This window comes from Mustela erminea, chromosome 6, assembly GCF_009829155.1.
Source record: "Mustela erminea isolate mMusErm1 chromosome 6, mMusErm1.Pri, whole genome shotgun sequence".
Lineage (NCBI taxonomy): Eukaryota > Metazoa > Chordata > Mammalia > Carnivora > Mustelidae > Mustela > Mustela erminea.
The window spans coordinates 92204400-92342676 of record NC_045619.1 but is presented as its reverse complement, the minus strand read 5'-3'; the positions used below and the strand labels follow the sequence as shown (position 1 = coordinate 92342676).

The window sequence follows — 138277 nt, the reverse complement described above, 5'->3', positions numbered from 1 at the left end:
GTGGGGGGTTAGCAACTCAAAACTGGTGGGGGCTGAGATTTCAGTGACCAAAGGCAATGGCAGGGCCAGTGGCCTGCAGTGATGGATGCTATCCACGCTACACTACCAGTTGTACCAATCTGTCAGCTCCCAAGTCTAAATCAGTAACCTATGCAGAAACCATCACTGTCAGTTTCTTTGTCAGGGAGTTTTTGTAAATCTTGGCTTTATGTAGGCACAATTGGGGAAGGAAAGAGAAGGGAAGAACAACTCCGTTAGAAGGTTGAGCTTTGAATTGCCTGAATATTTACGAGCAAGAGTTAACTTAAACCCAGAGTGGTGATGGGGAGGAATGGAGGCTTCTGAGAAAGATTAGGGGTAACGAGATAAAGAAGTTGTATTCTTTGTAAACAACAGCACCCTCTAAGCACATCACACAAATGATATACTTAAACTGTTAGATGATGTCCATTTGCTGGGGTTATGTAAGACTTCTCTTTTCTTCTGTACTTTTCAGAATTTTCAAACTATTCTATAGTAAACATAATACTTTTATAAAAAAGAAAACTTTTTAAAAAAGATTATGTTTGGGGCACCTGGGTGGCTCAGTCGTTTAAGCGACTGCCTTCGGCTGGAGTCATGATCCCAGGGTCCTGGGATCAAGACCCGCATTGTGCTCCCTGCTCAGCAGGGTGTCTGCTTCTCCCTCTCCCACTACCCCTGCTTGTGTTCCCTCTTTCACTGTATCTGACAAATAAACAAAAAAGCTTAAAAAAAAAAAAGAGATTGTATTTGAGTTAGTGAGAGCGACCGTTCCGGAGTGCACATGCGCATGCTCGTGCATGCAGAGGGAGGAGCGGAAAGAGAGGGGGAGGGAGAAAATCTTAACACAGACACCACGCGTAGTGATGACCCTTACATGGGGCCTGATTCCACGATCCGAGACCATGACCTGAGCCCAAACCAAGAGTGGAGTGCTCAATTGACTGAGCCACTCAGGTACCCCAAACGAATGAAACTTTTTAAAGTGTAACTAAGATCAGAAGCCTGGTTCTCCAGGAAGCAGAAAGAAAATGAAGAAACATGGTACCAATGTGGAAAAGATCCAGGTTCTTAAGAAATGGACCTTAGAGATCATTTAGAGTCTCCATTCTAGATTAATAATATTCAGGATATTGGTCTGAAGGCCAGTGCAGGGTCATGAGCTGTTAGTGGTTAGCAATAAGTTAAAAAAAATGAGTAAGCTTTTAGAAACTTTTATAGCAGTTTGGCATCACTGCTACATCCAAGTGTGTGATTCTTTTCCAATAACTGGTTTTTATTGTTTTTTACAAACGTATCAGTCCACCTGGCTGGAATATTTTAAAAAGTTGGCAGCCCCATCAGTCTGCCTAATTAAAAATATATTGATCTGTGAAATTTGGAAACCTGTGAAGCAGCGATTCTGTTTAATCTTGTCTAATCTTTAAGCCAGTGTCTAACATTTATGAAGTGCTTACTAGCTGCCAAGCACTATTGTAAAAGCTTTACAAATATTACTGATTTAATCATCCTAACAGCCCTAGGGACTAGGTACTCTTGCCTTATCCCTGTTTCATAGGCAGCTGAGGCACAGAGAGGTTAAATTAGTCATCCAGGGTTACATAGCTATAGGTGGTAAAGCTGAAATTTGAACCCAGGTGACTTTAGAAGAGGCTGTGCTATGCTTTTAATGGGTGATTTACTACCATGTTTCTCAGTAGAGGGTGCTGTTTGTTGAGTAGGCTAGTTCTCCACACAGTATCCCTGCTTGCCTGACCAACTCACTGAATTCTCCACCTGCCCAGTCATTGTATTGGGGGAAAAAGCACCCCTCTCCATTTTCAGATGCTCCCTTGGTTGAAAGCCTTCCAGAGATGCCTGGCATATTCCGTTAATTGTAAAGTTCTTTCTTTTATAGGGATCTGCTTTCTGACTTCTGGTTGATCTTAGATCTGTACTTCAAAGCCAGTGAAGTCATCTTTCAGTGCCCATCTATTTGTGCACTGATCTGCATATAGGATTTCTGGAGCCTTCCCTTTTCTGCTTGTTTTCCTTGGGTCAGCGTGTCCTTATGCTTCTTAAAATAAGAATCAAATAAATAATCATTTAATGTAGATTCTGTTTTTCGGTTACAGTAACCTAGAATTACTTTGGTAGCAAATCATACTGTTAACCCTCTTTGTACTTGTAATCATCTAAAATCCTGAGGTCTTTATCCTTTGAGTTACTGTTGAGTCAGATCTTGCTCATCTGATTTTTGAACAGTTTAAATTTTGAATATAAATGTAATACTTCATAGGGATACCTAGTCCTTCCAAATTGAATCTTCTTTTTGGCTCATTGTTCTCTGAGGAGCTCCCCTTCTTGCCCTCCCTGCCCTTTAGTTCTATCAGTAATCTATCAAGTCTTCCTTCCTCCCTCTGTTGTCTGCAAAGTTGATAAGCATAGCTGTTATATGTTTAGTCAAGTTACTGATTTAAAACTTCCACAGAACTTGATAGCATGCCATTAGAAATTTTTCTCATTTTGAAATAGATCCTTTAGTTGATCCATTGTTGACATTAAACTAGCTAATATATATGTCTACCTAATTCTTTAGTGGTAAGGCTCATATGCATGTAAATAGTAAATTGCAGTAAGGGATTTGGGATAATAGATAGTAAGAAGAATCTGCTTTTAGATAATTAGTTCTACTTAAAGATTCATTTTTTTCTATATAGAAAAAATGGGGGGGTGCAGACACCATCCCATCCCTAGAAATACCTAGGGATTTGTGATGATAAATAGTTGCATGAATAGGTAAGAATTCTATTAAAGTAGGACATTTATTCTTCATCATCTTTTAGAAAAGTCTTCTTGCATATTGAATATTAATTAGAGAGATCCAACTTTGTGGATCTGGAGGGTTGGTGGGTTTAAGAGTGGTAGTTTGGGATTGAACTTTTTTAAAAACCCAGGTTCATTCTGTTAACTAAGGAAAAGCTTTATTCTTTTTTCTCAGCTTGCTGAACTTAAGCAGGAATGTCTTGCTCGTGGTTTGGAGACCAAGGGAATAAAACAAGATCTCATCAACAGGCTCCAGGCATATCTTGAAGAGCATGGTGAGTGTTTTGTAGAGGCAGAGTGATATGAGTGAAGGGTTTAATTTTTTTTGGCTCTGCCATATAGAAGATTTCTCCTCCTTTAGGTTGTTGGTAATATAAGCTCTTAACTCTATCAGAAAACTCTTGATCATCTGAAACAGTGATTATAAAGCAAAGAAATACATCCCTCCCTTTTTTTAAGACATTAAATTTTATTTCAGCAAATTGTTTGAAAGGAAGTATGCTAAAACAAGTATCAATAGACTGAGGATTGGAGAATTTGGATTCTGATTCCTCTTATGCCAGAGATTTACTTGGTAACTTTGCATAGTCACTGTTTACTTCACTAGGTGTCTGTTCTGATCTATGAAATGAGACAAATGTTGCCACCCTTAAAATTCATAAACGTAAGGAATCTCTGGTCCTAACTCTGACATTCTACAATTCCACCTTTTTAAAAACCAACAGAACCAGCTTTATTTAAGGCATATTATCATCTCAGATTGTACAAGGCCCCGTTCTAATTTTTGTTTCCTTTTGTACCCATTCCTTTTATCCCACCTCCTTTAGGCAGCTATTCTAATGTGTTTGATATGTATTTTTTGTCTTTGTCCTTGTATAAACCTTGTGGTATTGTTTGGTATACACTATTTTTTTATAATTGGCAGCGAGGCCATATTTGCTTCTCACTTGTTTTCTCTAAGTATTGTGTGTTTTTAGGATATATTTATATTCGTGTGGCCTGTGGCTGTGTAGTCATCTAGTTTATTGATTCAAATTCCTGCATAGTGTTCTGTCATATATGGAATCCACCACATTTTACTTAATTCACCTGGCAACAAACACCTATATTGCCTCCTAGACTACTTCTTTCATCTTCCTTTATATTTCTGTGTGAGTGTCTTTCTGGGGTATATTCCCACATGTGGGATTGCTAATTAATATCTGTTCATACATGTACTCTTGGTATGATAAAGCACTGCCAAATTGTGTTCCAAAATTCCTCTGTAAATCTACAGTACTCTCATCATCAGTGCATAGGGGTTCTTTTATTTCCTCCACATACCTGAACTTGACACTATCCTATCAAGTGAGTTAATTTTTGCTAATCTTTTGGTTCAATTTACATTTCTCTCATTATTATAAAGTTTGAACATTTCTTGTGCTTATGGTTCTTAGGGATTTTTCTTCACCGTGGTTTCAGTGGGGTTCCCCTGAATGTAGACATTTTGTATTCCTAGTAACTGGTCCCTTTTGGTTTTAGAAATAAATACCTTCTTCATCATTTCTTTTTCCATGGTGTCCTTAGTTTTGGAAAATCTGCAGTTTTTCATATGTCACTTTTGCTTCAGGGTTTTGTTTGTTTCTTAAAGAAATCCTTCCCTACCACTAAATCTTAAAGATATTCTCCTACATTACTTTTTATTAATGTTATAGTTTGACCTCATTACAGTTTTTTAGTCTAGCTGGAGTTCAATTTTGTATTAATGTTAGGTAGAGAATATAGTCTTATCATCTCCATGTGGAGCAGATTTTATAAGCATCAGTTCTGGCTTCCATTATTGAATTTTATTTTGGGAAAGCAAAATGATTATAATTTTAGCTTAAGTACAGTGATCAAGATGGTTTTTTAGCAGGGCTTGACCTGAATATTTTAATATTCTTTAGCTGAAGAGGAGGCAAATGAAGAAGATGTACTGGGAGATGAAACAGAGGTGAGTTGGAGAGAGTAAGGTTAGTCGCTGGCCTGGCAACTTGCTGCTACCTTGGCCATATTGCTTAACATCAATCAGTAGAGGCCTTAAATGCTAACTTGTTAGGGGAGCATAGAGGGGGAATGAAGGTTTTGGAAAACTGGTTCATTTTTGAGTTCTCATATTCTTTTATTGATGGGTATTTACTGTTGATTTATATTAACCATTGTTTCATTTGGTTTTAGGAAGAAGAACCAAAGCCCATAGAACTGCCTGTCAAAGAGGAAGAACCTCCCGAGAAAACTGTTGATGTGTAACTATCCCTTTTTTATGATCTGACTACAGGGCAGATAGTTACGGGTTTTGGAGGGGTTCAGTCTTTCATGTTTACCTCTTACACATTCCATTGGCTTTTTTCGTTTTCATTAGATCATAAATTTTCAGAAGAGTCTACTTCATTTCAAATACATGGTCCCAGGGAAGCAATGTAGTTTGTCTCTGGGTAATATAATAGATAATTAGGATGGGGAGACTTCAGTCCCAGACTGAGTTTAGTTCTAGTCTTTGTTGTAGTACCATAATAGATGATTCCTTTTCTTCATAGAGAATCGTCTAGATTCTCTGTGTATGAGAAATTTTGTAAGGGAGGAGGGTTCTGAGCAGAGATGATGTCTCTTAGGTAACTCTGTATTCTTTCTTCCTTTTTGATTTACAGTGGAGGAAGGGAGGACAGAGTACTAGAGTAGAAAGTGGACCTTGATTTATTTAAACTGTCCCACAAGGTTGATCACAAACTAAAGGTTGATCATAAACCTTTCTTGGGGGGGGGCTCTCAAATCCAGCACGTTAGTAACAATTGAATCCTTGTTAAAATTTTTGTTCTCCTAGCTGTATTTATGCACTATAAAAGACAGTATATGTGCTAATGAAAAGTCAAACACTACATAGAGGAGTATATAAATTAAAAATTATGTACCCCTTGTCTCCACCCCCTGTCTGACTTCCAAGAGGTTTTCAGTATACTCTTTTAGAATGTTACATGGGAAGTTTGTGTATATGTATATATACAGATACATCGACACACTAGGTATATTGTGGGTTTCTTGATTTTTCTCAGATCTTTTTGTATCGTTATACAGTAATGTTTTTATTTAAATGTTAGTTATTACACGGCAGGATTCTAAGTGTTTTACATGTATTCTCATTTAGTCCTCACATCAGCCACATGAAGTGGTGTAATTATCTTTGTAAGTGGTAGGTCTCTTTTTTTAGCTTGTTATTGTGGGAAATTGCAAGTATTTCCACAAGTTACGAGAAAAGTATAGTAGACCCACATATACTTATCACCCAGATTTAGTAGTTATCAGCTCAGAACCTTACGCTTTCTAGCAGCTAATAGCCCTCAATTCTATGGATGAATAGTAATTTCACCAGTCTCTTGTTGATGAACATTTAGATAATGCATAATAGCAGAAAATGTAGTGCTGCATGTCCTCATGCAACTATTTTTATACTTCTGCAAGTATGTCCATATGATAAATTCCTTGCAGTGGATTTGCTGCATCATAGGAGATGTACATTTAATGTTTCATTAGATTTTATCTAATAATACTGCCTCTCCCTCACCCCTGTTAAGGAAGGGGAGTGAGGGGCTAAGGGAGAGAGAGAATCTTAAGTGGGCTCCATGCCCAGCACAGAGCCTGATGTGGGGCTCGATCTCATAACCCACATCATGACCTGAACTGAAATCAAATTAAGAGTTGGACACTTAACTGACTGAGCCACCTAGGCACATCTAATAATACTGCTTTTTAAAGCCAGGTAATTATCTTCCATCATAGGAGATTCATGGTTAGATATAATGCCTTAAGGAAATGCTTAGGAATACCTTTAAAGTAGCAATGTTTTGGGGACCTCTGGAGCAAAAAGGAAGATGAGGTGAATACAATAATAATTGGCTTGTGTGGATTAACAGTGAAGTTGGAAAAAATTTTTTTTAATTTTATTTATTTATTTGACAGAGAGAGATCACAAGTAGGCAGAGAGACCGGTGGAGAGAGGGGGGGAAGCAGGCTCCCTGCCGAGCAGAGAGCCCGATGCGGGGCTCGATCCCAGGACCCTGAGATCATGACCTCAGCTGAAGGCAGAGGCTTAACCTGCTGAGCCACCCAGACGCCCTGAAGTTTGAAAATTTTGTAGAAGTTCATTATCCTTAGACTATGTAAAATGTGTGATTCTCTTATTTAGAGTGCTTAAATTTTATTAAAGAATTTCTAAACAAGGAAATTGAAAATGTGTATGCTGCGAGGGTGATTTTCTCTTTAGAGTGATAGTAGTGGTTAGACTACTATGTATGTTAAGGAAAGTTCTGGGTCCCGATAGTTTGGAGAATGTCTCATATGTGACTATGGGTAGGAGAGAAATTTCTCAGCGAAGAGAATAAATTTCCCATGAGTTCCAGAATGTGATTTGTATTTATTGCTTGAGCTTAATTGTACCTGAGGGAGCTGGAACACAGCAGAAAGAAGCATCCTTTCTGGGGTTCCCTTTCTTCCATGAGGTGTACTGCAGTGATTGTGCTTCAAGATGGGAATGTGAAGAAAGTCATTAGCTTGGGGGTTATTGGAGAAGACTGTTGTCTTAATGGCACTGGACTTAAAGTAAAAACATCAAACTTCAGTGTCCCTTTCTATCTGAACAAGACAGACAGAGGCTTGGGGAAGTATGGATGACCCGCAAATGAGAATTCAGGAATTTCTTTAATAATATTCAGGGCTAATTTAGGTACTTTGAACATTCAAAAGGAGATGCCCTTCATCTTTGGCTTGAGGTTCTCCAAAAATATGCTACTGTTTCTAGTTTGATTCCTCTCACTCCGCTACCCCTAACCAGGGTAGTTAAATATTGTAGGATATAGTTATGGTCAGCAGGGGGCACCCATTGCTTATCTGTCAGTCCAGGGATCTCCAACAAAAGGATGGAGAGAGAGTTCCTGTTCCAGAATTGCTTCCTCTGAAAATGCCATTAAACCATTACTACCTTTCAGGGCATCAAATGGGAAAAGTGTCCGGGATATTGGAACAAAGGCTGCCCATGTCTCTAAATGAGGGACCTTAATGAGAGACTGGTTATGACCCACAGTTTTATGGGAGTTGTTTGGTGGATGGTTAATGCCCTTCCATTTATCCTGGGTACTTCTGAACTTTGTCTCCCGCCCCGATGGTCCCCCCTCTTTTGTTTTCTCTTAAACCTTTTGACTAGTAACTTAACCATGTTTTCCTAATTCAAACTCCCCTTAGCCTTTTTTCTTCCCACTCCCTCTGGCATTTTTATTTGTCTCAATTTGACTGTTCCAGCTGGAGCTACACTCCCCGTGGGAGAAATAAGGGATTTGTAAAAGAAGGAAACCAGAGCTTGTAGAGCACTCGTTAATTGTTGTGATGAAAATTGAGAGCTGCCATTTAAATGAGGGTTGGAGAAATAGTCATTAATCCAGAATAAATTTAAGGTTCCTAAAAGTAAAAGAAGTGGTTTCCGGTGTCCTTTGAGTGTTTCCTTTTCAAACCAGTATATTTAACCAGACTTTTTCCTGATTACTTTTTTATAGTTTAGCAAAGTAGGTTAGTCTACTGTCTGAACTCTTACCAATAGATGGCAGCTCAAGAAACTGAAGTTCTAATGGGCTTCGTTTTTTTTTTTTTTTTTTTTTTTTTGGACTAAGGGGTAATAGAGAGATAAGGGACAGAGGACATGATTCAGGTGAATTCTTACATATTCTAAAGTTGTGGGTTAGAACATCAAGTTTTCTGGTTTTAAAAAATTTCTTCTTTTCCAGGGCAGCAGAGAAGAAGGTGGTAAAAATTACATCTGAGATACCACAGACTGAAGTAAGTATTTTGCTCCCTAGAAGACCAGCAGTCTCTCTCTTTATCTTTCTGTTTCTTACCTTTTGTTTTACCTGTATGATCACTAAAAAATTGACTCATAGGCAGAAAATCAGTATTGACAGATTTTGGTATTGATATATTTTTCTACCACCTTACTTGGGAAAATATCTGGGCTGGCATAGTCACCTTTGAAGTCCTAGTTTTTTTGTATATAGTCCTAAGGCCTTAGAGGTAACTCTCTTTAAGATGTTTACAAACTAGATTAGAGTTTGGGAGGATTATTCCTTAGAAGAGATGAAAAGTAATAACGGAAGATGTCACTACTTCATAGCTGGTAAGACTGAAATTTCTCTGGATTCTGTGTCCATATCTCTAAAGGTTTCCAATTGAGATCTATGTGGGGTTTTTTTGTACCTTTTAAGTAGAGATGACATAGGACAATGCTGCCTCATTTCTAACTGAAAGAGTACCACTAATGTTGGAATCAAGCTGTTCCTTTGATCCCTTTTCAAAGGTCAACCAAACACAGCTTTTGTCTTCTTGGCCTCGTGCAGAATGTGGGTTTTATTTTATTCCTTTCCTTTTGTTTTTGAGGACATGAATGTAATAATAGTCTTTTGTGTTTGCATTCTGGAAAGGGCTGTTGAGTTAAGCCCTGGATAGATACAACCTGATAATCCTCTAGAATTGTCAGTGTTCTCAGTTTAGACCTTATGAAATATACTCCTCATTTTCGAAAGCTACACACTTCTAAACAACTTTTCTCCTTAAAGAAGGAAACCACACATTAATTTTTCTCTTCCCCTTTTTTTGTCTCTTTATCACCTAGAGAATGCAGAAGAGAGCTGAACGATTCAATGTACCTGTGAGCTTGGAGAGTAAGAAAGCTGCCCGGGCAGCAAGGTGAGTATCCTAGACTTTTGGATCTGAGACAGTGAAAATATGAAGGCCCTAGGTTTTAAATACAATTGTTGGGGCGCCTGGGTGGCTCAGTGGGTTGAAGCCTCTGCCTTCAGCTCGGGTCATGATCCCAGAGTCCTGGGATCGAGCCCCGCATCGGGCTCTCTGCTTGGCAGGGAGCCTGCTTCCTCCTCTCTCTGCCTGCCTCTCTGCCTACTTGTGATCTCTGTCTGTCAAATAAATAAATAAAATCTTTAAAAAAATAATAATAAAATAAATAAATACAGTTGTTGATTTTAAGTAGAGTAGAGACCTTGCTGAAAAGAAACGCTTTTTTTGGCTCTGTTCAGAATTCTTGCATGTAGAAGCTATAGATTGGGTCTCACCAAGCAGGATTTTTGTAATAGGTGAAAGTCAGGAACTGTTACTCCCGGTTTTGATAAGGTTTCCTTTTAGCTTATTCTCTGGTCTCTTGGTGAGAAAAAGAGTAAACTGAACCTCTTTCATGGGGTTGTTAGAATTAGCTAATGATTGCAAGTCTTGAGATCACAAGCAAGAAGTGCCATATGTACACTTGACACGGAGACAGACAAGCAGGAGTGTGAACAGCTTCCTAAAATTTAGCTTGTTTTTCTTTCTACAGATTTGGGATTTCTTCAGTTCCATCAAAAGGTAAGAATACAGAGACTCTTCTAAAAACTTTTAACTTTTCTGTCACAACAGATTTCATTTCTCCAAAACAGTCACCTTTTTGCTTTACATAAAACCATACTTAAGGCTTCCTTGGCACTTTAGAGAAGGTGCTGAAGTTATGAGAGAGTGGGAGGAAGTGTCGACATTTGTTTTCCTTTTCTTGGACATCTTTAGAGAAGTTTCTGGTACTTTGCCTGTTTATTCTGGTGTCTCAAGTCAGTGTGTAATTACTACGTACCTGTCCCATGTTATACTGCCTTGTGTAAGTGGTGAAAGAGAAAAGAGAGTATCTTTTACCTCAACAATCTTAACTTCTAGGAATTTCCAAGGAAATCATGTTGGATGGCTTAAAGACCTAGTTAGCCGTAAGGATTATCACAGCATTATTTTTCGTGATCAGTAAGTAGAAATAATGTAATACACAGTAGGGAATTTGTTAAATAAATGTCTACCATGGTATAGTAGACTATGCAGTTTTTAAAATGATATTGAAGAGTATTTGTCAGAAAAATACTAAATAAACATAAATTTTAAAATTAGCAGTATATTTCCCTTTTGGTAATAGAAGTGCATGTATTTATAGATAAATAGGTTTGGATGACTAACCACCCAAACGCTTGGGTGGCTCACTTGGTTGAGTGTCTGCCTTCAGCTCTGGTCATGATCTCAGTGTCCTGGGATTGAGCCCCATATTGGGGGGGGGGGGTCCCTGCTCAGCGGGGAGTCTTTTTCCTCCTTCTGCCCAACCCATCTTCCTTAGTCCCCCACTCATGCTGTCTCCCTCCCTCCCTCTCTCTCTCTCTCTCTCTGTCTCTCTCTTGCAGATAAACAAAAACTTAAAAAAAAAAAGGGAATTTTCTTAAAACAAAAACCAACAACAAAAACAGGTTTGGGGGGTGCCTGACTGGCTCAGTTGGTGGAGCATAGCAGTTCTTGATCTCAGGGTTGTGAGTTTGAGCCCCATGTGTGGTGTGAAGTTTACTTAAAAATAAACATTTTTTTTTAAATGGGGGTACCTGGTGGTTCAGTTGGTTAAGTAACTGCCTTCAGCTCAGGTCATGATCCCAGGGTCCTGGGATCAAGTCCTGCATTGGGCTCCCTGCTCAGTGGGGAGCCTGCCTCTCCCTCTCCCTCTGCCGTATCCCCTGCTTATGTGCACCTACTTTCACTCTGTCAAATAAATAAATAAAATCTTAAAAAAAAATGGTTGGAGGGAATATGTGCTAAATCCTTAATACTCATTGTCTCTAGTTGGAATTTTGAGTGCTGCTTTCTACTTGTCTGTTTTTTTAATTTCTGCATTGAGTATCTTGTAATAAATTAAGAAGAAAGTTACATTTATCTATTTATTTATTTATTTGAAAGTTACTATTAAAAAGAACATAGTCCAGTTTTAGAGACTTAAATTTTAAATGTAATTTCTTAATCGAATTTAGTTTTCTTAGTGATCTGTCCATTTGAAGTGTATTAAGATGTCCTCTAAAAATGTAGCATTTGGCTCTGCTTTTTAAAAGACTAGCAAGGGGCGCCTGGGTGGCTCAGTGGGTTAAAGCCTCTGCCTTCGGCTCAGGTCATGATCCCAGGGTCCTGGGATAGAGCCCCACATCGGGCTCTCTGCTCGACGGGGAGCCTGCTTCCTCCTCTCTCTCTGCCTGCCTCTCTGCCTACTTGTGATCTCTGTCTGTCAAATAAATAAATAAAATCTTAAAAAAAAATTTTTTTTTAAATAATAAAATAAATAAAAATAATAAAAGACTAGCAAGGGGTGCCTGGGTGTCTCAGTGGGCTAAAGCCTCTGCGTTCAGCTCAGGTCATGATCCCAGGGTCCTGGGATCCAGCCCCACATTGGGGGGGGGGGGGCTCTGCTCAGCAGGGAGCCTGCTTCCTCCTCTCTGCCTATCTTTCTGCCTACTTGTGATCTCAGTCTTTTAAATAAATAAAATATTTAAAAAATAAATAAAAGACTAGCAAAATTCTGGCCACTATCACTACATGTTTTACTTTATTTTTTTTTTCCCAAAGATTTTATTTATTTGAGAGAGAAGCGCAAGCTGGAGAGAAGGGCAGAGGTAGAGAAAGAAGCAGATTCCTCGCCAAGTGCAGAGCCCAGTGTGCGTCTCGATCCCAAGATGCTGAAATCATGACCTGAACTGAAGGCAGGTGCTTAACTGACTGAGACATCCAAGTGCCCTCACTACATGTTTTAGAAACAAGATATTTTCCGGCTTTTAGTTATATCAGATATCAAGAAAGATGCAGTAGGATTGGTGGTAGTACAGCAAAATTTATTAAAGACCTTAGATGGTGCTGTTTGAGGAAAGACAAAAGTTAAAATTAATAGTCTAGAAAGGAAACCTAGGGGCACCTGGGTGGCTCAGTGGGTTAAAGCCTATGCCTTCAGCTTAGGTCATGATCCCAGGGTCCTGGGATCGAGCTCCGCATTGGGCTCTCTCAGCGGGGAGCCTGTTTCCCCCGCTCTCTGCCTGCCTGTCTGCCTACTTGTGATCTCTACCTGTCAAATAAGTAAATATGATCTTGAAAAAAAAAAAAGGAAACCTGATCAATAAAATAACGTATTGATAACATTTACAGTATCATTCATGTAATTCTAACATCTTTAACCTATAGAGTATCTTAAAAGAATAGAGTTTGGCAACGTTTGAAAGGAAATGCTTTTTGAGTAAGAATGTAAAAACATCTAACAGTTCCTAGTACGTGGGTTGTGGCTAAAGTTGAATCTGTACCTGAATGTTTATTATGGAGAGTTAGGGAACCAATTATACAAGACTGTGATGACTTAAAATTCTGAAAAAAAAATTTTTTTTTTCCTTAAAGATTTTATTTATTTGAGGGATGCCTGCATGGCTCAGTTGTTGGGTGTCTTCCTTTGGCTCAGGTTACGATCCTGCGGTCCTGGGATTGAGTTCCTCATCGGGCTCCTTGCTCAGTGGGGAGCCTGCTTCTCCCTCTGCCTGCTCTGCCTGCCACTCCCCCTGCTTGTATGCACACACTCTCTCTCTCTGACAAATCTTTTAAAAAAATTATATACTTATAATTCAGTGGTTTTTAAAAAATACATTTACAGGGTTCTGCAACTATCATCTCAGTCTAATTTTAAAACATATTCATCACCCCAAAAAGAAACCCTGTACTGATAAGCAGTTGTTTCTCTCTCCACCCCCACCCAAGCAAACACTCATTTTTTCTATGCATATTAATTTGCTTTCATATAAATGGAATTATACAATTCATAGTTTTTTGTACTGGCTTCTTAGCACTAACATATTCAGGGTTTGTTCGTGTTGTGTGATACATTAGTACTTTATTTTTATTTTTTATTTTATTTTTTATTTTTATTTATTTATTTATTTATTTTTTAAAAGATTTTATTTATTTATTTGACAGACAGAGATTACAAGTAGGCAGAGGAGATAGGCAGAGAGAGAGGAGGAAGCAGGCTCCCCGTCGAGCAGAGAGCCCGATGTGGGGCTCTATCCCAGGACCCTGGGACCATGATCTGAGCCGAAGGCAGAGGCTTTAACCCACTGAGCCACCCAGGCGCCCCCTTAATTTCTTTTTAATGTTGGATAATATTTCATTGTTTGGGTATACCACATTTTACCTATCCATTCATTAGCTGATGGACATTTAGGTTGTTTTCACTTTTTGGCTGCTATAGATAATGTTGCTATGAACATTCATATACAAGTTTTGGTATGGATGAATGTTTTCATTTCTCTTGTGTGTATACCTATGAGTGGGATTACTGGGTCATATGGTAAACTTTGTTTAACTTTTTGAGAAACTGCCAAATTGCTTTCCAGAGTGGCTGTACATTTTGTGTTCCCATCAGCAGTGAATGCAGACATGATCTCTAGATGTAATGTTTGCTTTTTTTTCTCCCTTTTAAGATAAAGGGTAATTGTCCTTTATGCTTTTTCTGTACTAATTTGATTTGAAGACTGTTAGCTCCCTTTATGATTTTTAAAAATGTTAAGTAAAACTTGTATTTGCTTCTTTAGGTCTCTCATCTGATGCCAAGCCTATGGTAAGAAATCTTTTTTTATACCTTGAGGGACAAATCTTAACTCTGGTTTTAAAGTTGGAGATAGCTCCCCAGATCAGAGGAATTTCTGAGATCATAAGAGTTTGGTGACTGTTTTCAATACAGTGTTTTATGTCCTGAATAAAATGGATTGTTTGAGTACTAAGAGGTTAGGAAAATTGCTATATCTTTCAAGTCACCGTAGACATCTTCCTTCCTGTCATTCCTCTTGAGAAAATGAGTAGATTTTGTTAGCTAGAGGACAGTTCATATAATTTTTTGTTTTATGGTACTGTAGTTTTAGGCCTTGTCTAATGGCTTTGAAAAATGTCTAATTCTTAGTTACCACACACAGATCTCTGGAAGCTGCTTATGAGTTCTGACTTTATGAAATCCTGCTCTTGAGTTTATAGTGCAGTATGGGAAATGAAGCTGAAATGTAGGAGTAGCAGAAAATTGAGTTGGGTTCTAGTGGTAGATTTGTCTTCTGAAGAAAGGAGAGCTGTGTATAGAGTTAAGAGCTACTGAAGAGGCTATGTATAGGATTTAATGATTTTGAACTGTGAATAATGGACTTGTTTGGAGGTGATTATTCAGATATTTGCTTTTTTAAGCAGTGTTTGACCTGCTTTTATCTTAAACCTCTTTAGGCTCTTGCCACCTTTGATGAACAAAGGAGGCTGAGTTGAATGTTTTATTGCATTCCAGAAGAGGTTTTTTAATAATTAGTGGCATGGATGGGTGCTGCTTAGTGTCCTGATTTGCCATATAGGGTATCTTTGATATTGTAGGCTTATTTGAACTCTTAGCTTTGGACTATAATTTCTGCCTTTTGTATCTTCTGTTTTGATTTTTTAGAATATGGGTTTTTCCCCCTGTGTTTTTATAGGTTAACCTGGATAAACTAAAGGAAAGAGCTCAAAGATTTGGTTTGAATGTCTCTTCCATCTCCAGAAAGGTAAAGTACTGTTTTTGCCACCTTAGAGCAGCTGGGAGACTACATAGCCTGGAAATGACTATCCTGAGAATATAGCTAGCTATTCATATTCAGCACTTCATTTCATGAAATCTTTAGACTCTCACCTCCACTCACTCACTGTTGATTATGTTATAGGAATTATTTCACAAAGCAAATAGGTTTGCAGGTTTTTTTCCATAGCTTCCTCCCAAGCTGTTAGAACATGGTCTATATTTCTCTTGGTTAAGATGTTGTAGTCATTGATGGTAAAAACTTACTACATCTACTTTAACTTCTGATATAGTCTTTTTTTTACCCCCCCAAAGATTTTATTTATTTACTTGAGAGAGAGTGGGTGAGGGAGTGAGCATGAGCAGGGGGAGGAGCAGAGGAAGAGGGAGAAGCAGACTCCCTGCCAATTAGGAAGCCCAATGCAGGGCTCTGTCCCAGGACCCTGGGATCATGACCCAGGCTGAAGGCAGTTGCTCAGCTGACTGAGCCACCCAGGCGCCCCTCTAATATAGTCTTAATGGAAACAGGAGATGAAAATCCTGTCATTGGGTCAAAGGTACCTAGAAACAAGGTTCCCTAGAACAAAAATAAAGTTATTTCATTCTTTCTGCCCCTCTGCTAACTGACATTATTGAGTTTATTAAGCCAGTGACTTTGTTGACACAGTGCTGCATGGAGTGATCAATTTTATAGGGCATTGTTGTGTTTGGAGTTTTGCCAGGCACGTTCTTTTGGAGAAGATGCTGAGGATTCTCCTTTGCTTTGAGCAGGTAGTCTCTTAATCTGTGTTCTGTGAGAATGAAAGCACGTTTCTTGGTTGTGGAAGTGGGGGCAGGGTTGAGGGAAGACTCTTTGAAACCAGAGGAACTATCAAAAGAAAAAAAAGTCATTGGGGCACTTGGCTGGCTCAGTTGGAAGCAAATATTACTCCTGATCTTGGGGTTGTGAGTTTGAGCCCCGTGTTGGTTGTAAAGGTTATGTAAGTAAATAAACAAACAAACTTTTGAAGGGTCATTATTTCCCACTGAGTATGGAAACATTTAGCTCTCTGGAAGTCCATTGGGAAACACTATCCTCTGACAGTGACTGTTAAAATTTTTGCTCAGGAGAAAAACTGAGCACTAAAAAGTACAAACATGTATGCCCCAATGGGACTTTCTAACCTTATACAGAGCTGCTACATTTTCCTTCCGTTTAGGTTACATTTTTTATGTTTACCAGAAGCATAACATTAGGTCTTTGTGCCTGGCTCAATGCTGAGACCATAGGTGTTCAGTCGGAATATTTCCTAGTTTATGTGGAATTTTAAAAAATTCAGTAGTTCGGAGTAGACAGAGGATGTATTTCTTAAGCCACATGCAGCTTCATTGGGAAGACTATACTATAAACCACGTCATTTGTGTTTTGTTTGATTGGATTGCCAAGGGAAAGGGTGCTTAGATCTGTGGCCCCAGTTCTCGTCTGTCTCCTTTGGTATATGAAGACTATGTATTTGAGAATCTCAGCAGTAACTTTCTGTAGAGAACTGTATGTGCTCCATCAAAATTAACACAATTGAGCATCATATCTCCAACTATGTAGCTCATATGGACACTTCACCAAGACAGATTTGCCTCTCACATTATACTGCCCATCTGACTTACTTTTATAGTATTTCATTACAGGGATATTTAGTGCCTTTTCACTGCAGTTCCTTAGAATCTTTCTCCATATTTGACTTCCTTTCATTTTTAGTCCATAGGAAGCTAAGTGAAGCATGAAGAGATATTTATTAGCTTTGTGACTTTGAGCACATTACTGAACTTCTTTGGTCCTCATTTGTAAAACTGGGAGTAATACCTAACACTGTTTGTGAAGAGTAAGTAATTGTGTATATGAAATTATCTAACATTTTAACACTTTTACCTTTAATAAATGTTCACTTTCTTCTTAGTTCAGTTATGTTGGCCACCTAACTTTATGAGGTCAGTTAGCTTCTGTGTTTAATTGAGTCAATTAACTTCATTGTTTTAGCTGATCATTGATAAGATTTCATTTCCCATTTTAAGTCTTGAAGCGTTAGGGTGCCTGGCTGGCTTAGGTGGTGGAGTGTGTGACTCCTGATCTTGGGGTTGTAAATTCCAGCCACATGCTAGGTGTGAAGATTACTAAACAAAATTCATAAACTTAAGGAAAATAAATCCCTGAAGGGTTCTAATCAGATAATGTAATTGGTAAAATTCTGGCTATATGAGTTGTATCTTCAGATGGCATTCATTGCCATACATATGTTCTGGAGTAGTGCTTCTCAAATTCTGTAGCAGAAGACAAGTTTGTTCTTTTAATTTTAAGATTTTATTTATTTGTCAGAGAGAGAGTAAGCACAAGCAGGGGGAGCAGCAGGCAGAGGGAGAAGTAGGCTTCCTGCTGAGCATAATGCCCAGTGGCAGGACCCAATTCCAGGACACTGGGATCATGACCTGAACTTAAGGCAGATGCTTAACCGACTGACATTTAACCCAGTCGTCCCAAGATTAGTTTTTTGAATTTTTAACTTATTAGGGTTCCTGGCTGGCTCAGTTGGAAGAGCATGAGACTCTTGATCTCAGGGTCATGAGTGAGTGCAAGCCACACATTGGGCAGAGAGCTTTTTTTTTTTTTTCTTCCCTAATTCAATGCAGAGTGGTACTTTTGTAAAATACAATAAAAGTGCCACAGTGGTATTAAATTACTCTGGAAGTTTCCAAGCACTTGAAATTTATGGAGTTACTGCAAACTGTAAAACACTTTGAGAATCAGCCTGAGGAGGCAGATCACATTTTGAGTAACACTGTATGGTGTAGTATGATTTCTTCCAGGGACCACTTTGCTTAGAGACTTGAAACTTTGAGATTCTCTGAGTATAGACTCCATGTGTACTCATCATAAATCCTGATTTTCAGAATCATCCTGATTTCAACAGTTTGTTCTACTTTGCCCCATAAACCATTAAAATGTCTCAGAAATGCTGATGTTTTGCTGTCTGCCACTGTCCAGTAGAATTTTATGTGATGTTGGAAATATCCTACAGAATATTGTCCCATTGAATAAGTCTGTGTTATCTAATACAGTAGTCGTTAGCCACATGTTGTTATTGATTACTTGAAATGTAGCTAGTGTGAACTGAATTTTTAAAGATTTTATTTATTTATTTATTTATTTGAGAGAGAGAACATGAGAGGCGAGAAGGTCAGAGGGAGAAGCAGACTCCCCATGGAGCTGGGAACCCGATGCGGGACTCGATCCCGGGACTCCAGGACCGTGACCTGAGCTGGAGGCAGTTGCTCAACCAACTGAGCCACCCAGGCGCCCTGAACTGAATTTTTAAATTAAATTTAAATAGCTGCATGTATATTGGGCAATTCAAGCCTAGCTTGATCTCTCATACAGTTTTCACGCTTGAAGTAGCATAGAAATCCTTGATCAGACCACATATTTGGACAAGTGTTCTGTAGACCAGAATTTTTTTAGTGCCTGTAGAACATAAACAATTTCAGAGTGAATATGGAAGGAGAGAAATTGGAGGAAAGGGAGTAGTAAAAGATAAGAAAAGGAAGTGTTCTTTTTTTTTTTTTTTTTTCATTTTGTTTATTTATTTTTTTAAATGATTTTTATTTATTTGACAGAGATCACAAGTAGGCAGAGAAGCAGGCAGAGAGAGGAGGAAGCAGGCTCCTTGATGAGCAGAGAGCCCAATGTGGGGCTTGATCCCAAGACCCTGGGATCATGACCTGAGCCAAAGGCAGAGGCTTTAACCCACTGAACCACCCAGGTGCCCCAGTGTTCTTTTTTTAAAGTAACTTTTTCCCAAAAGTTAGTTATTCTAGGTCCAAATCCTGAAATTGCAGCTGGCTACATTCTCAGTGAAAGTTCTTTAGTTCAGAATCTAGTGTTTAACTCTTCTCTATCACCAGAGATGATTTGCTACCTAGTATTTGGTTGGTCAAGGTTAGTGGTATGATTAAGTTTTTATTTATGGAACAACTAGGTTAGTATAATGTGCCCACCTCATCCTGGGTTCCAGTATAGACTCTTCCAATATAATTGGGTCACCGTCTTTAAGTTTTACAGTTCTCTAGGCACAGATCTCTTTCAGTTAGATAAGATGCAAATGGTGGAGATTAGCAGGTAGGATAGAGATTTCTCTTCATCCTAGTATCCCGAAAAGGGCAACAAGAAATCGCACCTTCTGTCGTGTCTGTTGCGTGATTTTGCTTGATTTCCTCTGCAGACCAGTGTGCATGATAAAGAGAAAGTGTGTGAGAGGAAGCGAGCCATGGATCAGTAGTGTTCATGACTGATTGATTTGTGTGTGGGGGGTGTGTGTGTGTATATGTGTCATAGTCTGGTCATTTTTTCTTTATATTTTGGATTTGTGTTTTGAGCATTTTGCAAATTTGAGGTTACCAAATCACTGCTCTTCTTCCTAGGCTGACTTTTGCATGACTGCTCATATATTTCAATGTTCAGCTTCAATGTTCAGTATACTATACATGTTAGGCAGTACACAGAAACTTAAAGAATTATCTGCGCACCCCCCCATCTCAGTCATCTTCCTCCTTTTCCCCTGCCCAATAAAGGCCTGTCCGTTCATGTTTCCAACTCAAGTCTCAGTGAATAGAATCCTGTTGGTTTAGGATAATGGGAAGTGACAGGGCAAAGAATGGCACTGGCATTTATAGACATTTTTTACACAAGAGGCTGTAAATTGTCCCCTCCAACTGTTTGGACTATTTGAGGATAGAATGGCATGCCTTTTCTCATATAAGCCTCATGGTGACTATGGGCTGAGAAACCTCCCACCCCCTCAAACAAAACAAAACCCAGATAAATAATCTCTGCCTGGTTGGTTCTGATTGATCACCAGTTAGGTTTTCAGTCTTGGGCTTGACTGGTTGTTTTTATTGTTTTGTTTTGTTTTTGTTTTTCCTTCTCTCTGTCAGTTTTTCCATGCCTCCCAAGAGAAATAGTGTTTGGGTTAGTCCTGTTGGTGAAGGACAGGGCTTGGCTTGGAACATAAACTCATCTTTGAAAGGAGTGAGGGATGGATGGAGGGAATAGATGGGAAGCCAGCTCAGTTAGTAGATGATGGTCATAGGACATTAGTTTTATAAAAACTAAATCTGGGTTTAGAGTTAGGGTGTAAACTGATAATAGCTAATTTGGATTGTTTTGTTTTCATCATCCACCCCACCCCCACCCCCACCCCCTGCTCTCCAAATTGGCATATTTGGGAAAGTGAAACTTGATACTTCAGGAAGTTATAGGACATCCAGCTAAGTAAGTATTACAAACAAAACAAAACCCAAGCCCAGGCACTAAGTAGAAAACGGAAAGGTGGCTTATACTCTTTTACCCCCACCCCGAGAATGTGAGGGGCATGTGTTACTGCTTCTTGGTTCTTGATTAGTAGTAGAAAATATAGGCATCTTTTATCCCTATTGATGTTAGTACATCTTCCCCACTTCTCTGCTGCAGTATTATTGTGTTTCCCTATTTGTAGCTCATGTTAAGGTAACTATCCTAGTGAGTTATCATAAGGCCTATAAACAATAAAAGCTGCTTTTTCTGTGTTGTGATGTTACCAGTTTTCTTCCCTAATGATTGTGGTCTGTGTTATACAGACCTATAAACCTATAAAAAGGTTAAAAAATTAAATATCTCTTCATTGATCATTATTTTGTTGTTGAGGCTGGTAGCTAGAAGATTGTTGGGTGACTGCAATGATTAGTTTCAGGAACCTTTCGTATAATTATAGATTTTTGCTCACCAGTGCTTGGGGATGAACCACTTAAGAATGAGAGAGATATTGGACTTTTCCTTGAATTTGAGGATCTTGTCACTGCAGTCTGTTGAGATATCAAAGAAGCTGTGACAGAGTCACTTCCAAGCATAGGAGAGCACCAGTGTCTCCTAGCATACAGATTTCGCTGTGGCTAACTGATTTTGAGCTGGTCTCCAGTCACTCTTCTGGGATGCATATTTGATTTTATTTAAATTCCCTTCCACCATCTGAAATAAATGAAATGTTTGTTCTTCCTTTTCAGCAGTGGGTTTTGGTATAGAGGGATGTGGAAAGAAGGATGTTCACTCTATGGATTTAGAAGTTGGTCACCAGCTTTCTCAGAGGGTTTATAATTATTAAGAGTTTAGGTATGTGTATATAAACCTTTTCCAAAGGAAGAACTGTGGGGCAGTCATGCATAGGACATGGCCAACATAGTACAGTAAGACCCTGAAGAACCAAAAACCATGGTGAGGAGTTTGGCAGAATTTTTTTTACAGGGGTAGTGGTAGAAGATTTAGATCACAAGGTAAGTTGGAGAAGTAGTCTGCTAAGTGGTTTTGGGTTCTTTTCCATCCAAAATACACTCAAGTAGCAGTACCTAGGCCAAGCACACCACTTAAGTCTCTATTCCCCTTTCTTATGCCCCATGAGACCAAGAGAAATGCACGTAGTAGGATTGTAGATGGGAAAAACTTTCATGTAGATCTTAGACATTTCATTGAGCAAGAGTTTTGGGGGAATATCCCTGCCCCTCATCCTAGATTGTTGTTTTTTCTAAAAATGCTTCTTCCATTTGAAAAATACATTCTCTTATATTAACCAATAAGAAAAGACAGTAAGAATGGGAGAGAGAGAGAGAGAGAGAGAGGTGTGTGTGTGTGTGTGTGTGTGTGTGTGTGTGTTTGTGTGTGTATAGTAGATAGCAGTTGAGACTGTCAAGATGACTTTCAGGAAGAGCTAAGATCCAAACCCATGTAGGTTTCAGCATTTCTTGCAGCATTTTGGGGCTCAACTAAAATTTAACCAGTCCTTTATATCTTCTTCTAGTTAATAATGATTTGAAAATTAATATTAGGTCTTTTTTTCTGCCTTCTCTCCTCCAAGATAAAAACTGCAGTTTCTCTACCCACCTTTTGGAACAAACCTTGAGGGAGTGGTGAAGGAGCTGTTTAAAGAGGAAACAATAGGGAAAACTCTCTGACCTCAGTTTATCCCCTCATCTGGTTCTTCATTTGTCCCTGCTGAGGAACAGAACTTGTCTTTTGTCTGTAACACAAATACATCTTCACCTCCCTCCCTTCCCACTCCCCCCCCACCACCCGCTCTTCTCACTCCCTTCTATTATAGTTCCAATCAATGATGTCATTATGTGTGCCATTCAACTGCTGTTGAGCCACTTGGCTATAGGAATTTGGAAGAGCAAAGAGGCAGAATGGAATTTTTCTCTGTCCTGCCTAGGGCTCTTGAAAATGTATTCTAATTTTAACTTGAGAAATAGGAGTCAGGTTTTTCTTTGCTTAATTTCTTCTTCTACCCTCCCACTCTATGTTCTAACCCTTAAACAGAGTTTTTACTAGCTCTGTATGTGGGAAAAAAAGGATAAAAAATGTTAGAAATATAAATTGAACACCTTAAGAGGAAAAGCTTTAAAGATTTGTGCAAGCAAGATGAAAATTTTGATGCTTTGTCAGGATTTATGCGGTTTTGCCCTGTTTATTATATGTTGGGCCTTTGAGAGGTTTCTGGTAGAGGATTATACTTCCCTAGGGTGTATGGTTGAAAACACTAAAGATCTTGGACCTTTTCATTTTATTTTTTTTACATGATTTTATACACCGAGTTTGAATCCAAAGAACTAGAAGAGGTAGGAAAGCTTGTAGTAAGAGAAAAATGCACTCTTTTCTCTCTCTTCTGTTCAAAATCCCACCCCCACTTAGGTCTTTGCATTCCTTCTTCTAACATGTCAGAACTGATGTCTTTGATAAAAAACAAGTTTTAGGCCTTTTTGTGGTGCTCCTGTAATCTTCTCCCCAAGAGTAAATACAGCCTGGAAAAGGAGGGGAATGAGTCTGTTTCACTTTTAAATACATTTAGTTGCTTTTGCCAGCCAAGTTCTTGAGATGGGATCATTCTGAATGTCAGTTTTTAAAATTAAAAAAAAAAAAGTTCCACTCATGGTACATAAGATAAATAATTTATTAAATTTATTTGTAAATATGTCTGTATATCTAGTTGTATGTCTAATCTGGGGGTTACCAGTACCTGTGTCTAATTTGGGGATGACCCAATAACTGGCCTGGCTTTTCTAATTATAGCAATATCTAGTATCTCTTTCTGATTGCTCTCAGATACTCTCCCTGCCTATGGTGAAATGTGAGCCCACTTTCTGAATCCAAGTCTGTCCATTCTTAAGAATCTGTATGAGAGAAAAGAGAATGGAGTGGTTTTTTTGTTTGTTTGTTTTTGTTTGTTTGTGTGTGTGTTTTTGGTGTGTGTATTGCTAGTTTTTGGGCGGGACAGGTAAGAAGTTTTGGTATTCAAAGGTTCTTTGTGATGTGAGAGCTGTAGCAGTATAAGGATGTTTAGGATGTATTTTAATACTTGAGAGGCTAACATTTAGCTAATAGTGTTCTTGGGGCTGACATTGATAAGAAGAAGTGACATTTTATTTTTGAAAATACATATAGGTTCATGTGGCTTGTGGGTGGCTCAGCCGGTTGAGTGTTCTACCTTTGGCTCAGGTCGTGATCCCAGGACAGGATTGAGCTCCGCATTGGGTTCGCACTCGCGCTCGCTCTCTCTCTCTCTCTCTCTCTTCCTCAGATAAATAAATAAAAATCTTAAAAATATATATATATATAAATATACAGGTTCAATTCAAGTAAAGTTTTTTCCAGTAAAATTTAATAATTACATGGCAGTTCGTTTTCTTATATAGTCATTTTTTTAAAAACACATTCTCATTTTCCTTTAAGATTTTATTTATTTGACAGAGATCACAAGTAGGCAGAGAGGCAGACAGAGAGAAAGGGAAGCAGGCTCCCCGCTGAGCAGACAGACCAATGGTTGGGGTGGGGGGGTTGGATCCCAGGACTCTGGAATCATGACCTGAGCTGAAGGCAGAGACTTTAACCCACTGAGCCACCCAGGCGCCCCATTACATATTCATTATTAATAGCAAAGTTGCTTTTCATGTCTGATAGCCGAAGGAGATCAGATAAAATCCAGTAGTATTTTAGAGATAGGAGTGGGGATGAGGCAGGGCATCAGATTGGGAGATATTTTATAGGGGGACATTTGCTTGTAATGTTTGCAAACTAGCAAAGGCCCTGTTTTGTTTTGTTTTGTTTTGTTAAGTTTTTTTTATTTTTTTTAAGTAATCTCTGCCCCCAACCTGGGGCTTGGACTTACAACCCTGAGGTCGTCATATGCTCTGCTGACTGAGCCAACCAGGCACTGCGAAAGCCCATGTTTTTAATAAAATCTGAGGTGTCTTGTTAAGATCTAGAAAATGTTAACTCCTTTCATCCCTCCCCTTTCCTTTGTTACTCTTTTCTCGCATTTTTTAAATAGTATTTTAACCAAATTTTACCTTCTCATACCGAGAGCAGACTCTTAGGACAGAAATGGAAATGTATTTTCAAGATATTCTACACTTGAAATTCATATCAGACACTGAATCCTTAAATCCCTAGCAGTGAAGATGTGTTACTGAGAAAGATACTGTGTTTGAAATGCTTGCTGTCTGGATTTTAAAAAACATGGGTGAGGATTTCATTGAGGTATAGAGTAGAGGAGGCAGTTACAGAATTTTCACTACCATATTCATGCTTAGGTATGAGGTGGTTGAGGAAGTACAGCTAGAAGTGAAGAGAGCTGTAAGATCAGAGAGGCCTTATGTGATGGACCTCTTTAGTACGTGATGGACCTCTTTAGTGCTGTGTTAAAGTGAATGAGCAAAACACAAACTCTAAGACAAATCCTATCTGTTCTTTTTTCTGCTCTCTACCTTGTTGATATTCCCCCTTGTACTCGTATCAGTTCTGCAGTGGGAAAAACAAACAAACAAACAAACAAACCACCTTTGTGTGCTTGAACCTAGTTGTCTGTGTCTCCCCCTCCCCACCCCACCCCCAACATACCTGAAGTTTTCCCTGATCTTGTTTTGGCATGTTTTTCCTGTGTTGAACTCCCTTGTCAAAGAGTCTCTGTTCCTCTACTTGAATTCTATGAAGGCAAGCAATACAGGTGTGCTTCATAGAGCCAGTTGTGATTTCTTCATAGTTTTCTTTTCCCCTTCTCATCCCTGTGGCTGAGATACCCTATTTGTAGGGAGCATAAACTTTTTGGAAGGTCCCTAGTGCTTTGGGGGGAAAACTGGAGTGGAGTAGCAACTTTGCTTGTACTTGGTGAGATTGATTGATTGATTGATTTTTGGGGGGCTGTGCTTTTTCAAAGCCATTTGCAATTGTTCCCAACTATAGCAGCACATAAGGGTCACCAGGGGACCCTTTTAAAATACATCTCCCTAAGGGGCACCTGGGTGTCTCAGTGGGTTGAGGCCTGTGCTTTCAGCTCGAGTCATGGTCCCAGGGTCCTGGGATCGAGCCCCACGCCTGGCTCTCTGCTCAGCAGGGAGCCTACTTCCACCTCTCTCTCTCTCTCTCTCTGCCTCTCTGCCTATTTGTGATCTCTGCCTGTCAAATAAATAAATAAAATCTTAAAAAAAAAAAAAACATCTACCTAAGCTTTTCCTTTTGAGAGTCAGATTTATTAGTTTGGGTGAAACCAGAAATCTTCATTTTAAAATATTACAGGTGGGTCTGCTGGCTGGCTCAGTTGATAGACCATGAGACTTGGGTCTTGAGTTCGAGCCCCATGTTGGGCATAGAGCTTACATTAAAAAACACGTAGATATAGATATATTTTACAGGTGAAAAGAACTTTCACCTGCTTTCCTAGTGCTCACTGTAATTTCTGAATGCTTAGGTAACTGTCCTCCTTCATTCTCTGTAATTTGGTTAAGATAGCATATACCTCCCTTCAAAGTTTTTAGCTTCCCTCTACTGCCTTCTTGACATTTTTGGTAGCTCTGCATCGCTTATCCTTAAAAGCAGCAGCTTCCTGGCTTTTAAGGGAGGGAGGTGGGGACTTTTAATAGAAACTTGGTTTCCGGGGGTCTCAAGTGTAAAGCCTTCATTTCCTCCACCTGCTTTGCTTTGTCCTACAATCAGCTAGAGCAAGACCGAGACGACCTCCTCTGGGGTTGGAGAGGAATGGGGGTGGGGGAAGGAGCTTGTTTTGGAGAAAGAGAAAAAGTGATGGGAGCTAGCGACTGAGAACAGTGTTTGGTTCTGAGCTGATTGTGTTTTGGGGCTTTAAATCCTGTAAAGATAAAGGAGATACAGTTCCTGGCCGTCTCTAAATCTCATGTAGCTTTAAAGTTCCTGGCACCCTGATGGCCCTAGAAAGTTGATTCTGATCCTACAGTTAAAATTTTTGAGAGGAGGTAAGATGGTTTTATTGGGAGATATATTTTTTGTTATGTGTGTGGGTGTGTTAGAGTGTCTCTTTACTATCTATGTGCTAAAATGGCATACCTTTTACTAGTCCAACCTTTCGCTTTTGTCTTGCTTAGTTAAGGCTCTGTGCATTAGTTTTTAGGACCACTTCATGTTCCTTGGTCTGGCTGACATAAAGGCTCAGGAATAAACTTGTTCAGATGAATTTCAGAAACTGGGGCAGGGAGGTGACAGCTGTGTGTTTAAGCATCGTAGTGTTTCTGAGAGAAAAACCATCAGTTGCTGTCATTCACTCTGAGAGTATAAAATTGGAAGCCCACTTACCCTAGAATGTTTCATAACCTTTACCTCAGGGAGTCAAGGCCATATCATTATTAATTTACCATTGCCTGAAGGCCCCCAGCCTCTGCTTTTCATCCTGCCATCAGTCATGTAGCAGTGAGTCAGAAAAGTGACCGTAAAGCGCCATCCTCCTCATTTTGCCTCACTCTTTTACATTTCCTTGGAAAATCAGACTGGCCTGAGTACTATTAACATCTTCATATCGTTAATTCATTTATAAAAGGAGACAGTTAGAGGCACTTGGGTGACTCATTCATTAGACATCTACACTTTGATTCAAGTCGTAATCCCAGGGTCCTGGAATTGAGCCCCATATTGGGCTTCTTGCTTAACGGGAAGCCTGCTTCTCCCTCTCCCAGTCACCCTGTTTGTGTTCCCTCTCTGTCTGTCAAATAAATAAATAAAATCTTAAAAAAAAATAAAGGGGTGCCTGGGTGACTCAGTCGTTAAGTGTCTGTCTTCGGCTCAGGTCATGATCCCAGGGTCCTGGGATTGAGCCCCACATCAGGCTCCCTGCTCAGCAGGAAGCCTGCTTCTCCCTCTCCCACCTTCCTGCATGTGTTCCCTCTCTCAATTTCTCTCTCTGTGAAATAAATAAATCTTAAGAAAAAATAAAGGGGACAGTTAACTTGTTATTTTTGCAAAATGTGACCATCTTAGCTCACTATCAGTCTCTCTCCCATCATTCCAGGAGAAAGACTTCTGAGAAAATAACTGTTAAAGTGGGGTAAATAAAGTGGCAGAGTTTAAGTCTTGATGGAAATATACAGCAGATTCTTACACTGAAGAGTGTTGAATGTGAAGAGGAGCTGTCATTAAAACAGCCATATGAGGGGGTGCCTGGGTGGCTTAGTTGGTTCAAGCCTTCTGTTGGGATCCACATTGGGCCTAGAGGCTACTTGAAGCAAACAGACCAAAAAAAAAAAAAAAAAAAAAAAAAAAAAACCAGTTATAAGGACACCTGGGTGGCTCATTCGGTTAAGTTTCTGCCTTTGGGTCAGGTCATGATCCTGGAAGTCCCACACTGAAATCCTGCATCAGGCTCCCTGCTCAGCAGGGTGTCTGCTGCTTCTCCCTCTGGTCTTCCCCCAGCTTGTGCCTTCTCACTCTCTTTCTTTCTCTCAAATAAATAAATAAAATATTTTAAAAACCAAAACACCAGTTATAGGAAAACACCCAGCTCCAACTCATAGTAGTACCTGAGTGGAGCTTCCCTGAAGTGCTCTTCTCTGCTTATAAGGATATCTCTGACTGAATTTTTTAGATTGTAATTTCTTTTTCTTACACATGTGTAAGGAGGGATGATGAGTGAGTGAGCTGTTACACTGACCAGGAAGGTCTGGCTTGGTTAATCCTTTTGGTCTCCTCTGAGAATAGTGAGGATATCTCATATTTAAATTCAGTAAGTACTTTATTTTAGCTTTGGGTTTTGGGAATTATAGTTCCTTAAATAAGCCTAAGTTACATTTGGGCCACTCCTTTATTTTTCCTAGTTTCCTTTTTTTTAAATATTTTTATTTTTATTTTTTTTTTGACAGATCACAAGTAGGCAGAGGGTGGGGGGGGGACAGGCTCCCTGCTGAGCAGAGAGCCCGATGTGGGGCTCGATCCCAGGGCCCTGGGATCATGACCTGAGCCGAAGGCAGAGGCTTTAACCCACTGAGCCACCCAGGCACCCCATCCTAGTTTCCTTTTTTTAAAAGATTTTATTTACTTACTTGACAGATCACAAGTAGGCAGAGAGGCAGGCACAGAAGGGTGGAGGGGAAGCAGATTACCCACTGAGCAGAGAGCGCCTTGCAGGCTCTCCTGATCCCAGGACTCTGGGATCATGACCTGAGGTGAAGGCAGGGGCCCAATCCACTGAGCCATCCAGGTGCCCCCCTCCTTTTTTTTTAAGATTTTATTTTTTTAAAGATTTATTTGTGCATTTTAGAGAGAGAGCACAAACAGGAGGGGAGAGGGAGAGAATCTCAAGCAGACTCCACTGTGAGCGCAGAGCAAACATGGGGCTGGATCTTGCGACCCTGAGATTATGACCTGAGCCAGAACCAAGAGTCAGTCAGATACTTAACCAACTCTGCCACCCAGGCACCCCTGATTTTTTTTTTTTTTTTTTTTTTTTAAGATTTGATTGATTTATTGGGGGGTAGGCAGAGGAAGAAGGGGAGAAAGAATCTCAAGCCAAGAGCCTAAGGCAGGGCTGGCTCCCAGGACCCTGAAATCATGACCTGAGCCAAAATCAAGAGTTGAACGCTTAACTGACTGAGCCACCCAAGTGTCTATAAGATTTTATTTTTATAAGTAATGTCTCCAACCCTCGTGGATCTTGAACTAACAACCCTGACAAGAGTTGTACACTCAGCTGACTGAGCCAGCCACGCACCCCCTCCTAGTTTCTTTTTATGATCCAGGGTGGCACTGGTAATAAAATTGAAAAAGGTGTATGTTTTCAGTACATAGCCCATGGAGTGCTAAGTAAATCAAAGTAGGCTCCTCTTGGCAGAGCAAATAACCCTGGCACACTGAGTTTGGAGTGGTGTTCTTTATTGTTTATTTATTTTATTCTTTATTGTTCTTTTACAGGATAAGACCAGTAAGTTTTGAAAAATGTTCTCTTGAATTTTTATCTTGAAGAAGCAAGTTGGGTTTGGAGGATAACAAAGCCACAGTCTACTCCATCTTGGGTAGAGATCTAATCCTTGGAACTCTTTGCCATTGAACAAAACAGTCAGTTTAGAAAGTAACTATGATGGGGCACCTGGGTGGCTCAGTTGGTTAAGCAACTGCCTTCGGCTCAGGTCATGATCCTGGAGTCCCGGGATCAAGTCCCACATCAGGCCTTCTGCTCATCAGGGAACCGGCTTCTCCTTCTGCCCCTCGCCCCTTTCATGCTCGCTCGCTCGCTCTCTCAGATAAATAAAATCTTTAAAAAAAAAAAAAGAAAGTAACTATGATGTTCAGGCTGCCAGTTGTTGTAGCTGATCTTCCATTTGGGACTTAATTCCTGGCTACAGTGTATATGCCTTGGAAACCATTGACAAGAGTCCTTAATTTAAAATTTCTAGGGGCTCCTGGGTGGCTTAATCATTAAATGTCTGCCTTTGGCTCTGGTCATGGTCTCGGGTCCTAGGATCAAGCCCCCCATCAGGCTCCCTGCTCGGCAGGAAGCCTGCTTCTTCCTCTTCTACTCCTCCTGATTGTGTTCCCCCTCTCGCTGTCTTTTTCTCTGTCAAATAAATAAAATCTTCTTAAAAAAAGAATAAAATTTCTAGTCATAACTTGGTACTTCCTTCTCCTCTCTTTTTCTTTCTTGGGGGTACTGAAGTATTTTTTAACTAATCCCATTAGATTTAGAGAGGAGTAAGTTCTTAAGGGACCAGCAGCAACCCTATAACTAACTGTACTTCATCTTCTAAGTTTCTGCCTTGGGATCTAGGTGTTGGATCCTTGTCTTTGGATCTCACCTCAGTACTTCTCTCTCACCTTAATACATCGGGCTAATAGAAAATATTTTCAAAACTGCTTGCCAGAGACAGGCCACACATTTGGCTCCAAATAATTTTATAGCTGTCAGAAGAAAGAGGAGAGCAGTTAAAAGTGTTAATAGTGATTCACAGAGTTAGGAAGATGAAAACTTAAAATTTGCTCGGCAAAACCATAATTACCAGAAAGAAGATTTCCCTGTGGGTCCTCATAATGCAGTAATGTAATGAACAGGGGCTCTTGGGTGGCTCAGTTGGTTGGGCATCTGCCTTCCACTCAGGTTGTGATTCCAGGGTTCTGGGATCAAGCCCCCATCAGGCTCTCCACTCAGCTGCGTGTCTGTTTCTCCTGCTCCCTCTGTGATCTCTCTCACTTTCACTCTCAAATAAATAAAATCTCTTAAAAAAAAAAAAAAACCTTAAAAAAAAGTAATGAACAATGGCATGCATCTTTACTTTTACTCAGTCTTAAATTTGTAAGTCCCATGAGGTTAAGAATCTTTGTCTTACTCATCCCTTATTCCCCATGCCAGAATAGTTGCCTAACCTAAGGAAGACACTCAGTGGATATTTGAAAGACTAGTGGATGAATGGATTAATTTTGAATGGATTAGTGGTGTTATTTAAAATGTTGATGGGAGCAGATGTCTATAACTCATTGAAAGCAATTCTTCAGGGGCCTTTAGAGTACCTTAAATTGGATCTACAGAGTTAGAGTTTGGATCCTTGCTCTGGTTCCCTTGGATATTACCTAGATTTTTTTTTTTTTTTTTTTTGGTCATTATTAGTTTGATGAAATTAGTAAAGCCTAGCAGCATAGATTTTTTTTTACGGTTTCATAAGCAGAAGGTGGTTTAATAGTACCTCTGGTGGAGATGATTATGGTTTTGGCTGGTTTCTTATTCTGCCACACTTTAACCCTAAATCTGCTCATCAGTCCAAATACTTATTTGCCTTGCCGCTAATGGGAATTTCCTTGTATTGGTAAAGGGTCTGATTCTTACCTACTTTTTTTTAACTTTTTATTTATTTATTCATTCAAGTAATTGCTACATGAAACATGGGGCTCAGATTTCACAACCCTGAGATCAAGAGTTGCATGCTTTTCCAACTGAGTCAGCCAGGCATCCCAAGATTCTTTCTTACTTTTCATGACTTTTTTTTTTTTTTTTTTTTAGTTTCAGAGGTAGAATTTAGTGATTCATCAGTTGCATATAACACCAGTGCTTTTATTACAAGTGCACTCTTTCATGCCCATCACCCAGTTACCCCTTTCCACACCCACCTTCCTTCCAGCAACCCTCAGTTTGTTTGCTAGAATTCAGCATTTCTTCCGATTTGTGTGCCTTGTCCCTCTCAATTTTCTTCTTGTTTTATTTTTCCTTCCCTTCCCCTATGTTCATCTCTTTTGTTTCTTAAATTCCACCTGAGTAAAACTATATGGTATTTGTCTTTCTCTGACTTACTACGTGTAGTGTTATATCCTCTAATTCCATCTGTGTTGTTGCAAATGGCAAGGTTTCATTCCTTTTGATAGTTGAGTAATATTCCTTCATAGATAAGCACACCACATCTTTATACATTCTTTTCTTTCTTTCTTTCTTTCCTTCTTTTTTTTTTTTTTTTTTTAAAGATTTTATTTATTTATTTGAGAGAGAGACAGTGAGAGAGAACATGAGCGAGGAGAAGGTCAGAGAGAGAAGCAGACTCCCTGTGGAGCTGGGAGCCCTATGCGGGACTCGATCCCGGGACTCCGGGATCATGACCTGAGCCGAAGGCAGTCGTCCAACCAACTGAGCCACCCAGGCGTCCCTCTTTCTTTCCTTCTTTTTTAAAGATTTTATTCAGTTGAGACAGAGGGAGACAGCACAAACAAGGGGAAAGATGGAGAGGGAAGGGGACCGAGCTGACTCCCCGCTGAGCAGGGAGTCCCATACAGAGCTCAATCCCAGGATCCAGAGATCATGACCTGAGCGGAAGGTGGACACTTAACTGACTGCACACCTAGATGCCCCTTAATGTCTTTGCTTCTAATGTAGAAGCTTAGCTTCAGAATTTTGTTGGTGGTTTCACACTTTGTTCCAAAGACCAGGAGGAAGGTTGTAGTAGAAATCCTCGCTGCCATTTATTGAGGAGCTTTGTGAGAACCTCTTTATTCTGAGCTGCAGTTTCATACATGTGATTTGTGTCTTGGGGCAGCCTTGAACATCTCAGTCTTTTCCTGCATTGGGCACTGTTTTCTTTATGTTGCTTGAGGATTTTCCAAATATGAAAGGGAAGCAAGGAGAAAAGTGAATTTGAAAGTTGAAGAAGTTGAAGACGTCTGAAGAGCTCAGTTTAGAATGATCTTATTCCAGGATGGGAAATACAGTGATAGGATTCATGGGGGTACTTGGCTTTATTAAATATACGTTCTGCTTTCCATCCTGTGCTTTGAATATGGGCACTCTCCTCTTCTGCACAACTCTCTTTCTCATTTTTACCAATGATCTTCTAAAAAGAAAAACAAGGCAGCTATTGGGAGATAGGAGGATTATGTATGCTGAAATTATTGATGTCAGTTGGGTTGCTATTTAAATCTTGAGTGAGAGGACGGGCAAGTGAAGTATATGGATCGATCTGAACATCCAAGGCCTGTGTTTAGTCAGTGAGGACATGTTCCTCCTCTGGTTTTGAATGCAGGTTGTATGTTTTGAAGAGTTTCCACTTGATAGGAAATAAGGGCACTTCAGATTCCAGCACTGTTCTTCCCACACGGGAGCATACATGGGAAGAAAAAAAAGATTTGCTGGTGGTTAAGGGATCGCGGGAGGGAAGTGGAGGAGGAATGAAGAAGGGAAAGGTTTACAAATGCATGACACTGAGCTAGAGGGGTCAGTGCTGCCTGCAGATGCACAACCCCTTTTGTGCACTTGAGCATGGCCTGAGGGAGCATTGGCCTGATAAATGCAGAGAGAGAGATGCGTTTTGATCGAGGTAATTTCCCTCAGATGGGTCTCACCATCTCATGAATCAAAACCTGTCAGCAAGGAGCTAAAGATGGAGTGAAGTTTATTGTACGTTTGTTTCCATGCGACACCGTCACGCTAGAAGGGTCAAGTGAGAGAGATCATTAGAACTGTGTTGATTTACTGGGCCTGTTGTGCACTTTCCCTGCAGGGCAAGGGGGAAGGAGGCTTTAGGAGGGAAGCTGAAGGGCTCTGGGTGGGGAGGGAAGGGCAGGCATGCACAAAATAAATAAAACCCTCACTGGTCTCTGTGGGTGAGGGGTGGGCAGGCTATTTGTAGAGGGGTGGGAGGATCTGTATTGTTTTGTTGTGTTTTTTTTCTTTTCCCTAGAGACCCTGGTAGATTTGCAGCAGATGCTCTGCCTGGATGTCCAGGAGAGACACCAAAGGTCTGATTAAAAAGGGAAGCTCCTGGAGAACTCTCTGATCTTAGCCTTAGTGGCTAGAGCCGTGTACCCTCTCTCCTTCCCTCCCTCTATCTTTCCTTACCTTTGAGCTGAAAAAGAAGCACAGAAAATTTAATTTGGAGGTCAAAATTCCTGTTTCAGGTTGTAGCAAAATAAAGAACCAGAGAAAAGGCTGTCCCACACATTCTAAATAGACATAGGCTTTGTGATGAGATTTGTGTAGGGAGTGGCCCCAGGGTTTGTGCTGAAACACACACGCGTGCGTGCACACACACACACACACACACACACACCCAGCTGGGTTTTGAAAGTACCACCTCCATCTCTCTGATTTGAACTGGCTGAAATAACCCTACCTCTGAATTGAATGAAAATAAGTATGTCGTAGTAGTTCAGCAATATAAAGGTCTAGTTCAGCCTTTCCTCAAGAAGGATAGGGGATGCTCCTTTTATTACTCTAACACTGTGCTTGGCCTGGAGATTTTAGTGAAATGGAGCTATTTCACCTAGAATATGCTGTAGAGATTCTCATTTTGAGTGTTCCATTTTTATCTCTTACTCAGTTTATCTTAATGGTGGTAGACAAATTAAAGAAAACTTTTCCTAGTAACTATATTAGGGCTGTGTTCATTGGAAACCTTCCTAATTCTTTTATTACAGTTCAACAGATGGAGTAGCCAGTTAGGCAAAATTAGAAACAAATTCATTAGAGGAAATCTTTAGTGTAAGATTACAAACTGGAGTCTTTTCCCTAGATCCCAGATAGTTACAAAGTGGAAGTATACAGAAAGGGAGTGGGATCCTAGCATTGACCCAGGTTATTTGAGTGATACGGAAGTTGTTGAACTAGTTTTACAGCTACTTTTAGCTAAGGATCCTTGCGATCCTCTTCCTTTGGGAATTAAGCACTTCTTCCATTCTGCTTTTATTCTTCCAAGGAAAGGGTTGTGTGAGATACCTGAGGAGATGGTAGAGCTAAGAAAGTGGATTCTTGAGTAAAATGTCCTGGGTCCCATTCCTGGCTCTCTGCCACTTACTATTTGTGAGACTTTGAGCAGGTTACTTAATTTCTCCAAGTTTCTGTTTTCTTATCTGTGAAATTAGTTTAGTCATAGTACCTAACTATGTATGTCGTAGTATCTACTATGTTTGAGATTATTAGAAGAAGTAAATGAGGAGTATCTGGTTGGCTCAGTTGGAAAAGCATGTGACTCTTGATCTTGGGGTCCTGAGTTCAAGCCCCACATTGGGTGTAGAGATTAATAAAAAGATAAACAAATGAATAAACTTAAATAAGTAAATGAGATATTTCATGTAAAGAACTTCATACAGTACATGGCACAAAGCAAACACTCAGATGTTAGTGACTATAATATTATCATCATTATTTTAATTTCTAATTATGAAAAACAAGAATACTTCGGGGGGGTGCCTTCGTGGCGCAGTCGATGAAGTGTCCAACTCTTTTTTTTTTTTTTTTTTTTTTAAAGATTTTATTTATTTATTTGACAGAATGAGACAGCAAGAGAGAGAACTCAAGCAGGGGAATTGGGAAAGGGAGAAGTAGACTTCCTGTGGAGCAGGGAGCCCGATGCAGGGCTCAATTCCAGGACCCTGGAGTCATGACCTGATCCAAAGGCAGACGCCCAACCACTGAGCCGCCAGGCACCCCGATTTTTTCCTTAAAGATTTTATTTATTTGAGAGAGTGAGCGAGAGAGAGGGAGAGAGGAACGGGGGGAGAAGCAGACTCTCCTCTGAGCAGGGAGCCTGACTTGGGCTCTGTCCTGGTACTCCCTGATCATGACCTGAGGTGAAGGCAGACACTTAACTGACTGAGCCCCCCACTCTTGATTTTTGACTCAGGTCACGATCTCAGGGTCCTGGAATCGAGTCCTGCATTGGGTTATGTACTCAGTGGGGAATCTGCTTTAGAATTCTCTCTCTTTCTCTCTCTTTCCCCCCAGTTTCAAACTGTTGAGAGTCTTCTGTGACTTTGCTGGGCATTCATAATGTTTGGCTTTCTTTGTACATTCTTCAGAAATACCACTCTGGCCTCTTTGTCTTCCATCTCTGGGCAAGTAAATGGAATTTGTAAGCAGTGTTCAAAAGTAGTTTGGGTGCCTTCTACCAACACTTTTTCTTCACGTGTTACCCATTTAAGCCTCAGTGTTCATATCTCTGAACTATAAGAATTTCTCCTGAAATTTGTTGTATTTTTTGTGGGTAGTTCTTATGTTTTCTTGACTCCGTGTCTCTTACGAATATTGAAGCCCTACTTAAAATTAAGTTTTTAGTCAGTCTTAGGGCCAGCATACTGTATGCTTCCTTAATCAGTTTCCTGTCTATTTTTTTGTGTGGTGATCCTTAGTTTTTGGCACAAGGTTGGCTGGTATATTATAACCATTAAGTTATAATTTCATCTCATGAGTGGAGGCTAGCTTGTTTCAATACTTTTCTTTGTCCTTGAATAGTCTGAAGATGATGAGAAGCTGAAAAAGAGGAAGGAGCGATTTGGGATTGTTACAAGTTCAGCCGGAACAGGAACCACAGAGGATACAGAGGTAAAATATACCTAGAGTGCTTCATAGAGCCCTTTCTTGAAAGGAAGTGAGGGTGAAGAAACATTATTTTCCTGGCTGCTTCTTAAGTGCCCAGATAATAAGATCTTTTTGTTCTTTGCTTTATATCTGTTCTCTGGGTAAAGTAGCCACACTGAATTCCATCAGTATACTTAATTTGGTGTTAGAGCCATTTAGCCTGGAAATGAGCACAAAATTTGGAATCACAAAAGCTTGGGTTTGAAAAGTGACTCTGCCACTTCGAATTACTTACAAGTAATGGCAGTTCTCTGAGCCTGTTTCATCATCTGAGATGTAGAGATAATACCTACCTCAAAGTGGTATTTTAAACATGAAATTATTATATGTAAAAAGGAATGATACTATGTAAAATGCTAGACACAAAGCCTGTCTATTACATTTGGTAAGTAGCAATGTCTCTGATTATCTGCTAGCCATAATTCTTTGATCATTTAATGAAGACTTGGCCAACTCAGACACACATATAGTTGTGCCTAACTCCCCTCTGGAATACTTCAATGGACTCAAATGAGATTTCTTGTTCTTATCACTTTATCTATAACTCGTTTCTTAAATGGAAGAGTGGCTTTTTTTATTTTGTTTTTATTGTTTGTTTTGTGTTTTTTGTTTTGTTGTTGTTGTTTTTAAAGATTTGTGTTTGTCTATATCCCAGCTTCCTCTGGAATAACTCACATTAACTGAGACCCTGAGCATTGGCAAGACTACTCAGAGGTTTGACAGAGAGTATTGATTCCAATATTGATTTGGTGATTTAAGAGTATATCTATAATAGGGGCTGCTGGCTCATTCGGTAGAGAAGGTGACTCTTGACTTGGGGTTGAGAGTTCTAGCCCCATGTTGGGCAAAGAGATTACTTGGAGTGGGGGGCAGTGAGTATTTATGATGTCACCTTAGGTGTACATAAAGAAGAGTTGAAATAGTGAATATGTTTAGAATTCTGAAAGTTTCTTGGGTGGTGAAGAATTTGCTGTATTCTTTCTTCCTTTAAATCTACCTCTGGAAGTGGCTTTTGTTTGTTTTGTTTTAAAGTAGTCTCCATGCCCAGCATGGGGCTTAAACTCAAGATCCTGATTTCAGGAGTTGCATGCTGTACCAACTGAGCCAGCCAGGCAGCCCTGGAGATGAACTTTGAAAATGTATTACCTTACACACTCAGAATCTTATGAAGCATTTTTATGAATAGATAACCAGAGTAAGTCTTATAAATAAACCCTTGTAAATAAAACCTTGATCAGTTTAGATCTCCATTAGGAAGAACTTGAAAGACTCCGTATTCTTTGAGCTACTAATTCAGAATAAAGCATTACCTGTTGTATCAGCTTACTTATTGACTTGCCAGGATGAGCTAGAAGTAAACTTAAAGGCTTGTTTCAATTCTAGTAAAATTACTCCCCCTTTGCCAAAGAAACTGTTGAACCAGCCATATTTACTAAGGTAGTACATTTGGCTTCTCCAGGATAATGCAGATGATTTTGTTGGTTGGCAACAAATAGTAGCTTTTTGGGGGAGAGTCAGTGCATGTAAGGGAGTACTAACTTTAGATGTTGATGGAGTTTACATGAAACAGATGACTAATTTATTTGATTTCAAAGAATTGTGTCAGTAATCCAGGTAGAGTGAGCTGGGCTTATATACACTTTTCTTTTCTTTTTACTCTAAATTAAACCTGTGTGAATGGATTGGGGGGGGGGAGTCCCTGGGCACCTGGGTGGCTCAGTCAGCTAAGCATCCAACTTACGATTTTGGCTCAGGTCATGATCTCAGGATTGTGAGATCAAGCCCTGCTTCAGGCTCTGTGCTGTATGTGGAACCTGATTAAGATTCTTTTTCTCTCTGCCCCTCCCCCCACCTCCCTTTCTTAGAGGGAAAAAAAAGTTCCCTCTTTGCTAGGGGCAGTGGTTTGAATCAGCATGAGGGACTCACTGCTGTTCTCAGTCACTCCCAGAACAAAAAGTTTCTTTCTCTCCTCGTCCAATTCTCAGTTTGTGCTTTTCTCCAGTGCTGACTCCCTTGAAGAGATCCATGTTGGGGACTCCCCTCCTTACCATTTATTTTTTTGGCACTGAAGATTTATATACCTCTCCGTGGATTTGGAGGCCCAAGGAATAGCTTCTGCTTGGGCCTTACTGCCTAGAAGGGCATCCCCTTCACCTCTATGAAAAGATAACATTCGCCAACCCTTTGTCCTCTGAGATCTCCCATCTCCCCGCTGACTGGAAGATTCCCCAGTCTGTTAAGAGTCCATTGTTTCCAGACTAACTTGCTATAAGGCTGAGTTGCCTTCTCTCCTTCAGGAATCTACTACTTTTCTCTTCCTCCTCTTCCCCCCACCCCTACTCCCCACAGTCTTCTCCCCTTCGTTCCCACCAGACCTCCTCCGGTCTACCTGGATAACTAGAGAGATTCAGGAATGAAATGTCTGACTGCCAAGCTTAAGCCTGGGTCTTCCCTCCTTCTTGGACCTTGTGATAGTTCATGTGAGTTTGGATTAAAGCCGCCAGGAATCCATGCCACTATTGTCTTGCAATCTAATTTTTTTCCTCTTGCTTTTTTTTCACAGGCAAAGAAGAGGAAAAGGGCAGAGCGCTTTGGGATTGCCTGATGAAAAGCTCTTAATGCTTTCTGTTCTCCAGTGGTTTCCATCTCTCTGACTTTTCTTGGTCATATATATACCTAAATGCACAGTCATGTGCCTAGGTCCTGCCTTGCAATGAGATAGCATGTACCCCAGGTACATCCAGGAACTTCAGCAGCAGTTTGACTCAATGCTGTTCCAACTTTAAGGTTGTTGTTCTTGTGTTGTTGTTTTTTAATTATTATTTTGCTTGTTAATAAAAAACAAATAGAAAAGAATACAATGTGTTTTATTAGGTGCTTCTTCTGAGTTTTTAGAGCCAGATCAGACCAGATAAGGGGAACTTCAGGGACAAATACTACAGGGAATTAGCCATAATGCCTTTATCCTTTAGAAAAGAGAAGAAGGAAAAGGATTTGAGTCTATTCCTTTAAGCCTATTTATTCCCTTTTCTCATACTCACAGGCATCCTTTTACTCTTTATCCTTCATGAAGAGGCCAAGTTTCACCCTGTACCTTTGCTTCAGCCGGTTGGCATGACCCATTGGGGTACAATAGGGGGAACACTGAGTTTTAGGTATAGAGAATATAAATATAAGGACTGATGATTGGTAGTCTGTTATGGACTGGCGTCTAGAAGGACTCTGTTTTCAAGAGTGACCTAATGAGATACTGTCTAGTTTCATCCAAGGCCAATATGTAGGACCCTGTTGGTTATGCAGTTCGGGAAAGGAAATGGGTTGGGCACTCCTCAGAGCTAGAAGAAAGTGGAAGGATTCAGAGCATGACAGGATGTTAGAGGTGTTAAGCATTGTTGTCTAGATCCCGTTGGGAACATGAGCAGTGGACTGGAGGCCTGTGTGTGTGTGTGTGTGTGTGTGTGTGTGTGTGTGTTTATAATCTCTACACCCAGTGTGGGGCACAAGCTCACAACCCCAAGATCAAGAGATTAAAAGCTGCGTGCTTTTCTGACTGAACCAACCAGGTGCCCCTGGAGGTTTCTACTTTCTAATCAAGTCCTGTGCTAGTTTGTCTTCCTCCATTATAGAAGTATACTGTTGTAGTGGCAGCGTTTCTTAAATATTACTAAAATCCATTTTCCTTGCTGAGCCTTCTACTTAGAAAGGTTTGATTTTCTCCAGGCAGGCTGCTGCTCATTTGCATTTGATGTTTCACCAAGATCTGAGACGTGCTGCATTTCTTTTTTGGGTATTTTGGTGTACGGTTTCTACTCCTAATCTTTGTTTCTGCACATCTCTATAAAGTTAGTTTTTGTTTGCTTTGAGAATAAAACTTAAGAGCCTGGCACCTTACCTGAGAACTTTATAGGGATCAGATCCTGTGTTGCGATTTAATTCCTTATTTCCATTTCTACTACAACCTGGCTGGTTTTTGATTAATAGAAAAGTAATAGTTTGATCCCTTCCTAACAAGAATCTCTTTTCAATAGTCTCTTCAGTTGCTGAGTAGGGCAGGAACCCAAGTTTAGATGCTTTAGGAAAACTGCCTTGGAGAGCAGATGCAAAGCTTGCCCATTTATTGTGAATTTTGCCCCAATTTGACTTTGGAGAGGTGAACAAAAGGGAGCACTGATTAAACAGTTCCTTCCCTCCCTTCCCTCTGGCCTCTCCTATTTGCCTGCCTTTTTTTTTTTCTCCAGGCCCTGGTCTTTAGGCTGACTTTTATGTCTATTCCGTTTGTCTGAAAACAGAGCCACAGAAAATTAGTTGTTTTATAGCTTAAGAGAGATTATAGATTCAGTAAGGGTTTTCTACCCAAGAATGGGAAAATAAGAAATAGGTAAAGGAATAGAGCATTGGGTTCTTCAGAAATTTTCTGTACTTTGTCTCTATCTTCTGAAACCTTCCAGAAAGGTATTCAGCCTTCCCCCAGGATTCTCTTTCTGAGGCTTAATCATTCTTTTCCCCACTCAGCTCACTTGCCCAGATCTTTGATACTGTGTTTTTTCTCAGTTTCTGTGGATTTTTAAATAACTTTTTTCATCCTATTCTAGCAGCTGTTTTTCTGTCAGTCAGAAGTCTCTCCCCTCCAAGCCTAATCACCATATCCTCCTCTTCCTGTCTCATGGTAGTCATTCCATGCATACTTTCTGAGTATGAAAGTTCAGGATGCCTATGTCTTTTTACTAATTCAATCTTAAAATAGGAAGTCCAGGCTTGTAGTTCTTTATCCAGGTTCCAAGTACCCTTCCTTCCTATCCCCCAGTAGCCTGGTATGGCTGATCGAGGATTCATATGCAGTTAGCTGACTCTAGTCTTTTCCTTATTCTGAAGCTGTGACATTCTCTGCATACCTGGGAGCTCTTAATGAGGGAGTCTATAAAAGATGTGGAGGGAACTAGTTTCCTCAGTGGTAAATCTGCACCTTTTTATGGTTCTCTTAAGAAGATCTGGAGATCTGGATCTGGGGCGCCTGGGTGGCTGTGTGTTAAGCCGCTGCCTTCGGCTCAGGTCATGATCTCAGGGTCCTGGGATCGAGCTCCGCATCAGGCTCTCTGCTCAGCAGGGAGCCTGCTTCCCTCTCTCTCTCTCTGCCTGCCTCTCCATCTACTTGTGATTTCTCTCTGTAAAATAAATAAAATCTTAAAAACAAAACAAAAAAGAACCATGGGATCTTTCTCTTTTTCTGAACCATCACTCTAAACTGCCCCTTCCCTCCACCCCAACTCCTGGGAACTTATGAATTACAACTCTAGAAGCTTCTACAGGGGTGAGAGCTATAGGAAGGAAGATGTGAATAAGAGCAGGACTTCTTGGGGTTGAGTTCCATTGCCATGTCTGACATGAGAAACAGATGAGGGGGAAGGAGGGAACTTCTGTAAATAAGGGAGAATAGCTTTTTCTCTATTTTCTTCATGTGGGCCTCTGACAATGTTGTTCCCTCTGATTATTGAAATCCACTAAACTAACCTCTCCTTCGTGTTCCATGTCCACATTCTTGTTTTTCCTTTCAAAGGAATTGAAAAATAATGGCAGATTTTATACCTTTGCAGACCCTTTGTGCCCAAGGTAGATCCCAGCTTTCTCTTTATTTTTCTTGTCCCTTGCTCTCCCTGCCTTTAGTTTTTTGACTTCTCAGATTACTATTAATAGAGTAGATTAGAGTGGAATATTATATAGTATTTAGGTGTAATTTGTTCTCCAGTACTAGCTCTGCTGGCTCTGAGACTGGGCACCTCATTCCATGACGCTCTCCATATTATACCAATAGCAAGTGACCCTATTGTGAAGGCAGCTATTAGGACTGATAATAGGTTATATACTCAGCACAGTTTGCTTACTATAGTTTTCATAGTAATCATTCAGTAAGCTCTTAATTTTTTTAGGTGATTTACAGGGGAAATAATTCTTTTCCCTGAGTAGGTTCCAGCTAAAGGGTAGAGAGGGAGCTGAGTGGACTCATTTGAACATGGTGGGGGGGGGATTGCATGTATAGGTGAATTTAGGGCTTCTGAGAGGATAAAGAGGTGAGAGCCTCAGTTGCTCCTTTATCCCCACCTCACAGGAAAGCTGACCTTGTGGCCTGGGGCATCGACTTCTTGGCTTCTGCCTTACTACAGATGAGAAGTTGTAAATGTTACTGCCTGCTGGTTCTTAGCTTGGGGCTCTGATACTCAGAAAAGAGGCCAAGGAACAGTATAGGATAGCTAGCTACTTGTGCATTGAGTTGGAGGTTGTTTAGGGATAAAAGTCATCTGGCAATCTCTTCTGGGTGTCCTTTCAACATAGGAAACAATGAGCAGTGAGGGAGAAAACCTATTTTTAGCTCAAGCCAAAAGCTAGGAGTACGTGTGGATAAAACAATCCTTGGGAAGATACCGTATGTAGCACTTTGATCATCTCTCAACCTCACTCTTGTAGTTGGCCTGTGGTGGGGTCAGTCTACTGACAGAACTGACAGGGCAGGGAAAATATGGTGGCACACTGATCCCACAGTGGCCCTGGCCCCCCATTGTGGATCAGGTGAATGTGACAGAAGCTTTCCTTGCCCCCGCCCCCAATGTGAGTTAGGCAAGATTCTTTTGCTTTACACAGAAGACATTTTTATGGAGAAATCAAAGACCATTTGCGATGCTTAACCATGTTGGTACATTTACAATTTGAATGGCTATGTTGGTTTGGTTTGTGGATTTTGGTGAAACTTAACTTAAGGGAACTCCGGGAGAATGGGACTGATATTAGCTGGATCATCTTAAGAGAACTTTTAGATTGTGTTATGTGGAGGCTGGAAGAGGGTTTTGGTAATCTTTGAGATTGTTTTGGATCAAGTTTTCCTGAGAAGAGTTATTCTAGGTCCCCTCCCTTTCCCATTGTCTGCCCTTGCTCCCTTGGACTGTATGTTCCCACCCTCATCCCTTTTTTCTTGCTCCAGACCCCCGTGTTCTTATTCTTTGAACAGGGTTTCATCCCCTCTTGGATCCTCATTTATTCCTGGTCTCCAAGGTATAAATGTGGCGCTTGGTTAGGGAGAAGAGTTCATCACTGAATTCTAAACTCTTTGACTGCTTTTATTTATTTATTTTTTTCAGGTTCAAGTGCTGGATTGTGTCATGTGACCATCCCAAAACTCAGAGCACCCTATGGCCATCTTTGCCCTCTGTCACATAACTTGAAAACTGCCTGATGGCCTTTTTGCAATGGTTCCCTCCAGGAAGCCTTGATCTCAGTGAAGAAGTCCTTTCCCGGCTTTCCAATGCCCCTGTCACCCCCATACTCCTCAGTCACCCTTAACAAACAAAGGCAATCACACACATGGTGTAACAAATACACAAAGTAAATAAAAATTACACTACTAATGATCAGAGGGGCACTGGCCAGGTCCACACACGTCATAAAGTGGGAGAGGGGTTGCTAGTTCCCACTAGGTTGCTGGACTGTGCACCCAAGCCTCATTACCCCATGCCTCTTGGGGGTGAGGAGGACAATGGAATGAGACTTTGACTCATAATTTATGTTCAGAAGAAAAAGACCCTCCCCCACCCCGACAAAGGTCTTTATTTGGTGGTGTTAAAGGGGGATATTGTAGGTGTCCCCCAAGTCTAATGCTCCAGCTCTCTAGAATTTGTAGAGAGAAGTCACCTGATGTCTATTGTCCAACCCCCACCCTGTGCCAAGATCAAGAGACATGAGCATTTGATCTTGGAGGAGGCATCTTCTGTTCTCCTCTGTTCCTCTCCTTCAACCAAGGGAATGTGAATGGTGTTGATGGTCAGGTGTATCTTGTTCTCCAAGGTTGGGGTAGAAGAAGGGATGGAAGAACAGGGCCAGAGAGGAGGGGCTGGGGGCTAGCATTAGCTGTTACATGGGAGGCAAGTTGAAATGCTTAACAGCCCCTGCCCATTCCTGTACCCAAATACCTCATCTTAGTTTTTCACAATGGGAATGGGAATAAGATACTAAAGCTCACCAACATCACCTTCCCAAGGGTGGTCACATACCTTTGCCCCTTCCACCATCTGGGCCAGACAGGAGAGTCATACTCTTGGGAAGAACAAGCCTTCCAGGTCAGCTCTCCAGGTCAGGCTTTAGTCCTATTTGCATCAGACCCATAACTGCGGGCTCTACTTAAGAGTGGCAGTTTTGCTGAAGGTTCCGGACCTCCTCTCTTGACATCCTCTAGGCTCTTGCCCAGAGCCAAGAGGTCTGGTGGTGAGGTATGGGTAGGGTGTGGATCAGGAGATATCTCAACTCCTTGGCTTCAGGCACTGTCCATCTGGGAGGCAGAGGGGAACTTGTACTCTGAAGCCTGTGACTCTTCTAAGCCTCACATCTCTTCACCACTGCTCTGGTGCCCTGGTTATCTGTCCCACAGCGAGAGGTATTTTATGTCCATAAAGTGCCCGTGGTAAGTGCTCAGAATTCATCTCTTGGCTGTGGCGGGTGCTGCTATTTCTCATTCCATCGAGGGGAAGAAACTGAGGCACAGTGAGTCCAGAGGATGGTGGGTCAGGATTGTGGGAGGGATGAATAGGCCTAGCTAGTGACTGGGAGTGGCGACCAGTCCCTGCCTGCTTCCTAGCCTTCCAAACCAGGGAGTCTCCATCCTTCCAGTCCTCTGCTCTAACTGGCCTTGTGAGATGCTTTTCCCTTCCCCACTGTATTGTTCCCTCCCTGCTGCCAGGTACTGCTAGATTCCAAAAATAAAAGATAAAAATAATTATAGACACTCTGCTCCCTTGTTCTCCCCCCTTCCACCCTGAGCTTTGGGGTTGGGGGAACTAAAATGTCCCCCCTCTGGAATCCCTTCCATCTTGGTCTGCTGGCTCTGTTCCCTAGCCCAGAGCAGTGATTTGGATTCAAATGCCCTGTCCTTTAATCTCCTTACTACTCCTTTCTTGACCCCTCCTAACCCTTCTCAGACCTGGGATTCGGGGATCTCTATACTCATTATTGACCTGAAGATAGAGGCTGGGAGTAGGGATATTCCACAGGCTCTTTGGTCTCTCCTGGCTGGGGGGAATTTGGGCATATGTGGGCCACACCCTCTGGCTAAATAACTCAGGACTATGAGGGTGGATCTGAGGGTCAGTTTAGTGGCTCTCATAGATCCTGGATGTTGAGGGCTCTCCCCTCCCCTTCCTCCCACCCCCAGCTCCTAAACCCTAACCTCATACTGTTTCTGTGACTGCTGGAATTCAGTTCAACCCATTTGGCTCAGGAAGGTCAAGTTGGGTAATTATGGGTTGGAAAATTTCATGTATTAGCCCTCTTGCCCTCTGCTCCCATTCCCAACCCTGGAGGCTTTATACAAGTGCTTAAGTAGGTGGGTATTGAGGGAGAACGGGGCTTTGGGGAATAAGGGAGAAATGGGGCACAGTGGGCAGGGGCCCTTCTATTTCAGTAAAGCCAAATACCAAAAAATGAAAAGTCACAATAAATAAATAAATAAAATTCCCAAATCCTTACTTTTGCCCCTGCCCTCACCTCCCTTCCCTGGCCACTGTTGGAGGGAGAAAGGGAAGAAGCTAAGAATGGATTTTTTATTTCCTCCTAATAAGAATGGTAGTCAGGGGATCTCCCCAAACTATACCAAGCCCCTCACTTTGCCAGTGGAAGAAAGGAGGCTGGGTGTGGGGCTTTCTCTTATTACTCCATTTCAGCCTCTTTCTCATCGTTTACCTCTGCCTGATCTCTGTCTCTTCTGCCTCTCTCTCCCTTTGCCTTCTCATTGCTGCTTTTTGTTCCTCTGTCTCTATCCCTCTGCTCTACCTCTGTCTCTACGTCTCTCTGTCTTCTTGCCAAACCTTCTCACCTGCAAACCTCAAACACTCCCCACCTGACCATGCCCCCTCTTCCCCCTGTTCCCCAAACCCCTCACCCGTCAGTCCCCACCTGCCTCCCTCTGTTGTATTGCACACTGCTTGGGCAGGGAACAAGGTGTGATGTTCATGGAAAGAGGTGGAGGGAGCTCTAGGGTCTGGGGGTTGGGGGGTCAGGGCCGGGGGTCTAGGGGTAGGGTCTATGGGGGAGGCATCCTCTGTCCCCCACCTTAGGAGCAGCCACAGCGATCCACCACCATGCCAGGGATCTTGCCGTAGATAATCTGCTGCTTGTCATTGAAGTAGAGCATGTTGATTGGGGACATCTTGGTGGGAGTACAGCAGGGCCCAGCAGAGCCTCTTGGATTAGCCTGTTGCACCAAGTGGGTGTGCGGATACTTTTGCATGAACATGTACTCGCACTGGCCGGAGCAGTAGTTGGCCTTGTATCGTTTAGGCGCGATGATCCAGTCCCAGCCAAAAGCCTCAAAGTCCACTGTGAGGGGATATCGGCAGCAGCGGGACTCACTCGAGTGCTCATCGCAGTCCAGGCCCAGGTTCCGCCGGGACCGTTTTGTGTTCTCTAGGACCCGAAGCTCCATGAAAGGATGCTGGGGGTGAGGGAGAGGAGAAAGAGATGTGATAAGAGACTCGAAGAGCACCTACTCCCTTTCCTTTCTCATCTGCCCCTAAACAGGGGCATCAGAACAGAGACAGTCGCCTTCTCAGCTTTTCCCCTGCTCCTATTTCCAGCCCTATCTTCTACTCACTTTTCTCACAAGCTAGCTATGTCTCCTTCAACTCACCCCTAATTTTCTCCTGGCAACCTCACCCTGATTGCCCCCTTGGCCCCAGGCTTCATCAACAGACCATTTTTGTGTTTTCTTGGATCTCCCATTAACACGACCCCAAATCCAGTTTCCACCTGTTGCCTGGCTTGTATCTGAAAAGTGATAGCTGCCACTCCCCACCCTATCCACACCCCCAAAACTGCTCCTCTAGAATCAGCTCCTGGCCCCTGAGAAATAGCGCTGGTGCCCAGCCCCTTCTCATTCCTGGTCTACCTTTTCCAACATCCCACCTCCTCAGGGCCAGGTTATACATATCTGGCACCATCTCAGGCTCCCTGCTCACCAGCCCCTCAGCTCCTGGCCCCAGGGAGGTAACAGCCAGGTCTGTGCCACTGGGATCAAAGGCGTTGATCTCGATGCCCCAGTTGCTCTGTGGCTGTCGGAACCAGCTGTGTAGCACTTGCTTGAAGTCGATGCTCTGCCAGTGGCCTGAGCGTGAGTGCAGCTCAATCTTGAGTGAGCGGATTCGGATGTGACGCCGTCCTCCGCCCCCTCCCCCTGCAGTCCCTTCCCCAGTTAGGGGTTTCAGTCGCAAGATCTGCAGGTAGACTGTGGCTGGACGGGGCACCGGCCGTAGATACACCCACAGCTGGGCCTTCAGTACCTTTGTGAACATCACCTTGGGGCTGAAGTGGAAATGGCAGCAGAGGGGGCTGCCATCTGTCTGCACCGCAGGGTCCGCTGATAAGAGAGAAGGGGGCACAGCATCAGCAAAGGGTGTTTGTGAAGGGCGTCAGCAGCCCTGGGTGGCACTGGCAACTTGAACGACTCAGCCTGAGTTTTCCAGTTCTTTACCCTTTTCTCGTGTTGTCTTGTTGACTACTGTGTCACTGGTACTCAGAACAGCGCCTCCTCTCTTTCCCTACAGGATGATGTTTCTATCAGGGCTTTCTGATCTGCATCCATTCCTTAGTCCATTTGTCCTAATACATAGGCCCCGGTCTATAGATAACCTGCACAGACAGTTATTAGGGATATCCCCTCCCACCTGCAGCCTTCCATTCCCCCAGCATGTAGGGCTTCAAATTTTTCAGAACTTTGATGCTCTTCATAGAAGCCAAACCTCATCACACCTGCTCTTCTCAGGTCGCCTTGCCCCATTTCTGCCCTGTTTTGTGTGGTGGCCAGGTGAAGCCTTGGTACAACCCCCAACCCCAACCAGATGTCTCAAGAGTGGGTAAACGGGGTCCAGATAGGGAGCAGGGGCTAAATGTATTTCATGAGGTAAGCCAGAATCCAGATCTAGGCTTCTTAAACCATTCCTGCCAGAAACAATACACTCAGAAGAATGGATCAACTCAAGTGCTGACTCTTGTATATCTGACTCCCCAGTCCCTTTAATCCTGAGAACAAGTTTCCTCAGCTGTTTCCTCCTCCTTATCACCATTACTGCCTCAGTTTTTAAGGAAGGGAAAAACTACCTCCATGTTGTTTACGCCCATTCCCAAAGCTTCAGAAATAATATTCAACACATCAGATCAACTGCAATGTCTTCTTTTCTCCCCTGAGCTTCCTTTGGTTTCTCAGTCCAATGCCAGTAAGTCTTTACAAAGGTTTAACATCCCAACTTTACATTTTGGCCCATTACATCTTGCTCTAGACCAGAAATTGACCCTTCTTGGGTCAAAAGGCTGATTCTCAGCATCTGCCACTGCTTCCATTTCAGGTCCTCTGGGTTTCCCTTTCTAATCTCTTAAGTCAGTTGGAAATGCCCTAAATCATGTTTCCACTGGACAGGAATATCCATTCTCACTCTAAATAGACTGAGAGAACAAGAGTCAGGAATGAGCTTCCAGAGCTATGTAAGTATGATCAGGAAGTCCAGCCCTTATGTATCACTCCAGGTCTTGAGTTCTGTGTAATCATGGAGGACTTAGCATCTGTTGTCTCCCATCAGCACTCCCCCACCCCAGGAGAAGGAGGATCCTCCAAGTGAGATGAGGAGGCAAGTGCTCAATGATCTTCATATATTCAGGAATGAGACACACATTTCCTCTGGTAGCTTCCTTTCCCTTGGTTCTTCTCTGAGGTTCCAGGGCACTGGTAGTCCTCCCAGTTATCCACCTGCTGGAGCTGCAATGCTGGCACAATGAGGGAGGATTCGGGGAGTAGAGATTCAGAGATTAGGAGAATTAGGAGAGTAGCTGGGGCAGGGAAACTGCTGGTGAGATGGGGCTATTGTGCCTAATTTCATAGGGTTGTCTTATTTTCCCACCTGTCTTCGTTATTAGCTACTAATCTCCACGAGGGTGGACACTTGTCAATACTCTCTGTTTTGCTCACCATTATAGCTTTAGTGCCTCCCATGTTACTAAGCAGTGTTTAGAAAATGCATGCTGAATGAACTCCCTTACCTCCAAATCTTAAATTATACAGGCAAATGCCTAAAAGTTCTTCCTGGCATCTAAATACTGTTCTTAGACTACAAAGTGGGTTCAGTCACTGCTCGACTTCTCTTTAACATGTATCGACCTTTTCCACCCAACAGTCTCAGTGATACAGATGATAATTCTTGTTTTATAGGAGTGCTGAGCATTAAATAAAGAATGAAAATAGTAGTAGCTTCTCAATAAATGCTGGATTATTGTTAGTTTTGTAAGCTCTGAGCATACTCCCCTACCTAAGCTGACCTAGAGGACTGGGCACTAGGGCCCCATCCCTCGAAGTCTTTGGTTTCTTCAGAGTCCCCCACCCCTACCCCAGGGACTCAGCATGCACTTCTCTCCCAGGGAATGTGCGGACAGTTGGTACTACAAGAGGCCAAGATGGATGGAGAATGAAAGGGAAAGGGGAAGAGACAGGAGAGAGACTGGAGGTGGTGAGAGAGGTAAGAATAGAGAAGAGACTGTTAGTGATGAAGGCAGGTTGGAAGAGAGAGTCAAGAGAACTGGAAGAGAGAAGGAAGGGAGAGAGAAAGGTCATGGTGGGGCGAAAGAAATAAGCTTGGGAGTTGAATATTGGGAGAGAAGGGGCAATGTGAAAGGAGTAGACCAGGGATAAAAAGTGAAAGGAGGAAGGTAGCTAAACCTTGTGGGGTAAAGAGAAAGGATAGAAAGATACAGAGAGAGGAACAAAGAAGAAGCAGGTAGTGCCACAGAGGGAAACGAGAAGCTTGAGAGAGTCCCCAACACACACATATAGGCCCAGCTCCCAAGGGGAGGGGACGGAGCCACATCTGTGTTGGATTGATCGGGTTGGTGGCAGGCAGCAGGTCAGGTTTAGTAGGCGGTGCTGGTCTGGAGAGAGGTCATTGCACTATTTTCAGCAAAAGCCCAACCCCCTCGCAGCTCACCACCTCCTCCTCTATGGCGTCCCCCCCCCCCCCCACAAACTCTCCTTACCCAGGCTGGAAGGCCTAGGGGCAGGAGGTTGGGCTGAGGGCAGGGGCCTCTTGGCGTAGGAAAGGAGAGAGAAACTGAGGGGCTGGGCTTGGCTCCCAGAAGGGCAAGGGGGCTGGGTTCCCAGGATGAAGGCTGGGGTGGGAGAGCCTGAGAGGGTGGAGGGAACTAGGGCAGGCACTGCAGCCTAGGAGAGGTGGGGGCTGGGGTCCAGGGCTGAGTGCTGGGGGAGGGGAGGAAGGGGGAGGGGAGCGGAGGCCATCTCTGCTGACAAACACCTCCCCCGATTAGCAGAGCACAAGTCTCTTATTAAAGCGGGTCCCTGGGGATTAGACTATAAAAGTCTCTTTTTCCTTTTCCCCTCTCTCCCTCCCTTCCCCTCCGCTCCCCCTCCCTCTCAAAAGAGCTCAGCTTGGCTCTTAAAGGGGACGTACAATACCTGGCTGGAGACCCAGTTCCCTAGTTATCCAAGTCCTGAAGTAGAATGAGGGCGGAAGTTGGGGTAGAACCCCACCTACTGGTGTCCTTCCTGGTCCCCCCCCCCACACCTAACCTGCAATGTCCAATCCATGCACGCAGAGTGTGCTCACTCCCTGCATCCCCATTCTGAGGGCTAACTCTGGGCTCAAGCCACTTGGTTAAGGGATGCGAAGGATAGAAAGAGACAAGGGGAAGTCCCTAAGTCCATCACCCATTCTGAAACTCCACATACACACCAAACCACACAGACCAGAGTGTGTTTTTCCTCTGTACCCTTCATCTTCCTCCAGCATACTCTTCTTCAGAATTCCTCCACAACTGTTTCATAGAATCCCCACCCCCACCCCCGCACTCAGTCAATCTTAGCCTGACCCTAGCTTCTATAAAGCAGAAACCTTAAGAACACAAGGGAGACTGAGGAAACTAGACAGATCCCAGGCTTTTACCACCACCACAACCCTCAGCAAGTTTTCTAGTCCTTGGGGTTTTCTTTTCTTTATCAGCCTAGCCAAGTATTGTGGAGTTAGGGTCTGCAGAGAAACGGGTGGCAGTATGAGGCACTCAGCTTCACAGATGCACACCTGGGTTCCTGTGCCTCTCCCATGGGAGTGGGCCACTAGGAGTCCACCTCAGCCCCCAGCTTTTTATGACCCATGTGCCAATAAACCAGTCCCCCCCTCTTCTGTTCAGAGCCATAAAACCGAACTATGGGTGGGGGGAGCGACTTTGCCAAACCACTAGGGAATAAGAGAGGGCCTGGTTCCCTGGAGTTGGAGCAGGGAAGGGGTGAAGGGACCTCAGTGGGGGAGGGGAAAAGGGAGTCATCTGACCCTAGGGAGAGCTGGGGGTGGGGTGGGGGGGTGTTGGCCTGGATTTTCCAGGCCATAAAATTTCAAAGCAGCTCAAGTCTATTAACATGTTCATCTTCCGTTTGGCCAGGAGCTTGAATGCCTGGGTTCCCCCTCCCTCCTTATCTATTTCTTTTTCTTCCTAGGTCTCCCTCTCTCTCCTCAAGTCCAGTTTTGAGTAGGGGCGGGTGAATAGGGAAAGGAATGATACGCTTAAAGTAGCCAAACGGGTGCCCTCAACCCCAGTGCAATGGAGTTGAGTTCTCTGAGCCCGGTCAGTACCAAGAAAGTACAGCTTTACCAGCCCTGGGAGACCGGATGTCAGAAGGGCTCTGGTGAAGTGGGTGCCAGCTGGGCTGCCAGGAGAGACACTGGGCTCTGGGAGGGACCTCGTTCCTGCTAGAGGGAGAAGGGCACTCAGTTCTCTGCAGCCCGGTGGGCGCGTTGCGGAGCCAGAGGTGGAAGGGGCGGAGAGTTGATGATGCCAAGGGCACCGGTAGCAGACAGCTCTGCAGCCCGCCTGGGACTGTGGGGGTCCCGAAGCGTCCCGATTTTGTGCTCCAGCCTCTCCTCCATGGCCCTTCAGGACTGAGTTGCTGTCCCTTCCACTCCGCTGCTACTGAGCTCTAGCTTCCCCAGACTTCCCGCAACACGGGTCTTTTTTGAACACCCGGGTGGGAGGCGGTATCTCGGAACCCTCTCACTGTTTGCCGTCCCACCTCGGGGAACGGAGTGTGCACACAGCTCCGCGGCCCATCTCCAAGCTCGAAAAACTTCTGTGGAGCAGCCCCCCCCTCCCCAATCCGTCAAGTTTTCGCAGAAAAAGCTTCTGGGCCGGAACAGCCGGGAGCGCCCCGCTTCGGAGCGGGAGGCGCTCACTTTCCCAGAGCCAGCACCCCACTGCTCGCGCCCGCCGCCCACTTACTCTCCTGGGCCATGCTAATGACAGTCTCGGTGGTGGCGTGGTACTCGTCCTCCTCCAGGAAGTCTTCGGGCTGCAGCGCGTCTCCCTGGAAGTCGTGTAGGTCCAGGATTTGCTGCAGCGGCGGCGCCTTGGGCAGCAGCTGCTTCACCACCTCGCGGCTGATGTTGGGCGCCTCCTTGAGCCGCAGTTTGCTCAGGATCTGCGACTTGATGCTCTCCAGGCGCAGCTCGCGGCTGTGCTGCCGCCACACGCATACGGGGCAGCCGTCGGGCTCGGGCGCCACGGACGGGGCCGGCCGGCTCGAGCGCTCCCCCCCGGCCCCCGCCGCCGCCGCCGCCGCCGCCGCCGCCGCCGCCGCCGCGGGGCCCTCGGCCGCCTCCCCCCGGGGCCGCAGCTCCAGGGCGAGGAGCAGGAAGCCCAGCAGCAGCGGGGCCGCGAGCACCATGCTGGAGGGGAGGGGAGGGAGGACTGGGGGGCGGGGACGCCGGAGTCCCGCAGGGAGGGGGCGGAGGGAGAAGGGAGGGAGGAGGAGGGGGTCCGGGCGGCGCGGGATTGGGGGCTGCCCGGCCGAGGGGGGGCCGGGGGGGCCGGGGGCGGCGGGCGCGCGGGCGGGGCGGGCGGGCGGCCGGGGCGGGCGGCTGGGGGGGCCCGAGCCCGGGCCAGGCCCTTTATAGCCCCGGCCCCCGTGTCGTCAGCGGCCGCGATTGGCTGCGGAGCCAACAAAAGAGGCAGCGCTGTCATCCGAGGCGAGAGAGGGAGCCGGAGAGAGCTGAGGAAAAGAGAGAGAGAGAGAGAGAGGGAGAGAGAGAGGGAGCGAGGGCCCAGAGAGAGATGAAGAGAGAGATATCGGGGCGAGGGAGAGGAAAGGAGAGATAGAGAGAGAAAGTAAGAGTCAGAGAGCCCAAGGAGAGACAGAGAGATAAAGGGGCAAGAGACAGATGAGACACAGAAATAGGTAAAGCAGGAGGAAGAGGAGAGAGACAAAGGGGGGATAAGAGAGAGTCAGACGGGAGAAGACAGAGGAGAGACTTAGCTGGAGAGAAACAGAGACAGAGAAGGAAAGAGACTGGTATAAGCTAGTGGGAGAGTTACAGGGGAGAGAGACTAGAGGGAGAAGAGAGGTATGGCTAGACAGGAGGACGGGATGGAGGTCCACAGAGCCTGATCACAAGAGGTCAGGAGTGCAGAGAGATGGGAACAGGGACAGAGAAACTGATGGGACAAAGACCAGAGTCCTGGGGAAAGAGGGAGAGAAATCAAGAAGAGAAGGCTTGGGAGATGCCAAGGGAGCCCCTGAGGAGGCAGACACAGAGGATCAGGGGAAGGCAGAGATGAAAAGACAGACTTTTGAGGAGAGGAGAGACAGCACAGTGACAGGGTTAGCCTTGGTGGGAGTATGGAGAGCCTGAAGGGGAGGATGTGGGGAATTTGAGCCCAGAGGAGCCCCAGCTACTGGAGGTAGCCCAAAGAAAATGTTTAAAGAAGGCCTGGAGGGCAGCATCAGGCTGGGCTCATTGGGAGCTCAGAACAGATGGAAGGATGGGACATGGGGGTTAGCAGGGAATATGAGGAGAGAAGGAGGCCAGAGATAATCGGAGCAGGTGGGGAAGTGGTGGGAAGACCTGAGACAAGAGCAAGTCTTAGAGCTGGGAAGAGCGTGATCTGAAATTGAGGGATAAGGGAGTCAGTAGGCTGGAAAAGGTGAAAAAGCAGGAACAAGGGACCACTGGGGCCACTGAGGGGGGGCTGGGGTGGGAGGAAGCAGGCTGGAGACCACTATGCTTGCAGACCTCTGAATTCCTTGTTATACTTTTGCATCTGCAGGGTCTTAGAAGTCTGAGAAGGCTCTTGTAATTGCAGGGGTGAACATGAGAGAGAGGTCTGCCCTCAGATGACTGAGATGCAGACAGCAAGTTACAAAGGAAGAAACCTAGTTTGTGGGACCAGCCCTAGTTTCCAGGTGTGACCTTGGGTACAGCCAGAGGGCAGAGTGGAAGAGTGTTAAAATACTCCCGAGGTACTTGACTTCTGGTTCTGGAGTCCTCTTCCCAGTCCTCAGTTTCTCTAGGCTGATTTCTTGAGTCCAAAGCCCTGGAGATCAATAGACAACCAATAGATTGAACATGTTTGGGGGTGTGTGCCTGGGTGGCTCAGTCGATTGGGTGTCTGCCTTTGGACCCTGGGATTGGGGGGAGGTCATGGTTCTCTGCTCAGCAGGGAGCCTGCTTCTCAGTCTGCTGGCTGCTCCCCCTGCTTGTGCTCCTTCTCTCTCTTTCTGTCAAATAAATAAATAAAATCTTAAAAGAAGAAAGGAAGGAAGGTAGGAAGGAAAGAAAGAAAGAAAGAAAGAAAGAAAGAAAGAAAGAAAGAAAGAAAGAAAGAAGGAATAAAGAATATTTGAGGGGGCTGGGGCGCCTGGGTGGCTCAGTGGGTTAAGCCGCTGCCTTCGGCTCAGGTCATGATCTCAGCAGGGTCCTGGGATCGAGTCCCGCATCGGGCTCTCTGCTCAGCAGGGAGCCTGCTTCCTCCTCTCTCTCTCTGCCTGCCTCTCTGCCTACCTGTAATCTCTCTCTGTCGAATAAATAAATAAAATCTTAAAAGAAGGAAGGTAGGAAGGAAAGAAAGAAAGAAAGAAAGAAAGAAAGAAAGAAAGAAAGAAAGAAGAAAGAATATTTGAGGGGATTAGGTCTTGCTTGTTTCCTGGTATACACAATGTTTATTGAGTAAAGAGATGAATGTTATTGGGCTTCTCAGGCAAAATAAAGAGACGCCAGTTTCGTCTCCATTAGAGCTCAAAAGAATGTCTTAAAACGAGATCGATGGAACACCAGGCATAAGGACAAAGTTGGGGGGTGCCTGGGAGGCTCAGTGGGTTAAGCCTCTGCCTTCAGCTCAGGTCATGGTCTCAGGGTCCTGGGATCTAGCTCCCCATTGGGCTCTCTGCTCAGTGGGGGGCCTGCTTCCCCCTCTGTTTCTTCCTGCCTCTCTGTCTACTTGTGATCTCTCTCTCTGTCAAATAAATAAATAAATAAATAAAATGTTAAAAAAAAAAAAAAAAAGACAGGGTTGGGTTGGGGAGCTGGAGTGAAATGAGGAAAGAAACTGGAGGTTTGGGTGTGAGGAAGGAAGGTTGGATAAGGATCAGGAGGACCAAGCTGGGGAGCTTTGAAGAGATGAACATCTCCATGGAGTACAGGAACTAAGACGACAGCACAATGCAATAAATTTAGACAGCGGGTTCTCTCCCTTGCTTTGGACCAAGACATGGGTCTTTCAACATTTCATCACCTTTCTTCGTCTATAAAATGAGCATCACATTGTCCCCCTCAACTAGTTGTGAGGATTACATAATAATCAGTTACTAGCGACCTTCATGGGCTCTTTCTTTCTTTCTTTCTTTTTTAAGATTTTTATTTATTTATTTGACAGACAGAGATCACAAGTAGGCAGAGAGGCAGACAGACAGCGGGGGCGGGGGGGAGGCTGGGGGAGACAGGCTCCCCGCTGAGCAGAGAGCCTGATGCGGGGCTCCATCCCAGAACCCCAGGATCCTGACCTGAGCCAAAGGCAGAGGCTTTAACTCACTGAGCCACCCAGGTACCCCCATGGGGTCTTTCTTATGATTTTTTTCTTTCCTTTCTGATTTCTTAGAGTAGCAACTGCCTTTACCACATATTCTGGCATAGCCTGTTCTCCAAAACATTTCTCTGATGTCATTTCCTCAGCACAACTGCAAACTCCTTAAGAGCAGAGATGGTGTCACCTTCTCCTTCCGCGGAGTCGGTGGAAGCCTTCACTTTCTCACCAAGTGTGTGTCTAATGGTAGGTCTATGATAGATGCAAAGACAAATTTTGTCAGGAAACATTTAGACTGGATGGAACACTACATAAACAGTGTACCAGCCAAAACTCCAAGCCAGGGGCTCCTGGGTGGTTCGGTTGTTAAGTGTCCACCTTAGGCTCTGGTCATGAACCCAGCCCCTGAATGGGGCTCTCTGCTAAGCAGGAAGCCTGCGTTTCCCTCTCCCACTCCTGCTTGTGTTCCCTTGCTGTGTCTCTGTCAACTAAATAAATAAAATCTTAAAAAACAAAACAAAACAAACAAACAAACAAAGCCAACAAACTCCATGCCAGATAGATGCCTCTTTGATATCCATCTGGATGTCCCAAGGCACCTCAAACATCATGGGTTAAATATGATAATCAGAGAACTCCCTCTCCCCCGAAAATGTGCCCCATCTTGCTGAGGCACATTTTCATTTTACTGAATGACAATCATCCAGACCAGAAACCTAGAGGTAGACCTCATCTTCTTTCTCTTGATCATCTCTGAATCTTCACATAAGTTTTCTCTTCCTAGAACAACACCCCTTCCTACCTCTATTGCCCCCATTCCCCAGTATCTTGGCCAAATTTGTTCTTTCTTCAGGTCTCAGTATAGACGAGATTTTGGACATGTGTCTTCCAGGAATCTGTTGCTAACTCCCAAGCCCAGAGTAGATCTTCTTCCTAGCTACATCTGCACCATTCTGTGTGGTATGGAAGTTACTCTAGCTTCCAGACCAGAACTAGGCTGTCTGGGTTCAAGGTCCAGCCCTCCCACATTTCTGGCAGTGCGAACTTGGCTCTGTATGCCTTAGATGGGATAACAATATAGTACCTAGTACCTTTTTCATAAGGTTATGAGGATTAACTGCCCAATATTCAATTCCTTTTTTCCTGACATGCAACCCTAAATGAGTTAGTCATTACTATTATCCCAGCTTATCACCCTTACACTGTGAGTGGGACCCAAGAAAGCAGGAAATTTTCCCACCAAAGTGTTACTTATCTCCTTTGAATGAAGAATGAATGAATCCTGTTAACTGGATCTGGTCAGAGCCGGGTCGGGGAGAGAAAACTGGGTATTTATGGTCATGAAGAGTTTATGGGTGTCTGCCAAATGCCGGAGAGCAGGAGTCAGGAACAACTTGTGAGACAGAGGATTTCCACCTCTCAGCTTCGTACCCACTAGTTCCAGGATTGGGCTTAATCCATTGAGTGGGCAAGACTGCCATCTGGTGGTAGAATCTGGAATTTTAGCTTCTTGGAGGTGGAACTAAAACTGGTTTTGCATACTTCTTTAGATTTCTACTCCAAGAAGTTCTATATCAAAAATGCATTAAGTCTTGTTCCTCTCTCCATCCCCTCCTACATCTTGCTTCTTTCCTTAGTTCCCTCAGGTTTGGTTACTTTTGGGTTTCCCTGAGTTGCGGGAACTAATCCCTGGGAGGTCTCTTTCTGGAGCTTCAGACTTCCAGCTGCCCTAGACCCAGTTCCCAAGGAGGTGACCTGCAGGCTTCATGGAAAGGAGCTGGGAGAGATCTGGACCTTTAGATCTTTTCTCATCCCAATACAGGCTAACTGGGGTTTAGGGCTCCGCCCACTGTCCTGGTCTCCCTGGCAACTGTCTTCCGCCGGGGGTGCCCCCCCTCCGGCGTTACCCAGGCAACCTTCAAGGCCCGCCTCCTTCAAGGTCCTGACTGGTTCATAGCAAATGTGGGTCTGGGCCTAAGAGAAGGCGTTTGGGTTGGAAGACCTCGAGTCGCCAGGAGAGAAGCAGGAGGTGTCCCAGGGAGAGGGAATGAGGTTTCAGGAGCTACTGGAAGGAAGAGAGGCTTGCGTAGCCTCGGGTAGAGGGTCGGTTCCATCCTCAGGCAGAGGAACTATAGGTCTTGGGAGCTGGTCGTCAGGGTTCAAGGCCAGAGACACCTGGGCTGCTCTCAGAGCAGCAGACCCCAGAACTGGGGAATCTCTGTAAGGAGGAGGGGCTCCTGTTACCCTGCATCCCCACCCCGCAGACCACCCCGCACACCCAAACAGCATTGTCCATCAGAACTGGGCCAGTGGGCTGCAGCTTGGGATCCCTAATTGCATCTTTTCTCACTTTTCCCTCCTGAAGTCCCTATTTCTAGATCAGTGGCTCATTCCCTGGCACTGCAGGTCTTTCCAAGGAGGGGAGGGCCTGGGGTCATTGAGAAGCTGCTGAGGGGTTTCCCTACCAGGCTTGCTTCACCCTTCTTCTGCCCTCCCAGCCTGAGCCTTTGGGAATGTGGTAGGGGAGGCTATTCTGGGCTACGGCTGGAATGTTAGTGGAATGGACCCCTCCCAGGTCTCTGCCCACAAAGCCTGAAGCCCCCAGAGAGGACCTCACTGTGTAATTACCGTCCTCTTGCACACCAGGCTGGAAATCCTATAATTATCCTGCTGGATCTCCTAGCAGGCCTGGTAAACTCCTTAACCCCCAGGCCAGACAGAGGGCGCCAAGGAGCTTGTATCTGGGGGGCAGCTGGTGGAAGTGGAGTACAACTGGGGGAACTCAGAATCATTTGGGGTTACACCTTCCTTTGCCCTGGGCCTTCCAGAAGACTGCTCTGCCCGCCGCCCTCAGCTTCCCTTATCCTCTTAGGGCAGGCCCAGCCCTCCAACTCCACAGGTGTACCTTGTTTCCCACCTACACTCAGTCTCCCCAGGCCTCTTCCCTCTTTCTGTCTTTCTTACCAATTGCTCCCTCTCCAGGGCAAGGCCCAACATGGGATCCTGCTGGGCAGGGGGTGGGGGGAGTGGGGGGGTGGGGGGGCTCGGGGTGGGGGTGGTCAAGGCTGTCCCCATGCCCAGTTTGGCCAGGAGGAGGCACCTGCTGGTCAAGGGAAAGGACAGGTCTGAGCCCAAAGCTTGCTTCTCATTCTCCAGGGACTTCAAAACGCTGGGAGGCCTCTACCACCATGGGAGGTGACAAAGTCTGATGTGGGCTACCAGGGGAGGGGAGCTGAAGTCAGGAATGCCCAGAGGGAAGCTAATGTCCAGCAGAGAGTGCAGGGCAGTGAAAATCAAGGTTGTTGCCAAGTGAGGTGTGTGTTTGTGTGTGTGTGTGTGTGTGTGTAGAGCAATGGTGAGGGTGTGTGGGTGGCCAGAAGATTTGGCTGAGGTCTGGGAATGGGAACTAGAAATTAGTAATGTAAGAGCAGAAAAGACTTCTCTGGACTCTGCCTGGCGGTGCTAAGGACCTCACCCCCGCCTCCTCCCCGGCCACTCAGATCCTGCCTGTCTCCTCACTTCTAGTTCCCTGAACTGCAAGGCAATTTGCAGAGGGAGGAGTCTATGATGTGCACAGCTTGAGTGAGTGCTCCCCAAGGCCTCCTGTGCTCTGCTGCATCCCCGCAGCTATGTCAGGTGGCCCCTGGCATCCAGGACTGCTCTTTGGCACAGCCTTCCCCACACTGTACTTTTGTATGTGCCCAAAGGTTGTAATCACCTCGAAGGCTGAACTCTGTCTCACTCATCTCCATAGAGTCCCAGTGCCTAGCATGTTTAGGGCTTTCAGTGGAGCATGGGTGGATGGATGGATGGATGCCCCAAGGAGCAGGAGCTGGAGGTAACCACCACATCCCAATATTGCCTCTTCTCATCACTGCCGTGTTCCTATCTGCTCCATCCCTGGGGAAAACTTTCTTGTGCGGGTCTGCGATTCTCAGGAGGAGACCACTCTCACCTCAGCTAGCTCGGATCAGAACCACACAGCAGCTGGCCTCCTGGGCAAGGCTGTGCTTGAAGACGCCATGGGATGGGGCTGCTGCCCTGCTCACTCACCAACTGCGCACCTGGAGTGACCCCACAGGCGATAGTGAGGAAGCTGGGGCAGGAGCCAGACAAAGTTCGTGAGAATGAGGAGCCAGGAGTGAGGGGCTGGGGCCCAAGGAGCAGGGAAAGGAATAGGCAAGGACAGAGGCAGAGTGCTGAGGAGGGAACCTGAGCAGTGGGGGGTAGGGTGGGGTGGGGTTGGAAACAGAGTTAAGCCCTAGGGCTTGAAATGGGACCCTGGGCCAAGGCCAAGGTGGGAAGGACTGCTCTCCCTCCTGACTTGTCTCTTGGCCATCTTGTCAACTGAGGCAGAGTCCAGATATTTATTCATTTATTTATCTATTTATTTTATTTTATTTTTTATTTTATTTTTAAAGATTTTATTTATTTGACAGAGAAAGAGAGAAAGAGAGAACAAGCAGGGGGAACTGGAGAAGCAGACTCCCCGCTGAGCAGAGAGCCCACCACTGAAGCCAAAGCGGGGGCTTGATTCCAGGACCCTGAGATCAGGGCCTGAGCCCAAGGCAGATGCTTAACCGACTGAGCCACCCAGGCGCCCCAAGATTTTTCTTATATTTAAGTAATCTCTACACCCAACATGGGGCTCAGACTTACAACCCCGAGGTCAAGAGTCACATGCTCTACCAATTGAGCCAGCCAGGTGCCCCAAAATCTCAGTTCCCTGATTCAGACCCAATCTTCTGACCTTCAGTTCCAGCCATCACCCTTCCTACCCTCCCTAGTGAAGAGATGGCCTTGGTGCTAAGGCACCCTTTGGTTTTTCTATCTCCTGCCCCTCCCTTCCTCTTCCTCCTCCCCACCTTTTCCCAGGCATCTGTTTTTCCTTCTCTATTCCTTCTGTGCCTTCCCCTATTCTCCCCTGCATCTTCAGCTCTTCCCTTCCCTTCTCTCTCCTCCTGAACCCCACCTCCACCCAACCTCTGCAGGTGGCAGCTCCTAGGTCATGGACCCTCTCCTACCAGCCTACCAGGGTGCCCTTGGCTTATCCTTGAGGTGGCCCCTTCTAGTGGGGTGGAGGCAGGCGCAAGGGGCCTACTGGGTGGAGGGGAGAAGGTATGCATGCAGCAGGTGCTGGGCTCCCTGTGTGGATGTGGGCTTCAGAAGGCCTTGGGTGCTGGGGAGGGGCAAGGTGCTCACCCCAGCTCACTAACTAGCAGGCAGTGTCTGGCTCCCAAGGGACAGGGGCAGGAGCTAATCAGGGCAGGTGCCCAGCTGGATTGCACATCTGGATGCCAAGCACTTGGAGCAGGTGCTGGAGGCTCTGAAGGACATGGTGTGAGCGGCTGGGTCCCAGCCAGCTGCTTCCCTGCTCAGAGGGACACAGGGCTCTATGCTGATTTTCCAGACTAGGGGAGTGAGCCATTTGTGTGTGTGTTTGTGTGAAAATACATTTGACATAAAATCTACCAATGGAACCATTTTCAAGAGTACATCGCAGTGGTGGGCAACTATCGCTGCCACCCATCTCCAGAACGTTCTCATCTTCCCAAACTGAACCCCATTGATCACTAATCCACCCAGCCCCTGGCAATCACCTTTCTAGTTTCTGTCTCTATGAATTTGACTAGGCACGGGCTTTCCCCCCTTCTGGCTCCACGCTGGCTGTTCTCCAGGGGTCTCCCTGGCCCTACCCTTTCCCATCTTCCCTGCACCATTACTTCTTCCCCTTCCTTGATGGAGCTGCCACTCAGTGCTCGCCGCCGTTTGCTCCGAGCTTCTTTCCCTGGTGCTCCTCTCCCAGGCCCCCATTTTCCTGACATTTGCCTCAGTTCCGCCCTTGCCCACCTGGATGTCTCCACCTTCCTCTCCTTCCTTCCTGGACCTAGCAGGGGGTCTGGATCCTGCCCTGACACCGCTCTGGAGAAGGCTACACCATCTGATGACCTTCTCTTTTTTTTTTTTTTTTTTTAAAGATTTTATTTATTTATTTGTCAGAGAGAGAGAGAGAGAGAGAGAGCGAGCACAGGCAGACAGAGTGGCAGAGGGAGAAGCAGGCTCCCTACAGAACAAGGAGCCCGATGTGGGACTCGATCCCAGGATGCTGGGATCATGACCTGAGCCGAAGGCAGCCACTTAACGAACTGAGCCACCCAGGCGTCCCTGATGACCTTCTCTTGTTTCTCACTCAAGTTGACCTTTCTATACTCTTCGATGCTCCTGGCCACTGTCCCATCCTCCTGTCATGACGTTCTCTTTTCTCTTGGCCCCCAGGAGAGAGTGGAAGAATCTAGGCTTTGGAACCCTCAGAGACCTGGGTTCCAATTCTAACATCGCCCTTTACTGGCTTGGCCTCTGGGCCTGTCATTCCCTGTCACAGAGTCTCAGTTTCCTCATCTCTAAAACAGGACATGTCATACAGATCTCGAAGGATTGTCCTAAGGGTTAAGTGAGCTAATGGGTATAATGCTGGTCCCAGCCCAGCAGCGTGTGGGGGCCAGCTCCACACCTTCCTTTCTCTTCCGCTCCTTTGCTGGCTACTGACCCCTCCGGCCTGTTGCTGAGATGTAAGTGTTCTCTGCAGCTCTTGGTTTCCTTCTCTTGCTCTGGCCCTCACCCATCTAAGAATTTAGATAGCACTTTTTCTCTCTAGTCTGACTACTTCTCGCCTGCCTTTCACATCCGCAGTTCCTGGTGGACGTCTCCACGTGGATGCTCCTTGCGGGCCTCCTGCCTTGGGCAACCGCCACCTACTCCTCTGGGCATCCAGGTTCAGAAGCTCTGAGTCATCTTGGGCTTTCTTACTTCCTCTCCCCTCCACAGGTAAGCAGTCATCTTGTCCTTATTTTCTCTCTGAACTACCACTCAGACTTCCTTCCCTCTTCCATGGTTCCACATGGTTCCAGCCTTCATTACCTCTCCCTTGGATGGCAGCTGTAATGTCTCAACTATCTTCTGCACCTGCTTTTCACTTCCCTTTCTTCCCTTTTTTTTTTTTTTTTAAATTTTTATTTATTTATTTGTCAGAGAGAGAGAGAGTGCAGAAGCAGGGGGAATCGTAGGAAGAGGGAGAAGCAGGCTCCTCGCTGAGCAAGGGGCCCAGTGAGGAACTTGATCCCAGGACCCTGGGATCATGACCTGAGCCAAAAGCAGATGTTTAACCAACTGGGCCACCCAGGCACCCCTCATTCCCCCTTCTTTCCCCCCCCTTCCCTTCCTTCCATTTTTTTTTTTTTTTTTTTTTAATTTGACGGAGAGGGAGAGACAGTGAGAGAGGGAACACAAGCTGGGGAAGTGGGAGAGGGAGAAGCAGGCTTCTCGCTGAGCAAGGACCCTGAGATCATGACCTGAGCTGAAGGCAGATGCTGAATGACTGAGCCACCCAGCTGCCCCTCACTTTTTTTTTTTTTTTAAGTAATCCCCACACCCAGTGTAGGGGTTGAACTCATGACCCCAAGATCAAGAGTCACATGGTCTGGGCACCTGGGTCGCTCAGTCATGTAAGCATCTGACTCCATCTCAGCTCAGGTCATGATCTCAGGGTCTTGACATTGAGCCCCGCACTGGGCTCCATGCTCAGTGTGGAGTCTGCTTGAGATTCTTTCTCTCTCTTCCTCTGCCCCTCCCACTCATGGTTTCTCTCTTTCTCTAAAATAAATAAATCTTAAAGAAAAAAAAAAAGTCCCGTGCTCTTCTGATTGAGCCAGCCAGGCATCACCCCCTTATTTCAATGTAGGTCAAACCCCAAGATCCTTCACCCTTTCCAAAACACCCCACCACTCCCTACCGCCTTTAGGACATTCCCAACCTTGGGGCACCTGGCTGGCTCAGTTGGTAGAGCAGAGAACTCTTGAACTTGGGGTCATGGGTTTGAGCTGCACATTGGGCACAGAGTTTGCTTGAAAACAACAACAACAACAACAACAAAATACAACATAACCTTCTAGGTCCTCAATAGTCCTATTATGTAGTCTCTTTGCTTTTTATTTTTTAAAAACACTTTTAAATTTTTATTATTTTTATTTTTTTAGAGAGAGAGTTCATGCACACACTAGCAGCAGGGAAGGGACAAAAGGAGAGGGAGAGAGAGAATCTTAAGCAGGCCCCACGTCCAGAAGACTGATGCAAGATGCAAGGCTCAATCTAATGACTCAGCTCATGACCTGAGCCAGAATCAAGAGGTGCTTAACCCACTGAGCCACCCAGACGCCCCAAGACTCTCTGCTTTTTGCTTCATCGTTTTGTGAAGTATTCCAAAGCAAGTACAGATATGACATTTCCTCTTAAATATTTCAGTATGCATCTTTTTTTGTATGCATCTTTAAAAAATAATTTTCTTATATAATCATACTATCATCATAGCTAACAAAATTATATTTTCTCGTGTCTAATTCCCAGTCCATATTCAAATTTCCCCGGTTGTTCCCAAAATGTCTTTCCAGTTCGTTTGTTCAGACAAAGATGTAATCATTACACACAGTTATTAGGTATCTAAAGTTTCTCAATCTTTTTTTTTTTTTGTAAAGATTTTACTTGACAGAGAGATCACAAGTAGGCAGAGAGGCAGGCAGAGAGAGGGAGAGGAGGAAGCAGGCTCCCCACTGAGCAGAGAGCCCAATGCGGGGCTTAATCCCAGGACCCTGGGATCATGACCTGAGCGGAAGGCAGAGGCTTTAACCCACTGAGCCACCCAGGCGCCCCTAAAGTTTCCCAATCTTGACTTCAGACACTTTCCCGTCCATTTTTCACCACATCCTTCCTGAACCCTTTGAGCTAGCCAATCCCAGCCTGCCATCAACCTTGAAAACTACTTTTTAAATACTTTTTTATACTTGGGTCTTTCCTTGTCTCTGGAACCGAGAGCCTGTTTCTTTATTCTATAAAGTCACCTCCAAAAGATCCCGTCTTTGTGATACCAAATTTGTTCTTTTTCCTCTGGAGCAGAAGCAGCATCTGTCCCTCCCTCTGAGAGTGTCTACCCTGCACCAGGGGACTGTGTGTCTGTTCACAGGGAGGGCTTGGCTCTGTGTGTGGGCAGAGGGCAGGGCCACTGTCTCCCTTGCCTGTCCCCCTCCCCCAATCTCCTGTGGGTGGCACGTGCCTGGCCTCTAGCGGCAGCACAATTAAAAAAACTGATGAATACTCCTTTTAGCATCTTTGCTCCTCTTCCCACGGCTTGCCTAGGTGATAACTGGGGAGCAAAGTCCAGAATGGGCTTGGTGTCCCTTGCTGGAAGGTTGTGATCCTGGAAACTGGTTCTTAGCCCAGTCCAGATCTCTTTCCTTTTGCTTTTACAGTTTCTTTCCTTCTTTGTGTACACATACAAAGACTCAGGAAGTGGTTCTTAAGTCAGGACTAGAAGAACCTGAGGGGTGGGGCCCAGGCTGGGTAGCCAGGAATAGTGGCTGGTTCTGTCCTTGGCCTGTTCACACAACTTCTGGGAACCACCAGGGCACACATCGGAGGGAAGCAACCTGAGGCCGCCATCTCCCTTTCCAGCCTTCACCTTGCTTTATCCCCTGGGATGTGAAGTGCTGCCTGCTAGGCTGGGATGGGAAAATCCAGAAGATCTATCCGTGCCTGCTTCAGTGTCCTTCCCCATGCCTCCATCTGATAAGAGGCTGATCCAGGAGTGGTGGGAGCATAGACCTTGTCCACCCTCCCCCGGAGGGAGGGACTGGACTGTGACTGCTTCCTCCTGTTCTCAGCCCACTACTCCGGAGCCCCAGAAAATGGGGAAGGGACTAACAGAGGGGGGGACAGGAACACCCACTCCAGAATGTTGGGGGACTCCCAGAATGTGAGGCCAGGGACTTTCTGGAAGTGTTCGGAACCCACCCCATCCCAGGGAGCTAACAGCGCCCTCTGCCGACTCGGGGATGGGAGTGGGGGGCTTCAACAGAGATGGGAACCAGAGGAAAGAAGTGGACTTCAGGTGGAAGACGAGGCGGCCTCTTGAAGACCACCTCGTCACCTTCACGGCCCAGTCTCCCGGCGCGGGCCCTAAGAGTGTAGCTCCGGGCCGCTATAACCCCTTGGCTCGCACACGCTTCCTCCGCTTGCCCGAACCGGGCAGAACTAGGCGACGCTGGGTCCCGCCCTCCCAGCCCGAGGTGGCGCGGGGACCAGGGCACCAGAAGGGGTGCCCTGGCACCCTGAGATCCTGCCCTCGCCACTTTCCCTCCGCGGAGGTGGGCGCTGCTTCCCGGCTACGGGCCACGTGGCCCCTGCCGGGCGGGGGGCTCGGCCCTCCCTCTCATGGGCCGGGTGACTCAGGCCGCAGCTGTTCCCGCGTCACATGAGGGAGGAGGGCGGCCACTGGGCGGAGGAGGTGGCGGGGGAGGGGGCTGTGGCTGGAGACCGGGGCGGGGCCGCGCGGCGGGCGGGGCCGCAGCCGGGGGGCGCCGCTAGAGAGCCCCTGAGCCGCGGCCGGAGAAGAGCGCACAGCCTTGGGGAGCCCAGGTGAGGCCGCGGGGTCCACGGCCGGCCTCTGTCTAGGGTGGGGGTAGCTCTTGGGGAGCGGGTAGCTCTCTCCGCTGCGGCTCGCCTCGGGTTCCCGAAGATCCGCCGCGCTCCCGGACGCTCCCGAGGCCCTCGCAACTTTGCAACTTTGCGGAGTTCGGGAGGCCCGGGAGGGTTCGGTGGGGGGACGGGCTGCGCTTGTGTTTCGGGGGAGGTCAGAGCGAAGGGGAAGACGGCTGGGAGTCGCGCTTGGGCCGAGGGCCGTTTGTAGGGGCTGGCTAGGTGGGGAGGGGATGTTGGAACGCGGGGGGTGTTGGCGGGCCGAGGGTGGTCGTCGGGCCCCGGCCGGGGTGGCGGCGGGGCAGGTCCCGGCTTCGCGGCGGTCGCCCCCACCCCTCTCCAGCCTGGGAGAAGAGGGGGCTGGGAGACGTGGATCTGACCGCGGGTTTCCGGGTGGGAGGGGCCGGGAATGGGGGCCGCGCAGGGAAGGCCTCGAGGGCCGGCAGGGAGCACGGAAACCGAGGTCCCCCTTCGCCCGGTTCTCATCCCCCTGCGCTCCCCTCTACCCCAGGCCCGGCAGCCATGGCGGTGGAAGGAGGAATGAAATGTGTCAAGTTCTTGCTCTACGTTCTTCTGCTGGCCTTCTGCGTGAGTGGGAAGGGGGACGGTGGGGGGCGCGCTGGCAGGGTGCGGGGAGACCTGGATCCGGAGTGGTGAGGGCTTAGGGGCCGAGAATGAAGGCAGCTGGAGACCAGATGTGGAAGGAGAGCCGGTGGAACAGGCCGAAGACAGCATGGCCACCCCACCCCCTCCAGCTTTCCGGGTCCTCTAAGGCTTGTTTGGACCAAGAACGGACAGCGTGGGTGCAGAGCACCCTCCCCCTCGCCCCTCCTGGCCCTTCCTGTCTGGTGACCCAACCACTTGTGATATCGGGCAGTGGGGCAACCAGCCAACGGCCGGCCTGATAGCTATCGCCGTGGGGCTTCCCTCTCCTCCCCACCCTTCCCTACTCTCTCCCTTACTCCTCCTCCTTTTCTATTCCCTCATCCCTCTTCACTCCCCTCAGCTGCTTGGGGGTGGGGATGGGCTGTCTACCCTCTACAGTCTGTTCCTGTCCTGGGCTCCTGGCTTGAGAGGCCGCTCTTTATCCACGGAGGGGCACCCCACTCCGGTCTCTTTTTCTGATCCCTTCTCCTCCCTGGCCTAGTGGGCCTGAGGAACCCTAGAACAGCTGATGAGGATGAAGTGGGCACTAGAAGATAGAAGGCAGTTCTGGGAGCCCTAGAGGCCCATAGGAAGCACCACTCTAGGTGAGGAATATGTGCCCTGGGGTCAAGGCTTTCTGGGAACTTCTCCTTTGGCATTTCGCCAAATTGTGGGGAACTACAGGCCATCCTCTTCCCCTGCAGTCAAGTTTTCTGGAGGTGTGAGAATCTGTCTCTTTGGGATGGGGCTAAGGCTGTGTCCTGGGTGTACCCACTGTGCTCTGAGGGCTGATGGGTTGTGGGTCTGGCCCAATTCTGACCTGCCCTCCTCACAGGCCTGTGCAGTGGGACTGATTGCTGTGGGTGTAGGGGCCCAGCTGGTCCTGAGTCAGACCATTATCCAGGGGGCCACGCCTGGCTCCCTGTTGCCCATCGTCATCATCGCAGTGGGTGCCTTCCTCTTCCTGGTGGCCTTTGTGGGCTGCTGTGGGGCCTGCAAGGAGAACTACTGTCTTATGATCACGGTGAGCTGGGTGTGGGGCCAGGGTGGGTATCTGGGACTGCGGGGAGGGTACCCTACGGAGGGGGCGGAAAACCTTCATGAGTGAACTAGAGGCTGGCTGGGCCACAGCAGGCCACTGTCACCAAGACTCCAGCCTGACCCTTGTCCACTGTGCCTGCAGTTTGCCATCTTCCTGTCTCTTATCATGCTGGTGGAGGTGGCCGCAGCCATTGCTGGCTATGTGTTTAGAGACAAGGTAAGCAGGGGAAAGGGCGGAGGGCCCTGCCTCAGAGGTCTCGCTGCTCTGGGATGCGTGTGCCCTGGAGTTTGACCTCAACAGTGCCCCTTCTTATTCCCAGGTGATGTTAGAATTTAATAAGGACTTCCGGCAGCAGATGCAGAATTACCGGAGAGACAATCGCACAACTTTGGCCCTGGACAAGATGCAGGAAGATGTGAGTGAAGGTTGCTGGGAGCAGGGGTAGAGGGGGAAGAAGAGTCTTATCTTTGTATTGTAGGTGGAGGGGCACATACTAACCTTCTACTCCGTATTGCTTCTCTCCGGCAGTTTAAATGCTGCGGGGCAGCTAACTACACGGACTGGGAGAGCGTCCCTACTGTGCCCAAGGGCCAAGTCCCTGACTCCTGCTGCATCAATGTCACAAAGGACTGTGGGGCTTCTTTACAAATAAATAACATCTACTCTGAGGTAAGGAAGAAACAGAGATAGAGGGGACTTGGGAGATCTGGGAAATATTTCAAGGGCTGAGATAGAGAGAGGGACCAGGGATGGAGGTGGAGAGGGTTAGGGCCCTGGGATGGGGAGGAGGTCTGTGAATGCTAGGGGTAGGGTGAAAGGTACAGAGAGCGGGGGAGAGAGAGGGAACAGAGAAAGTAGGTGGGAAGTTTCTGATTACGTTCTTGCCCTGTGTGCCTACTACCTTTCAGGGCTGTGTGGAGAAGATCGGGGGCTGGCTACGGAGCAATGTGCTGGTGGTGGCTGCAGCAGCTCTGGGAATTGCCTTTGTGGAGGTGAGAGGCACCTTTGGGACTCATTCTGGGGCATCTGGGCACTAGGGGCAGTGGGACGAGGGTGCTGGGGAAGTCCTGGCCTGGGGACAGGGGCCCTCGTGGTGTTTGGGGTCTGCTGGGTGGGCCTCGGATACTTTGCCTTTCTGATCCTTTCCACCCCTCTCTCTTTACTTCTAGGTACTGGGAATTGTTTTTGCCTGCTGCCTCGTGAAGAGTATCCGGAGTGGCTATGAAGTGATGTAGGGTGTCTAGTCTCTTCAGTCTCCTCATCTAAGGGAGTGGGGTAGTACACTCCAGGTTTTTCAATTAAACGGATTATTTTTTCAGACTGAAAAAAAAATGGTCTCACTTTGTCTTTAAGTGTAGTACTTTATCCTTTCCTTCTCTTCACCTGTGTTCCTGTCCTCTGGGATCCTGTTCTATGCACCTCAGTAAAGAAAGGCATATGGTGGTGGTGGTGGTGGGGTTGTTGGGGGAAGGTGGGTTTTGCTTAAGACACTGGTGGGGTTGGCAGTGGAAGTGGGGATCTGGAGGGGGCTGGGCCCCATGGCCCTCCCTGTCTCCTAGTCCTGTGCTGCCAAGTTTGGGGCTGTAATGTTCATGAAGCCATCTCCTGCCAAAGTCAGAGGGATTCCCCACAATGGCCCTACCTGGGAGAGGCCAGCCCACATCTACCACGGACATCTTCTCCCTGGTGTTCTGCCCACCTCTGAAGGCCTAGCAAGTCCCTCCCAACAAAGGGGACCCGGCTCCTTTTAGGGTAGTGATCAATTGCTATCACACCTTTGTGGCCTGTATCCATTAGATAAGAGGACAATTTAGGGGTTCCTGGTTGGCTTGGTCGGTTGAGTGTCCAATTCTTGACTTTGACTCAGGTCATGATCACAGGGTCATGAGATCAAGCTCTATGTCTGGCTCCCAGCTCAGCAGGGAGCTATTCTCTCCCTCTGCCCCCCTTCCCTCACTTGCAGGGTCTCTCTCAAATAAAAATGTAAAAAAGGAGGGGCCATCTGGGTGGCTCAGTCAGTTAAATGTCCTGCCTTTGGCTCAGGTCGTGATCCCAGGGTCTTGGGATTGAGCCATGTGTCAGGCTCCCTGCTCAGTGGGGAGTCTGCTGCTCCCTCGCCCTCTGCCTCTCCCCGCCAACTCATGCTCTCTCTTGCTTGCTCTCTCAAAGAAACAATGAAAAAAAAAAAAAAAAAGGGGCGCCTGGGTGGCTCAGTGGGTTAGAGCCACTGCCTTCAGCTCAGGTAATGATCCTAGGGTCCTGGGATGGAGCCCCGCATCGGGCTCTCTGCTCAGCAAGAAGCCAGCTTCCCCCTCTCTATTTGCTTGCCTCTCTGCCTACTTGGGATCTCTCTCTGTCAAATAAATAAATAAAATCTTTAAAAAAAATAAAAAAAGTAAAAAAGAGAGGGGATAATTTAAGTTGGTATTGCCTTTTTTCCTCCATGGAAACCACCCAAGCCTGGTCCGGACCCCTCTTCACTACCTTCCTTCCCTCCCTCTTAAGAAAAATAGGTACTCCTCATAGAAAATAAATGTCCAACAATGCCCTCTGGTGGCCATTCCAGGAGCAGCGTCAAAGGACCTATACAGATGCCAGAGGGCCTGGGGGGTGGGGGGTGACACCCAGTGGTTGCTAGTGGCTTTGCAGATAGTACAGAGACCCCAGCATCAAGTCAGCCTAGGGGGCAGGGCTTAAATGGGGTCAGTCTCCCACTGGACAACTTCATTTCTGCCCATCTACAGTGTCTTTTGTTTATTTGTTTTTTAAGCAAGACATTTATTCAGTGCATATTTTATGCCAGGCATTAGGCAGTACCTGGGTGGGGACAGAAGGCTGGCAGGCTGGATTCAGCAGACTGCCTGGGCAGGCTTGGGAAGGAGCCAGGTGAGCACAGCATCCACCAGGCTGGCTGGCAGGTAGGAGGCTGGCAGCCAGAGCAGCTTGGCGTCCCAGCCTGGGCTGTAACGGGTTCTGGGGTAACGAGCAGTGAGGGCATGCTCCAGGCACCTGCTCACCTTGGTCAGGTCTGGATCACAGATCAGGTTCATGATGCGCTGCTGTACTTCCAAGTCTGCATTCCAGGAGATGGTTGTAATCAGTGTCCCTTCCCACTCTGGCCCATCTCAGGCCCTATATTCTGGGTTCTGGAGCTGGTCCCCAGCAGAGGTCAAAGGGCTCCTTAGTGGCTCCTCAGTATGGTAAGTGGGCAGGTTCCAAATGGCCTGGGTGTTCTTCTCTGGCACCCCAATTCACCCTCACCTCCTGCAGGCTGGTGTAGGACGGGCCTTTCTGGTGCTCTCATTTCCCTTCATGTGCCCGTGTGGGCCCAGATACTCACATTTGGTGAGGAAGGCCTCCCCATAGCGGGCCTGTGTGGCAGAAGGTAGCCGTGCCCAGCACTCCTGCAGCGTATCCTCCAAACTCTTGAGATTTGTCACAGGGGTTCGGAAGAAGCCAGGCTCCACGATGGAGACTCGGACCCCAAAATGAGCCACATCCCGCCTGGATGGGGATAGAGGGAGGTTTCTGGCTTCTTCCCCTAATTAGGAAAGGGATCCTCAGGGACTTGGTTGTAGGGGCTAAAATGGGAAAGTTATCACAAGCTGGGGACCGGGGTCCTGAAGGAAAAGGGGATCCCTGCTGTTCTGGGACGGGGGCAAATGGGCCATGTATTTTTTGAGGTTTGTTTCCCTTTGTACTCTTAAGATCTAGAACAGGGGTCAGTAAATTTTTTTTTTTTTTAAAGATTGTATTTATTTATTTGACAGAGAGAGGGAACACAAGCAGGGGGAGTGGAAGAGGGAGAAGCAGGCTTCCCATAGAGCAGCTCAATGGGGGCTTAATCCCAGGACTCTGGGATGTCCTGAGCCAAAGACAGACGCTTAGTAACACTGAGCCACCCAGGCGTCCCAGTAAACTTCTTAAAGGGCCAGACAGTAAATATTTTTGGCAACACAGGCCTAAATATTATTGATATCAAGTAGGTACTTACATAATCATTAACAATGTAACCATTTAAAATTGTAAACACCGGTGCAATTGGTTGGGCATCTGACTCTTGATTTGGCTTGGCTGGTGATCTTGGGGTCATGGGACCGAGACTTGTGGCAGCTGGGGGCTCTGGTTGAGATTCTCTCTCCTCCCTCTGCCCCTCCCCCCATGCACCTGCTCTCTCTCTCTAATAACCTTTAAAAAATAATAAAATGTAAACACCATTATTAGCTGGAAGGCAACTGGCCAGATTCTGCCTGAGAATTTGCCAACTCCTGACCTGGAACTACCCCATTCCCTAGGTCCTAGAGCACAGGGTTGAGTCCTGGGTGCTGGACATGAAGGGTGTAGACTGGTATTTGCTGGGGAGACTGCAGAGACACATAAAACCTCCTTGACACAGATGCAGAAATCCAAGTATCAAGCATGTGTTCCATGATGCTGACTGGAAAATTAAAGAACCAAGGCATAGGGACGAAAGTATATGAAATTCTTTGCTGAGTGACGGTGTAGAAGGCAGACTTCCTACAGAAGGTGGGCTGGCTGGGGGGCAGGCCCTGCTCCCGTGTGGTACTTGTCAAGTCTCCTTTGTGTTCTCAAGGGACTTTGAACATTATTTAATTTTTAAATATTTCTTTTTTTTTAAAAAAAGGTTTTATTTATTTGAGAGGGAGAAAAAGAGTGCGCACTACAGAAAGCAAGCAGGAGTTGGGGGCAGTGGGAGAGGGAGAAACAGACTGCCCATGGAGTAGGGATCCCAGGACCCTGGGATCATGAGCTGAGCTGAAAGCAGCTGCTTAACCGACTGAGCCACCCAGGCGCCCCTGAACATTACTGTTTAAAGACGAATGGCAGGAAAACATAAAGATGAGGGACAAGCAGATCTGGGGGTAAGTCCCACTGCTTCCACTAACTAGTTGTGTGGTCTGGTGTAAGTTATGTTACCCTGTGGATATCAAAGCCTATTCCTTAGAGGGTTGCTGGGAGAAATAAAGGACAGAATGTTCTGTAAAAGTACTAGTTTACCATAAGTAACAGTTACTAATAATAACACTAGGGGCACCTGGGTGGCTCGGGTGGTTGAGTGTCTGCCTTTGGCTCAGGTCACAATCTCAGGGTTCTAGGATTGAGCCCCAGCTGGGCTCCCTGCTCAGCAGCGGGTCTGCTTCTGCCTCTCCCTCCATCCCTTCCTCTGCTTGTGCTCGCATGCACATGCTCTATCTTCAATAAAAAAAAAGAATATTAATAATGATAGCAGACTTCTTGGGGCATTTTCTACATGCCAGGCTCTATGGTGGCCTTAGAAGTACCTCATTTTACTCCCAGCACCCATGAGGTAGATCCTCTCATCCTGATTTAACAGATGAGGAATGAACTGGTGTAAAGAGAGGTAACCTCTCAAGGTCATGAAGCTCCCATGAGAGGAGACTGGGGTTTGAACCCACAAAGTTGAGCCCTAATGTCTCCTCTTCAGGATCCCACTATGCTGTGTTTTAGTCATCTCTGCAGGGCAATCCAGGGCTCTGCAACCCTCACCTCAGACAGTCAGAGAAGGCCTCCAGGCCAAACTTGGAAACACAGTAGCCCCCGCCATTGGCTGCCAGGCGACCCAGAACACTGGTGATGTTGACCACCCGGCCCCGGGCCTGCTGCAGCAGTGGCAGTAGGGCAAGGGTGACACCGATGGGACCCAGTGTATTCACGTTGAGCACCCGATGGAAATCGTTTTGCGTGAGCCACAGGGTGGGCCCAATGATCCCAGCCACACCAGCGTTATTCACTAGACCAAAAAGCCCTGAGGAGGGAGGAGACAGATAGCACAGGGTAGGTAAGGCATTCCAATGCGCTCTCTCCAGATCACTCACCTTCCCCATGCCGTCCCTCCAGCTTCCTGAGGCCCGTGAGCACCCTGCACCATAGTCCCGGTGGCCCCACAGTCCTGGAGGCCCCACGCTACTCACCTGCTTCTCCAACCTGTGTTTCCACCCACTTGGCTGCCCGCTGGACACTCTGGGGATCCGTGACATCCAGCAGGGTGGTGTGGAGGCGGGAGGAGGCCACCCGCTGTAGGTCCTCTGCCCCTGAGGGGGTCAGGCAGCTGGCCAGGACTCGGAAGCCTCTCTGGTCCAGTCTCAGGGCCAGAAGCCGGCCGAAGCCTGAGTCACAGCCAGTGATGAAGACAAAGGCGTCGCTGGCGGGCAGGCTCTGCCGGTCCCTGAGCAACCACAGCGCTGCCCAGAGCAAGACTCCCAGCAGCAGGGGCAGCCACATGGCCAGAGCCCAAGCGACCTGCAGGTGGCAGCCGAGGCTGGGCGGGAGAACTTGTCTGGTTTACTCGGGCTTGGAAACCCTTGCCCCTATTATCCTCCCTAGCTGGTAGTCGGCTCTGAGCAGACTGAGAAGTTCTCTGCTTGGCAGGGAACTGGCAAATTCTGGCTCATTTAAGCCAAGCAAAGATCCAGGCAGACCCTGTATCGGGGGCTACCTTAACTAGAGCCTGAGGGGCCGGGGCCAGGGTGCAGACTCTGGCACACACGCCAGCAGAGGAATCTGGCTGGCTTTCAGCTCTCCTGCTCAGCCAGCGACATCTGAATTCTCTTCATGTAAACTGGGCCTTATTTTTGGAAACACATACAGGGCACAGAGCACTTCAGCCCTGTTGACCCCAAACTTACTGTGTGATGCTGAACCGCATCTCTGAACCTGTTTTCTTTTTTTTTTTTTTTTTTTTTTATTTATTTGACAGACAGAGATCACAAGTAGGCAGAGAGAGAGAGAGCGAGAGAGGAGGAAGCAGGCTCCCGCTGAGCAGAGAGCCCGATGCGGGGCTCGATCCCAGAACCCTGGGATCATGACCGGAGCCGAAGGCAGAGGCTTTAACCCGCTGAGCCACCCAGGCGCCCCTCTGAACCTGTTTTCTATTCTACCAGCGGGGCCGACACCAGCCGTGGCCCAGCTGGGAGCTGTGGAGGGTCAAGGGCGATCAAGTGTGAGGAAGCGCATGAAAAGCTTCCGGCTTTGACTTATCAACACGTGCCATATCAGAGCACCCAGCTCCCGGGACCCTGCTTACCTCCTCTGGGGAAAGCTAGCAGGCAGTACAGTGCCCGAAGCTCCTTCTCGTGCTCTGTTTGAGAGACTTTGCTCCCAGTCTTCGGGTGGCCTGGGTCCCAGAGGTATTAAGTGTGTCGGGGGGGTGTTAGGGGAGAGGCTGGGAGGAGCCAGGGAAGCTGGAGCCTGGCAGTCAAAGCCAATGCTTGGCACAGGCCAGGCCTGCTGCGGCCCCCAGCCGGGGGGGTGCCTGACCGCCTCTGTCAGGAGGAGGGATATGTCAACGACAGCAGCTGCCCCTCTCTGTTGGTGACCTTGGACCTGCCACTCCTCCTCCTTCCCAGCCCTGAAGTGCCCCCATCCCCAAGAATTAATCTCCAACCTGGTCCGGACTCATGACACTGCTTAGCACCAGGCTGGGAGAGGCCACGAGCACGAGGAGAGGCAGAGCGCCAGAGCGGGGACCAAGCCTGCTCCCTGTCATATTTCTCCTCTGCGGGAAACCAAAGTCCTGAATTAGGAAGCTTGGGGCAGAGCCCACTAACCTTCTCTGGGGGGGCGTGGGAAACTTCCGCCCTTGGCTCATGCAACATGCACCTGCACCAGGCCCAAAGAGGGAAAGAGGGGTGGGACGGTGAGAAGATGCTCGCTCCACCCTTTACCCAAAACGTAACTGTCACTTAGGGAAACAGTCTTTGAATCTTCCACTCCTATCCACCCATGCTGGGCTAGTAGCTCTTTGAAACATACCACACAGAAATGGACACTTGTGTTTTATTCTTGGCCTGTCAGCTTCCCCCACGGGGGAGGCAGGAGGGGTGGGGGTGGGGTTAGGAAGGGGGGACAGGCTAGGAGGGGGCAGACTGCAGCTGCCCTTTGTACACATATTCCAGTGCCGTGGCAATGGTGCGCATGTCCAGCTCGATGCTCCGAGCCCAGTTCTCCACATCCCCGATTTCCTGGGAAGGGGAGAGGTGGGAGGCTGGGAGTCAGAGTGTGCAGGGTAGAGTGTGGCTCTAAGGAGACAGATAGGGGCACTTTCCATCCATCCCCTAGAAAGGGCTCTGCTTGAACCCACCAATTACTTTTATCTCTCTAGCTTCTCTGACACTTCTCTGACACTCTGACACAATACCAACGATTGCTGGGAGCATCCCCATTTCCTTTTTAAACTGAGCCTTGAACTGACCTGCCTGGAGGCAGTTAATAGGGTCCCACGGATGTAGGGAGTGTGGCCCACCTTGAGTGCCTGATTGAAGTTCTCCACCATCCCGATCCACTGGCCTGTTTGCTTGGCAAACTGGGCAGCCTGGACCTGCAGGGTCTTCACCTCATGGTCCAGCTTTCTCTGGTTCATGTAGGCCTGGGCCACACTAGAGGTTGGAAGAGGGATGAGATCAACTCACCCATCTGGTGGGGAGTGGTCTCCCGGACTAATATTCCACTGCAAGGGTGGGAGGGCAGCCAGCAGTCAAACTGGGGAAAACCCTGTGAGTTTGGCCATTCTTGGATGTGATGCAAATGACTACCATTCATGCAAATGAACCAGCTTCTTCCTCCCACTCTCAGCATTCCCAGGAGAGCCTAGCTGGGAGCGGACTGAAAACTTACCATCTCCTACCCCACCAAAGGAATTCCTAAAGCTGGGTGATAGAAGGGAGGATTAACCTGGAGGGAATATCCCTGGGGAAGAAGCTGGGAAAATCCAGCAGCAGGGAGAAATCTGGCCATGCTTGGAAGCCCAGGGATGTGTGCAAGAAGTTGGGAAGGGAAATAGGGCCCCTCCCTGAATCTGGGGTGGGATGGGAGAGCAGCCCCCTCCCCAGGAACTCAGGGTCAAGAGACGATATCTCAGGGGCTTCTTCTTGGCTCTCAGTCTCTCTCCCAACCCTTCTCCTTTCGCCCACACAGATGAAGGAACACACACACACACACACACACACACACACACACACACAATCTGTCTCTCTCTCTCACCCTTTCTTCCTTCTGCTCTAGGCAGTTTTTCTTTTTTCCTCAATCAAGCCTGGCTGTAGTTACTGTTAATGCCTTGAGGTTGCTACCCCCAACCCCTTACCCTGACCCTCTTCCCCCAACCTCCCCATCCCACAACTACTGTTCTTTCTCATTGGCTGGAGAGTCTTTGACTCCCCATCCTAAAGCTCTAGGTCATCTGGGAGACTCCACATCCGGTGCCACCCCCAACTGGAATCTGCGGGGGTTGGAGGGGGCAAGGGGTTTGGGTGGGTGGAGAGAAAGGGAAGGACACCTGACAGGGGCTGAGACAGATTGAGCCTTTGTTTTCCTTTCCAGGGAATGAGGGGACCCGTGGGCAGCAACACAAAACCCTTTCTAATCTGGCTTTGGCTTAGCTGTCCTCTAAGCTGAAAGAGGGGTGGCCCCTAGCAAAGGAGGAGCGGAGGGAGAAGCCGGGCCAATCTCAGAGCAGAGCCCAAGAGGCACCAATGTGGGAGGGAGGAAAGGGGGCAGACCCCATCCTTTCTCTTTGGGAGACAGCTTGGCCATAGTACAGGCTGGTGCAGGAGCTCAAACAGCAATAGCAGGGGGCTCCCGATGCTTTAAGAGATTCCCCTGGGAGTTCCTAAAACCCTAGTTTTTCCTGTTGACCTCCCACATTCACACTGAGTGAAGGGAAAGGTCTGCAGGGGAGGGAGATCAGAGGCCTCAACCACAAGCTTCTTGTCCCCTAATCTTCCCCAGAGATGAGTAATTAAGATGACAGTCCCTGCATGGCTCACTTGGGTGACTCAGTCTCTGGATTCACAACCAGTTATTCTATTTGTCCTGGGGTGGAAGGCATCTTCCAGTCATCATCTCAGCACTCTGCTGGGTTACTCAGGGTCAAGAGAATATTCTTTGCTCCTTCCCAAGTCTTTGGTTGTTACTGGCATTCTTCTATAGGATTGGCACAGGGGGGTGGTCTCTGGAGGCTGGGAAGGAAGGGACAAGAAGGCTTGGCTCTGCTATAGCTCCTGGCATAGATTCTGCTCTCAACCTCACCAGCTGCGCCATCTCTTTCCTGCCAGCTGCTCCCCAGGCCTGCCTGAGGGTGGGAGGTAGAGAAGGAGAGGGTGGCAAGTTCTGGTGAAGGAGGGTGCTCTCCCGCCCGCCAAAGTGACAGCTGGACTTGGAAGGATGAAGGGAAGTGGGCAGATGGCATCAAGCTGCGAGCACCAGGGAGGTTATTGTGGGGAGAGGGGAATCTGGCGGCTTCTCCAACCACTGCAGCTGCTCCTCCTAGTGCAACGTTAGAAGTCAGAGCTGACTCAAGCCTCTCCCCATAAAGTTAAGCTGGGGGAGGGGAGGGAATGATGGAACATCCCACCCCCTCAACAGCAGTCTGAGGGTTGGACCTTGCCAATGCCTAAACTTGCGGGGGGGGGGAGGGAATGGTTTTGATGGGAAGAAGTTCATACCCCACATTGAGGTGATCCACCAAAGCTTCTGTCAGGCAGGTCGCTGCAGTGATAGCCTCTCGCCTCCTCTTCTCTAGGGATGAGCGGAAAAGGGATTGGAGTAGAGAATCGGTTTTTTGAAGGATGGTGCTACAGGGCCGACACTCATTGCTATTCCACTAGTAGCAGGAACACCTCAACAAACCTTACAGTGCTGGGGCTGAAAAGGACTTTGCAAAATATAAAGCAAGCCTTTTCATTTTATTAAAAAAAGTTTTTTTTTCCCGTAAGTCTTTTCTTCTTAGAAGAGGTGAGTTAACTGGTACCCTGGGAACGGAAGCGACTCGCCCAGAGACGCTAACGAGTCAGTGACGGCGCCCAGGACTCCAGACCTCCGGCACTATTTTCCATTCTCCTGGCTTGAGGATTAGTACGTCCCCGATTCCCAGGCCAGATCCTGGAAGGGCCCCACCCCCATTTCCGAGGTTTCAGGCCTCCAAGAATCTCATCTCAGCCTGACCCCAGCACGCTCCTCCCCCAGGAGCGTCCCTTCCCACTTTTGGGACCAGAGGCTCCCTGGGCCAATCCGCACAGCGCTGTTTCTAGCGCGGGGGCCAGACGAGGATGCGCGGAGACTGAGAGTGGGGGGCGTTACCCGGAGGGGGGGCGGGGCGGGGAGGGCCGGCTCGCAGCGTAGTCAAAGGCACTAGAGCCCGCTGGCAAGTAATGGCATTTCCAAAACAGCGCCCCCACCCCCTCTCCGACGCCTGCGCCCACCAGCCCGCGTCCTTCCCAGGATCCCGGCCGTTACTCGAGCTCCAGGCTCCGGGCTGAGGCTAGGCCGCGGCGGGAGAGAAAACAGCGGACGGGAACGATCGGCTCACCCTGCAGCTCCTTGCGTTCGTTCTGCTTGGCCTGGTGTTCTTTCAGCAGGCGTGACAGCATGGTGGCGGCGGGCTGGGGGCTGGGCGCGCCCGGCCCCCTCCGACTCCCGGAGCTGGAACGCGTACCTCGGCTCCCGCGGGGTCTGGGTCACGTGACCGCAATGTCACGTGAAGCCAGGACCGCCCCCTTTTCAGGCCGGTGGGTGGAGAGCGTGGAAGAGCTTGGCTTTGAACGGAGGGTCTAGCTTAGGGTTGGGGGCAAGTGAACTCTGGTCTTTACTGGGCGGGGGGTCTCCCTTTTTGGTGAGTGTTGGGAGAAGTTTTCTTTAGTACCCGTATTGCAGAGCCCGTTTTGATCGTCTCCTTTGGATCTCAGGGCTCCCGGGAGGGTCGGTACTTCCGGACTGTGCATCATTGTTCCGTTTTAAGTGGGGAACAGAGGCTCCCTGGGCTCATTGAAATTCTTTTCCTTTCCTCGCCCTTCCCTCCTGGCAGCTCTGGTCGGTTCTCCGTTGATTCTCAGCACCCACCCCCTGGGAGGGAATGCTTTCCTCTTTTTCCCAGCCCCTTCGCTTCTCACCACCCTGCCAAGATCCTCAGCTCTGGGTGATCACGGTGGAGAAGAGGCATTTTCGGCATTTCAAGCGACCTCTTCGGGAGCTTTGCTAATTTGGCTGGCTGTGTGTAGTGAATGTATAATCCCATCTCTGTTCTTATGTGGTCAGGGAATGCGAACCCTTTCAGTCTTACCAGAATAATGTCTCAGTAAAAGGTAAATCATGTAACACCTCTCTGAGCTAAAGAGAAATGCTTCCGGGATTAACTCCAACAGGAAAGAATTATAAACATCATCAACCTATTCTTGCTATCTTGGTGCACCAGCTCTCTTGGTGCATCACGCCCCAACGGTCTGAGTGTCTCTGGGCAACTCGCTTATGCTCTGGATTTGGTTTTCTCCCTAGAAAAATAAGGGGATTGGATTAAATCAGTAGTTCTCAGCCCTCAGCTAAACATTAGAACCACCTGGGGAAGTTTTAAAAAATGCCCTGGCCCTAGATTGAGTAACAGGATCTCTAAGGATTGGAGCCCAGGCAAGTATTTTATAAAAAAGTTCAAGGGCGCTGGGTGGCTCAGTGAGTTAAGCCTCTGCCTTCGGCTCAGATCATGATCCTAGGGTCCTGGAATTGAGCCCCACATCTGGATCTCTGCTCAGGAGGGAGCCTGCTCACCCCCCCACCCCCACCTGCCTCTCTGCCTTCTTGTGATCTCTGTCAAATAAATAAATAAAAATCTTAAAAAACTTTAAGAAGTTGTTCAGCTGATTCTAGTTTGCATTGGACTTTGCCAATCACTGGACTAAACCATATCGAGGTCTGTTCCCAACTTTGGCATTCTCTCATTTTGTGATTCAGTTACATAGTAAAAAATTGGCTTCACGATATATACTTAGAGGGGAAGAGAAATAGGTGCTTATTTATTTAGGTGTTAGAAATAGGTGCTGATTTAAACAGACATTCAGCTGTTTTCAGAGTAGCATCTTAAATCCTAGGAGGTGTGCAACCCTTGAAAGGATTAGTGAATGAAATGTGAAGTGGTAGCATAAAGCAGAGCATTAAATGCCACCAAGAGGGATGCCTGGGTGACTCAGTCAGTTAAGCCGCTGCCTTTGGCTCAGGTGATGATCCCAGGGTCCTGGGATGGAGTCCTACATCGGGCTTGCTCGGTGGGGAGCCCGCTTCTCTCTCCACCTCTGTCTGCTTGTGCACTCGCTCTCTCTGATAAGTAAATAAAATCTTTAAAAAAATGCCACCAAGGGCGCCTGGGTGGCTCAGTGGGTTAAGCCACTGCCTTTGGCTCAGGTCATGATCTCAGGGTCCTGGGATCGAGTCCCGCATCGGGCTCTCTGCCCAGCAGGGAGCCTGCTTCCTCCTCTCTCTCTGCCTGCCTCTATGCCTACTTGTGATCTCTCTCTGTCAAATGAATGGATAAAATCTTTAAAAAAAATGATTTAAAAAAAAATGCCACCAAGATAAAAATTCTGAATAAAAATGTTCGATACTGCATATGTAAATGTCTATGCTTATATGTGTACTCTAATTTATTTTCCCAGCATTTCTAGAGTATTTACCATAGGTCAAACACTTTACACATATTAATTCATTTAATCCCTAGAACTATCAGAGGCAGTGAATTACTGTCGCCCTCAATTTTCAGATGAAGAAACTGAGGGACAGAGTGGTTGAGTAATAAATAGAGCTTGGTGGCAGAGCTAGGCTACAAATCCAGGCTATCTGATTTCAGAGCCTGAGTGTAACCACTGTCCCATGCTGCATTAACCGTGGGAAAGAGACCCCAGGATGGGAAATTCTGTGTCTTGTCACTATGTCCCTCTAGCCTGTGGGCACAGTTGAAGGGAATCCTGGTAGGGGAGGAGTGTTTGGGAAGAGTCCTCGCTCCAGTGGGGCGCTGATCAATAGAAGCGGGAAGAGTGAGAGCATCACTGGGCAGCCTAGTCCAGTCCTTCCCCCAACCCCCACTTGGCTCCAGCTTCCAACTGCAGTGAGCAAGCAAAATAGAAGCACTTGGAAGATCCTTGCTGCCTCACTCCCAGAGCTGTGGGGCCTGGGAGAGAAGAGCAGGGGTTGAGGGGGTACCAGAAAATAGTTATTTGGGGATGTGAAACAGAGGGCAGGGGCTAATGAGGGGGTTGGTGTTGGGGGTTTCAGTGGCGGGTTTGTGAATGTTAAGATTAGGCTGACTCAGGGAGAGTGCCAGCCCATCCTGTATTGCCGTCACCCCCCTGGCACAATCGCCTGACATTTTCACAATCAGTATAGAGACTGCCAGGAATCTGCAGACATCAGCTCCACCCCCCTCCCCACACACTGGCTGTTCCTTTGCCGTAGAGCTGGGCAGAGAACATGGGGACCTCTATCTGGGGACCCCAGCTGATCTCTCCAGCATCATCCCCCAGATGCTATTTTTTTCTAGGCTTTTGCTGCTCACTGTGTAACTTCAGTTTCTGCTGAGTTGAAGCTTAGCTCCCGACCCGCCTTTGGTTGAGATGGACACAAGCTTCATGTGTCTCTGGAGAATGACTCTTGATGTTTGAAATCTCTTTCTGCCCTTATCTCCTTAAACTCCTTCCCACCCCACAGATTATATTCTCTTAGAATGAATGAATGCAACTCCACGCTCCTTTCCCTCCCCACTCATTTCTTTGTTCTTTTGAGGTCTTTACTTAGCAAGCTTTAAACTGAGTGCCTGAGCCAAACATGAAGGCCAGAAGCTGCTGAGTTGTTAAGGGTTGGGTGAGGAGGACTGAAGGAGAACATGGAATGAGTGCAGGAGGCTTCTCATACTGGGAAGTCTGGCTGGGTTTCTAGGGGGGAGGGTACTGTTGGTGGTGTGGCCAAGTTCCAAATGTTGGCCTGAGGCCAGTGCTCAAAGAAAAGGGGCCCTCAAGACAGTCTAAATGGCTCCCTGTGGGAAGTGACCTCCCAGTCCTCCAGAAAAATGCATGGGTTTCCCTTGGATCCTTAAAGATGAGAGCAGTCAAGTCATTTCTCCAGCGATTCCTCTCAATCAAATTTATATTCTCTCTCTCCCAGCCACTCCCATAGTTCAAGCTTTGGCTACAGCCAGAATTCAGAGGCAGGCAGAAGGATTCCAGTGCTGGAGAGGCGGGTGGGGTGAGAAAGTCCTCCTGTTGTGTGTGTTGGGGAGGAAGAGGCTGACCCTGGGACATATGCTCCAAGACTCTTTTGCCAGATGAAGTGGAGGGAGAAGTTAACCCTGCAATGTGTTCTGGGAGTGTTTGCCTGTAAGCTAGAGACAGCAGCTGGAAAATGTGTAATCCAGGGAAGCTGAAGAACAGGGATCCCATATGGAAGAGAAGAAGGTTGTTAAAGGGGGAAGGGGCTGGAGAAAGCCCCAGCTTCCACTCCAATAGGGGTGAAGACTTTGCTGGGCCTGGACATTAATCAATTTTTAAAATTATTTTGAAATAGTTATAGACTTAGAGGAAGTTGCAAAAATAGTACATGAAGTCCCATGTACCCTTCACCCAGCTTCCCTTCCTGGTGACATCTGATATAACTGTAGCACAATATAAAACCCAGGAAGCTGACACAGGGACCCTGTTCACTAGCCTACAGGCCTTATTCAGTTTTCATAATGTTCTACACGTATTCAGTGTGTATGTCAGTGTGTGTATGCATTCGTAGTTCTATGCAGTTTTGTCCCGTGTATAGATTTGAATAACTACCACCAAATCAAGGTACAGATCTCTTCATCACCACAAAGGAACTTTCTGTGCTATCCATTTTTTTTTTTTTGCAACTATTTATTTATTTATTTAATTTTATTATTATTATTTTATTATTATTATTTTTTATTTATTTGCCAGAGAGAGAGAGAGAGAGAGCAAGTGAGTACACACAAGCAGGCAGAGAGGCAGGCAGAAGCAGAGAGAGAAGCAGGCTCCCTGCTGAGCAAGGAGCCCGATGTGGGACTCGATCCCAGGACCCTTGGCTCATGACCTGAGCCGAAGGCAGCGGCTTAACCCACTGAGCCACCCAGGTGTCTCTATTTGTTTTATTTTTAAAAGATTTTGTTTATTTGAGAGAGAGAGCGAACATGTAAGAGAGTGAGCACAAGCTGAGAGAAAGACAGAGGAAGAGGGAGAAGCAGACTCCCCACTGAGCAGGGAGCCCAGCCTTGGGGCTGAATCCCAAGGTCCCGAGATCATGACCTGAGCCGAAGGCTGATGCTTAACTGACTGAGCCACACGGCGACCCTATTTATTTATTTTAGAAGTATAATGAACACACGGTGTTGTTAGTTTCAGGTGTAATGTGCTATCTATTTATACTTACCTCCTCCCATCCCTGTCCCCTGGCAATCACTAATCTGTTCATCATCTCTATAGTTTTAATTTTGTGAATTTCCAACTCTTGACTCAAACACAAGAAGTTCTCAGCAGGTTTGTTTATTCAAACACGGAGCTTCATTCTCCAGATCCCTCTAGCTTCTTCATTCTACGCCCCACCCCCTTCACCTACAACATTGTGTCCCATTCCAACAATCTGGTCTCACTTCTCCTTTAGGGAAAACCGACATGTCTAAATTTACTAGGCTGGTCTAGGACTCTTACATTCCCCCCTTCTCACCCTCCCTTGCCCCACTATTTATAGCCAGGCTAATTTTGGGCAGGCTCTCTCTCTCTCTCTTTTCCTGCTCCTTCCTCCTGTGGCGGGTGAGATGACTTCTCAAATATTTGGGCAGAGGAGGTCAGAAGAAGATTCTTGGCATCTGATTTCAGCCTTGGATTTAGCAGGAGCCAGCAGGGTGAAGATGAAGGGAGGCAGACATCACAGGTGCAGCAAAGAGGAAGGCACCTGGGCCTCTGAAGGCATTCGACCTTGGTTGGAGATCTCAACTCAGAGTCAGGAGTCCTGGGTTCCATACTGATTGTACTACTCTGCATTCTTATATCAGCTCTACTGTGTTGGGGCTCTGTGATAGAAAGGGGACAAAGAGGGCAGATGTGGGGGATAATAAAGTAGGCTCCTGGTTCCTGCTTGTTGGCAGCACATGTGTTTCCTCGATAGTCCCTAGTTGGAGCTGTGTTAGTCCCCTGGAGGGGATGTCTACAGTGTATTGTTGCAAAAACTGGAGACCCAGATATTCAAATGTATAGTAACTTACCCAGGGCAATGATTGTCCCAGGACCAGCAGAGTGAGAGCCTACCCTTCTGTTTGTTTTTAAAAGTATAATCTTGGAAAAAGAAGTAAGAGAGACAAAGGGAGCATGGGAAGAGAAATTAGGTAGGGGACATTGGGGCTTTTAATAAAGGGAGGTGAAGAGAAAATACTTTTTCTTTTTCTTTTTAAAGATTTTATTTATTTATTTGACACAGAGAGAGATCACAAGTAGGCAGAGAGGCAGGCAGAGAGAGATGGGGAAGCAGGCTCCTTGCTGAGCACAGAGGCAGATGCGGGACTTGATCCCAGGATCCTAAGATCATGACCTGAGCCAAAGGCAGAGGCTTAACCCACTGAGCCACCCAGGCGCCCCGAGAAAATATTTTTTGAAATAGTTCATATTTAAGTAATCTTTCCCCACAGCATGGGGCTCAACCTTATGACCCTGAAATTAAGAGTTACGTGCTCTACCAACTGAGCCAGCCAGGCACCTGATGAGAAAAGAAAATTCTAAGGATATGATGATAGAGACAACATTAGAGACATTGAGAAATATTCAGAGAAGGGTTCCAAGTGATAGAGACAAGGAAAGGGACAAAAATAGAGTTTGGGATGAGACAAAACCAGATAGTGAGAGAGGGAAGGGAAAGATGGATAGGTGGATATACACAAGACCATCACCCAGTGAGCAGAGGAGCCAGTGAATAGAGGAGGTGGGAGCAGGCGAGGTTCCAGTTGTGCCAAATTATTTCCTATCTCTCCTCCTAGCCCCATTTCTGGATTGGAGTTATAAATAGCAGAGGGTTGGAAAATATGCCCCTTCCCTTTGCTTCTGTCCCAGCCTGGGGGGAAGGGAGAGGAAGAGATACAGGCTTGCTGGTCCCTGTGGAGATCCTTGCAAAGCCCCACCCAGATCCTGCCTGGACCAGCCCCTGGAAGCTGCCTTCTCCAATCTTTCCCGTTAAAGGGTGGGAAACCGACATTTCAGGGAAGAGGTCTGAGAGCCAAAGACCTCCATTTCATCTCTCTGCCTCTTGGGTACAATCTTTTTCATCCTTGCCCTTGCCCTTCTTTGACCTCCATTCCCTTTTCCCCAGCTTAATTAATTTCCTCTTCCTCTATCAATCACCCTCAGTAATTTTCTTTTCTCCCCTTCATTCCAACCCCCCCACACCTTTTTTTTGGTAAGCTCTGTGCCCAAGATGGAGCTGGAACTCACCATCCCCAAGAGCAAGGGTAGCATGCTCTATAGACTGCTCTATAGGCAGTCAGGGTCACCCCCTCACCCCCCCCCCCCCGCACTCCCTACCCGCCCTAGCCGCCAAACCATTCTTTATTGATCAAACTCTTGCTCTTCTTTCTCCATCTCTTTTCTCTGTTTTCTTTCTACCTGCCTCCTTTGCTCTTTCCCCCAGACCTGCTGAATTTCTCTCTCTCCTCTTGCCTCTATCCTGACTGCAGACGATGTGGCTAGCATAGCCCTTGTCACTGCCGGGCTCTGAGGGGTGGGCTGGGATGGGGCGGGATGTGGTTTGATTCGAACAGCAGGCTAGGCGCTCTACGTGACCACGGAGAGAAGGGAGCACCAAAGGACCACACAGGACCCTGCCCTTTCATCTCCCTGTGTACATCTCTCTTCCCAGACTGTCCTTTAGCCTTAAGCACTTATCATTTCTTACCCTCCTTTTTTTTTTTTTTTTTTTTTTTAGATCCCTTTCTTTCTGTACTTCTCTCTCCCTCCCCATTCCCATGCACCGCCTCCACCACTCGAGGGCTTGGGCAGGAGTGGGGTTGGGGGAGGACAGAAGAGCGCAGGCAGGGGCAGGGCCGAAGCCGGGGTGGAGATCCTGGCGTGCAAGGAGGGTTCCCACCCGGAGTTGCCAGCCCGGACCTCCCTCTACCACACCGCGAAGCCTCCACCTGCCGCGCGAGCGAGGGGCGGGGAAGAGGGCGGGGCCGGGGCGGTGGCTCCGGGACCGGAGGCGGGAGCCCGAGCTGTCGCCCAGGAGGCGGCTGCTGCAGTCATCCTAGCGGGTGCTGGGGCAGCCGGGCAGTGGGGAGGTGGAGCAGCGGGGCGGAGGATCGGAGGGAAACGGGCGGTGAGGAGAAAGATTGCGAGACCCTTGAAACACCTGCGAGACCCGAGACCAAAGACCCGCCGTGGGGGACCCGCGGCTCCGGGCGCGACCTAGTTTTCTTGCCTTCGTGGGGAGCGCGCCCAGGGTTCGCCCATGGCTGGGACTCCGGGCCGCGATCCTCGGGGCGGCCCCGGGATTTGTTACCTTCTTGGCTCCCTGATGGCCGGACTGCTCGCCCCGGGGGCTGTCGCCTTCAATCTGGACGTGATGGGCGCCCTGCGCAAGGAGGGCGAGCCGGGTAGCCTCTTCGGCTTCTCTGTGGCTCTGCACCGGCAATTGCAGCCCCGACCCCAGAGCTGGTAAGTCACCGCTCCCGCCCAGAGTCCCCGTGGCCGAGCCACAGATTTCCCCCACGCCCAACTCCATCTCTTAGTCTTCCAACCCCACGACCACGCAGGCTATCCACAAATATCTCATACTTTAACCTTGCCTTATCTCTCGGGGGTCCAGAGACGTACCCTCAGGGCCCGAGACCCGGGTCTTGCTTTGTGGTTGAGTTGGAGAGTGAGGTTCTTGTCTTGGCAGGTTTCCCCCAGCTTGCATCCTTGCTTCAGTCCCAGGGTCTGTGACTGCCCTCCTTCAGAGGGCTAGAGTCCCTCAGGAAGGGAGACTGGACACCTTATGTCTACTTAGGGCAGGAGGAGAGGGAAAGGACAGAGAGGTTGAAGACACCATGGGAGGATGGAAGGTAGACTCCAGAAATAAATTCCGGTCAGAGCATTGCCATGGGGTGGAAAGAAGACGGTAGGACACTGGAGGCCAGGAGAGCCCTGCCATTTTATTTTGCGGCTCAAGAAAGGTTGGAAGAGGACTTGGGAGGGGAGGGTATGGCAGCCTGTACTAGATGGTTTGATGATAGAGTAGCAGGAAACAGAGCCCCCCTAAGTTGCAGCAGCAGCAGCGGCAGCAGCAGCAGCAGCAGCAGCAGCAGCAGCAGCCAGAGAGAGACCCAGGAGGGATGCTGGCCAGGTTGTTCCCCTTCCTCCTCCAGGTCTAGGAATCTCAGCAGTGGGGGAAGGCAGGGAGGAGTGAGGGGCAGAGGACAATTCTAGTTATTTTCTAATCAGTTCAGGACTCATGGGAGATGGATACATAATGTGTGGGGCCTGTGTCTGTCATGTTTCTTGTGTTCTTGGCTCTGCTACATGTATGATTTTAGAAAGAGACAAGGGGAAGAAAGCTTCCCACCCTCTCCTGCCAGGGGGCTTTTCTCTCCTAGGCTGGTGCCTAAGCCACACTAAGTGTCCATTAATGGGATCAATGCTGTCCACTGGGACTGTCTTCTCCCCCATACTATTGGCTTGGAGGCAGAGGACAGGAGATCATTTCTCTTCCCTTGCTTGCTTGAGGAGGAGGGGTAGCTCTAATCTTCCTTTTTCCATTATCCCTGTCATCAGGGAGCATGGTCAGTGGTCCCCCAAACTTTGGGAGAGATAGAAAGCAACTGACTTCATCTCTTCCTCAGCCTTCCATCTGCTTCCTACCTCATCTCTGTCTCCCTCCCTCCCTTCTTCCCCCATCTGCCAGAGTTCCAGGACTGGAGGCCTTTTTAGGACATGCTGAACTCTCTGAGCTATTTCTAGGCAAATTCTAGGTTATTTTTAATAGCTTGGTCTCTTGTTATTTCCCCCTCCTCTCTGAAGGTGGCCCCTGGTTCGGTCTCCCAGAGCCAAGCTGGGGGCTTTCCCCGAGGAGCCTGACTGCCTAACCCTGCTTTTTGCTCCAGCAAGGGGGTGCTCTGCTGCCTCGTGGCATGTGAGAGACCAGGTTCCTTGCTCGTTGAGTCTCTACCTTTTGAGTTGCTAGTCGCCTTCACCAGCATCCACCGATTGAAAGAAAGGCTTCACCCATTTTGATGACTTTCAGTCTTGCCCCTGGATGAGACCTTGAAGTCTAACCTTTGCTCTGTAGCTTCAGCCTCCTTTATATCTTTCAGTTGTGAAATGGAGTTTTGATAGTATATATGATAGTACTATCAGGTAGAGTTATAGGATTTAAGAGTTCTTAGTATATACAAAACCCTTAGAATAGTGCCCAGAGGGAGTGCTGTGAAAGTGTTAGCACCGTGGTTCTCTGCTGAGCTAGAGAATAGCTTCAGTCCCTTACTGCAAACCTGGATCCAAGGCTTGGCTAGATCACCCTGGTTGAGTCAGCCTTCAGGCCAAGCACCCTCCCCAGAGGGCCACCCAGATTGAGAGTCAGGAAGGGCAGGCCTTGGGTCAGAGCCCTGGAGTGTGTGCAGAATCGGGAGCTGAGGTGGTAGTGGGCTACTCCTTTGCTTCCACTTAGCCAGTCCCCCTGGGAATCCTGCTGCCCCCAACTGCCCACATCATGGTGCTTTTGCAGGCAGTGGCTGCAGCTGTGGCTCCTGTTCTGTCCAGAGGCCCGGGTGACTGGGGATGGTCAGAAAAGTGTGTGGCTGGGGCAGAAATGGAGAGACTAGAGAAGCTGTGTGTGGGAACTCTTGTTCCAGGAAGAGTGGGCTGGTCTGTTCTCTGCTGAGAGTGAGGTTAGTCGTATATGCACACCACCTTCTTCCCTCCATAGGGACCCCTTTCCTCCAGTATCCTCCCTACTCTAGACCTCTACAGGAGATGTGAACCCTGAATGCTGATACTAGCTTCTCCTGGTGCTTAGCTATGTGCTGACCAGTGGAGGCGCTGGGTGAATAAGAGAGACCCAGTACGCCAAGAGATGGCCATCTCTGGGTTTGGAGGTAGTGGGGATACTCCGGACTTGTCTGAAGGTTGGCCATACCACCTGGTTTCCTTTTCTGTGTGGGGTACCCTCCCCTCCCCTTCCTCCTGTTCTTTTCCTGGAGTGCCCTGTCACAGTGTTCTGGAGATGGCCCGTCATTAGGTATGGTGGAAAACTCATGGGTTTTGGAATTAGGCAGGTGTGGATTTGAATTCCAGCTTCCTACTTAATGCATCTCAGTGGGTTTTCTCAACCGAAAGACAGAAGAATCCTCACATAGGATTGTCGTGAAGCTTCAGTGAGAGAATGCATGTAAGTTGCCTAGCCTGATGTCTGAGCATTGGGTGGAGGGTGACCAACGTTAGTTCCTCATATCCCTGGCATCTAGCTTAGGGCCTGACCCATAGTAGGTGCTGGATACTATTACTTCCTGGTCTCGCCAGTGCCTGACACGGGGCCTGGCAGATGATAGGTTCTCAATACATAGCTGTTAATGAATGCTGAACGCATGCCCTCTTCCTTGCTGCTCCCCGCCCCCTCCTTTCTCTGGACACTGGCTGTGATGCGGGATGACAGCTGCTAAGAGACCAGAGCTGTGGGAAGGGAGAGTGGCTCTGTGCCCTTCCCTCCCCCTCAGAACTGGCACAGTGCCCCGTAGATGCCTGTCTGCAGTATTGCTGGACACAACTTCAGGCCTTGTCCCCCAGAAAGGGAGATGGAGGAAAAGAGTATGGAACAGAGGCCTCCAGGTCTGCCTGCTTCCACTTTTGAGTCTGTCCTTCTGTGAAGAGAGATCCTTGTAGTCAGCCAGTCACCTCACCTTACCCCTTCCTTCACTCCTGGCCTGTGGTTCAGCCCCAGGAGACCCAGGCAGCCTCCATTCCCAGCATAGTCCTCCCTTGGGGAAGAAGCCTTGGCTGTGATCATGGAAAATTGTCCTGCCAAGAAAGTTGTAGCTGGGAAAGTGTCTGAGGGGGAGTTAGGAGAGGGGACAGGGTAGGGGCAGGGAGGGTGGGAGGAAAGGGGAAAATCATGGATGTGGGGAGGTATGAGCAGAAAATGGGGGTAGGATTGGGGACAGATGAGAAACTTGCCCCTACCTCTATGCCAGCTAGAGTGACAGAGAGAATCCCAGGCTGGCAATGTTGCAGGGGGGATGGGGACTCTGATGGGTCCCCGATGAAGGGTTGGGGGACAGACCCATATCGACCCCTTTGCTTGGCCTCTGAAACTAGTCCCTGGGTCACCTCGTGGTGCCAGTCAGGGCCCCTGTTACTTTTGCTCTCAGCATTCTTGGTATTTCTGGGAGGGCTCCAACTGGACTGGGTTTGGGGAGGAGGGCAGAGCCTGAGGTTGGGGCCAGGAAGTGGGTAGGGAAGGACTGGTCAGGAACAGGTGCTGGGAACAGGCGGTTCTTTCAAACTAGCTGCGCTGGCCAGGCCACTTGGTTTGGCGTGCATGTGTGTATCTACAGTGCATGTGGGTCCTCATCCAGATAGTATGTGCATATGTAATGTGATGATTGCGTCTACAAGTGTATTAATTTGCCCTTTGCCAGGACTCAGGGAAATTGACTTCCGGCCTTCCTCTTTAGTTCTTAACATTGGCTTGGTTCAGAGGGGTCAGGTCTGGGCTGCACTGGGGAGGCACAGCGCTCTGGCTGCTAATTCCACCCCCGCCCCATTGTACAGGCTATTGGTGGGCGCTCCACAGGCGCTGGCTCTGCCTGGGCAGCAGGCGAATCGCACTGGAGGTCTCTTCGCTTGCCCCCTGAGCCTGGAAGAGACTGACTGCTACAGAGTGGACATTGACCGAGGAGGTGTGGACCCCGTGGGGCTGGGAAGGGAGCATGGCCCGGGGAGGACAGGAGAGGACTTGGCTTCCTCTTCCCTTTCCTCATTCCTGCTGTCATGCCTCTAGCTGATGTGCAGAAGGAGAGCAAGGAGAACCAGTGGTTGGGAGTCAGTGTTCGGAGCCAGGGACCTGGGGGCAAGATTGTGGTGAGTACCGCTCTTTGTGACTGTATGCAGGGGTGGAGGGTCTGTGCATGATGGTGTGTGCGTGTGCACAGGTGTGCTTATAGAACACAGGCTGGCGTGTGGTATGATGGCCTGATTCCCGGACCAAAGGTATAATAATATAGTGCCTGTCTTCACAAAGTTAAAACCATCTAAGCATCCATCTATACATTTGCCAAACTCTTACTGAGAACCTTTTAAGCATCAGGCATTGTACTAGTTACTGAGAGAGGAGAGGAAACAAAGATGGAGGAAAAGCCTGGTCTGTGGGTCACAAAGCCAACTGCAGAGTTCTGGAAACTCTCGTTCTCTGTTTTTCTGTGTCTGTTTCTCTCTGTATCATCACTAATACATGCAAATATAATTAATAATCTGAGTCACTGTGGGAGCAGAATACGGTTAATGTTTTTTTAGATTTTTTAAATTTTTATTTATTTGACAGAGTGAGATAGAGAGAGAGAATGTATGGGGGAGGGGCAGAGGGAGACGCAGACTCCCCACTGAGCAGGGACTCTGATGCAGGCTCCATCCCAGGACCCTGGGATCATGACCCCAGCCGAAGGCAGATGCTTAACTGACTGAGCCACCCAGGCGCCCCAGAATATGGTTAATGTTAAGTGAGCAGTACAGTCTCCAGTATGTGACAGTCCAAAGGAGGAGTAGTGAGAAAAGCCTCCTGCGGGGGGAAGCAGGGGGGTTGGAGGGTAGAGTTCAGCCGGCCTTTCAAGAAAAAGCAATGCTTCAAGAGTGGAGAGGGGAGGAAGTTCTTCGCAGGGAAAGTGGTGGCACTGACAAAGGTCCAGAGCCAGGAACAGCTTGGCATGTTGGGGATAGGCCCATAGGGCATGATCACGGAAGCACGAGTGCCCTGTGCTGGCTTGGTGCCTGGGGGTCCAGGCAGAATGTGGAACAAGGTGTCTTCCTACAGTGCAAGGCAGTGAGTGCAGATGGGATAAGTATGTGTATATTGCCTAATGCTGGGCAGGGTGGGGGGGTGGTCCCCAAGTGATGTGTATGTGTCCATGCACTTGCCAAACGTCTCATGTTGGCTGTGTGGCTCTGGCTGGTCACCAGCCCACATGGGGCAGGGTGTAGTGGGGGTATGACCCTGAGTCGCCTCCTCCCACAGACCTGCGCGCACCGATATGAGGCTCGGCAGCGGGTGGACCAGATCCTGGAGACCCGGGATGTGATTGGTCGTTGCTTTGTGCTAAGCCAAGACCTGGCCATCCGCGATGAGCTGGATGGTGGGGAATGGAAGTTCTGTGAGGGGCGCCCCCAGGGCCACGAGCAGTTTGGGTTCTGCCAGCAGGGCACAGCTGCTGCCTTCTCCCCCGACAGCCACTACCTCCTCTTTGGGGCCCCGGGAACCTATAACTGGAAGGGTGAGTCACTCCTCAGGGAGGGGACAAGGGAACCAAAATGTCCTCTGACCTCAGAGGCAGGATTGGGGGGCAGCACGTGGCCAAGCATGCCCACACGTTCCCTGCCACGGCGCCCTGGGGCACCGCCACGTCTGCCAGCCCCCTCACGCCAGCACACACACACACACACACACACACACACACACACACACACGGGGGTGTTTCCTCTCCTTCCAATGGCCGAGTGTTCCCCACCAAGCCAGCATGAGCCCCCACACGCACGGCTGGGCCTGCTTGCTCCAACACCTCAGCCCCACCGCGCCACTCCCATTCCCGTCTCCGCACGCCACCGCTGGCTGAGCTGACACTCGGTGAGTGGGGTGGCGAGTCTGTGGGACCAGAAGCTTGGGCTGGGCCAGGGGCAGCGAGGGGGCTGCAGAGGAGAGGAGGGGCTTCCCCGTGTGCCTGTGGAGCCAGCGTCTGGCCTGAGAGGGGCTCTCCGCTCCCCCGCCCCGGGCACTAACAGGTCTGTCCTTGCAGGCACTGCCAGGGTGGAGCTCTGTGCACAGGGCTCAGCGGACCTGGCGCACCTGGACGACGGGCCCTACGAGGCGGGGGGTGAGAAGGAGCAGGACCCCCGCCTCATCCCGGTCCCTGCCAACAGCTACTTTGGTAGGGACCCCTCCCTGGCCCAGAGCTGCTCTAACCCTCTGCTCCTCTTTCTTGTCCTCCCTCTCCACGCTCCCATCCTTCTGTCTCTGTCTCTGTCTCTGTCTCTCACCCTTTCTCTCTCTGTCTTTCTGTCTCTGATTCTCATCTCCCTGGTCTCTTTGTCTCTCTCATATTCTTTCTCTCCCTCTTCCTCTTCTACGGCCTTGTTCTTGCCATTATGTCTGGCTCTGTCTCCCCATTCTGTGGCCCTTCCTCCTTCCCTGGTGTGTCCCCCCACCTGCCCCCCGCAGGGTTGCTCTTTGTGACCAACATTGATAGCTCAGACCCTGACCAGCTGGTGTATAAAACTTTGGACCCTGCTGACCGGCTCCCAGGACCGGCCGGAGACTTGGCCCTGAATAGCTACTTAGGTTTGTAAGCTCCCACCATGTCCCCCTGGGCCCTGTGGGCTTGGCCTGGTCTCCCTTCCTCTCCTGTCCTGCCCTCACCAACACACACCCAGGGAAAGACATAGTGGGCCCAAATTTCAAAGAAGCGCTAGGCCCAGTGACCAGGCATGAGCAGATGCCCCAAGGGGGGATGGCCTAGGGGGCTGTGAACGGGGGTCTCCATGGAGAAAGAACCAGGTGGGCTGAGACTGTACTGGAAAAGGAAGGTAGAGCTCTAGTGGGACTTTCTCTGAGAGATGGATGGTGGGCACATGCCAGAGAAAGGTCTATCCTTGCTGGTAAGTCTCTTTCATTGTCTCATCTGCAACCCTTTGCAAAGGGAAACCAGGCCTGGGAGATGTTTGGGTGAATCAAGTTCTTTCCCACTCCCCCTTCTCTCCCGTTTATCCTTGTGAAGACTTCCTCTCCCTGTGAGCATGGTGGGAGGAGGGGGCAAAGAAGGTGCATCCGATGGGGCTGGGGCCTCCTGGTGTGCAGAGAAGAGAGCAGCTCCCTGGGGGATCTTAAGCGTGGTGCCCTGCTCTGCTCTTGCCCAGCCGGCTGGCCTTCCTCTTTGTTCCCCAGTCCCCGAGGCTGACCTCACTGCACTTCTTGTGCCAAACTCCAGTTTCTGGATGTGGGAGGACAGTCAGGCCCCTGGAGCGGGAGGCAGAGCAGTGCAGCTGTGCTGGTGATAACTTGGAGGGCACCCGTACCTTTTGGCTCCAGACCTGTGAGGAGGGGGTGGAGTGAGGGGAGCCCAGACACACCTTGGCTCCTGAGTCTTTCGGGGAGGGCTCACTGCTAAGTCACCCCACTCAGGTTTCTCCATTGACTCGGGGAAGGGTCTGATGCGTGCAGAGGAGCTGAGCTTTGTAGCAGGGGCCCCCCGTGCCAACCACAAGGGTGCTGTGATCATTCTGCGCAAAGACAGTGCCAGCCGCCTGGTGCCCGAAGTTATGCTGTCTGGGGAACGCCTGACCTCTGGCTTCGGCTACTCGCTGGCTGTGGCTGATCTCAATAATGATGGGTGAGAGTGGCCACAGGGGAGTGGAGCCTGGGGGAGGCTGGGCCTCTGGCATCTTTCTGACTCCCATGGCTGGGGAGGGAGCCACACTGACTGTCTCTGTCTCTCCATCTCTCCCTAGCTGGGCAGACTTGGTAGTGGGCGCCCCCTACTTCTTTGAACGCCAAGAGGAGCTGGGGGGTGCCGTGTATGTGTACCTGAACCAGGGGGGTCACTGGGCTGGGGTCTCCCCTCTCCGGCTCTGTGGCTCTCCTGATTCCATGTTCGGGATCAGCCTGGCTGTCTTGGGGGACATCAACCAAGATGGCTTTGCAGGTGTGATTGGGAACTGGAAAGCCTTGGGGGAGGGAGGGGTAGAGGCAGGGATGGGGAAGGGCCTCAGAGGTCCAGGGAGAGGCCTTCTGAGGGCTCCGGGACAGAAGCAACCTGGGCTGGCGTCATCTTGAGCTTTACCAGCTGTGTGACTTGGGTCAAGTGAACTTTCTGAGCTGGTAATGTCTGCAGAGAATAGCTAAGAGGCTTAAAAATGATGTGTGCAAGGTGCCCAGGACTTAGTAGCCTCTCAGTAAAATAACAAACATATTATATAGAACTGAGTGACTGAGGGAAAGTTAGGGTCTGGATGACCAGCCCCCACCCCCCGCCCCAAGTCTGACTACCTTTTTCCCATACCCACAGATATCGCCGTGGGGGCTCCCTTTGATGGGGATGGGAAAGTCTTTATCTACCACGGGAGCAGCCTGGGGGTTGTTGTCAAACCTTCCCAGGTGAGGGGGTTCGTTTGTTGGGATGAGGTGTGGGGGAGAGTGGGTGTAGGGGGACTTAGGGGGAGCACAACAGCAGAGGGCAGGGGGTGGAGCTGGGGGTGCCGCTGTGGGGGAGCTGATGGTCTGGTCCCACAGGTGCTGGAGGGTGAGGCTGTGGGTGTCAAGAGCTTCGGCTACTCCCTTTCGGGGGGCCTGGATGTGGATGGGAACCATTACCCAGACCTACTGGTCGGCTCCCTGGCTGACATGGCTGTGCTCTTTAGGTGAGGTCCTTGTCTCCTCTGCCTCAGCCTCTCCCTCCCTGAGGCCCGCGCCTCTCTTTCCCTGCCTCAGAGTCTCATGTTCCTTGTGCTCAACTCCCTGTTCCCCAGGGCCAGACCTGTCCTTCATGTGTCCCACGAGGTCTTCATTGCTCCCCGAGCCATCGACCTCGAGCAGCCGAACTGTGCTGCTGGCCACTCAGTCTGGTGAGGCGGGGCCCGAGGGAGTCAGGGAGCTTTCAGGGCCCACTTCCCCTACTCTCCCTTTCCCTGCCCAGTGTGGGGCTGTGGCTGGGGCGGCAGGGAGGCGCTGGTCAGTCAGTCTGGCTCAGGAGTTCCCCTTGCCCCCACAGTGTGGACTTGAGGGTCTGTTTCAGCTACATTGCCAGCCCCAGCAGCTACAGCCCTATTGTGGGTGAGTGAGGTCCCACTGCTACTTCCCACCCCGTTGGGTTTCAGGGTGGGTCACTCTGAGGTGGAGAGAAGGGAGTCTCAGAGATGGGGTCAGATGAGAGCAGTTCCCCAGCTCACTGGTTCCTCTCTCCTCTCCACTCGCCACAGCCCTGGATTATGTGTTAGATGGGGACACAGACCGGAGGCTCCGGGGCCAGGTCCCCCGTGTGACCTTCCTGAGCCGTGGCCCAGACGACCCCAAGCACCAGGCCTCAGGCACTGTGTGGCTGAAGCATCAGCATGACCGAGTCTGTGGAGACACCATGTTTCAGCTACAGGTGGGCCCTGACCCCTTGGCCTCTGTGAGTCATTGTCATTGCCCGATTTCTTCTCTTTGATTCCTTTTAGCTTCCTCCCTAACATGTTCACACTTCATTCTTTGATCTCAACTTTTGGGAATCTTCCCTTCTGGGCTGACCTCCTCCTCACCTGCTGCCTTCTGTGTCTTCTGCCTTCTGTGTCCAGAGTATAAGTTCTGTCCTACCTGGAGATGGAGACAGCAGTTTCCTTTGTCACACCTGGTCCTCAAAGCCCTGGATCCTGGTCTCCTCCCTTTTCCACCCCAGTTGCTCTCCCTCCCCCTCACTCTGGTCTCTACCTCTCTCCCTCAGCTCCTGACAGCTCTTGACAGCTTTCAGAATCTGTCCTAGGTCTGGCCAGCGCCCGATGATTGTTCTAGTATGCATGTCCATCTTTCCTCTTCTCAGGAGAATGTCAAAGACAAGCTTCGGGCCATTGTGGTGACGCTGTCCTACAGTCTGCAGACCCCACGACTTCGGCGACAGGCTCCTGGGCAGGGGCTCCCCCCAGTGGCCCCCATCCTCAATGCTCACCAGCCCAGCACCCAGCGGGCAGAGGTGAGCATGGGTTCTGGTTTAGCTCAGGAGAAGGAGCTGGAAGGACTAATGATCATCATCCCTCACAGTGACAAGCATTCATAGCTTCCAGAACTCTTTCACATGCTACCCTAGCAGTTCCTCACATCTCTAGGTGCTGTGACAAGTAGACCACAACATGGTATATAGCTCAAGTGATCACATGTTCCTCGTTCGAGGGGACACTGATCCTCCATTCCATGCATTCATTTAGGGGCCCGGGCTGACAGGGATCTGCCATCTTCAGATATGGCCTCCAAGGTCCTTAGGTCACCTCCATCCCTGTCAGTTGGAAGGGGGAGCGTGAAGCTCTTCTGATCAGTCTGGAAGTGATGCTCTTCACTTCTCTTCACATTAAATCCAGAATCAGTTGCATGCAGTGTTGGCTAGGGAGATGTGGTCTTGTCGTGGCCTCTACCTCAGCATCATCCCTTGCTCGCTTCACGAGCCCACGGTGGTTCAGTGATCAGCTCAGTGTCACACGGCTAGTAAGCAGCAGGTCTGAGAGTCAAAGCCCCGTTGCTTCATCTTGTGATACGCCACCCCACTGTGTCCCATGGCGACACATTCACTTCCTGCCTCACCCCTAGGAATGACCCTCTCCTCGCGTCTCTCCCTAGATCCACTTCTTGAAGCAAGGTTGTGGCGAAGACAAGATCTGCCAGAGCAACCTGCAGCTGGTCCATGCCCGCTTCTGTGCCCGCGTCAGTGACACGGAATTCCAGCCTCTGCCCATGTGAGGGGAAGTGAAGGGTAGCGGGGGCGGGGGTGGGAAGGCAAGAGATCAAGGAAGAGAAGGAAGCCCCCTCAGGAGGGACAGGCCGAGGGAGGGCGGAGGCTGATAATTCAGAAGATGAGGGTCAACAGTGGGGCCACAGAGTCTCTCTTGGCAAGGAATACACCTTCCCAGGATGCATAATGATAATGGTAACTCCTACCATTAGCTCCTCTGTGGATGGAGAACAGGGGCCTAGAGAAGTTAAGTTCCTTGCCCCAGAAGAGTAGGTAGAAGAACTTGGACCGGAACAGCGGTCTCCTGGCTCCCTGTCTGGTTCTCTCAAGTGTGGGAAGGCCTGAGGCTTGGACTGGTGGGGAGGGTGCTGCGGGGGAGCCAGTGGGAGGAGAGACCAGGGAGCGGAGGTGGGAGGGGAAGAGGCAGGAGAGAGAGAGGCAGAGGAAGGCGTTTAGATTTAGAGCATGAGTGGGATCTGACCTCCAGGGATGCAGATGGGACAACAGCCCTGTTTGCCCTGAGTGGGCAGCCGGTCATTGGCCTGGAGCTGACGGTCACCAACCTGCCCTCGGATCCAGCCCAGCCCCAGGCTGATGGGGATGATGCTCATGAAGCTCAGCTCCTGGTCACCCTCCCTGCCTCTCTGCACTACTCGGGAGTCCGAGCCCTGGACCCTGCGGTGAGGGCCTGTGGCAGGGTGTGGTGGGGTTCCTTGGGGGCTCCGGTAACCCAGACTGACCTCTCCCTCTCTCCCCACTGCAGGAGAAGCCGCTCTGCCTGTCCAATGAGAATGCCTCCCATGTCGAGTGTGAGCTGGGGAACCCCATGAAGAGAGGTGCCCAGGTTGGTGTGTCAGCCTTATCCCTGTCCGAGTGCCTCTCTAAGTGCTGAGCCCTTCTGTACCCCCTTGCCTTCTCGGACTCTAATCACTCTCCACTCTTGGCCTAGGTCACCTTTTACCTGATTCTTAGCACCTCAGGGATCACTATCGAGACCACAGAGCTGGAAGTGGAGCTGCTGTTGGCCACGTGAGCCTGGGGGCACCTGGCGGTGGTGAGGGGAAGGGCAGCTGGGTTGGTGTCCACCTCTGTTGTCTTCATCTGAGCCCTCGGGGTAGCACCTTTGCCTCGTTGCCCAATGTGTGCTCCTGCGCACTTACCAGGATCAGCGAACAGGAGCTTCATCCCATCTCTGTCCGAGCGCTCGTCTTCATTGAGCTGCCGCTGTCCATCACTGGGTAAGCTCTGTCCAAAGGGGCACATTGGCCCGAGGGGTGGGCACTACTACTCCCAAACTCTGGCCTGGGCTCTGCCTCCTGGCCCTCCAAACAGCCAGGCCCCAGGCCTCCTCAGTGCCCCGTTCTGACCCTTCCCCACCAGCGTGGCCATTCCCCAGCAGCTCTTCTTCTCTGGTGTGGTGCGGGGTGAGAGTGCCATGAAGTCCGAGCGGGATATAGGCAGCAAGATCAAGTATGAGGTCACGGTGAGTGTTCTGGTGAGGCCCCTGGTCAGGCCCCTTCCTTCTTGGTGCAGAGAGAGGCTGAGGCATGTTGCAAGGCTGTAGTTCTCCTACTATGTGGCGGCATGATAGTCCAGCGAGTTCAAGGCCTCCCCTTGCTCCTGGACCTTGATTGTGGTGTTGGTGTTGGGGCCTCGTCATGGTCATCTCTGTGTGGACATCTCAGTTGCTGGTCTGGGTAGGCCATGAGGGTCCTGGGAAGCTTTAATGTCAGATGCTTTGGCTGAGGGATGGGGCCGAGGGGGAGGAGGACCGATGTCTCTTCTTAGAACTCTGCTCTTGCTTGGCTGGGGCCTCCCCACCCTCTCAGGGACATCTCCAGGCCTTCCTAGTTTTGGGGTAGGAGAGAATGATGATTGGTGGGGTCTAGGATCCCAAGTCTTTGTTGAAATTCTGCTTCCGGGGGGCCGTCCCCTCAGCTCTTACCCCTCTTTCTCTGCAGATCTGTGGCCCACTTAGAAACAGAGTGCCCTCCCTTCACACTCCCTTCTGCCCACAGGTCTCCAACCAAGGCCAGTCGCTGAACACCCTGGGCTCTGCCTTCCTCAACATCATGTGGCCCCATGAGATAGCCAACGGGAAGTGGCTGCTGTACCCCATGCGGGTGGAGCTGGAGGGCGGGCAGGGGCCCGGGCAGAAGGGGCTCTGCTCCCCGAGGCCCAACATCCTCCACCTGGTGAGGCTTAGGCAGGGTGGTCAGGACCACTGAAGCAGGGTGGAGGGGGGTTAGACCTCAGGAAGGATGTCGTGGGGGCTTGTGGGAGGCCTGGGGAGAGGCAGTGGGGAGGAGATGCTGTCTCGGGATTGCTGCGTTCAGAGTGACGCTCACTGCTCACACTCCCCGCATCCAGAATGTGGACAGCAGGGACAGGAGGAGGCGGGAACTGGAGCAGCCTGAGCAGGAGGAGCCTCCGGAGCCGCCAGAGCCCAGCACATCCTGGTGGCCGGTGTCCTCCTCTGAGAAGAAGAAAAACATCACCCTGGTGAGGGCAGGGCAAGCATGGGGCAGTCTGAACGAGAGGCGGGGGTGTTGGTGATGAGGATGCGGCGGGAGAGGGAGTCTTAGGGCGCTGGGTGTCCAGGAGGCTGGCCCATTGACAGGCGTGATGGTCACGCACCTGGAGCGAGTTGACAAGACAGTTTATATCACAACCGTGAAGCAGCTGCTGCAGCATGGATTCCCCTGTGACCACTGAGTATTCACTTCAGAGGGAGGGTCTTGGCCAGCAGCCAGTTGGCCACACAATTAGTTCCTTGTTTGGCACAGTTTTGTTCTTCAAGTGGATGTGTTGAGCCAATGAGCATGCACTCTGTGCTCATCCCTTGTAGGACGGCGCTGGCCGTTAGTGTGGAGCGGACAGATTGTGGGTATTTGGCCTGGTTGCAAGGAGGTGGAAACCCAGGTGTGGAAGGGCGGGCAATAGAAGGAGCCAAAGAGACTGTTGGTGGGGGGATATGAACAGCTGGGCCAGGTCTGGCATCGTCTGTCTGGAAGGGAGCTCCACTGTCATACCCTGTCTCTCGTGGGGGCCCTCAGCTCCCCTGCTCCTGGAGAGCATGGTGGGAGGCAACACGAAGGCACGTGGGGGTGGCGTAAACTTGCGTCATGGTCGGTTCCCTGTTACGGATGTTGTCCTGTCTTCTCCACGTGGCTGATTTCCCCCTGAAAGGCCTCCCTTTCTAAGGAGAACTTGGAAATGGATTCTTTTACTTAAAATTACTTTTCAACAAACTGACCAAGGATTCTTGAACTGCTCAAAGGTGGCAAAATGAAAGACGATTCAAAGATCTCAAATGCTCTCAAAGCCCTTCTCCTGTACAGGAAATGTGGTGCATATAACATAATTTTTAGAAAAGATTTTATTTATTTATTTGACAGAGAGAGACACAGTGAGAGAGGGAACACAAGCAGGGGGAGTGGGAGAGGGAGAAGCAGGCTTCCCTCAGGGCAGGGAGTCTGAATCTGATGTAGGGCTCAACCCAAGACCCTGGGATCATGACCTGAGCCAAAGGAAGATGCTTAATGACTGAGCCACCCAGGCGCCCCTGTCACAATTTTAGTCAGACTGGATCATCAGGTGGGATTGGGCCAAATGGATGTAGGTCAGATCTGGAAGGAGACGGGCTTATGTCCCTGGTCCCCAAGCAGCTCCTGGGACAACCTCCACCTCCTTCAGTGGGTTTGGGCTTACCATAGGAACGCACAGACCTGGATTCGAATACCTGTTCTACCGCTTACCAACTTGCCAGCTGTGCAAACTGAGCCAGGTCACCTGGCCTCTTCTTTTTTTTTTTCTTTTAAAGAATTTATTTTTGGGGTGCCTGGGTGGCTCATTGGGTTAAGCCTCTACCTTCAGCTCAGGTCGTTATCTGCTCAGCAGGGAGCCTGCTTCCTCCCCTCTCTCTGCCTCTCCGCCTGCTTACTATCTCTCTCTGTCAAATAAATAAAATCTTTAAAAAAAAAGAATTTATTTTTAAGGGGCTCCTGGGTGGCTCAATTGGTTAAGAGTCTGCCTTTGGCTCAGGTCATGATCCCAGGGTCCTGGGATTGAGCCCCGCATCAGGCTCCCGGCTCAGCAGGTAGCCTCCTTCTCCCTCTCCCTTTACTGCTCCCCCTCCTTGTGTTCTCTTGCACTGTCAAATAAATTATTTAAAAAATCTAAAAAAAAAAAAAAAGAAAAAAGAAAAAAGAATTTATTTTCAAGTAATCTCCACACCCAATGTGGGGCTCGAAGTCACAACCCCAAGATCAAGAGTCTCATGCTCCACTCACTGAACCAGCCAGGTTTCCCTCCCTCCTCTTTTTTTTTTTTTTTTTTTTAAGATTATTTATTTATTTGACAGAGAGAGAGATCACAAGTAGGCAAAGAGGCAGGCAGAGGGGGAGGGGAAGCAGGCTCCCTGCTGAGCAGAGATCCTGATGTGATGTGGGATTTGGGGCTCGATCCGAGGACCTGAGATCATGATCTGAGCTGAAGGCAGAGGCTTAACCCACTGAGCCACCCACGCGCTCCCCCTCCTTTTTTTTTTTTTTTTTTCTTAAGTGATTTCTTGGGCCAACATGGGGCTTGAACTCATGACCCCGAAGTCAAGTGGACGGACCCAGTCAGGTGCCCTGCACCTGGCCTCTTTGAACTATAATTTCCTCATTTGGAAAATGGGGGTGATGATAATATGCACCTTCCAGGACAGCTTTGATAAGTCCCTTGCGGATAGCAGGTGCTCAGTAAATGGGACCATTGTTCTGTAACACAAGCATTAACTGGGGAAGCTACTCTGTTGCTGCTGTCAAATAAGAGACCTCCTCCCTGCTCCCCATGTATTCCAAGGCCAGACAGACCAGATTTGGGGTAGACTGCTCTTTTGGACCATGGGGTTAGTCTGGGAAGACTTCCTGGAGGAGGTGAGTTTGAGGTCGAGTGAGGAGAATGGGAGAGATAAGAGTGAGGAACAAGGGCAGTGGGGGGTCCAAGGTGTGGGAGCTCATGGACGGACGGCGTGAAGTCTCTGGGCAGATTCTGTGTCCATGTGAGCACCTATAGTGTGCTGGGCCCTGGGGAGGCTCAGTGGGCTGGGACCAAGTGGCTCAGAGCCCTGCCTGTCCTGGTCCCTAGGACTGTGCCCGGGGCACTGCCAGCTGTGTGGTGTTCAGCTGCCCTCTCTACAGCTTTGACCGCGCCGCTGTGCTGCATGTCTGGGGCCGCCTCTGGAATAGCACCTTTTTGGAGGTAAGAGCACCGTGGCTGTGGGGCGGGCATCTTCTTCCCCAGACTCATTGCTCTTTCTGCCTTCGCCTTGTCTGAATGCAGCACCCTCTTAACCGAAGACAGGCAGAAATGCCCTCTATGTTGGGCACGATTCCACTTACAGTTTTGGGAGCTGGGGTGGGGGGCCCTGGAGCATTGAGGAGAAGTTGGTCCTCCTCTGCTTCCGTAGGAGTACTCAGCTGTGAAGTCCCTGGAAGTCATCGTCCGAGCCAACATTACCGTGAAGTCTTCTATCAAGAACTTGCTGCTCAGAGATGCCTCCACAGTGGTGAGCTGCGGGCCTGGGCATGTTGGTGTGGGGAAGCTCTTCTTTCCCTCTGCTCCAGTCCCTGTTCCCTTAACCCTTCATTCCCCAGATTCCCGTGATGGTTTACCTGGACCCTGTGGCCGTGGTGGCAGAAGGAGTCCCCTGGTGGGTCATCCTCCTGGCCGTCCTGGCCGGGCTGCTGGTGCTGGCGCTGTTGGTGTTGCTCATGTGGAAGGTGAGGCTTGGGGGTGGGGATGCTGGGCTCCCTTGGCTGGCTGCAGGCCTTTCATGCTACGCTTCTGTGTCCCACCTGCTCTCATTTCTTTGGCCCACCTGAGCCAAACACTTGTATGTCCCAGGGACTCTGTTGGGCTCTGGATGATTCAGAGGGAAGTCAGATGCAGATCTGATCCTCTGGGAGTTGATAGTCTAGTGGGGGTGGCGAGCTTTGTAGGAAGGACCAGGCAGAAGGCTCTAAGGCAGGAGAGAGCAGTGGGAGTTCAGACGTGAGAAAGCTGGAGAGCATGGGGCTTAGCAGAAGGTGGGGTCATAGGATCTGGAGGTGGGAGGTGAGGTGGGTGGGACCGTGGGAGGCAGAGCCATGGAGGCCAGGGAGTGGGGTCTGATTTAATCAAAGCATGGCAGGGAAGGCTGGGAAGGAAACTGTGACAAAGAAGACACAACAGCGCAGAGAACCTTCTCCAGGGACTGCCTCCAAGACTGAACTCAGACCCTCCATGTACCAGGCTCTACATGGAACCGTCTTCATACACACAGAGTGTAGACAGAATCCCGTTTGTGCCAGGGCTCCCACCCAAAAGCACACACATGCACATGTCAGTACGGGAATCACTTCCATCACCCATTGTCATACCCCGAACTGCATGCCACATCTGGCCTGTGGGGCACCATGCATGTCTTTGGGGCCCTCTGGAGAACTGCCCCCAGTGCTCCCTGGCCCAGTTGCAGAGCACCAGTACTGTTTGGCCAATGTGAGTCATCAGTGGACTGGGCCCCTGGATGAGCTTTCCAAGTGCGGGGAACCTGGCCAGCCTTAGAGGAGGTTCACACTTTCATGAAACTGGCACGAGAATCCCCGTTCCCTGCTTTCTTGGAAGGGGGACAGAGTAGATAAGGGCCCCACCTCTCCTGAGTCTTCCCATCCTCCACCTCTTCTGCTCCCCTCCGCCCTTGACATCCCAGTGTGGCTTCTTCCATCGGAGCAGCCAGAGCTCATCTTTTCCCACCAATTATCACCGGGCCCATCTGGCTGTGCAGCCCTCGGCTGTGGAAGCTGGGGGCCCAGGGACTGTGGGGTAATTGTGTGTGTGTGCATGTGTGTGTGTGTGTGTGTGAGTGTGTATGTATGCGTGTGGTAGAGCCCCCAGCATTCAGGGAACCAGGGTGAAGAAGTGAGATTGCATGAGGGTGGTGTGAGCTCTAGGAACGGGGGTGGGAGGTCATTATAAGGGTGAGTATCCACAACCGGAAGCATGCACAGTGGGGTGGCTGGGCTCATGCAGTGTGAGCATGTGGGAGTGCAGGAAGGTGCTGTGCATGGCTTTTCTGTGGGCATGAGACAAATGTGCAAGGACATGCTGTGCAGTCTGAGCAAGTAGGAGCCTCAGGTGGCCCCGAGTGTGAGTGTGCAAGGGGCATATTTCCACCTTGGTATGGAAGGGCCAGCATCTTCATGAGGAAGGGAGGGGTGAGGCCACCCTATTCATGGACCAGAGGGCCCTGCCCCAGGGGAAATGCCATTTGAGTACATGGGATGAGTGTCTGGGGCTTGGGAGGGCCATTCCCAGTAGGCAGGGGTCTAGAAAGCCATATTTTGGTCTCAGATCTTGTTTATGTTCTGGGGCATGCTGTTGGGTCTCTTCAAAGGCTTGAATGGGGTCAGTGGTCCTGATGCTCCATCTTCAACCCCCTCTTCCAGTACCCAAGGCAGAGGTCCTTGGTCCTGCCTCTTTGGCCCTTCCTGGTCTTTCTCTGGCCGTGAGTGAGGACCTGGGGGCCCGGCATGAATTGTGGCACCTGTGGGGGCCATGCACTGCACGGGACACTGTCTACCCCAGCTCCTTCCTGCTGCAGCAGTGGAGGCAAGGTGCTGGACTGTGCTGGGCATCTGCCCCGGGGGCCTCAGCTCCTCACATCTGGCCTGGGGTCCTTACAGATGGGATTCTTCAAGCGGGCGCGGTACCCCGAGGCCACCGTGCCCCAGTACCACGCGGTGAAGATCCCGCGGGAAGACCGGCAGCAGTTCAAGGAGGAGAAGACAGGCACCATCCTGAGGAACAACTGGGGCAGCCCCCGGCGGGAGGGCCCTGATGCGCACCCCATCCTGGCTGCTGATGGGCACCCTGAGCCGGGCTCCGATGGGCATCCCGTTTCAGGCACCGCCTAACACTCTGTGTCCCAGCCTGGCCCACGGGTCCCCTCCACCCTTTCCCCAGATATGGCTCCTTGGGGTGAAGAGGGTAGAGTGGGTTGTTGGCGTCCCATCAGGATGGGATAGAATCTGCTTCCTCAGGGGCATAGGCATCTCCACCCACCCCCAACAGAACTTCCCCTTAGAACACTGTGAGATGAGGGTGGTAAGTCAGGAATGGGGTTGTGGGGTAGAAGGAGAAGGACAGTGATGTCCTGATGAAAACGTGGGAGAAGGACCCTGATCCCTCCCTCTCCCATTCATTCTGTTTAACAGGACCCCAAGGACCTGTCCCCCAGAAAGTGCCTTAAGCCCAGAGGGTTGGGGAGAAGGTTATGTTGCTGACTCAGGGGCTCTTCCCTCCCTAGTTTCGCCTCTCCTCTGACCTTAGTTTGCTGCATCAAACTAGTGGATTTTGTCTATTTATTAAAAAGTATTTGAGGACAAAACTTCTGGCTTCTTTGCTGAGTGTTGCTCTCCCGCCTCCAGGGTCTCCAGGAGAGGACTGCTTCTTTGCAACCCCACAGCTCAGGGCAAAGGTGGCAGTGCCCAGCAGGAGCACATGACTTTTGTGACCAGTTCCTGGAGGCACATAGCTGTGGTCTCAAAGAGGAAGGGGACCCTTACTATGGGAACAAGGGAGAGGGACAGGGAACCACCTTAGCAGTAGGTGGGCAAAAATTGGGAGACCCCATCTATGAATTTGCAAGGATAGGACAGGATATTGCTTTCCTCCCTGTGGTCAGGTTAGGAATAGAGCTTTTATACTTTGGAAGGAAGGATTGAAATTAGACGCCAGGCAGAGATGGGGGAAGGAAGGAGAGGAGCTGGTGGGGGGAATGGCTTCTCTGACTAGATCCCTCTTAGGAGAAGACAGGTTAGCCGGTGGGTGGGATTGCTCTGGCTGAAGGCAGGACTCCGGGAAGGGTTATTTCACAGCCTTTCCCATGATGTGGGGCCCAACAGGCAACCACTTGAAGGGAGGGGGCTGGTGTTCCATTTGGAGTTGAGAGAACTGGGCACTCTTGAGGTCCTTCCAAGTCTCTCTGGTGAGGCGGCAGCCATCCCCAATGTGTTTCCAGGTGGGCTCTAAAACTTGCTGCCACAGAAAGGCCCAGCTTCCACGTGGCTCAGCCACATGCTCCCAGAAAAAAAACACTCCTCCCTGGGAGAGAAGAGAAAGTTAGCGTCACTTCTTTGCTCCATTCCACAACCTTCCTCCCACCTCATCTCCACCCCGCTGTTGGTGAAATGGGGGTTGCTGGTTCCCAGGTCTATGAAGCACATTATTCTGCTTCTGACTTTCTCTGTAGGCCCTGGCTCCTCCCCTCTCACTCAAAAGCGCATGTGAAGAGCTGCCCAGTGGGGGTGACGGGTGAGCCACCTTTAAAGGATGACCGAGGGACAGCCTAGCAGAGGGCAGATGGCTGAGGAGCTGGAGAGAGAGGAGCAGAGACCTCACTGTAGACTGAGACGCTGTCTTCTGAGACTCAGACGCATACCTCCAATCTTATCCTTTGGCCAACATCCTAGGGAAAACTTGCACCTGACTCATGACTAATACTGGGGTTCCTTCCGCCCTTCTCTCCTTGCTGAACCCTCTCTAGGTGATCTCATGCACCCCTGTGCTCTGAATTTACAGCTTGTGACTTCCACATCTTTCTCTGACTTCCAACTGCCTCTATGGCTTTCCTGCCTGCCTGTTTCAGTGGCACCTCAGACCTAACAAGTCCCAAATGGTTTCTCTCATGTCAGCAATTGAGACTTCCCTCTACCCTCTTTCCCTCCACCAGTCATTCATGCCAGAAACCTGGAAACCGTCCTCAAATCCTTTCTTTACCCAGCCCCAAATCATATGGATTCTATGGACTCTAATATCTCTATCCAGAGCCCTTTTTAATTTTTCCCACTTCCCCACATCCTGCTTAATCCCTCAGATCTCAATGTAAACATCACTCTGTTAGGTGTCTCTGCCCCCCCCCCCCCCCCCGCAGCTGCTGCCTTAGGTGGCTCTCCTGTGGGCTTCCACAGCACTCTACTCTATCCCTTGGAGGCCCGGTCATGTTCACTGTTGACCAGCAGGTGGCGGTGGATGGGTGTCTAACGTGCCAGCACACCAGAGTCCCGACCCCAGAGCGGCCCTGCGGCTGTCGTCTGCCCCATGCCCATTCCCTTTCCACGCTGCTCACCGGCCTCAGCACTCTGTGGACTTCCTGCAGGACCCTCCTCGGACTCTGCACGGAGCACAGCACCAGGGTGCTGACCACCACATCCATGCAGCCGTCCGCCAGTCCTTTCATGTCCTCTCCGGAAGCCACCACAAACTGTTCATACTGGAGGTGCCTGTTCTCCGCCATGCTCTTGGTCAGGAACTTCTCGAAGTGGGGGTTTGGGTCCAGGCAGGTGATCCTGCAGCCCTCTGGGTAGAACTGGAAGTTGGCCCCAGTGCCGCAGCCCAGCTCCAGCAAGGACACCTTCCCGGAGGCTCCCGCAAGCCCCTTTATCTGGATGAAGAGCTGCTGTTTCTTACTCTCCATCTTACGGTTGCACTTGGCCGTCAGTGCGGCCATCAGGTAGGGGAAGCACATTTTGCAGAGGGGCTGCCAGCAGCCCAGCAGAGCCAGCAGGTGCAGGGGCAGTGTCAGGAGCAGCACCAGCAGCTGCAGGAGGCGGACAAGGGCGTCCATGACTCGCCAGCTCGGAGCCACGTTCTGCTGGGACACTGGCCTTTTCTCTGTCTCCAGTGCCGCAGACGGGAGCCTCTCCCCCTCCTGGGTTGGGACTTTGTTCCCTGTGTCCTACTTGTCAGCTTTCTCTTTGCCAGGGTATAGTGGGTGCATGGAATCCCTCCAGAGGGCACAGGTCCTACGGCCCTATAGTTTTTTGTGGAGTGAAGGGACAGGTGGCATTTGTGCCCTGAGTTCTGGGGCACTGTGTGTTGAGGGTGGGGGTGTGCTGATTATTTCAGAGAGGAGTGGAAAGGGCAGAAGGGGATAGGTCTCAGATTGCAGCTTTGTGGGGGCCAACCCGGGACGGGCCTGACTCATCGGCCTGTGCTGGCCTCATTCTGTCCCCAGAATCTGGTTATGTAAGCTGGGAAGTCTGGTTGGGTTCCCCTGGCACACCCCCAGCGTTCTGTAAACTGTAACATGCCTTTGCCCCAGATAGAAGCCAAGCACAGAGGATTCCGGGTAAGGCCAGACTGGTCAGGAGAAGGAGGGAGACTGCAGGGCAAAAGAAAGGCATTTTCTCAGCTGACTGGTGTTTACTATCACATTCAAGACTGCACTACCCCAGCAATAGAAGAAAAGAAGGGAGAAAAAGACAGCGTGGGGAAGAAGAATCAGCAAGCCCGGATCCCATTATAACTTGCCGTGTCTCTTTGGGCAAGTCTTTTTACTTTCTGAGCTCCAGCTTCTCAACTGTAAAATGGGGAGATGATGACAGATTGGATGCGCCTTCTGTAGTTTCTAAGGGCTCCTCCTGCTCCTGCATTCGTGTGATCTAAGGGGAGTGGGGGAGGACAGGCGGCAGGTGACCCCAGCTCTCCTCACAGCCCAGGATGGTACTCCCAAGACTGGTCCCAGGCTGCCACTGAGGCAGCCCAGTCTCAGAGCCCAGACTTTGGGGTCACAGGCATCTTAGCAGAAAGTCCCCAAATGATTAAGCTGTGGCTTCTCTTTTGGCAGAAGCGTGGAGAAAGCTCCCCACAGACAGTTCCACAGGATGGCCACCAATTGCCTAGTGGCCAAAGGGAATTTTGTATAGAGAAAAGAAAATCAACAGCTTGGCATTATACAAGAGGGAAATGACAGTAGTCTAAAAGCTCATGAGTGGCATTTCCCAGGGCCACTGATGGCCTCTGGGGGAGGACTGAGTTTAGACAAAGTCTCTGGTGGAGAGGGCTGCTCTGTCGAAGCCCATTGCAGCAGCCCTCCAGTCAAGCCCACCAGGGGATCTGCCCCCGGCCTATGGGGGCCTTAGAGAGGAGGTGTGGGGATAACTATGAGCTATTTCAAGAAAGTGTCTTTTCCCACACAGAGCTGCCCGAGCCAGGGGCAGCCCCCGTGCTGCTGCTCAGGAGAGTGGTTTTGTGACCTCCCACAGTCAGACGCAGCCTTCTCTGGGCTTGGCTTCTAATGTGACTGTAAGGGAGGCAGCAGTTCTCCATAGCAGGAGTACGAGCTCAGGAAGGAAGTGGCAATGATCCAAGCCTGGTCAGAACACGGTGTGGGCGCCCAACGGCCTTCGGCAGTAGTGAAGAGGGTCAGGGGAAGCCAGGCCAACTGGGGGCTACCTCTTTCGGGAATGGGTGAGGCGCTCAGTTTAGTGGAGAATGGGGTGAGCTCGAGGGGTGGTGGGAGGTGAAATCAGAGAGTAGTCGCTCCTGACAGGTTTCTTTTTGCTTGTAAAAGAATCATTAAACTCTTTCTTGGAAAAGCTAGTACATTCACATTGCACAGAATTTAAGAGGTACAAAGGGATTACAGAGAAAATTCTCTCTTCCACTTTAGTCTCTCAGTGACTCAGATCCCCTCTCCTGAGGCACTAAACGTCACAAAGCCAACTTCTTGGAATCTTTCTGGAGATGGAGATGATCTGCAAAATAGCACATGACACACCTACCGCACATTTAGATGTGTACACATGTGTGTGTACACATGTTCCTCTTTCTTTACACAAATGGTAGCACATTGTCCACACTCTTGAATACCTTGCTTTATTGGGTTTAGCTGATACTGCCCAAGGATCTTCCAAAGTAGCTGTTTTTTATTTTATTTTTTAATTTATTTGACAGGGAGATAGAGAGCACAAGTAGGCAGAGTGTCAGGCAGAGGGAGAGGGAGAAGCAGGATCCCTAGGAAGCCTTATGTGGAGCTTGATCCCTGGACTCTCTCTGGCCATCACATAACTGACTGAGCCACCTAGGAGCCCCCAAAGTGGCTATTTCAATTTACACTTTCACTAGTAACATTTTGTGTTATGCATCTTTTATCTATCTATCTATCATCTATCTATCTATCATCTATTATCTATCATTTAGCTATCTGTCTGCCTACCTATCATCTCTACTCATTCACTCATTTATATTACTACTGACTCACAGATTTCTTATTTTATTCAATGGGTTGTAGTCTTGATACCCTCTTTAGGTATAGTTTTATTGATGTATAATTATGAACAAGAGAACATACATAGTTACAGTGTATGCTTGATGGATTTTGGCATATGAATACATCTGTGAAACCGTTACCACATTCAACACAGTGAACATGTCTACCAACTATGAGCGTTTCCCCACATCTCTTTGCAATCCATCCTTCCCTCTTTCATCCCCATCTTCAGGCAACCGCTGGTCTGCTCTGTCATTATAGGTTAATTTGCATTCTCTAGAATTTTTTATAAATGGAATCCTATAGTATATACTCTTATTGTCTGGATCCTTCCTTCCTTATTATTATTATTTTTTAAAGATTTTATTTATTTATTTGACAGACAGAGATCACAAGGAGGCAGAGAGGCAGGCAGAAAGAGGAAGGAAAGCAGGCTCCCTGCCAAGCAGAGAACCCGATGCGGGGCTTGATCCCAGGACCCTGGGATCATGACCTGAGCCGAAGGCAGAGGCTTTAACCCACTGAACCACCCAGGCAAAAAAAAACCCCTCCTTTTTTTTTTTTTTTTTTTTTTAAAGATTTTATTTATTTATTTGAGAGAGAGAGAGAGCAAGCGAGAGAGCGCACACACAAGCATGGGAGCCTCTGCCTAGAGGGTGAAGAAGGAGGCTCCATCCCATTAAACAATGACTGCCTGTTACCCCCGCCCCCAGTCCTTGGAAACCACCATTATACTTTGTCTTTATGATTCTGACTGCTCTAAGTACCCCCTGTAAACGGAATCATACTGACCTATTTTGCTTAGCCAAATGTCCTCAAGGTTACCCGTGTTGTAGCATATTGAATAATTTCTTCCTTTTTAAGGCTGAATAATATTTTGTTATATGCATATACCACATCTTACTTATCCATTCATCTATCAGTGGACATGGGTTGCTTTCATGATTTAGTTACTGTGGATAATACTCCTACAGACATGGGTATACAGGGGTACCTGGGTGGCACAGTGGTTAAGTGTTGGACTCTTGGTTTTGGCACAGGCCCTAGTCTCAGGGTTGTAGGATCAAACCCACCTCGGAGTCTGCTTCAGATTCTCTCTGCTCCTCCTGCTCATGCTCTCACTCATTTTCTCTAAAATAAATAAATAAATCTTAACCATACCCCCCCACCACATAGGTGTGCAAATATCTTTTTGAGACCCTGCTTTCAGTTCTTTTGGGTATATTCCTGGAAGTGGAATTGCTGGATTATATCATAATTCTAGGTTTGATTTTTTTTTAAAGATTTTATTTACTTATTTGACAGAAAGAGATCACAAGTAGGCAGAGACGCAGGCAGAGAGAGAGGAAGGGAAGCAGGCTCCCCACTGAGCAGAGAGCCCGATGCGGGACTCCATCCCAGGACCCTGAGATCATGACCTGAGCCAAAGGCAGCGGCTTAACCCACTGAGCCACCCAGACGCCCTAGGTTTGATTTTTTGAGGAACCACCATACTGTTTTCCACGGCACCCATTAAGAATGACATGGGGTTGGGGCACCTGGTGGCTCAGCCAGTTAAGCGTCTGCCTTCGGCTCAGGTCATGATCCCGGAGTCTAGGGATAGAGTCCTGCATCGGGCTCCCTGATCAGCAGGGGATCTGCTTCTCCCTCTGCCCACTTGTGTTCTCTGTTTTGCAAATAAATAAAAAAAATCTTAATCCTTGTGTTCAAAAAGTAGTTACATTTAAGATAATTTTACTTCTTCCTTTGCAATTCTGATGACTTTTATTTCTTTTTCTTGCATTGCTTAGGCTAGAATTTCCAGTACTGTGTTAATACAAGTGGTGAAAGCAGGCATTCTTTCTTATCTATCTCAGAGGAAAATTTTATTTTATCACCATGGAGTGTGATGTTTGCTCTGGGTATTTATTAGGGTTATGTGAAATATATTTTAGGGAGAACTGACATACTTTTTTGTCTGAAAGTATGTTATATTTCCCCAGTTGTTCATATCTTCTTTTGTCCTGTCAGTAGTATTTCAAAGATCTCTTCATGTAGGTACCTAACATTCATTCATTTCTTTCTTTCTTTCTTTCTCTCTCTCTCTCTCTCTCTCTTTCTTTCTTTCTTTCTTTCTTCTTTTTTAAAAAATTTATTTGACAGAGAGAGACAGTGAGAGAGAGAACAGAAGCAGAGGAAGTGGGAGAGGGAGAGGCAGGCTTCCGGCTGAGCAGGAAGTCCAATGCGGGGCTGGATCCCAGGACCTTGGGATCACGACCTGAGTCAAAGGCAGATGCTCAATAACTGAGCCACCCAGGCGCCCCAGATACCAAACATTTCTTAAGCGTATTTCTAGTTATATTACTTTTTTCCCCTAGTATAAAAGGAAGTCTCTTCTTTACTTCTCTCTTCTAACAGGTTTCTATTTGTATATATATCTCGTCATTTTTGTTTCTGAATGTTAGTTTTGTACCTAGTCATCTTATTAAATGCTCTTATTGTTTATTCTTTTTATTTGATTCTTTTTCAAAAAATATTTATTTATTTTAGAGAGAGAGAGAGAGGGAGAGTGTGAGTGAGGCGAAGGGCAGAGGGAGAGGGAGAGAAAGGGAGAGAAGCAGACTCACTGCTGAGCTGAGCATGGAGCCCCACAAGGAACTCAATCTCAGATCAGGACTTGAGCAGAAATCAAGAGTTAGACACTTAACGGACTGAACCACCCAGGCGCCCCTCTTTGGGTTATCTAAGCATAACATGATCTGTGCCAGTAATAATTATTTACCTCTTCCTTTTCAATTTTTATATCTTTTATTTCCTTCTTTTGCTTAATTGCTTTATCCAATTCCTTAGAGAAATATTAAATAGTAGTATGGGTACTAAATCTTTTTGTTCCTGAAATTAATGGGACTGCTTCACAGGCTTTCCCACAGGCTGTATCTATTTTCCCTCAGCTTTTCACCCACCCTTTTATTCTTTGCTCTGTATTGCTGGGGTTAAGAGCCTGTGTTTACCTGGATCACTTGCTTGCTGGCTTCTTTGTGAGTTCTGCCAGTAATAAGCACTGCAGGGAGAGCAGACTGTGGGAGGAAGAAGGTGTGTTCAGCTGCACTGTGTGGCAACTGTTGGCAGTGGTGGTTCCATAGGAGCAGTGGAGATGGGGTGCTCCCAGATTCCATCTGCCTGAGCCAAAGGCTGCACCGTTTCAGCCACTCCAGCTGTGCGCTCGTCAGCAGATCTAGAACATGTGACATTGTCCGCAGGACAGTGGCAGGATTTGTGGGCTCCAGAGAAGTTAGCAGTTTATGATCTCTGGGTATCATCTCTTATTCCTCTTGTCCCCCACTCCACTTCTTAATTTCCCCTAGGGGGTTGGAAATATATATAAAACCAAGGGGGAAAATATATGTGTTTTTTTTTTTAAAGATTTTATCTAGTTATTTGACAGATAGAGATCACAAGTAGGCAGAGAGGCAGGCAGAGAGAGATGGAGAAGCAGGCTCCCTGCTGCGCAGAGAGCCCAATGCGGGACTCGATCCTAGGACCCTGGGATCACGACCTGAGCTGAAGGCAGAGGCTTTAACCCACTGAGCCACCCAGGTGCCCTATATGTGTCTGTTCTAAACCAAGGGAAAAACATATATATGTTTTATATATTTTGTGTGTGTGTGTGTATATATATATATATATATATATATTCTCTATATATGTTATATATATATTTATATATATGTTTTATATATTTTAAAGATTTTGTTTTTATTTATTTATTGGAGAGAGCCTGAGAGAGAATGAAAGAGAGCAGGAGCAGGGGAGGAGAGGGAGAAGCTCAGCAAGGAGCCTGACTTGGCTTGGGATTTGATTCCAGCACCCTGGGATCATGACCTGAGCTGAAGGCAGATGCTTAACCAGCTGAGCCACCCAGGGGCCCCCTCTTTTTTTTTTTTTTTTAAAGGGCCCAGCATGGAGCCCAATACGGGGCTTGAACTCACAACCCTGAGATCAAAACCTGACTTGAGACTCCGAGATCCAGACCTGAGCTGCAATCAAGAGTCAGATGCTTAACTGACTGAGCCACCCAGGGGCTGCACAGCCAAACTTCCGGAGTCATCTGCTCCTGTTATCTCAATGTACTCCCCATTCACTCTTCCACCCTCTCCAGTCCAACACCTTAATAAAAACTGTTCTTATCTTATTTGAACATTGCCAGATCCAATAGCTCTTTCTGTCCTTATCTTATTTGACCTCTTACCAGCCTCAGGAACAGTTGGCTACTACTTCCTTCTTGGAATACTATCTCATTTAAGCTATCCCAACATCGTGGCCTTTTTGTTTTTATACCCCTGGCTGTTCCTCCTCAGACTCCTTTCTTAGGAGTCTTTCTTATCTCCTCAGCCTCTGTATTTTGTTTCTTGAGGTTTAGCCTTAGATCGCCCTCTGTCTACATTATCTCATTAAGTAATTTCATCCATTTTCATGGGTTTAATTATTCACATATTAATCTTTTTAAAGCAGATCTCCCCCTCCCCAGTTTCCTTCAGGTTTGCATAAATCCAATTGCCTACTTGACAAATTCCTCAGCATGTGTCCTGCATGGGTCACTTAACACACCCAAAATGATCCTCTTCAAGTCTCTTTTGCCCATTCTCCTCACCATCTCAATAAATGACACCATGAGCTTCTCAATTGCTTAAGCAAAAACCTAGGGCTTATTTTATTTCTCTTTCTCTTCCTTCTTTCACTCCTCTTCCCCCTCACCTCTTCGTTCTCCTCCTTCTTCTGCTTTCTCTCTTTTTAAACTTTGTATAACAGAAGATTCTGAATACACACAAAAGTTGGCACAGTCACGGATCCCCGTGTATACATCATCCAGCCCCAACACAACCATCAAGCCATCGGCAACCCTGCTCCATCCACACCCTCATCCTCTGCCCCCTTTCACTCTGGGTATCATTTTGAAGTAAACCCTAGACATGTCATTTCATCTGTAAATATTTTAATACCTATTCTTAAAAGATATGTAACAAAAAATATAACCAGAATATTATCACACCTAAAAAAGTCTAGCATAATTCCTAGGACTCACTTTTTTGAGTTTCTTTTTCCCTTACTCCCCTATCCAAGCTCTCCCCAAGTCCTGCTGGCTCTATGTCCCCATTTATCTTTAATTCAAGCACTGCTAGCATCTTCACTGGCACAGAGCAGGCCACAGCCCTCGTCTGTGTGGCCCATTACAATAGCCTGGTAACTAGTCTCCCCACTGCCACCCCCTGATTAAAATCCTTTAGTGAATTCTCATCACCATTTAGCATAAAATCCAAAATCCCTCTGGTGGCCCAAAGCCCTGCAGATCCAGCCTCTATCTACTTCACCCCATTATTCTCCCACACTCGCCAAGCTTCAGCTACACAGTCTTTCACTTTCTCACATTCTCACTTTTTTTGCTTCAGTGCTTTTGAGCTTGTCATTTCCTTTGCCTACTATGTCTCCTTTTCTGTAGCAGTCCTCTTCTCCCTCCTGCCTACTTAACTTTTACTTACCTTGCAGGTCTTAGACTGAAACCATCCCTCCCTTTCCACCATCGAGGCCAAGAACTCTCAGCTCAGTTTGTAATGACTGTTTGTTGCTGTTATTATCTAATTAATATCTGTCAATAAGTTCCATGAGAGCAAGGATTATGTCTTTTTTCCTTATCATCACATATCCAGCACCTAGCATGGTGCCGGGCAAGTAGTAGGCACTGAAAATGAGACAGATAAACTAACGGGACTCCATGAAAAACTGCTTTTTTATTCCCTTTCCTGCTTCTATTCTTGCTAGGACCTATAACCTAGTCTTACACCTGCCTTATAGAACAGATAATGTGTGTCCTGCCTGTAAAGGTTAAGGAGTTAATGATGTCTTTTGATTCTTGCAGCACAATAGACAACATCTAAGGAGTGATGCGGTGGGTCGTCAGAAACATTTTCCAAGACCACTGGCTCACCAAGATCCCTAGCTGCAGGACGTAAGTGCCTCCTGGAGGACACCTAACCACTTGTCTTTGTTCCTGGATGCCTGAAAAGACGCATCAGGATCATGATCCTCAACAAGAACCCAGGACCCCAAGCAAAGATAAGACTCACTGTCCTTTCCTTTCCCAGTCTCCCAGACACTCTGTGTTTATCCATCTACCCTCTCTGTGTCTTCAATAAACTACCTTCACTTCCTCTCAGCTTGTATTTGATTTGCATCCTGCATGAAGACAAGCAAGTTCTTGGCTGGCCTTGCGTGACCTCCTCCTCCCTCTGGTCCTTGGACCTAGCCAGCCTGCATCAAAAACATGTGTTGTCAATAAACAACAAAGAGTTTTATCACAATTTATAATTGAAAACTTTCTGTCAATAATTTAAAGCCTGCTGTTTCCTCTAGTGAATTAATGCTACATTGTCAGAAAGCATATTTTCCTCTTCATTGCCTTATATACTCAGGGCCATTTCCAGTGTCAGTCTCAGAGATCACTCAATCCATCATATTTATTAGATGGATGAATAAGAGGTCCATATCCTGAGAAAGGGCCCATTTCATTGAGAAATGTATCACTGAGGATCTTATATGCCAACCTAAGGTGTTTGGATCTTTTTTTTTTTTTTTTAAGATTATTTATTTATTTATTTGACAGAGAGAGATCACAAGTAGGCAGAGAGACAGGCAGAGAGAGGAGAGGAGGAAGCAGGCTCCCTGCTGAGCAGAGAGCCCGACGCGGGACTCGATCCCAGGACCCTGAGATCATGACCTGAGCCGAAGGCAGCGGCTTAACCCACTGAGCCACCCAGGCGCCCCAGGTGTTTGGATCTTATTCTATAGGAAATGGGAAGGAATCATATGGTCTGATGGCTTGTTGGAAGCATCTCTCTGATGACCGGATTTACAGGAAAAAAGACTGGAGGATGGGATACCAGCTGAGAGATGATTTGCATTGACATCAGCCATAGAAACATTTTCTCCTAGATATATCTCCTTTGGCAAAAGAAGTAAAAGCAAACTTAAATTATCAGGACAACACCAAAATATAAAGCTTTTGCACAGCAAAGGAAACCATTAACGAAATAAAAAGAAAACCCACTGAATGGGAGAAGATACTTATTGCAAGTGATATATCCGATAAGAGGTTAATATCCAAAATACATAAGGAAGTTATACAAGTCAATGCAATAACCCCCAAATAATCCCATTAAAAAGGCAAAAGATATGAATAGACATTTTCCCAAAGAAGATATCCAGTTGTCCAAAAGATACATGAAAAGATGCTCAACATCACTCATCATCAGGAAATGCATATCAAAACCACAATGAGATATTATCTCATGCCTGTCAAATGGCTAAAATAAAAAACCTAAGAAAAAAACAAGCATTGGCAAGGATGTGGAGAAAAAGGAATCTTTATGCAATGTTGGTGGGAATGCAAACTGGTGCAGCCACTCTGGAAAACAGTATGGAAGTTCCTCAAAAAAGTAAAAATAGAATTACCATATGACCCAGTAATTCTACTACTGGGTATTTACCCAAAGAAAACAGAAACTCTAATTCAAAAGTTATAAGTGCCCCTATGTTTATTGTAGAATTAGTACAATAGTCAAGATGTAGAAGCAACACAAATTTTCAAAGGTAAATGAATGGATGAAGAGGCTGTGAGATATATATATATATATATATATATATATATATAATGGAATATTACTCAGCATTAAAAAAAGGAATGGGATCTTGCCTTTTGCAACAGTGTGGATGGGCTTAGAGTGTATACGTGAAATAAGTCAGAGAACAACAAATACCATATGATTTCACTCATATGGGGAATTTAAGAAATAAAACAGATGAACGAAGATGAAGAGAGGCAAACAAAAAAACCAGACTCTTAAATACAGAGATGAGACTGATGGTTGTTGGGGACAAGGAAGGGGTTGGGAGGAGGGGGTGAAATAGATAAAGGGGATTAAGAGTACTCTTATCATGATATGCATGGAATTGTTGAATCACTATATTGTACACCTGAAACTAATATAATACTGTATTTTAATTACACTGGAATTTAAGAAATAAATAAAAATTAAAAAAATATAGATGAGGGGCATCTGGGTGGTTCAGTTGTTAAGGTCTGCCTTTGGCTCAGGTTATGATCCCGGTGTCCTGGGATTGAGCCCCACACTGGGCTCCCTGCTTGGTGGGAAGCCTGCTTCTCCTTCTCCCACTCTGCCTGCTTGTGTTCCCTCTCTAGCTGTCTCTATCTTTGTCAATTAAGTAAATAAATAAAAATCTAAAAAGAGAGAGAGAGAGAGAGAGATAGATGACTTACAATGGTCCGGGGGAAGGATAATGAAAAATGGAGCATTAGTGGGGACAGAGAGGAGATTTATGTAGGAGGTGGTAAGAGTAGCATTTTGTTTTTCATTTACAAAATTTTGGTAAAATATGCATAATATAACATTACCATTTAAATCAATTTTAAGTGTATAGTTAATGGCATTAATTTCACTCCATTACTGTGCAGTCATTGCCACTGTCCATCCCCAGAACTTTTTTTTTCTTTTAAGATTTTACCCACTTACTTCACACACACACACACACACACACACACACACACACACACACAGACTGAGAGCACAAGCAGCAGGGAGCAGCAGGCAGAGGGAGAAAAAGAAGCAGACTCCCTGCTATGAGGCTCCATCCCGGGACCCCAGGACCATGACCTGAGTTGAAGGCAGATACTTAATTGACTGAGCCACTCAGGCGCCCCATCCCCAGACCTTTTTGATCTTCCCAGCTGAAGCTCCATGCCTATTAAACAATAACTTCTCATGAGCTCTTGGCAACCCACCATTGATCTATATATTTATTTTTAAAAAAGATTTTTAAAATCTTTTAAAAAAGATTTATTTTTAAAAAAGATTTGGTTATTTATTTGAGAGTGACAGAGAGAGCATGAGCAGGGGGAGGGGCAGAGAGAGAGGGACAAGCAGAATCCTCACCGGAGTGGAGATCCCCATGTGGGGCTCGATCTCAGGATCCCAAGATCATGACCTGAGCTGAAGACAGATACAACTGACTGAGCCACCCAGGTGACCCAAAGATTTATTTATTTATTTTAGGGGGAGAGGGGTAGGGAGAGTCTTGAGCAGGCCAAAGCCTCATGTTGGGCTCAATCTCAGGACCCTGAGATGAGGATCTGAGATGAAACCAAAAATGAAACTAAGAGTCAGACGCTTACCTGACTGTGTGTCATCTAGGCACCCTGTAAACATTTATAATTCTTAACAGATTATTCTGAGACTTCTGACTCTGGTCACTAGAGGCAATTTCTCAGAATAAGGACTTTTGGGGCATCTAGGTGGCTCAGTGGGTTAAGCCTCTGCCTCGGGCTCAGGTCATGATCTTAGGGTCCTAGGATCAAGCCCCCAATTGGGCTCTCTGCTCAGCAGGGAGCCTGCTTCTCTCTCTGCCTGCCTCTCTGCCTAGTTGTGTTCTCTGTCTGCCAAATAAATAAATAAATAAATCTTAAAAAAAAAAAAAAAGAATAAGGACTTTTTTTTTTTTTTAAAGATGGTGAATTTGGTTTTGGCATGCTGACTTGGAGGTGGTATGTCCAGTGAGGAGTTAAATATGTGATTCTGGTATTTTGAAGAGCATTTTAGGCTAGAGATAAATACCGGAGACCCATTAGGATAGAGGTTGTTTCTGGTCTGGAACTCCCATCCAGCAACTCTTCCTGTCCTTTCTGATTTGGTTGGATACATTGTAATTCCCCCAAGTCAAGGGCCAGGGAGCCATTCTTCCCCCTCCTGTTCTCTCACCCCTGTCCCCATTTAATTCAGCACTAAAGCTTGCTGTGTACTTTCAAATACCTTCTCCACATCCCTTGAATCTGTTTCCTCTCTCTTCTCCCAACCGCCAGTGCTATAAATTCAGGCCCACATCATCTGGTTCCTGGACCATGAAAACAGCTGCCTAGTTTTCAAATCCATTCTCCACACAGTCAACAAGCATGAATTACCTAAAATACAAACGTCACCATACCATGCCCTTATTAAAAATCTGAATTGTTTCTTCATTGTCACCTGTAAGATAAATTCCAACTGCTTACTACAGTAGAAAGGCCTTCTGTGGTCAGCGCCGGTGGACGGCTCAGCTTCTTCTCTGAGGCTGTCTCCTTTGCTAAAGTGCTTTGACATCTCCAAGTGTGTGCAGTTCCCCTGCTACCCAGTCCTTTCATGCTGGAGCCTCTGCCAGGCGGGGCCCCTACACTCACTTGGTTTACTCCTTCTCTTTGTTCAATTTATTCTGGCTCTCCTTTACCCAGAATGGCTTTCCTGTGGACTCCCTAATTCTGATACTGTCCTGGGCCTCTTTTCCCTCACACCTTATTCAGATACTATTGTTGTACTTACCATAGTGTGCCAAAAATATCTATTTATGTGTCTGTCTCCTTTAAAAGTCCATTGGCTTATTGAGCCGAGGGACTATGTCTTAATATGTTCCTCTAGTCCCAACACAGTAATAATGTTTTTTGCAGAATGAATGAATGTTGCAGAGGAACTAGATGTATAAGCAGTGAACAAAACACAGATATAGGACACTTTTAAAGCAAGTTTTTATTTAAATTCCAGTTAGTTAACATATAGTATATTAGTTTCAGGTGCACGATACAGTGCCTCAGCACTTCCGTACAACACCCGGTGCTCATCACAACATACAGCAAACTTTTATGTGAAATTCAAAGCACTATTGTAGGTCATTAGTACAAAATATGCATGCGACAGACTCCAAATTCTGTGTGCTGGAGAAAACTATGAGGGAACAATTTCTCCTCTTCTCTTGGTGACATTACGGCTGTTGTTACCGTGAAATATTTTTTAATTTTGCAAAATGGTAATATTTAGTATTCCAGAAACTTCCAACTCAAAGTTTAGCCCCAGACCAACAATATTGGCTTCACCTAAGTATTTGTTAGAACTGCAGTCTTAGGCCCCACCCTAGACCTTCTGAATCTAAATCTGTATTTTAACAAGGTCCCTATGGGATAGGCAGGGCCAGGTAGGGAGAGATAGACGCAGCTAGGTGATCAGGCTCACAGAAATCCCAAAAATGTGCAGGTGTGGGAAAACCAGAGGTAAAGGAACAAACTGGACCACTCTGCCCTAGGACCACCCTGCCCTAGGTGTGGGAGGTGGGTGTCTTTTTTTTGATAATCACCTGTGACCAACAAAGAATAACCAGACCCTACAAAGGAGGTCGGCCATTGAAGGTGTTATCACTAGTCCTTGTTCCATGGTGTTATCAACAGAGAGGTTAAAAGGATTTAAAGTCCCTGGTTGGCTTTCTATAAAAGACTAATCCTAAAGGCCCTCACTGGGACCTGTCAGAACACCTCTCGCTCATAAGAACTTTTTCTGTATCTTCATTTAATAAACCTCTATTGCTTTACTCACTTTCCTTTGTCCCTGAGATTCATTCTTGGACTCTGTGAGACAAGAACCTAGCTGTCCCGTGTCACCCATGTCATTCCTCTGTGTATTGAAGTTTGAGAAGCACTATCTTTTAAGAAATCACTTTATTGTCTGAAAAGGGGTCTGAAGACTCGTGAGCTCAGGTCCTTAGTTCGTCTCGTCCTCCGGGAAGCAGTGCTGTGGAGGGCTTGGCTGGCTGGACATTCCAGAGCTTGACCTCAGGGAGGAGTGGTGGCAAAGGACCAACGTAGCAGCTGTTCTCATAGTCAGGTCTAAAGTATGAGCCCCTCACTGGTGGGGTCAAACAGGAGCTGTCTGGGGCCTGCGACTGGGCTTGGGTAAGTAGGACCAATGGAGTCCAGCCAGGATTAGTCAGGGAGATGTGGCAGAAGGACCTGGGGGGAACTGTTGGGGGAGACAATAAGGGGCCTGGTCAGTGAGCATTAGTCAGGGCCAGAGGATCAGTTGAGCCCATTCCTGGGCGTGGGGCAGGGACTGGGGTTGGGAGCTCAGCTTCAGGAATGGGGTGAGGCGCATGCTTGGAGTAAGGGTCAGAATGTTGAGTGTAAACAACATTCTTGTTAGCCCCAGGCATGAGGTTTACCTTTATAAGGGGTGGATGTGCTAAGATGCCCTGCTTTCTCTTGCAGTGGACAGACTTTTCATCTTCGGTCTCTGGTCCTAAGAACAACTCCTAGGGAGCAGGTGGTGGAGGGCCAGAGTGGCTGGGGCCCTCCAGCTCCTCAGTGTGCTCTTCCAGTGTCTATATTTGTTGTGTGACTCCTGCATGTACCCTTTTATGTTCAAATGTGATGTTCTGGTATTCTGCAACAAAAATCATGAAAGCCATCAGGTGTTAGAATGCACACTGTGCATCAGAATGCACTGTGATCTGTGTTAAGCATTAACACCTGCCCTTTTCTTCTGTCGGGGAAGAGAGTTGTGGATCAGAATTTGGACCTTGCACCTGGCCTGGGAGGGCTGAGCGACCAAGTAGAGATACTGCAGCCTTGGGAAGAAGGCAAGTGTTCCTTAGCTCAGTCCTGTTAGGGTTATCATTTTGAAGGAATAGGGTCAAGATCTTAATATCAGAGCAATATTTAAATCTTCAAAGTTTTTAAACATTTTAAAAAATGTTAATGTATTTATTTGAGAGAGAGAGCAAGGGAGCACCTGAGCAGGGGGGAGGGGAGGCAGAGGGAGAGGGAGAGAATGAATCCCAAGCACACTCCCCCTGAGCATGGAGTCTAATGTGGGGCTCAGTCTCATGACCCAGAGATCATGGCCTGAGTGGAAATCAAGAGTTGGACACTGAACTGACTGAGCCACCTAGGTGCCCCAATATATGCTTTCCTAATACGAAAGTGGATTTTATTGATTTGGGAGAAAAATGAATCCTCACTAGGATGAGGTATGCTTGGTTTTTAGATAAATGGTGAGGAAGTTGGCTACAGCACACAATGTCTACTTTATGAAATCAGAGATAATTTGAATCTGGTAAAATCTGGACAGAGGAAAGCTTCTGTTAGCGTTTGGCTAAAACCTGAAGTTTGAACATGGGTAGAGAGAGAGCAGAAGAGGCCACAAGAAATCCTTTTCTCCTGAAGATCTAGGTCTATAAGGACTCTTTTGCTTGTATGGTACAAGGGAATGGTTTCTTTAGATAAAGCATCTCTTCTAGTTGTCTTCTGGACTGTTCTGTAGTAGTTCCCTCTTACAGAGGGCTGTAGCGCTCCATGAGAACATAGGGGGTGATTTTTTTTTCCTCCTGGGGAAGCCCAGAAAGGCAGGAGGACATGATCAGGGCCTGAGGTGAAGCCACGAGTTGGAGAGGATGCACTTGTCCTCACCTCCTTGGGTGTGTGAGAAAGCCCCACCACTTTGAGCTGCTGAGATGTATGTAGGTGGCTCTCCTAGCAAGAGAGAACTTGAAGTTGGTGTATCTAAATTCTCACTCCCACCCTCCCACCCTGGGAAGCAAAGGACTCGCCAGTAGTCTTATTACTTGGGAAACCAGGAAAACTACAGGGCCTGGCCTTGTATCCATGAGGGGCCTCAAGTATAGTGTTTGCTTTATTGCCAGCTAAGGTCACATTGTCTTTGCATTTATTAGTTGTATTCAAAGTTTTGGTTAGCTAAAAATAAGTATCTAAAATATACCAATATTTTAGTAACTCTGTTCTGGCACTTCTTTATTTTTTAATTTACCCAAAGCCTGAAAAAGGAAGAGAACTAGTTTTTTCTCAGTCTCTGAGTGGCCCTGCCTGCCACATCCAGGTTGTGGATAGAATGTGAAGTCAGTTAAGACAATTGTAGAAAGTTACTCATTGTTCTGTATGTTGTGAAACAGTGTGAAAATTATTTCCCCTTGGTAACATAGGCACTAAAAACAATGGAAAACCACGAGTGCTAGCTAGTCTTATGGACCGACTTACTAATATCACAAAAGCTGGTGATTCACTCCTAACTCATCCCAGCAGTGCCAGTCCTGCCCAGCTCCTGAGGCACTCCCTGTTGGCACTGGCCCTGGTCTCCCAACATGGTTATTACACCCCCCACCTGCAAAACCATGGTCGTGGGGAAACAGAGGGCTCATCCTGAGGTTTTATGACTCCAGGACCTAGAAAAGGCAGACTTGAGACTTGAAGTCTTTGAAATCGTTTTGGTTCCATTGTTTCTGCAGGACCAACCTCCTTCTGAGATCCTAGGGAACCTTGGAGGAAGTGTGATGAAAACTCAGAGCAGGAGGAAGCCCTTCTGGAATGGTGGAGTAAAGACCTCTGAAAACAAGTTTTTCCATAAAAGCAATAAGAACACTGACAAAAATTGTCAAAATCAGGTGTTTCAGAACTCTGGAAATTAAACAAAGGCTTAACAACCTAAGGAGCATTTTTATTTTTTTAAAGAAAAATGGTGGAATCTTGCAAGAAGAGTGAGTTTTGCGGTGTTTTAACTTGCCCTGCTCTTTCCCCAGTTCCACGTAGTCTTAAAACCAATGGCCTTGGATCCACAGTAACTGCAAAACCCAGACTCCTAGCAGCTACTGGAAGGTGTAGAATGAACTTGAGCTCCTAGAAGAGCTGTTTTCCAGACACTTATTACTATTTGACTTGTCTGAAAAATCTATGGGAAAGCCCATTTATCAGGGCTTCTCTTTATTTGCTCAGCGAGGAAATCTTTACCTTTAGGGTGTTGGTTAGATAATCAGTGGCAATATTTAAAAATCGCTATTGCCTGATGTGGCAATCCTGTGGGGCAAACAAGAGGCTGGCTAAAATTATGAAAGGAAGATTTGGGGATGTTGATAGGGGGCTTTGAAAATCTGAGGGTCTAGAATCAGGGTAGCAGTGCAGGGCTGCACATCTGTCACCTCTGACTGACCTAGGGACTCTATTCAAGCAGGAAATGAAGACTAAGTGGGGGTTGTAAACTGCTAGAGAATCAAAGGTGTGCCAGGACACACATACTCCACGTCAGCAAAGCGGGGAGATTTAACGGTCAAAGTACTTAAGGAAATACTTAAGGAAATCTGTTTGATCGTTAGCTCATTGCTAAGCTAGCTAAGCAGAGAGTTAGGTGGCCACACGAAACAAAGAATATAGACTTTATAGAATTAGTCCAGGAAAGTCATTCAATAAACAACGATAACAAATAGCAATAACAAAAATCCCCAAGGATGTGGGAATCTGATTTTTAGAGCTACCATGATGTTATTTAAAATGTCCTGTTTTCAACAAAAATTATGAAAACATGCAAATAAACAGGAGAGTGTGGCCCATCTACAAGAAAAAGAAAAAAAAGCCATGAATAGGATTGCCAAGGAAGGCCAGATGTTGGACACATAATATTCTCTTATCATCTTTTTATTTTTTAAATTATTTTTAAAACAATTTTATTAATTTATTTGTCAGAGAGAGAGCAAGAGAACGAGAGAGCACAAGGAGGGGGAGCAGCGGGCAAAGAGAAAAGCAGGCTCCCCACACTCAAAAAGCCTAATGTAGGACTCAACCCCAGGACCTTGGGATCGTGATCGGAGTGGGAAGGCAGATCCTTAACTGGCTGAGCCACCCAGGTGTCCCAAACTTTTATTCTTTTTCTTGACCAGTCTAGCTGAAAGCTTGTCAATTTTGTTGATCTTTTCAAAGACTCAGCTTTTTGTTTTGCTGATTTTCTCTATTTTTAAAAAGTTCTTACTTCATTTATTTCCACTTAATTTTTTATCTCTGTCTGCCAAATACATAAATAAAAAAAGATTTTATTTATGTATTTGGCAGACAGAGATCACAAGTAGGCAGAGAGTCAGGCAGAGAGAGAGGGGGAAGCAGTCTCCCTGCTGAGTACAGAGCTCGATGTGGGGCTCGATCCCAGGACCCTAGGATCATGACCGGAGCCGAAGGCAGAGACTTTAACCCATTGAGCCACCCAGGTGTCCCTCCACTTAATGTTTCCTTATTTCCTTCACTAGAGTGAATCCTGTATCCCTGTAAAATGTTCTTCTTTATCTCTAGTAATAAATTCTGTTTTAACCTCTATTTTTGCCTGGTATTGGTAGAGCCACGTAACGACAAATAGAGGAAGCCAAACCTGGCAGAACTGAAGGCAGAAATAGACAACTGAACAGTAATATCTAGAGACTTCCACACTCCACTTCCAATAATGGACAGAACAACTAGGAGGAAGATCAACTGAGAAATAGAAGGTATGAACAACACTATAAACCAAGCAACAAGTGCTGGATGTGGGGAAATTAGAACCATCGTTTATTGTTGGGAATATAAGATGGTGAATATAAAAGGAATATAAGAGGGTGAGGTTATTTTGGAAAACTGGCAACTTGTCAAAATATTATACTTACGGCTATCATATAACCCAACAATTTCATTCTTAGGTATATACCCAAGAGAGTTAGAACCAAACGTCCACACAAAAGCTTGTACGTGAAAGTTCATAGCAGAATTATTAATAACAGCCCCCAAATGTAAACAACCCAATGTCTGTAAACTGAATGAATAAATAAAATAAATTTCCATATAATGGAATATTATTTGGCAATCAAAAGGATTGAGGTACTGATAATATGGATCAGACTTGGAAAAATTATGCTGAATGAAAGAAACCAGGCACTAAAAAAAAGTACTTTGCACGATTGATTCTATTATATAAAATGTTCAAAATTGACAAATCCATAAGAGAGATACCAGAGTACTTGTTGCCAGAGGTGGAGGTGTGGAAGACTGTGTGTGTGAGAGGAGGAAAACAGGGAGTGACTACTTTGGAGTATGGAGTTGCTTTTGAAATGAGGAAAATATCCTAAAATTAAATAGTGGTGATGGTTACACAACCCTGTGAATATACTAAAAAACAAACAAAACAACACTGAATTGCATATTTTAAATAAGTGAATTTTTATGGTGTATAAATTGTACTTCAGTAAAGCTATAAAAATAATAAAAATAAAACCTAGTCCCTTCTTTGCCTCTCCACATTAAAAAGAAAATAAGAGAGATGATTTCTACTGTGGGATCAGTGATTCTCAGTGATTTTTGTCCCCCAAGGGACATTTGGTTGTATCTGAAGACATTTTTTTGGTCACCGTTTTGGGGAAGGGTGCTCCTGGCATCTAGTGGGCAGACACCTGGGAAGCCGTGACTCTATAATGCACAGGACATTCACCGAAGAATTATCTGGCTCCAATCCTCAGTAGAGCCAAGGTTGAGAAATCTTCCCTAAATCAAGCTCTATATCAAGACAGAGCAGGGTCCATGGTGCCTCCCACCCCCTCACAATCCTAGAGGTCCTTCGGTGTGATGGCCTCCCCTGTTGTTAGAAGCCATCCTGGGTAACTCACTCTCAAGGCCATGCAAGGATGTGAGCCACGGTCATCTCTCTAGGATTGTCCTTGGGCGAAATTTCTGTCTGATCTTGGCTCCAAGAATAATTGTACTGCCCTGAACAGCCTGTCTGCGTTTTATCTCATGGACACTGGGAACTCTGGAACAGATGAGACTTTCCTTTTTGGAATGGCTGCTAACCAGTTTGGGCCAAACTTGTGGCTCACCCTCAAGCAGGGCATAGGTCTTACATTTTGATTTTTAGTTTTATTCCTGGCCCCATCTTATGTCCCTACCTTTCTTTTTCTTTTAAAAAGTCTTCTTTCTTTCTCTTTCTTTCTTTTGTTCCCACATTTCATTTTTGCCATCTGGTGGTATACGATCTGTCCTGGCAAATTATTCATGCTGTGCAACAAGAACCAAGACAGGATATTAACACATAGAAGTAGTGAGTTTCTCTGTAGCTCTGGGATGGAAGGGGAAGGGAGGAGCAGATAATCGGGCAGAGTTGTGGTGGTGTTATGGAGTATAGTGAAGACTGTGGGCTGGGAGCAATGACCATCCTCAAAGGGTGCACTGGTTCGTGTTCCAGAAGCCAGGCTCGGTGGTGAGAGCGTGAGGAAGTGGGGGACCTCTTGGAGGAGGTTCACTGTTCCTGGTTGCTGTGTGGGATGCTATGGCCTCTTGGTGTTGGAAGGAGCTGGACTTTCAGAGGTCACAAAACCCATGTAGGGACAGAGCTGGTAAGAGAGGGAGTCCTACAATGGGCAAGACTGGGTGGTGCCTTAGGGTGTCCTGGATGGCGAACCAGGAGTTTGGTTTCTGGTTTCAAGTCCCAGTTCCACTCCTGTTGGACAAGTGACTTTGCAGTCACATGATTCCTTCAGTTTCCCGTCATCAGAACGTGGGAGTAATAGCTGTTAGGCCTGTCTCTAGGGTCGGTGTGTGAGGACCGAATGAGATAATGAAAAGAAATTGAAGTGCTCTGTTCATTTGCTAGGCTGCCAAGTTTTTCTTTTTTTTAAATGTTGAGGGACAAAAGTCATTGTGGAAATATTGTGCAGCTGTGCTCACTGTGATGTTCTCATTTGGAGCAGGTAATTGCTGTTGCAAAGGCCCTGGGGGCTGTGGAGCTGGGAAGCAGGCCTGAGGGAGACACAGCAGACAGGAGGGAATTAATTAAAACTTACACAACACTCACGGGGAGCAAGTATTTGGTAATCATTCCACACACACATCTGGAGGGATGCAAGTTACCGCTTAGGCTTTTTTTTTATTTTTTATTTTTTTTTATTTCCAGCATAACAGTATTCATTATTTTTGCACCACACCCCGTGCTCCATGCAATCCGTGCCCTCTATAATACCCACCACCTGGTACCCCAACCTCCCACCCCCCGTCCCTTCAAAACCCTCAGATTGTTTTTCAGAGTCCATAGTCTCTCATGGTTCACCTCCCCTTCCAATTTCCCCCAACTCCCTTCTCCATTCTAAGTAAAAAAAAAAAAATTTTTTTTAAATTTTTAATTTTTTATAAACATATATTTTTATCCCGAGGGGTACAGGTCTGTGAATCACCAGGTTTACACACTTCACAGCACTCACCAAAGCACACACCCTCCCCAATGTCCATAATCCCACCCCCTTCTCCCAACCCCCTCCCCCCAGCAACCCTCAGTTTGTTTTGTGAGATTAAGAGTCACTTATGGTTTGTCTCCCTCCCAATTCCATCTTGTTTCATTGATTCTTCTTCTACCCACTTAAGCCCCCATGTTGCATCACCACTTCCTCATATCAGGGAGATCATATGATAGTTGTCTTTCTCTGCTTGACTTATTTCGCTAAGCATGATACGCTCTAGTTCCATCCATGTTGTTGCAAATGGCAAGATTTCATTTCTTTTGATGGCTGCATAGTATTCCATTGTGTATATATGCCACATCTTCTTGATCCATTCATCTGTTGATGGACATCTAGGTTCTTTCCATAGTTTGGCTATTGTGGACATTGCTGCTATAAACATTCGGGTGCACGTGCCCCTTTGGATCACTACGTTTGTATCTTTAGGGTAAATACCCAGTAGTGCAATTGCTGGGTCATAGGGCAGTTCTATTTTCAACATTTTGAGGAACCTCCAGGCTGTTTTCCAGAGTGGTTGCACCAGCTTGCATTCTCACCAACAGTGTAGGAGGGTTCCCCTTTCTCCACATCCTCGCCAGCATCTGTCATTTCCTGACTTGTTGATTTTAGCCATTCTGACTGGTGTGAGGTGATATCTCATTGTGGTTTTGATTTGTATTTCCCTGATGCCGAGTGATATGGAGCACTTTTTCATGTGTCTGTTGGCCATCTGGATGTCTTCTTTGCAGAAATGTCTGTTCATGTCCTCTGCCCATTTCTTGATTGGATTATTTGTTCTTTGGGTGTTGAGTTTGCTAAGTTCTTTATAGATTTTGGGCACTAGTCCTTTATCTGATATGTCATTTGCAAATATCTTCTCCCATTCTGTCAGTTGTCTTTTGATTTTGTTAACTGTTTCCTTTGCTGTGCAAAAGCTTTTGATCTTGATGAAATCCCAATAGTTCATTTTTGCCCTTGCTTCCCTTGCCTTTGGCGATGTTCCTAGGAAGACGTTGCTGCGGCTGAGGTCGAAGAGGTTGCTGCCTGTGTTCTCCTCAAGGATTTTGATGGATTCCTTTTGCACATTGAGGTCCTTCATCCATTTTGAGTCTATTTTTGTGTGTGGTGTAAGGAAATGGTCCAATTTCATTTTTCTGCATGTGGCTGTCCAATTTTCCCAGCACCATTTATTGAAGAGGCTGTCTTTTTTCCATTGGATATTCTTTCCTGCTTTGTCGAAGATTAGTTGACCATAGAGTTGAGGGTCTATTTCTGGGCTCTCTATTCTGTTCCATTGATCTATGTGTCTGTTTTTGTGCCAGTACCATGCTGTCTTGATGATGACAGCTTTGTAATAGAGCTTGAAGTCCGGAATGGTGATGCCACCAACTTTGGCTTTCTTTTTCAATATACCTTTGGCTATTCAAGGTCTTTTCTGGTTCCATATAAATTTTAGAATTATTTGTTCCATTTCTTTGAAAAAGATGGATGGTACTTTGATAGGAATTGCATTAAATGTGTAGATTGCTTTAGGTAGCATAGACATTTTCACAATATTTATTCTTCCAATCCAGGAGCATGGAACATTTTTCCATTTCTTTGTGTCTTCCTCAATTTCTTTCATGAGTACTTTATAGTTTTCTGAGTATAGATTCTGTGCCTCTTTGGTTAGGTTTATTCCTAGGTATCTTATGGTTTTGGGTGCAATTGTAAATGGGATTGACTCCTTAATTTCTCTTTCTTCTGTCTTGTTGTTGGTGTAGAGAAATGCAACTGATTTCTGTGCATTGATTTTATATCCTGACACTTTACTGAATTCCTGTATAAGTTCTAGCAGTTTTGGAGTGGAGTCTTTTGGGTTTTCCACATATAGTATCATATCATCTGCGAAGAGTGATAATTTGACTTCTTCTTTGCCAATTTGGATGCCTTTAATTTCCTTTTGTTGTCTGATTGCTGAGGCTAGGACCTCTAGTACTATGTTGAATAGCAGTGGTGATAATGGACATCCCTGCTGTGTTCCTGACCTTAGCGGAAAAGCTGTCAGTTTTTCTCCATTGAGTATGATGTTTGTGGTGGGTTTTTCATAGGTGGCTTTGATGATATTGAGGTATGTGCCCTCTATCCCTACACTTTGAAGAGTTTTGATCAGGAAGGGATGCTGTACTTTGTCAAATGCTTTTTCAGCATCTATTGAGAGTATCATATGGTTCTTGTTCTTTCTTTTATTGATGTGTTGTATCACATTGACTGATTTGCGGATGTTGAACCAACCTTGCAGCCCTGGAATAAATCCCACTTGGTCGTGGTGAATAATCCTTTTAATGTACTGTTGAATCCTATTGGCTAGTATTTTGGTGAGAATTTTCGCATCTGTGTTCATCAAGGATATTGGTCTATAGCTCTCTTTTTTGACGGGATCCTTGTCTGGTTTTGGGATCAAGGTGATGCTGGCCTCATAAAATGAGTTTGGAAGTTTTCCTTCCATTTCTATTTTTTGGAACAGTTTCAGGAGAATAGGAATTAATTCTTCTTTAAATGTTTGGTAGAATTCCCCCGGGAAGCCGTCTGGCCCTGGGCTTTTGTTTGTTTGGAGATTTTTAATGACTGTTTCAATCTCCTTACTGGTTATGGGTCTGTTCAGGCTTTCTATTTCTTCCTGGTTCAGTTGTGGTAGTTTATATGTTTCTAGGAATGCATCCATTTCTTCCAGATTGTCAAATTTGTTGGCGTAGAGTTACTCATAGTATGTTCTTATAATAGTTTGTATTTCTTTGGTGTTAGTTGTGATCTCTCCTCTTTCATTCATGATTTTATTTATTTGGGTCCTTTCTCTTTTCTTTTTGATAAGTCGGGCCAGGGGTTTATCAATTTTATTAATTCTTTCAAAGAACTAGCTCCTAGTTTTGTTGATTTGTTCTATGGTTTTTTTGGTTTCTATTTCATTGATTTCTGCTCTGATCTTTATGATTTCTCTTCTCCTGCTGGGCTTAGGGTTTCTTTCTTGTTCTTTCTCCAGCTCCTTTAGGTGTAGGGTTAGGTTGTGTACCTGAGACCTTTCTTGTTTCTTGAGAAAGGCTTGTACTGCTATATATTTTCCTCTCAGCACTGCCTTTGTTGTGTCCCACAGATTTTGAACCGTTGTATTTTCATTATCATTTGTTTCCATGATTTTTTTCAATTCTTCTTTAATTTCCCAGTTGACCCATTCATTCTTTAGAAGGATGCTGTTTAGTCTCCATGTATTTGGGTTCTTTCCAAACTTCCTTTTGTGGTTGAGTTCTAGCTTTAGAGCATTGTGGTCTGAAAATATGCAGGGAATGATCCCAATCTTTTTTTTTTTTTTTAAAGATTTTATTTATTTATTTGTCAGAGAGAGAGCGAGCGAGAGCGAGCACAGGCAGAGTGGAAGGCAGAGTCAGAGGGAGAAGCAGGCTCCTGCGGAGCAAGGAGCCCGATGTGGGACTCGATCCCAGGACGCCGGGATCATGACCTGAGCTGAAGGCAACTGCTTAACCAACTGAGCCACCCAGGCGTCCCATCCCAATCTTTTGATACCGGTTGAGTCCTGCTTTAGGACCGAGGATGTGATCGATTCTGGAGAATGTTCCATGTACACTAGAGAAGAATGTGTATTCTGTTGCTTTGGGATGAAATGTTCTGAATAAATCTGTGATGTCCATCTCGTCCAGTGTGTCGTTTAAGGCCTTTATTTCCTTGCTGATCTTTTGCTTGGATGATCTGTCCATTTCAGTGAGGGGAGTGTTAAAGTCCCCTACTATTATTGTATTATTGTTGATGTGTTTCTTTGATTTTGTTATTCATTGGTTCATATAGCTGGCTGCTCCCACGTTGGGGGCATAGATATTTAAAATTGTTAGATCTTCTTGTTGGACAGACCCTTTGAGTATGATATAGTGTCCTTCCTCATCTCTTATTATAGTCTTTGGCTTAAAATCTAATTGATCTGATATAAGGATTGCCACTCCTGCTTTCTTCTGATGTCCATTAGCATGGTAAATTGTTTTCCACCCCCTCACTTTAAATCTGGAGGTGTCTTCGGGCTTAAAATGAGTTTCTTGGAGGCAACATATAGATGGGTTTTGTTTTTTTATCCATTCTGATACCCTGTGTCTTTTGACAGGGGCATTTAGCCCATTAACATTCAGGGTAATTATTGAGAGATATGAATTTAGTGCCATTGTATTGCCTGTAAGGTGACTGTTACTGTATATGGTCTCTGTTCCTTTCTGATCTACCACTTGTAGGCTCTCTCTTTGCTTAGAGGACGCCTTTCAATATTTCCTGTAGAGCTGGTTTGGTGTTTGCAAATTCTTTCAGTTTTTGTTTGTCCTGGAAGCTTTTAATCTCTCCTTCTATTTTCAATGATAGCCTAGCTGGATATAGTATTCTTGGCTGCAACCGCTTAGGCTTTTATTTTTTAGGAGATTTTATTTATTTGTCAGAGAGAGAGAGAGAGAGCACAAGCAGGGGGAGTGGCAGGCAGAGGGGGAAGCAGGCTTCCTGCTGAGCAAGGAGCCCGATGTGGGACTAGGTCAGGACCTGAGTGGAAGGCAGATGCTTCACTGACTGAGCCACCCAGGTGTCCTTGTTTAGGCACTTTTTTTTTCCTAAAGATTTTATTTATTTGACACACAGAGATCACAAGCAGGCAGAGAGGCAGGCAGAGAGAGAGAGAGAGAGGAGGAAGCAGGCTCCCTGCAGAACAGAGAGCCTGATGTGGGGCTCAATCCCAGGACCCTGGAATCAGGAGCTGAAGGCAGAGGTTTTAACCCACTGAGCCACACAGGCGCCCCCTTGTTTAGGTTTTTAAAGTAAAAATGTCTCAGGGGTTGGAGAGGCCAGTCCCCGGACCCTAACTCTTTCTCTTGGGAGCTCTTAGCACCTATGAGATCTTTGCTCATCAGTTTCCCTACAAAGAGAAAGCTTGCCTCAGGAGAGTGGGGGGTTCAGGGTAAATGGATCTCCTAGATTCATGTGTTCTTTCATGATCTCTAGAGGAAAGGAAGTTCTAGTTTCTTGGGTCTAATTGTGATGTCTTCAGCTGCATCTTGAGGCCAGTTTCATTTTCTGGTATTTGTGGGGTTGGCTAACAGTTCATTTTCCTTTTCCTTGACTCTCCTCATGTCCCCCCTCCGAACACACACTCTAGATGCTGCAGCCAACCAATTTTTCTTTGTACCTGAATAAAAATGTGATCAAGAAAACCTTCTCCTTGCCTTTGTGGTCTATGAGAGGAGGGCCTCCTGAGCCTTCCGTTCACTGAAAGTAATAACTTTCAAGATGTTTTTCCTTCAGTCCCACACTTTCTCCAAACTTGGTACCCTTTTTTCTTATGGTACTTTTATTTTATTGTCTTCCCAGACTAGGGTGGAAATGGATATAGTAAACTCATCTCCATCTCTGATTCATGGGGCACAACACTGGTTTGATTATATACCAGACATTGTGCTAAGTGTTTTTCAAACTGTTATGCCCCAATATGGGTCCGTGATTAAAGGAGCAAGACTGATACAAAGCGAAGTTCAAGCAAAGCTTTATTTCGTGCCAAGCATCAAGAATCTAACCGAATGTTCAGAGCCGTACCTCTTACAAGAGAGGCGACCCTTCTCTGTTTCACAGACTAGCTTTTAAGGGCAAAGGCCATGCGGTTGGACCTGGCCACGTACAGGTGGCCATTGAGATTGTAACACACACAGGAAACTCCACAGTGATGCTAGGTGACCAATTGAGTTACAATTTACCCTAGTAGACATTTGAACAAGCCTATTACACCTTGATTGGGATTGGCACCCAAAAGGCGGGGCCCATACTCTTTGGTAACCAGGGAGACAGTATGCATCCCCCCCCACTTATCGGATGTCTCCACCTGGCCTGACCCACCTTTGGGTCTGGGCTTTGTTACCTGAAGCTGGTTTCTGGGACTTGTCTCCAAGTAAATCCCCTGGGGCAAGGGGAACAGGGACAGTTTCTAAATAGGTCCTTACACAAACATTATGTTGTTGAATTCTTTTTTTTTTTAGACATTTTATTTATTTATTTGACAGTGAGAGAATGAGAGAGAGAGAGAGAGAGCGCGTGAGCATGGGGGGCGGTCAGAGGGAGAAGCAGACTCCCTGCTAAGCAGGGAGCCTGATGCAGGGCTCAATCTGGGGACTCTAGAATCGTGACCTGAGCCAAAGGCAGTTGCTTAACCAACTGAGCCATCTAGGCACCATGATGTTGAATTCTCGCAACAACCCCAAGAGGTAAGAATTCTCTTTATTTTACAGATGAGAATACCAAGCTTCCGAGAAGTTAAACAACACACCCATGGTCACTCAGCTTGTAGGCAGTGAAGCCAGAAATCTAACCCAGGAAGTGGTCAGTAGCAAGCAGTTGAGGTAGAAAGGACATGGGCTTGGGTCAGAGCTTGGGTTTGAATCCTGGCTGGGTCATTGACTAATGGGACCTGGAGCAAGTTGCACACATTACCTCTCTCTCTGGGCCTCAGCACTGTGATCTGCAAAGAAGGGATCATGATGCCTGGCTCATTAGATGGATGAGGGGATTTAACTAAAGTGGTTACTCAGCCCGGCGCTAGTCTCAGGGGCTGCTCAGGGAAAGCCACAGTCACAGCTGCACGGTGGGCATCAGCCTCTCCACTGACCCCCACCACTCCCCATATCCTGGGGGTCGAGCCTTCAGGTAACCCCATTCCCTTGAGCCAATGGAGACATCAGGTCCTTGTCTCGTGGGCCTTTCCATTGGGTGGCTCACAACATGGCAGGTGCCCTCCCTCTGAGAGAGAGAGTGAGAAAAACCAAAGTCATAGTCCTTTTGTAACTAGGATCTCTTTGGCTAGAATTAGTGACTCACTCATAACTAACCATGCACAGTGAAGGTTATGGGATGTCACTTTGGAGATCAGGTCACACGAAGACTGTGACTTCAGTCTTGCTCACTCTCTCTCAGACTCTCCTTTGTTCCCTCACTTGAAGGGAAGGCAGCTGCCACGGTGTGAGCCACCCTGTGAAGATGCCCATGTGGTGAGGAATTGATGTCCCCAGGTGATAAGCAGCAAAGGCCTGCCAACAGCCCCGTGAGTGAGCTCAGAAGCACATCCTTTTCCCAGTGGAGCCTTGGATGAAGGCAGCCCAGTTGACATCTTCCTTGTAGTCTTGTGAGAGCCACAGCACCCACTAACTCACACCTGGACTCCTGCCTCAGAAACCATGAGATAATAAATATCTGTTGTTTCAAGTTACTAAGTTTTGAGGTA

At 47.3% G+C, this 138277-nt stretch overlaps 7 protein-coding genes across 13 annotated transcripts in view; 3 read left to right on the top strand and 4 right to left on the bottom strand.

The window, feature by feature from the left end:
• SARNP (SAP domain containing ribonucleoprotein) overlaps nucleotides 1–39289 on the top strand; it is a 44935-nt gene extending 5646 nt beyond the window's left edge. Inside the window, exons 2-11 of one of the 3 annotated variants that reach the window (XR_004286983.1) lie at nucleotides 3002–3101; nucleotides 4752–4798; nucleotides 5023–5090; nucleotides 8613–8664; nucleotides 9494–9567; nucleotides 10208–10236; nucleotides 14280–14305; nucleotides 15192–15260; nucleotides 29529–29629; nucleotides 36316–36392. Coding sequence is in view for 2 of the 3 variants with exons in the window: in XM_032348546.1 (XP_032204437.1) it covers nucleotides 3002–3101; nucleotides 4752–4798; nucleotides 5023–5090; nucleotides 8613–8664; nucleotides 9494–9567; nucleotides 10208–10236; nucleotides 14280–14305; nucleotides 15192–15260; nucleotides 36316–36405; nucleotides 39005–39046 (597 nt within the window). In the remaining variant the exon portion in view is untranslated. Of the gene's footprint in view, nucleotides 1–3001; nucleotides 3102–4751; nucleotides 4799–5022; nucleotides 5091–8612; nucleotides 8665–9493; nucleotides 9568–10207; nucleotides 10237–14279; nucleotides 14306–15191; nucleotides 15261–29528; nucleotides 29630–33766; nucleotides 34081–36315; nucleotides 36406–39004 lie in introns of those variants that run through there. The other 2 variants (XM_032348546.1, XM_032348547.1) reach the window with 2 other exon arrangements.
• Nucleotides 39290–43530: 4241 nt separating this feature from the next.
• On the bottom strand, nucleotides 43531–53239 carry GDF11 (growth differentiation factor 11). Its single transcript, XM_032348535.1, has 3 exons — nucleotides 52741–53239; nucleotides 47433–47830; nucleotides 43531–46909 (listed from the first exon to the last, which is right to left on the bottom strand). Exons 1-3 carry the CDS (start codon nucleotides 53183–53185, stop codon nucleotides 46529–46531), a joined length of 1224 nt encoding a protein of 407 aa, XP_032204426.1. The 5' UTR covers nucleotides 53186–53239; the 3' UTR covers nucleotides 43531–46528.
• Nucleotides 53240–66669: 13430 nt separating this feature from the next.
• On the top strand, nucleotides 66670–69859 carry CD63 (CD63 molecule). Its single transcript, XM_032348533.1, has 8 exons — nucleotides 66670–66780; nucleotides 67352–67428; nucleotides 68321–68509; nucleotides 68669–68743; nucleotides 68847–68942; nucleotides 69056–69196; nucleotides 69436–69519; nucleotides 69697–69859. The coding sequence occupies exons 2-8, from the start codon at nucleotides 67363–67365 to the stop codon at nucleotides 69760–69762; spliced, it is 717 nt and encodes a 238-aa protein (XP_032204424.1). The 5' UTR covers nucleotides 66670–66780; nucleotides 67352–67362; the 3' UTR covers nucleotides 69763–69859.
• A 1061-nt stretch (nucleotides 69860–70920) lies between these two features.
• Nucleotides 70921–76229, bottom strand: RDH5 (retinol dehydrogenase 5). The gene is made up of 5 exons (XM_032348532.1): nucleotides 75432–76229; nucleotides 74482–75223; nucleotides 74057–74315; nucleotides 71868–72031; nucleotides 70921–71600 (listed from the first exon to the last, which is right to left on the bottom strand). The coding sequence occupies exons 2-5, from the start codon at nucleotides 74789–74791 to the stop codon at nucleotides 71377–71379; spliced, it is 957 nt and encodes a 318-aa protein (XP_032204423.1). The 5' UTR covers nucleotides 74792–75223; nucleotides 75432–76229; the 3' UTR covers nucleotides 70921–71376.
• Nucleotides 76230–76331: 102 nt separating this feature from the next.
• BLOC1S1 (biogenesis of lysosomal organelles complex 1 subunit 1) lies at nucleotides 76332–80051 on the bottom strand. The gene is made up of 4 exons (XM_032348534.1): nucleotides 79872–80051; nucleotides 79009–79081; nucleotides 76812–76944; nucleotides 76332–76530 (listed from the first exon to the last, which is right to left on the bottom strand). Exons 1-4 carry the CDS (start codon nucleotides 79930–79932, stop codon nucleotides 76420–76422), a joined length of 378 nt encoding a protein of 125 aa, XP_032204425.1. The 5' UTR covers nucleotides 79933–80051; the 3' UTR covers nucleotides 76332–76419.
• A 7269-nt stretch (nucleotides 80052–87320) lies between these two features.
• ITGA7 (integrin subunit alpha 7) lies at nucleotides 87321–107421 on the top strand. 5 transcript variants are annotated; one of them, XM_032348529.1, is made up of 26 exons: nucleotides 87321–88014; nucleotides 92104–92231; nucleotides 92333–92412; nucleotides 93560–93815; nucleotides 94335–94412; nucleotides 94757–94876; nucleotides 95717–95924; nucleotides 96043–96236; nucleotides 96600–96688; nucleotides 96824–96951; nucleotides 97060–97155; nucleotides 97302–97363; nucleotides 97510–97679; nucleotides 98109–98258; nucleotides 98897–99012; nucleotides 99496–99688; nucleotides 99772–99852; nucleotides 99958–100037; nucleotides 100172–100246; nucleotides 100389–100491; nucleotides 101027–101203; nucleotides 101379–101510; nucleotides 104142–104255; nucleotides 104464–104562; nucleotides 104651–104776; nucleotides 105745–106705. In XM_032348529.1, exons 1-26 carry the CDS (start codon nucleotides 87809–87811, stop codon nucleotides 105859–105861), a joined length of 3378 nt encoding a protein of 1125 aa, XP_032204420.1. In that variant the 5' UTR covers nucleotides 87321–87808; the 3' UTR covers nucleotides 105862–106705. The 5 variants fall into 5 exon arrangements, with proteins under 5 accessions (XP_032204420.1, XP_032204416.1, XP_032204421.1 ...); XM_032348525.1 differs by lacking the exon at nucleotides 105745–106705 and adding an exon at nucleotides 106718–107421 and having other exon boundaries at nucleotides 87323–88014; XM_032348530.1 differs by lacking the exon at nucleotides 105745–106705 and adding an exon at nucleotides 106718–107421 and having other exon boundaries at nucleotides 87323–88014; nucleotides 94335–94466.
• On the bottom strand, nucleotides 107382–109752 carry METTL7B (methyltransferase like 7B). Its single transcript, XM_032348531.1, has 2 exons — nucleotides 109162–109752; nucleotides 107382–108137 (listed from the first exon to the last, which is right to left on the bottom strand). Exons 1-2 carry the CDS (start codon nucleotides 109657–109659, stop codon nucleotides 107901–107903), a joined length of 735 nt encoding a protein of 244 aa, XP_032204422.1. The 5' UTR covers nucleotides 109660–109752; the 3' UTR covers nucleotides 107382–107900.
• Between the last annotated feature and the right edge of the window lie 28525 nt (nucleotides 109753–138277).

Excerpts from the sequence above, each read along its gene's own strand:
- CD63 (XM_032348533.1), top strand. The coding sequence starts at position 67,363 with ATGGCGGTGGAAGGAGGAATGAAATGTGTCAAGTTCTTGCTCTACGTT. Across the intron at positions 68,510-68,668 it reads ACTACTGTCTTATGATCACG|TTTGCCATCTTCCTGTCTCT; the intron begins GTGAGCTGGGTG and ends CTGTGCCTGCAG. Across the intron at positions 68,744-68,846 it reads GCTATGTGTTTAGAGACAAG|GTGATGTTAGAATTTAATAA; the intron begins GTAAGCAGGGGA and ends TCTTATTCCCAG.
- ITGA7 (XM_032348530.1), top strand. The coding sequence starts at position 87,809 with ATGGCTGGGACTCCGGGCCGCGATCCTCGGGGCGGCCCCGGGATTTGT. Across the intron at positions 94,467-94,756 it reads CCCTGCCAACAGCTACTTTG|GGTTGCTCTTTGTGACCAAC; the intron begins GTAGGGACCCCT and ends TGCCCCCCGCAG. Across the intron at positions 94,877-95,716 it reads GGCCCTGAATAGCTACTTAG|GTTTCTCCATTGACTCGGGG; the intron begins GTTTGTAAGCTC and ends CACCCCACTCAG.
- BLOC1S1 (XM_032348534.1), bottom strand. The coding sequence starts at position 79,932 with ATGCTGTCACGCCTGCTGAAAGAACACCAGGCCAAGCAGAACGAACGC. Across the intron at positions 79,082-79,871 it reads CGAACGCAAGGAGCTGCAGG|AGAAGAGGAGGCGAGAGGCT; the intron begins GTGAGCCGATCG and ends GCTCATCCCTAG. Across the intron at positions 76,531-76,811 it reads ACTTCAATCAGGCACTCAAG|GAAATCGGGGATGTGGAGAA; the intron begins GTGGGCCACACT and ends TCCCCTTCCCAG.
- GDF11 (XM_032348535.1), bottom strand. The coding sequence starts at position 53,185 with ATGGTGCTCGCGGCCCCGCTGCTGCTGGGCTTCCTGCTCCTCGCCCTG. Across the intron at positions 47,831-52,740 it reads CATTAGCATGGCCCAGGAGA|CGGACCCTGCGGTGCAGACA; the intron begins GTAAGTGGGCGG and ends CTCTCTTATCAG. Across the intron at positions 46,910-47,432 it reads GGCCAGGAGCTGAGGGGCTG|CATCCTTTCATGGAGCTTCG; the intron begins GTGAGCAGGGAG and ends CCTCACCCCCAG.
- METTL7B (XM_032348531.1), bottom strand. The coding sequence starts at position 109,659 with ATGGACGCCCTTGTCCGCCTCCTGCAGCTGCTGGTGCTGCTCCTGACA. Across the intron at positions 108,138-109,161 it reads TCCACAGAGTGCTGAGGCCG|GGAGGAGTGTTTTTTTTCTG; the intron begins GTGAGCAGCGTG and ends CTTCTCTCCCAG.
- RDH5 (XM_032348532.1), bottom strand. The coding sequence starts at position 74,791 with ATGTGGCTGCCCCTGCTGCTGGGAGTCTTGCTCTGGGCAGCGCTGTGG. Across the intron at positions 72,032-74,056 it reads GCCTTCTCTGACTGTCTGAG|GCGGGATGTGGCTCATTTTG; the intron begins GTGAGGGTTGCA and ends ATCCCCATCCAG. Across the intron at positions 71,601-71,867 it reads GGAGGCCTTCCTCACCAAAT|ACTTGGAAGTACAGCAGCGC; the intron begins GTGAGTATCTGG and ends CCTGGAATGCAG.